General features: G+C 45.2%; 2 protein-coding genes across 5 annotated transcripts; both read left to right on the top strand.

The window, feature by feature from the left end:
• Positions 1 to 22,883: 22,883 nt before the first annotated feature.
• Positions 22,884 to 26,777, top strand: LOC115095448 (calcium uptake protein 1, mitochondrial-like). Its single transcript, XM_029609117.1, has 2 exons — positions 22,884 to 23,055; positions 25,234 to 26,777. Exons 1-2 carry the CDS (start codon positions 22,971 to 22,973, stop codon positions 25,392 to 25,394), a joined length of 246 nt encoding a protein of 81 aa, XP_029464977.1. The 5' UTR covers positions 22,884 to 22,970; the 3' UTR covers positions 25,395 to 26,777.
• A 20,786-nt stretch (positions 26,778 to 47,563) lies between these two features.
• Positions 47,564 to 113,349, top strand: NFKB2 (nuclear factor kappa B subunit 2). 4 transcript variants are annotated; one of them, XM_029609115.1, is made up of 25 exons: positions 47,564 to 47,724; positions 51,469 to 51,731; positions 74,743 to 74,896; positions 75,972 to 76,121; positions 79,421 to 79,490; positions 80,026 to 80,066; positions 80,581 to 80,679; positions 82,068 to 82,219; positions 82,565 to 82,677; positions 83,534 to 83,692; positions 86,884 to 86,988; positions 87,271 to 87,356; positions 87,728 to 87,866; positions 87,972 to 88,088; positions 93,048 to 93,290; positions 94,975 to 95,116; positions 101,208 to 101,322; positions 102,731 to 102,938; positions 103,233 to 103,402; positions 103,702 to 103,804; positions 104,087 to 104,328; positions 106,140 to 106,209; positions 107,214 to 107,386; positions 107,497 to 107,608; positions 112,685 to 113,349. In XM_029609115.1, the coding sequence occupies exons 4-25, from the start codon at positions 76,101 to 76,103 to the stop codon at positions 112,846 to 112,848; spliced, it is 2,844 nt and encodes a 947-aa protein (XP_029464975.1). In that variant the 5' UTR covers positions 47,564 to 47,724; positions 51,469 to 51,731; positions 74,743 to 74,896; positions 75,972 to 76,100; the 3' UTR covers positions 112,849 to 113,349. The 4 variants fall into 4 exon arrangements, with proteins under 4 accessions (XP_029464975.1, XP_029464974.1, XP_029464976.1 ...); XM_029609114.1 differs by lacking the exon at positions 51,469 to 51,731; XM_029609116.1 differs by lacking the exon at positions 74,743 to 74,896.
• Positions 113,350 to 114,492: the final 1,143 nt, after the last annotated feature.

Genomic DNA, 114,492 nt, shown 5'->3' with positions numbered 1-114,492 from the left:
GACAATTAAAATGAACAACTAAGAGATTATATAACACTGGTCTACATCAATTTTGCTGACTACAAGATAACATTGATCTTTGTATTTTAGTGTGCTGAATCCAAAAATCACATCCATTTCCGCAAAACGCTGTCTACTCATAAATCTTATAGCAATAACGTAACATTATTATTTAGATATGCTAATTAATGCGCAGAAAGACATGCTGAATACACAAAAAGAAATGCTTAAGATCGGTGAAAAGATATTAAGAATGAACCACTTGTCAATCCTCAAAGTTTGCTCCCCCCATTGCATATAAAATTGGGACTCATAAAACAGTTCGTTAGGGCTTTGGATCAAGATGGTGAGTGCTTCAAGTACCTGGGTACCAAATTTTCTGCTCTTTCACATGAGAAGTTGAAAGCTGGCATATTTGATGGCCCTCAAATTAGGCTTCTAATCAAAGACAGAGAATTCCTCAATACCATGAAAACCATAGAAAAGGATGCTTGGACTACTTTTTCTGATGTGATTACAGACTTTCTTGGCACCTTCAGGGCCAAAAATTATAACCTTTTAGTTCAAAATTTGTTGATTGCTTTTCAAAGACTGGGAGCAAACATGAGTGTCAAATTGCATTTCCTTGATAGCCACCTGAACTACTTCCCCTCAAATCTTGGAGCTATGAGTGAAGAACAAGGAGAACGCTTCCACCAAGATATCAAGACCATGGTACATAGATATTAAGGCAGATGGAACACAAACATGATGGCAGACTACTGCTGGTGTTTACAGCGTGACAACCCTGATCATAAATTTTCCAGAGCATCCAAAAAGAGAAAATTTCTCCCTAACAATTAAAATTTACACAACTATTGCTCTCTTGGTTAGACGATAGACTCAGTTTTTGCATGAAACAAATATATTACGTGCTATCGCTTCTTCAGAACTTCTTATTACCCTTAAGAGAACATAAGAGCATGCCATACTGGGTCAGACCAAGGGTCCATCAAGCCCAGCATCCTGTTTCCAACAGTGGCTAATCCAGGCCGGGCAAAAATACCCCAAAACTAAGTCTATTCCATGCTACTGTTGCTAGTAATAGCAGTGGCTTTTTTCTAAGTCAACTTAATTAATAGCAGGTAATGGACTTCTCCTCCAAGAACGTATCCAATCCTTTTTTAAACACAGCTACACTAACTGCACTAACCACAAAAACTAAGTCTATTCCATGTTACCATTGCTAATGGCAGTGGCTATTCTCTAAGTGAACTTAATAGCAGGTAATGGACTTCTCCTCCAAGAACTTATCCAATCCTTTTTTAAACACAGCTATACTAACTGCACTAACCACATCCTCTGGCAACAAATTCCAGAGTTTAATTGTGCATTGAGTAAAAAGAGTTTTCCTCCGATTAGTTTTAAATGTGCCACATGCTAACTTCATTGAGTGCCCCCTAGTCTTTCTATTATCTGAAAGAGTAAATAACTGATTCACATTAACCCGTTCTAGACCTCTCATGATTTTAAACACTTCTATCATATCCCCCCTCAGCCGTCTCTTCTCCAAGCTGATATTTGACTTTATATTCTTTAATCAAACATTTCTCATTTGTGAAAAGATTTGACGTATTGCATATTTTTTGACTTCATATTTGGAATCAGCACCTTTCATTTGGGTAATAATTGAATAAGCTAAAGACAGAGTAAAGTCATAAAATCAGGACCATAAAAGTCAAATTAACTTGTGATAAGTTGTAAGATAAATTGCATAATAAAGGATTCCAAAAAGGAAAGAGAATCAGTTTACATACAAGGCTATAATTACATCAAAGTAGATGACAGCTGAAAAAGATCAATTGGCCATGCAGCTGCCCATTTGTACTATAGTACAAAGTTATATCCCAGCTGCCAGCCATAGAAGCTTGACCACTTATAGGCTACAACTCCTTATCTAAATCAGCTTTTGTATTCTTCCTCATTGCTTCTCTAGCATCCTAGGCAGGTGAACTTTAATATCCCATACTTAGAACACCACCCAACCCCCTCCCCCCATGTCTTACTTCCAAACTAACAATCTAAACAGCTACCAACATTAGTGAAGCCATTGCCCAAATATACAACCTCCCAAATCCATGTAGCCTTTCTCGAAAGGGGGAGCCATAAATGTGAGCCCTCCAGCGAGGAATGGAAGAGGGTACTGAATCAGTACTGAAACTGAGCCCTGATGTAGCTTTGCAGTCTATTTGTTCCAGCTACCCCAACTTGGGTGGCGTTTTCCATCTGCCTGTGGCTAGTCTTATGTTTGCTGATGTCATCTGGGGGACCCATAAATTGACTCTTAAAGCGGGGGCAGGACACCCCTTTGGCAACTCCTTTGGGAGCAAATGTGGGCTTGGTACTGGTTGGCTGTTATTTTGGGAATGGGGTTAAAATTAGGCTTTATGTGAGGGTCTGTTAAGGTAAAGATTTTAGGTAGTTGGGGTTTTTTTGTTTTTATAAATTATTTAATTAGAGAGACTGTTGCCCTTTCTGTCTAGATAAAATAGGATGGTTTGGGTCTCCGTGCTAGTTTTATACCATGACTTCTTGTTCTAAAGCATTCTTTCCTCTATAAAAGATGTTCTTCCTGTACCTGATAAATATCTTTGAGGTATTTGAATGTCTCTGTTATAATAATAATATATGCCCCTGTTTTTCTTCTCCTCAGTGGTATACATACTTAAGTTCTAAAGTCCCATTGCATTTGATTTTTGATAGCCTTCCTCTGGACCACCTCCAGCCTGTCTATATCCTTTTAGACATACTGCTTCCAGAATGGGCTGCATAGAGAGAGGAATAACCAGTAAGAAAAAGGAGGTGATGATGCCCTTGTACATATCCTTGGTGAGGCCTCACCTGGAGTATTGTGTTCAATTCTGGAGCCCGTATCTCAAAACTATAGAGACAGGATGGAGGCAGTCCAGAGAAGGGCAATGAAAATGGTCTGGGGTCTGTATTGGAAGACCGATGAGGAGAGCTGAAGGATCTGAATATATATACCCTGGAAGAGAAGAGATGCAGGGGAGATATGATACAGACCTTTAGATACCTAAATGGTTTCAATGATGTATGGACTTCAAATCTTTTCTATTGGAAAGAAAACAATAGAACTAGGGGTCACAAATGAAACTCCAGGGGGACACCTCAGAACTAACATCAGGAAATATTTCTTCATGGAGAGGATGATGGAAGCCTGGAATGCCCTTCTGGAGGAGGTGGTGAAGAAGAAAACAGTCAAAAATTCAAAAGGGCATGGGATAAACACTGTGGATCTCTAAAGGCTAGAAGACAGAACTGAGATAATAGTGCAGGGGCGTAACTTGCTGATTATGGCAGTTACTACCCTTAGCAGAAGGCATGGAAATTACTAACTTTAACCAATATGCTTTGGTGCTTTTTAATGCAACTGCAACATTGTTCCCTGCTTAAACACAGGAGAACTTGATTCAGACAGCAACTGAGGGCCCCAGCTTCTATGGTCTGGGATACTGTTACACAGACATAAGGGAAAAAGCACTGGACTGCTTCCTTGGCCAAGTCCTAAAGAAAACGAAGAAAGGGTGCACGGGGGTAACTTGCTGGTGCCGCAGTTACTACCTTCTTAACAAAATAAATCTTGATACTTTTGATGCTCCAACACTGCTCTCTGCTTCAATGGCAGGGAAAAGAGGAATTGGATTTAGTCAGCATCCATTGAGGGCCCCGACTTTTACGGTCTGTGGAACTGATGAGCATGGGGGTAACCAGCACAGTGCAGCGGTTGCTACCCTTAATAGAAGCATGGGATTACTGCCCTTAACCAATAAGCCTTGATGCTTTTGATACAACTGCAACATTGCTTTCTGCTTCAAAGGAGGTGGGTGGGGGATGAAAGGAAAGAAAAACTTGGATTCAGGGACAACCCACTTGAGCCATGACTTTTTAAAGTCTGGGGTACTGATGCTCAGACATGAAGTAAAAAAACACAGGACTGCTTCTATGGCCAAGTCCATAAGCAAAGCCATCAAGCAAAACTGACTGATACATTGGGGGTAAGCTGCACACCGCAGCAGATACTACCATGGGAAGCTTGCTGGGCAGACTGGATGGATCATCAATCCTTTTCTGCCGTCATTTCTATGTTTGTTTCCATGTTTCAGAATTGGACACACTATTCTAGCTGAGGTCTCACCAATGATTTGAACAGAGACATTATCAAGTCTTATTTTACAATTAGTTATGACTGTCTATGCGCCTTACTCTGGATATGGCCACCACCTTATCACACTGTTTAATTACCTTGAGATCATCAAACATGATCATCCCAAGGTCTCTCCTGTTTACTGGATATCAGTACTTCACATCCTACTGTGTATTTCTCCCTTGGATTTCTGCATCCCAAACTTATGATGCTGTCGCATTGAACCTCACAAAGATATTGTATAGGATATGCCCCAGATACCGATCCCTGAATCAATCCATTAATCACCTTTCCTAGTGTGTAGAGAGATGAACTCAGGACCAGTGGTTTATATTCCCCTGCCAGCAGATGGAGACTGAGCAAGCAGATGTCACAGTATATATTCTCCTGCAGTGACCCCAGCTTGCCAGTATTCTCCATTTCCAGCAGATGGTGGATGTGTCTCTCCCTATGGGGATTACTTTGAGCTTTTTGAAAGAAGAAATTCTAAATTCAGGAAAAGAAAGCCCCACTCTCCTGCGGTGATACTTAAAGGTCCCTCCCTCAGTTCAGAATTCCTGAGGTGATTTCCGTGGTCCCTCAGAGGTGTGCCTTGCTCCGGTAGCTGGGTTTCCCAGCGTGGACTTAGCTGCTAGTTCAGCTGATAGGCATCGGGTGCAGGAGGCCGAGCGCAGCAGTGACAGCAGATGCCCTCTCCCCGCGCAACCAGAGACCATCTCTGTACTCAGCCGGTAAGTGCTGAGCTCAGGTAAGGTTTAAAAAAAAAAAAAAAAGAGAGTTTTACCTGAATCAGAGACAGTTAGAGGGGTTTCAGGACTTCCGTTCTCGGCGCACCATGCCGATGTTGATTCCCGCTCCCGTTAGGGTTGGGGAACTGGGCATCCAGGCTCCTCTTCTGGTCCTGTTGGCGGGGAACGCCGCCCCTAATGCTGGGGTAGTTTGCAGCTAGCTCGGAGATTGTTCGCTGCCCCGGGGGAAGAGAGGGTACTGAGGGAAATACCCGAACTTTTCCCTTCGTTTAGGAGGCATCTTTTAAGTTTTCAAACGAAGAAACCAGAGAGAAGAAATAATTGTGGAGTCTTAATTTGGTGCTGGACATTTTGGTGGGCCCTACGTTTGATCACTGCATAGCCTTTCCTTACGGATGTTGACTTTGAAGACTGTGTTCCTGGTGGCTATATGTTCTGCACATTGGATTTCTCAGCTGCAGGCCTTGTCTTGGCGGGAGCTGTTCCTTTGGGTGACTCCGGGGTTGTTACAGCTGTGTACTGTTCCATCCTTCTTGCCCAAGGTAGTCTCTGACTTTCATTTGAATCAGTCCATTTCCTTGCCAGCCCTGGATAAAGTCAGGGATGCAGAGGAGTTTCGCCTTTTGCGCTCCTTGGATGTTTAGCGTCTTGTCATGCGGTATCTGAGGTCTCTGAGTCTTTTCGAAAGACGGATCACCTGTTTATTCTTCATGATGGGAGTAAGCAGGGTGCTTCAGCTTCATAGGCTACCATAGCTCGTTGGATTAAGGAGGTGATCCCAGCCACGTATGTGGATGCTGGAAAGCCTTTGCCTACTCAGGTTAGGGCTCATTCCACTAGGGCTCAAGCAGTGTCATAGGTGGAGGTTAGTTGTTGTCTCCCATCGATGTCTGCCGAGCTGCGACGTGGTCCTCCTTATGCACTTTTTCCAGGTTTTATCGTCTGAATGTGCAGGCCCGTGAGGATGCAGCCTTTGCACATGCGGTGTTGACTGGACTGTGGGCAGCCACCCACCCTTTTGAGGAGTAATTTTGGTACATTCCACTGGTCCTGAGTCCATCTGGCTACATGCTAGGAAATGGAGAAATTACTTACCTGATAATTTTGTTTTCCTTAGTGTAGACAGATGGACTTAGCATCCCACCCTCGACTGCCGCATGAGGGTGTCAGTAGTCCTCCTGTGGGGCTCTGGGTCCCAAGGGATTACTGGTTATCTGTTTTTAATCAAGTTTTTTGCTAGTCTGTCCACAGTTGCTTTTGAAGAGAATACTGGTAGTCTGGGGTCACTGCAGAGTTATATACTGTGACATCAGCTTGCTCTGTCTCCATCTGCTGGCAGGGGAGCATAAAACACTGGTCCTGAGTCCATCTATCTACACTAAGGAAAATTAAATTATCAGGTAAGTAATTTCTCCATTTCTTTTCCCAGAGTTAACTCCATTTATCACTACTATCTGTTGTTTATCCCTCAACCAGTTTCTAATTCAGTGCACCACCATAGGGCCCAGCCCTAGGCTGTTCAGTTTATTTATGAGCCTCCTGTGCAGGGAAGTATCAAACATTTTGCTGAAATCCAACTAAACCACATCCAGCATTGATCCAATTCTCTAGTTATCCAGTCAAATTGATTACATTTGGTTGATATGACCCTTCTTTGGTAAAACTATGCTACCTTGGATCCTGCAATCTGCAATCATCTGCAGCAGTGGTAATCACTCCCAGCCTTTGAATTCCAAAAACAGGCCGGGTTTTCAGGATATTGCTAATGAATATGCATGAGAAATATTTGCATGCAATGGAGGCATGGTGCATGCACATCTGTCATGCATTTTCATTACGGATATCCTAAAAACCTGACCTTTTTGTGGCTCTTGAAGGCAGGAGTGAATACCATTGAGCTACATGGCTTTCATTTTTCAAATTATTTGATGAACAACCGTGAAGCCCATTGGATGTAATCAAAGAAAACTGGGAAAATATTAGTACCCTGAGAAGCAATATAATCGAATTGTTATTTCTATATGGGAGAAGCTGCAAAAATTCACATAATTGACTAAACAGGATGTGCAAGAAACACTGAACCTGAAAAAAAAGAACATATTAACAACATGCTTGAGAAAAGGATTTTAAACCTAGAGATAAAATGTTGTTATTGTTACATAATACAGAAAGCAATTTAGTTGCAAAATGGCAGGGTCCCTTTGAAATTGTGAGATAGAATCAGTAGAACATGAGACGATGATACAAGGAAAAAACAGAAGCAAGATTTATCATGCCACTTACTAAAAAAATAAATAAATAAATAAAAAGCATCCTAGAGAAGCTAAAGACACCTGTACCATTTTGTCTGAATATCACTCCATTATAGCTGTTCAGGCCTATGTCCATTTAAAAGAGAATTAATCTGTATTACAAGAGGTCCTGAGTTAACTAGGGAACTACATATTGATTTGGACCAGATTCTTTGCAAATATCCATAAGTCTTTGTAAATCTGCCTCAGAAAATATTGACTCAACACATTATAGGATGAATTTTCAAAATGTTCGTGTAAAATTTAGCATATATACACATCAGTAGCCTCTACTCACGTATTAGCAGACAGAAATGATATTAAGTCTGTATATTGTGTAGTACTGACTGGGTGGGAGTTAAGGCTGAAAAAGCAGGAGGATCTCCATGACCTGGAGAAGGACTGGACGAACTGGTGGACTAATTGGTAAAACTGGTAATTTCCTTAATGCGTGCATGCTTTGAAATATACTGACTTATGTGCATACTATATATCACTATATATCCAAGTCCTGCTTTATTTTTACATGTAAAACATATGCACATATATTTTTAAATAGGTAGGAAAAATATGCACATTCAGTACATTTGATATATATTTTTTCAATGCATTTGTGCATAGGTCTGTATATGCTCGTATATTGTGGGGGTAGAGACGTTATAAAATGCGCATATATCATATGTGTGGGTTATAAAATACTAATTAGGTTTGCTCACAGTCATATATGTGTGGACATGCCACCACATACAATTATTTCAAAGTTATCCTCCATGAGTTTATTTGTTATTTATTGAGATTTAGCTCTTACCTTGTCAAGGTACTGTAGATATGAATATATCTACAGTACCTTGTAGATAGGAATATATCTACAAGGTACTGTAGATATATTCCTATCCCCAGAAGATTTACAATCTTAGGGTTATTTTCAAAGGAAAGTGCACTTAACGTGAGTAAATAGGCTTTTGAAAATTACTATGGTAGTATGTTACATTTACATTTCCTTTGAAAATTATCTACTTTGGTTGTACTAAAGGCAACGGAGAGTGAAGTGATTTGCCCAAAGTCACAAGGAGCATCAGCAAGATTTGAATCCCCTGATTTCTTTGGGTGCTCAACGTGTTGCTCTAACTACTAGGCTACTCCTCCACGCCATACCAGAATGGCACCATAAAGCCTAACCAGTACCAGAAAAATGTAAAGGTATAGTTCAGGAGTGGCCACCTCCAGTCCTCAAGAGCCACAAACAGGCCTTTGCAGGAAATCCATAATGAATATGCATGAGATAGATTTGCATGCACTGACTCTGTTGTATGCAAATATATCTCATGCATATTGATTGTGGATATCCAGAAAAACAGGCCTGTTTGTGGCTCTTGAGGACTGGAGGTGGCCACCCCTGGTATAACTAAACAAGAAGTACAACAAATATTACAATTAAAGGTAATTGAGCTTTCTAATAGTACATGATGCTCTTTTTTTTTTTTTTTTTTTTAATTTTTATTTTTCAAATTTTCAAAATCACAGCAAGTTTTAAGCTTACTTACAGAAAAGAAAATGCAATAATCTAAACATCAAACCAATTACTGCAACAATACTTAATAACATCCCATCAATTTAATACATTATTGCATTTCATCATATGAAATATATATGGCTTGGGGACAGAATTTTAAGGAAGTTCAAAACAATAATCTAACATGCAGTAATAGCTTTACGTAGTTAAAGGTACTATTTTTTTTTTCTGTTCCCTATTAGGGCTTAACTATGGAGGGAACTATTACCCTCCTTGCGTTCAGAAAGGATTTTAACTGTTCAGGATATTGGAAAGCATATATATCTTTCCCAGATCTGATAATACACTTACACGGATACTTCAATACATAGGAAAACCCAAAGCTAGGACTTGAGATCTCATTACAAGAAATTCACGTCTCCTAGTTTGGGTTATAGGAGCGTAATCAGGAAATACACGAATATTTGCCCCCCGAACTGGTTCTGAATATTCTTGAAGTACCTTTTCATTATATCATTTAAATCTTTTTCTACAATGAAAGATACCATTAGAGTAACCGTTTCATAATATTCCATTGTTGAATCCTCTAGGAATCTAGTTAGATTCCCTTCATTAGTTTGCAAAACATTTCTATTTTTATTAGATGTTGGTATATAATATAACTTATTCACTTGGGGGATTTCTCCCTCAGGAAATTTCAAATTTTCAACAAGGTACTTTTTCAATGTTATATACGGAAGTTCCCCAACAATTTTTGGAAAGTTGAGAAATCTCAGGTTTAAATGTCTAGAGTAATTTTCCATGTATTCCAACCTTCTAGAAATCGTAGTAACATCTTTTATAATCTTTACATTGCAGTCCTGATTTTCTTTACTTCAACCTCCATCAGAGCCAGCTTAGGTTTAATTTCTTCTATCTGGGTTTCACATGATACTACTTTCTGCTCAACAGTTTCCAGGCAGACGCTAGTACGCTGAGCTCCGCTGTTTTGAATTCTTTTTTTTTGCAAAAATGCCCGCGAAAAGAAAGGGTAAGCTCCGTACCTATCCCTCAGACACGGAGCTTATGGCAGCACAGCGTTGATTACAACCTATGCGTCGGCGAAGGTACTGGAAATTGGGGGAGCGAACTCCGCTGAGGGACCTACCGAGGAAGCGCTGGTCTCTCTTGGAGAAGTGACTCTCAGCCCCCAGTTCCTCGTAAACCCGAGATTGCTTTTTCCCCCACACGCCCGGAGGCCGCTGAGATGCAGGCACATGACGTGCCATTGTTGAGCTCGGCGCAGGGAGGTCAGAGGGCGGCAGAGGAAGAAACGCCGGAGCAAGAACGAGAGGTCCCCGGAATTGGTAGGGGCAGAAGCTGAGGATATGCCCCCGTTTCTACCCCGATCCGGAGTGAGGACGATGGAACATCGAGAGGCGTTGCTTCTGCATTGGAGAGGGAGAGTAGCCCTGGCCGGAATATCACCAGTATTGAGGGCGGGTGAGTTTGTAGCAAGACCCCGTTTTCAAATGCCGTCTAAGCCAGAGAAAATCACCTTAGAAGCAATATGGGATATTATGGCGGCGTTAGTGAATGTGATTGGTAACATGATGCTCTTAATTGTATTGATGCCAAAAAAAGATGGAAGTATGAGATTTTTTATTGCTTTAGGTGTAGAACCATGCAGAAGTTCCAACAGCACAGTCAAAGAGCTGGTATATTCTAGTGCAGGGTTTCCCAAACCTGTTCTGGTGGTTCCCCAGCCAGTCAGGTTTTCAGGATATCCACAATGAATAAGAATGCAATATGTATGCATACATTGGAGGCAGTGCATGCAACTTTATCTCATGTATATTCATAGTGGATATCCTAAAAAAAGACCCGACTGGCTGGGGTTTGGGAACCACTGTTCCAATGGTCCTGTCCTTGAGGAGCCTGATTGGTTCTCAGGGATTTAAAGTAAATTCTAGCAACACTTCACGGTTCCTAGCAATTCGAGGACTCAAGACCAAAACTGTTGTGGATCAAATAACGATCTGTGAGTTCTTAAAAGCCTGTTGCTTCGATGCTAAGTGATATTGAAGTATCCAGGTCTTACATAATGTTTGAAGAACTGTGTAAGCGTGGCATATGTCGGTTGCAAAGAAATGAAGTTTATTGTGTATCTACACCCTGAATTGGATTTATAGAATTGATAAACCTTGTCCTTGTGAGGGACAGAACTGAATCCTAAGTTGTATTTCTATATAGCCTGCAATGTATAAGTCAGGCCTTTCCTGTCTTATAAGGTATGTGTAAATAAACCCTTATTGAGTTGCTACTATGGACTTGTCACTGCAGAAGCCCATCCTGAGAACCTCTTAAGGGACAATTTTTCAATGGCCAGCGTTTGCTGCAAAATACACTTCTGTACCTGCAGCCTAAGTAGCCAGTTTGCAAAGAGAAACAATGTGGATACATGGACTCAACAGGTCCTGCATGCTTTGCACCTCCTGTTTCTGTGGGCAAGCAGAATGGGGGCAGAATACTGCACATGTATTTGAAAATCCTAAAGTATGCAATGTTGATTCCCCAACCTAAACACACCCTCAGGAGCAACTCTTTTTAAGCTGGCTAAATGTACATGTGTTATGAAAAAATGACTTAGTTACCTGGCTAAATCCCTTTTGAAATGTATCTTCTTCCTTTAAATGATAATCCTGGCTCTGGTACTGACTCTGTGACCAGGGCAAGTTATATTACATCCCCATGTAATGGTTTGCCCAATAATAAGCTTTTTCGTTCTCCTCTTGCCTTTTTTGAAAGCTGACATGCAGTGTAGGTGCAGAAATGCACTCAGTCATCCAGGTGGTTACATGCAAAAGTTACAGATATAATGATATAAATTGACTAGTGCCAAATCTTCGTCTTGCAACATTGATAATTTCATCTGTGGTCAAAGCAGATAGCCTTCACTGTGACATGCTGGTTGTGCCTGACCAAGGAGCGAGGTGCAGGGTGGATACTGCAATGCCCAGCCAGAGAGTGAAGTGCAGTGTAGTTGCTGTGGTGTCTGGTCAATGGTATGCTATAAAATAACTTTTTCTATTGCTATAATCTGTTCTGTAATAGTTTTCCTTAAATATGATGTGGTTTTGTTTTCTCTCTGTGAATGAAAATTCCAGGAATATGTAAGAAAATATTGATCTCTAATTTAAGGCGATAGAAAACATAGGCAGCAAAGGAACATTTGGTCCACCTAACCTGCCCATTTATGCCTGCCGACTGTGGTGTCTTGTTCAATTTGTGATGTTTTTCCCTCCCTCTGCAGCCTTTGTGTCTGTTGGTTTAGCTGCCCAGATTCTTGTCTCCGATATGTTAGCCATTTATAGATCATGAGGCAGATGGATGAAAGGAAGTATAAAAAGGGTACTGGCAGTATTACGCCATCATTAGGGACAGTCAGCACGTCTGGCTTAGGTGTCATCTCCTTATACTGAGGATTTGTGAATGTTCCCTGAAGAAAGCAGGTTCACACAGTCACATAAATGGGTCACGTAACTGCACATTGGCACCAAACAGACAAACTTCCAGCGCTGCAGCAGTTCATGCAGTTTCCCGTAAGTTTTTCTTTCTCTGCCAGGCCTGTCGGATGTTTTTATTTCTATAGTTCCATGTCATTTCAGAGGAATCTTTTCTTCACTTTTTAACTTTGATTCTTTTGCCAAATCTTCCTGTACTAGCTTTCCCTAGTTAGTTTTAAGTTGCCACTTGCCTAAGTTTTTTAATGACTTTGAGTGCTTCTGCTATGGTTATCGATGCCAGCAGGCTTCAGGCCTTCATGCAGAGGTTCAGAAAGGCTCACAGACATGCCATACAGTAGAGGTTATCTCATTGGAGATAAGGTCAAGGAAGCAAGGGCCATCATTCTATGCTTCAAACTCTGTTCACCTCACCTTCATCATCTTGAGATTTCACAGTAGGCCGACCAGGTAGCAGTTTTTCTGCAAAAGAAACTTCCCAGGACTTGCTCACGCCAAGTAATATGGCAGTGTTCCCACTTTTTCAAGCCAAGGTGCATCTACATTACAAAACTGTTGTGTTACACATAAAACTCCACCTAGCATGCAGTGCGGACATGGAAGGACTCGTGTCTAAAAGAAGAGCTACAGAAGCACTGAAAGCCTCACCAGGGTCTCTTCCAATTATAAAACAGCTGGCCAATGCAACAGCGTGTAAAAAAAAAAAACAAAAAAAAACGTGCATCCAAACTGAGAGCACTATTTTTGAACGAACACAACCTGTCCTGGGTGCTCGATGTAATAGGCAAATGAGCTGCCGCTCTAAAAGGGATGCACAATGGGTAATTTGTGCATCCTAGCGCTCTGCATCAGGCGCCCAGGAGAAGTGACTGTGCATCTAGAGCAGCCTGGCCAGAGCTCCCTACCCACCCACCGGCAGGGCTGTTCCTGATTGGTCCTTTTCACTGACGTGACAGGGAATGGCAGGAAGTAAAGGAGTGAATAAATTAATAATCAAGTGCCCCACACTTAATATTAATTTATTCACTCCTTCACTTACTGCCAGCAGGGGTTCTGATTGGGCCAGACCTTGGAGATGCTGCCCTATGAGAACCACAGAAAGCAGGATTTTTTTAAGCTCTTGAGTGGGACATAATTCTGCTTTCTGTGGTTCCTTCTATTTAGTATCGCTAGGATACTAATGGGAGGAATCACAGAAAGCATGATTTTTTTTTTTCGTCAGCCCTTGAGCTCCACATGCTTTAATGCCTGCTGTTGAGCAAACATTAAATTTACAGTATTAAATGGGCGCCATGACCCCAAGGCAATTTTTTGCATCGGGGGTAATACCTAATAGCCTCATCAACATGAATTTACATGTGATGAGCGCTATTAGATATGCGCTTGTTTGAACGCGCGTTTTGGACATACTAATCCCCTTACTGCATGAGAGGTTTTGGACGCGTGTCCAAGCGCCTGTAGACCTGGGTGCTCAGCCTGTAAGAGAGAGAGGTAGAAACATACATGAACCTGTAACATGGAACAAGTCCCTCTATATTCAAGTGTAGGAGAAGTCATTGTGGTGTGGTCACCTGACTCACACTGGTTAGGAAACACTGCAATAGAGCTCAAGACCTTGCCAACACAAGCCCCATACTGCCACTCAGATAAATCCGGGTTGAAGTTTTGATTGAGCCTAAGGGAAATAGTCAGAATCCTAGTCTTTGTTCTGGAAGACCTCCCCTTTAGGACAGACATTAAAGCGGGCAATATTCAGCCACTGCGCAGCTTGGCTAATTAGCTGGATAGCCATATCTGGCTAACTAGCAGGATATATTCAGAGGCACAGTTGCACTGCTGAATATACCCAGCTATCTTAAAGTTAACTGGTTATGTATAACCAGGGAGGAGCGGAGCTAGCTGGTTAACTTATGGGGTTAACTCCGCTTCTCCCCAGAACGCCTTTGGCCTGCCCCCGGAAGTGCTCAGTGTACCCAGGTGAGCCATTTAGACGGATAACTATTACATTATCCTCTGAAGTTTTTGTAACCCATTAGCCTGTTGTATCTTTGGACAGTTAGAGTCTATAGAGGCTGGGCGCGCGCCGGCTGCCCAAAATCGGCAGCCTTGCGCGCGCGCCGATCCTGGATTTTAGAAGATACGCGCGGCTACGCGCGTATCTACTAAAATCCAACGTACTTTTGTTTGCGACTGGTGCGCCAACAAAAGTACGCAAACGCGCATTTTTTAAAATCTACCCCTATTTGTAGGACATATCATTTTGTACAGTCCTTGTGATAATCTATAGGTTGGTAAAATCAGTTGCCACCAGCGGTTAGTTGAAAATCTACCCCTAGATTGCCTGCAAACCTCGGGGTGAGCCAAACACACAAGATAATAGGTGTGTTAACTTGCAAGCTGAGGGTGTATGGAGAAAATTTCTTAGTACCTGGATCCCTGAGAGCAAAGAAACCCTTAGTCAGTGCACCTGCTGTCATTAATTCTGATGCATGGCGGTTTAATACTTCTGTTGAATTAAACTAAATCCTGTGGCTTCTGCAGAATCCTCCCCGCTGTGCTGAATTATAGCTTTGCTGACAGCTGAGTGCCTGGCATCCCCCAGACTATAACTCATGTTCAGGGCTGCTTTCCTAAAAGACCTGGCAGAGGAATGTGCCGTGTAATGTTTGTACACATCATTTTATTTGACCGGCATAAAACATCCAGGAATTGTAAGTGCAGCTTATCGGTGAGTTTTGACGCAGGCTGTTTGCTTTTTGTTCAGTGTGTGGGTTTTCATTCTGTGCATTGCTGTAACATGCGTCTTTTCATGTGTACTTGTACAGTAATGATGTTTGTAGATATTCAAATAAATCCATTTAAGTAGGTTAGCTGGATAAGACTTATCTGGCCAACTTACAAGCGATATTCAACTGCATATTTAAGCTGCGGAATATCCCCAATAAGTCTCTAGTTAGCTGGATAAATCTTATCTGGCTAACTGTAGACCTGCTATTGAGCAGATTTAACTTATCTGGGAAACATTACAGTGCTGCCCTCTGACAACCTTAGCCCTCAGTGTTTCATGGCTGGCTTCCTCCAAAGTCTCGGAGTCAAATCGCATGGGTAAATTAGAAGTAATACAAAGAATAATAAATGGTTAGACTGGTATATTTTTTATGCCATATTACATAGCCATCTAAATTTGTAGGACCCTTACAGAGTCAGTATCAAATCAGACTCTCATTTGGTATAGAGTCACTTTGCTTTATTTGAAATCAATTGTATTTTGTTCGTTTTTTATAATGTCTTTTTTTGTTAAGATAAAACAAGTCTCTCAACGTGCTGATGAACTACAGAATATGTAGACCATGGAAACAGTATTCCGGTTATAAAGCATAAATGCAGTTATCAAGTCCCAATCTAAAATATTTCAACCAAGGATACTCATCTCAAATAAATAAATAGAAGTCCCGAATCCCGACACGATCGTGTTTCGGACCGCAAGGTCCTGCTTCAGGGGAAAAGATTGCTTTCAAGCTTCGTATGTTTGGCATACACAAAACATTTGTCCGTTCCATCAGCGCGATAATTCCAACTGGCTATTTCTTCATGCACCGGAAACTTTTAAACTCCTCACCGGAAGATACGGCAACACCCACAGTCCTCAATCAGGTCATATTAATTAGGGCAGACAAACTCAAAGTTCTCCTTTAAAACTCTAAATTGTGAGAATCAATTAAAACAAAGAGCAAAGTCCCTCTCACATCATGGCGAATTTCAATCGCCGATGGGAACTAAATGTTCTAGCAACAACTAGACTCCATTTTCTCCCCCATCAGAGAGTCTAAATCTCATGACAGTTCACAGCTGGGTCCATTTTATGTTTACAGCCAGAGGTCTCCTATCACATCCAGCATGTAATTAACACTCAGCCCTCTATCAGACATGAATCGTATATGAAGTCCTCTTTCACATCCAGGTTGCTTGTCAAGACGCGGGACACTCACTTGTTTCATCATCTGAAATATGGAATTGTTGACCCCAGATTCTCTTATCAAGATTGCTTCTGAGTGACAAAAAACTTTCGACAGGGGATCAAAATGTCCCGTTTATATCATGATCAATGCCATGGAGATAGTGACACCAAAAAACTCGATGTTTTTATATCAAAGAATCAGTCACGTGACAGTTATAACCGGATATGTTCCATGTTGCCAGAAACAGATCACATCTGAAGACCTCTTTCACGTCCAGATTTCTTCTCAAGTGTTTCTATGTCAAAAATCACACCCTTATTTGTTTATGATACCAAAAAACAAGAAACCCCTATTGATTGCTAAACCAGGGATTAAATCAACAAATACCAATTGATTTTCTCGTTTAAGCCTTGGGGATGTACTGAGCTCAAAGTAAAAATCCAGTAGTGTTCGTGCTTATTCAACCGAGATTGTATATCACCTCCTCTGTTCCTGTCTGTAGTTGCTCCAAAACTGTCCAATGTAAATCAGTAAACATATGATTCGCCTGTATACAGTGTTGTACCAACTGTAAATCATAGAAATTTCCAGGTAAACCATTGCCAGAGAAACAAGTGGGGCATTGAAAGTGTATAAGAAGATGGGGAATACTGGATAAGGATTTCATAAATGAAATGACAGGAAAGAGAATAGAGAGTTGCACAGAAGTGGTGAGGGAGAAAGAGAAGTGTGTGCCATAGAAACATAGAAATGATGGCAGAAAAGAACCAAATGGTTCATCCAGTCTGCCCAGTAAGCTTATGGTAGTTTGTGCTGTGCTGTACTGTGTAGGTACCTCATGCTTATCTGTTTCCCAGACCATAAAAGTCAGGGTTCTTGGTGCTGTTTGAATCCAGTTCCCCGTTACCCCTGTGCTTATCAGTTTCCCACACTAGCCCTCATTGATTGCTGTTGAATCCAATTCCTTGTTATGCCTTGCCGTTGAAGCAGAGAGCAATGTTTGAGTTGCATCAAAATAGTCTTATTGGTTAAAGGTAATAAGCACCGCATCAGCAAGTTACCCCCATACTTGTTTCCCTAGACTGTAAAAATCAGGGCCTTCTGTTGCTGAACGAATCCATTTCCCCTTTTCCCCCTGCCGTTGAAGGAGAGAGCAATGATAGAGTTAAATTAACAGTATCAAGGCTTATTGGTTAAGGGTAGTAACCACCACACTATCTAGTTCCTCCATGCACTCTTTTCTTCATTTCCATCCTTTAGTCTTTAGGGTTCCACAGTATTTATCCCTTGCCCTTTTGAATTCTTTCACTGTTTTGGTTTTCACCACCTCCTCCGGAAGGGCATTCCAGGCATCCACTACCCTCTCCGTAAAGAAATATTTTTTGATGTTGTCTGAGGCATCCTCTTTGGAGTTTCATTTTGTGACCCCTAGTTCTACTGATTTCTTTCCAACAGAAAAGGTTTGATGTTTGTGCATCATTAAAACCTTTCAGGGATCTGAAGGTCTATATCATATCACCCCTGCACCTTCTCTCTTCCAGGATATATTCATATCCTTCAGTCTCTCCTCATAGGTTTTCTGATTCTGATCTCACACAATTTTGGTAGCCCTTCTCTGGACCCGCCTCCACCCAGAACTGAATACAATACTTCAGGTGAGGCCTCACCAAGGACCTGTACAAGGGCATCACCATCTCCTTTTTTCTTACTGGTTATTCATGTCTCTATGCAGCCCAGCATTCTTCTGACTTTAGCTATTGCCTTGTCACATTGCATCACCATCTTCTGATCGCCAGAAACTATTTCCCCAAGAATCCGCTCTTGGTCCATGCACATCAGCTCCCCCCCCCCCCCCCCCCCCCCCCCCCCATCTCATACCGCTCTTTTGGATTACCGCATCCCAGATGCATGACTCTGCACTTCTTGGCATTGAATCCCAGCTGCCAAATCTTCAACCACTCTTCAAGCCTTCGTAAATCACTTTTCATTATCTCTACTCCAAGTGTATCCACTCTGTTGCAGATCTCAGTATCATCTGCAAATAGACAAACTTTACCTTCTCTCCTTTCCGCAATATCGCTCACAAAGATATTGAACAGAACCGGTCGCAATACCGATCCCTGTGGCACTCCATTTAACACGGTTCTCTCTTCAGAGTAGGTTCCATTTACCATTTTACGCTGTCTCCTATTAGTCAACCAGTTTGTAATCCACTCCACCACCTTGGCACTCACTCCGAAGCTTCTCAGTTTCTTCACAAGCCTCCTACGTGGAATGGTATCAAAAGCTTTGCTGAAATCCAAATAGATGACATTGAGCGTTCTTCCTCGATCCAATTCTCTAGTCATCCAACCAAAAAAAATCAATCAGATTTGTCTGACAGGAACTTCCTTTGGGTAATCCATGCTGCCTCGGGTTCAGCAACTTACCGGATTGTAGATAGTTCACTATCCTTTCTTTCAGCAGTGCCTCCATTAATTTTTCCACCACCGAAGTGAGACTAACCGGCCTGTAGTTTCTAGCCTCCTCTATGCTACCACTCTTATGAAGCGGGACCACAACTGCTCTTCTCCAATCTCATTGCACCACTCCTGTTTCCAGGGATCTATTGAACAGGTTATGTAGCGGACCCGCCAGGACATCTCTGAGTTCTTGTAGTATCCTGAGATGTACCTCATCCAGCCCCATGGACTTGTCCAAATTCAATTTTCCTAGCTCTTCCCATGTATACTCTTCTTTTAAAGGAATTGTGTTTAGCCCATTCCCTTCTATGGTCTTGTCAACCAGCAACGGTCTTTCTCCAGGGTCGTCTTTAGTGAACACAGAACTGAAGAATTTGTTTTAATATTTCTGCCATTTCCTTGTCTGTCTCGGCACATTGCTCCTCATCACCTTTCAATTTCACTATACCGGGCTTTCCTTCTTTCTCTTATGTATCTGAAAATGTTTTGTTACCTCTCTTTCTCTTGGGCAATCCTTTCTTCCCCTTGATCTTTTGCTTTTCTGATTTCTTTCTTAGTCTCCCTCATTTTCACAAGGTATTGTTCCCTGTGTTCCTCTTTTTGGGATCTTTTATACTTCCTAAACATTGATCTTTTCACCATTATTTTTGCAACCACCTCCTTTGAGAACCAGATTGGTTTCTTTTTCCTTGAACTTTTGTTTACTTTTCTAACATATAGATTTGTTGTCTTTGTAATAGCTCCTTTTAATTTAGCCCACTGTTGTTCTACTTCACCCATTTTCTCCCAGCTTTCTAGTGCTTCCTCCAGGTACATCCCCATTTTGTCAAAGTGCGAATATTTGAAATTCAAAACTCAGGTCTTCATGTGACTTCCATTTGTTTGAGCATAGCACCTCAGAGGGCATCCAGTAGCTCTCTGCTTCTCGTATATTCCACAGAAGGGATACTCCAGTCTACATCCAGCAGATTAAAATCTCCAACGAGCAACACTTTTCCTGTCTTTCCCATCTTTTCAATGTCTTTGATCAGATCTCTGTCCAGCTCCTCTATTGGAATTGGAGGCCTGTAGACCACACCGATGTAAATGGAAGACAGATCTCACAGATTTGAATGGGACTGTGTGGTTAGCAGCAGCAGCTAAGAAGATCTAGCCCTGCCTACGCAGGAGTGAATATATGTAGCCAAACCTGTTACGGAGCACGCTCATCGGGACTGAGCTATGGCCTTCGGGTACTGTGGCGGAGCGCACCCTCAGGCCCAGTCAGGAGCTCGGAAGCGTGATCCATCTGGAGAGGAATGTGAGCCCTTGAACCACGCCCTGATTCAGGGAGGGGGCCCCAAGAGACACCGCGGGATAGGTGAGCTGGTACCAGCACAGATGGAGCAGGAACAAGGCTGGAGCAAAGACAAGGCAAGGATTACCCGGAACAGAAACAAGGCTGAAGTGAAGGCAAGGCGTGGATTATCCAGAACAGGAACATGCTGACCCTCCACCGGACCCGCACGCTACAAGAAGACCAACAATGCAAGCGGCCCTTTAAATATTGGAAAGAGGCGCGAGCTCACGCCTAAGGTGAGCAGGGAAAGAAGAGCAAGCACGTCAGTGGCGTCCCTGCCACGTGGAGGGCCCGAGAGGCGGCAGCATCAGAGTGGCAGGCTGCAGGAGCGGCTTCCTGCCGTGAAGAGGGACGGAGGCAGCAGTAGGCACCGGCCAGGACGGCTCCCTGCCGTCTAAAGACCCCAGGAGAGGCAGTGGCAGCTACAGCCGCGAGAAGAAGCATCGGAGCTTGGGCTGCCTGCACAGAGCAGGAGCCGGCCACGGGGGATGTCGGCAGCGCACTGCCGTGTTTTGAAGAGCAGGTAGGTGGGGGGCTGCCTGCAGTTCACCGTGGGTAGGCCCACAACAAAACCTGCCCAAAATTTGAGCAGAGCTCAAAAAGTCAAGACGAGGAATGGAGTTCTATCTGTGGAGGTCATTCGTACTGCAGGGCCTGAATACAGATAAGAGGAAAAGGTTGGCAAAAATTCCCAAATCTGAATATCTCCATTGATTTATCTACTTGTATACCACCAAATTTTATCCAATTGGAATCATATATCTTTGTGTGTATTTCTTTGGCTTGTGGAATAATCAGGATGAACGAGTGTAAAATCAAGAGTTATTCTGTGTTTGTTTAATAATTGAACAAAGTCCTTTGTACTTGCTATTAGAGACTGAAGTCAACTAGTCTATTTTATGTTGTATTTTTCTTGTATCTTTTTTCACTTAATATATCTGTTTATTGCTTTGAAACTGATTTTAATGTTTCTGAGTCTTATTTTTCTCTCAGACATTTTGCCTTTAAAGAGTGTTTGTTTAAAACTGCAGTCTTTATTTTAACTGATTTATTTTATCTCAATTCAGTTTAAAATATCAGCCCAGAATCATGGCTTGCAAAAATGTATCTTTTATTTTTGTCATTGAGGATTTAAAATAGAGTATGTAGTACTGCTTAACAAGTAAATTCATGTGGATGCATTTCTTGTTAAGGTTGTCTAATCTGAGCAGAAGGCTTCCTATGGATTCAGTCTAAATTGAATGGGTCCTGATTCCTAAAACAATAGCCCCCATCCCCCCCCCCCCCCCATCAGTTTCTTGTCTAGTACAGCAGCTCCCACATTATAGGGACCGATCCCTCTTCATGCTGAGCTGTACTGATTGCTGCTGATGGGGAAGGAGAGTGGCAGGTTTGCAGCCAGCAGAGATGACTTGTACTATGTATGATTGCACACTACCTGTCACGAATGACAACACAGCTGTCACTTCATTTGCAAAGTCATTCCATCCTCTCTGTCTTGGTATAGAGTTGCTGGCAGAATTACCTTCGGTGGTTCTAGGAGGAAGACTCAGCTGGGCAGAAAAACTGATTTGGTTTGGAAAGGTTGTGCTCAAGGGAAAAATAAAATCAGTCACTTCTTCACTATTCTTCATTGTGAAATACCATAGGTACTTTATAATAAGTTGATGTCTCTTAAGAACATAAGAGCATGCCATACTGGGTCAGACCAAAGGTCCATCAAGTCCAATATCCTGTTTCCAACAGTGGCCAATCCAGGTCACAAATACCCGGCAGGATCCCAAGGGGGTCGATAGAGTCCATGCTGCTTATCCCAGAGATAAGCAGTGGAGTTCTCCAAGTCCAACTTAATAATTGTTTATGGACTTTTTCACCAGGAACTTGTCCAAACCTTTTTTAAATGCAACTTTCACCACTAATAGCTTTCTTACAACGAGCTTCTCTTTGCCATCCTGTCAACCAGTCCCTCATGCCATACAAAACATGTTACATCATCTGATAACCTGCAGTCTTATTGATACTGCTGTTCAAAGGTTCTCTTAAAACCCTTTTATGTAAAATGTGTAATGAATGGATATTATTTTACAAAAGAGTTCTCAAGGTTTGCATTTTGGGTGAGGGAAGGATGTCTGCTTTGTGTATTTGGAGTGAGGGAAAGAGGTGCTAGGGTTTATATGAGGTGTTGGGGGAAAAGTTGACAAGGTTTGGGGTGGTGGGAAGAGCTAAGAGAGTTTGTGTGTATGTGTATATGTAGGACAGGGGAAAAGCTGAAGGCCTTGGTCGATGTGGAGAAAGGGTGTTGAAGTTTATGCATGTGTGGAAAGAAGAGGATAGGAATGTAAAATATTAATTGGTTAAACAGTAAAGTCTTACCATTTAGTTTCCATTTAATATTAGCCAAGGTCTCGGGCAAAAACTGTGATTGGCTGCTGAAGAGAAGGGAGGTAGGTGATGGAATTGCTGGGTACCACATGAGGAGGGAGTCCTGGGTATTCCAGGAAGCATGGCGATGGGGCAGTGGGGAGAATGTGCCCTGGAGCCTGTGGGCTTCACAGAGCAGTGGCAGGAAAACTGAATCTGATCTGACAATGTGTTCCTGTGGGCCACACTGAATGGTGGTGTCTTCAGCAGCCACCCAGGGCTCTGACAAATGCTACCCCACTATGCATGGGATTACCTTCTCCCTGGAGCTTCAGGTAGGCAGCGGTGGCATCCTTCAGCCTCATTTTCTGCTGGCATGTCACTCTGTCTTTTACCTATTGTTTAAATAGCTAGCTGTCTAAAGTTTAAACAATATCTTATATTCCTTAAAGGGGCTTGGAGAAAAGGTGTAGGGGATATGTTAAACATAGTTACCTTAAATACGGTTTCTTTTTAGTAAAAACTGTACAGTTCTGAGGGTTTACTCATAGTACCGCCTCTGGTATTTCTCTCTTGTCTTCTAGTGACCATGCAGCAGGTAGCCAGGACTGTGGCCAAGGTTGAACTCTCAGACCACGTCTGCGATGTTGTCTTTGCTCTTTTCGACTGTGATGGTGAGTGTTTCCTGGCAGCACTTCTACAGTCTTAGAGTCTGCTTCACCAAGTTGCCGTCACTGCCGTGGGTATAGCAGCTCATGGCAAGTACACACACACTGTAACATGGTTTTGATCTGGTGAGAGTCATTTAATATGGTTGTACTAATGAGTGTGTTTGGTGCACATATGTACATGAGTCTCAGTACTAGAACAATGTGAGGACGTCGGGTCAGAATGGAGGTGCATTGGCCTCAGTACTGGAAGTGCTGCAGATCAGGACTGAGTTGCATTGGCAGAGCTGTAAGTGGTCCTTGGTACTGGAACAGCAGGGAATGCTGCAGATCAGGTCTGAGATGCATTGGCAGAACTGTGTAGGTGTCTCAGTACTGGAAGCTTGAACACCTTTTCTCTCTTTCTCTATACTATTTTGTCTTCATCTCTGAGTTGGAATCCTATATTGATTATAATCACTGTACTCCAACATGTAAGTCAGGACATGACTGAATTCCCATAATATCGTCTTTAATAAAGTTAACACTTGTGAGCATAATATTAGGACAGAAAATAGTGGTACCCCCATAAAATCATTTAACATGTCATGGAAATAACAGCATCTCCCCTAGGACCACTGCTTTGTATTGCAGGATAGTAACACCTCAGGCCTGCAATGCTGTCCATGTGACAAAGGCTCCTGCAGTCCCTTCCCCACCCAGAGCCACCTAAAATTGTCACAAGAGGGAAAAAATGGAGCTGAAAGTGAATGGCCAAAGGATCTATTGAACGTGCTGCTAGCATCCTGAGACTGTGATCCCTTCCAAGCACGTTCTGCCTTCTCTGCGTGAATGTGTGGGAAGAGAGAATGGTGGCCAACAGCAGTGAAAAGTAGTTAGTATGAGGAAAACTAATTCCTAACAATCCAAATGGCAGCCAGCAACACTGAGCTTTAGAAGGCTCCTCACCATTCTTCGACTGCTTGGAAAAGTGTATTTAGAAAAATGAGAGAGTCGGGGTGGTTGGAGAGTATGTGTGTGACTAAGTCCAGTATCTACATACACATCTACTCAATCTATGCTTAAACTGTGGATTTGCTGTTCTTATATATAGTGACTGAAATATGTGAGACCATATAGAAATGCTAGGAAGTGAAACGCAGAGCTCACGAGCAGGAGAAATCCCCTTAAGAACTCATTCCTGCACAGTTCCTGAGCACCAGAAATACATTTTCAGCCATTGTCTTTATTCTTTTGCACATTCTTCTGTTTTGCAGAGTTTTATGCTCCTGTGCATAATTTCTTGCATACCTTTGAATTTTCATAGAATAGAAGCCACCCAGACAGCAATAAATTAGGCACCTAGATCTCACTAAATAAAAAAAAAAATATCTTACTGAGTTCCTAAATTTAAGCGCCTATTTTTACTAGGTGCCTAAATATCAGGTGCCTTAAAAGTAGGCAGAGACAGGAATGGAACCAGTTCTTGGGAATGAAGTTAGGATCCTAAGCTTAGATGACAAAATAGCTGGCCTAAATGTGTAGGGGCTTTGGCTTTAGGGCTTAAAATTATAGGAATCTATTTTCAGCCCAAATTTTAGATGCCTAAATTCACCCTAAAATAGGCACCTAAATTGAGGCACTCATCAACTTTTGAATATCAGCCTCCGTGTTCATCTCATGCCATCAGATAAATTTCTACCTGTTTTGTAGCCTTGTGTGATAAATCTCTCTTTTCCTGTTATGTGGGTTTGTAAGATAAATCTGTCCCTTGGGGAGATAATTTTCAAAGGGACTAATGTGAGTAACATAGTGCTTTACCTGCAGAACTCACCCTTCAGAAAACTGCGTGTCCAATACATACTCACTGTGTATGCATACTTTTACATGTCCAAGGGAGAGGGTTTCCTGGGGGTGGAGTCTGGGTGGGGTTGGGACTTCCGCACATGCCTTTTGATTTTAAAAAGTCTGTCTGTAAATTCTCTCGGCACAACTGTGCTCACCAAATAGCAGGTGGAATTGTGTTTACGTAGTATTGTCGGGATAATTTTCAAAGTGGACTTAAATGTGGAAGTCCGCTGAGAAAATTAGTGTAACTTATGTGCATATTTGCTGGCTAACTTGCACACGATGTTGCGAAATTACCTCCATAAAGCAACCCATTCTAATAGACCTGGTTGTCTCTTGTTTTTCCTTTCTCCTTAGGAAATGGAGAGCTAAGTAACAAGGAGTTCATTGCTATCATGAAACAGCGACTCATGAGAGGCTTGGAGAAGCCCAAGGACATGGGCTTCACGCGCCTTATGAGGGCTATGTGGAAGTGTGCTCAGGAGACAGCATGGGACTTTGCCATGCCCAAGCAGTAATGGCGTCCCAACCAGAGAGGAGAGCAGCCACAGTTGCTGCCGTGACCAGAAAGCGATGCTATTGCACTGACAATTATGCAGATAGAAAAAGGAAGAAGGTCTCTGGGGACTGGTAGCAGAGAATCAACACTCCCCCAAAATGCAGTCTACCTGTGAGGCAGAATGTGACCTGCCTTTAGGATTGTAGTACTTTTTGAAAAGAAACAAAATTTCCTTGGATCTTTTCTGTTCCCCCCCCCAGTTTAGCTTACACTAGCATCCATCTGGCCAGTAAATCAGAAGAATAGTGAATTCTTTTCACTACTTATTTTGTCTTTGTGGCATGTGCCTGTGAGTGTTGTGGAATCTGCATGTACTATCCAGTCTGTAGACTTTGGGTTATGATAGGTTCAAATATGTTTTTAAATCCTTTTTAAATTTTGTTTTATGATTTTCACGTCTCAAAGTTATTTTTATTCTTTTATTTTGGGGGTTTTTAGTACTCTTCAGCCATATCCTAAATGATACTGCTGAACAGCAGCTAATGACAGAATCCTTGCGCTAGACAGAAATGTGTCCTGCGAGCAGCAACAGCTGCACAGCCATGTGGACTCTCCTCGTGCTCTGGCAGACCATGTGAAGAATTACCAGTGTCTCCTCTTGCTATTAGACTTGATAATTTGGAGAAGAACAGTACTTGATTAAAGTACTGTCATTGATAATATTCCCACCCCCCACTTCCACCGCCAGAACTTGTACATGCATTTCTTCGTATTTTTTGTATAATTTGCCTCTCCTTCCCCCATGACAGGTATAAGGGAAAATTTTCCAAGGTCAGACTTCCACAGTACCCACCACTTCCAGCTCTAGAGCGAGCAGCTGTCCTCCTTCCCCTCCCGTCTCATCCCCTAAATCCCACCAGCTTGTATGGACAAGGAACCCAGAGCAAGGGGCCAATCTTTGTCTGCCCATCTTCTTTTGGTTTAAGGTTTGAAATAAACAGTGATTAAATTCACAGGAAAATGTCAGAAACATATAACTGAAGATGAAGAGCACTAGCTAGAGCACTAGCTAGATGTTCTCTGATTGAAAATGAATCATGTTGTCCATTTCCTGAATGATTTTTAAGCCTCTTAGGAAAGAGGTTTCATTGTTCTATTTCCCTTTAAATATTAGTTTTCAAGGTAATCCTAAAACAAAGGTTGGGGAATGAGCGTTGTAGGTTTCTGTGATAGCACAGCATGGGGGAGCCCTTTTGGTGATGTGGGTCACAGAAAGGACCTGGTTGCTTTCTTTCAGGTGCTGCTGCCGCTTTGGAAATCGTGCAGCTTCCATTTTCCATTGCAGTTAGGTTGGGCTAGGAATAGATCTGCTGTAACCAATAAAATCAGTTTATGATGGTAAGATCCTGTCGTGGTATCTGCTTATTAGAGTTGTCTCTTTCCTGTTTCTGGATGCCATGTGTTGCTGGTGCTGATGAAGGCTGCTGCAGATTCCGAACACTATAAAATGTTACAGGAATAGTAATTTTACAGGAACAGACTGAGCGGATTCTGCTTCAGCTCTTTGTATGGAGCACCTACTGCCTGTCAGCTGCCTTTGTGCCGCAAGAATTGCTTCTTAGCATCTTTTTATCTGATATGAACTGAGGATGTTTTCTTCTTGACATGTTGGCTGAGACTGAGAATCTGTATATCCTGGGGGCTTAACATCCTTCCACATGACATGAACACAATTAGACCCTGGCCAAACTGATAGGAATAAACTGCATGTGAAAAAATGGGAGAATGGTGCATAGGAATTGGTTAAAACTAATTAGTGGGGACCATATGACTCGATAAGCTGAGAGCCTGTGTTTCTGGCGGACTTCTGCAACCCTTAACTTAAAATAGTAAGTGTTGGTGAAGACCTATAAACTCAGATTTGCAAGATGGTGGTAAAAAATCTATTCCAGCTATGAGGGCAGTCCCTGAAACCCAAAGGAACAAAAAAACAACGATCTCCATGGAGGATTTGTAATTGGGAGAAGTGCTCACTGTAATGATGAACCAGATTAGAGTGCTGGAAAAGCTGGTCAGACTTGTCCTTGCAAAGCAGGATTATGGGGAGAAGGAAAAGCCTTGCAAATTGTAGGACTGAAAGAAAAGATAGAGGGCCTAGACATCAGAGGCTTTTTCTCAAAACCAATCTCCATATTGCTCAATATTAACTGCAAAAGTGCTGGGTTAAAATCAACAGAGAGTATCAGCATTGGCTCTGGGCCCAGCAGAAGGAGGAAGGCCACATGCTATCAGAATGCAACTCTACAGCTTCAGAGTCAAAATGAGCAAAATGGATGCCTCTTGTTATTTGGGAGATATAAGATACTGTGAGCAGAAAATGTATTTCTTTCAAGACTTACAAGATTTACAGCGCAAGAGAGCTTGTTACACAAAATGAAAACTTAAAAAAGAAGGCTCTCAGATGCTTTGCTCTATCCTGCTCAGCTCCAAATTATAAATGACGGTAAGTCATTTTTTTTAACCAGCTGAATTGACAAAGAGCTTCCTGCTGAAATTGACCGATTGCTTGCTCAGTAGATCCACAGAAGATTAAGTAACCTTTGAATGTGTGCTTTTTGTGGTTATGTTCAAATATTGACTTGGGCCATAGGTGCCTGCAGGAGTTCACACAGTGAAGATGAAATTACTCTGCAGGCAAGCAGTACTGCATGTTTTATTAAATGCATCAACTTCTATGGCTTTATTAGTGTGTTTTCTCTGTTTTACTTTTTTAAGTGCTTGCATAATGCAAACAGGACTAGAGAGAGTTCTTCCTTCCACACAAAACAGAACTTCACATGATCAGACTGGACTCAAAGGCAAGTAGGTGGTGATTTAAGGAATTAACAAATCTAATTGACTTACAGAGCCTGGGATGGATTTGGTCCTCTGCCACACCTAGACACTGATTCAGCCTGGTGCCATACCACTACCACTGTCCCCCCTACCCCCCCCCAGGCAAAACTCAGAGAATTGTCCAGCAGTGTTGCCCCCAAAAGCAAGTTTGCTTCCCAAAAATGAGATTCTTGATAGACAGCAAGATGAATTGCCATGACATGTGGGTGACATCATCCGATGGCACCAAATGAACCCATCTGTTTGAGCTCATTAGAGCTTTTACTCCACTGGGCATGCATGGGAGTTCTCACACGTTCGCTGCCATGTGAGCTCCTTTGTCAAATGTAGAGCTTAACTTTAGCTAGGTAGTCAACTCTTCAGGGAAGAGAGTGGGTTTTAAGCATGAATAATTCATCCTACTGTCTATGGAGGCCCATTTACGTTAAGAAAACTGGCTCACTCTGTCAACAAGCAGGGCTGAATTAGCCATGACATATGGGGAGTCAGGTTGCATGGCAGAGCGCTTACTGAATAAATGACCCAGACACTACCTCTTCCCCTGACCTTCTGCCCATGGAGAGTGGACTATTGGATGAACAGGCTATGCAAAATTGCTTGCCCAAGTTACTGTCACTTCTGAAGAGATTGTCCAGACATTAATGGTGCGTGAAGGTATGAACTGACAACAAGTTGCAGCTTTGCCAATGTCTTTGATAAAGACAGTTCTTAGGTGAACCACTGAGGTAGCTATGGCTCTCACTTGATGAGCCTTGACAGAGTCTGTGTTCTGAAGGTCAGCCAGAGCATAGAAATGCACAATATAATCTGCTAGCCAGTTAGACAATGTGTGTTTGGCAACAGCCACACCTAGTTTGTTGGAGTTGTAGGAGATGAGAAGCTGTGGAGGCTAACGATATGATTGAGTTTTCTTCAGATAATAGGCGAAGACTCCTTTTTCAGTCCAGTAAATAAAAGGCCTTCTCTCCTTTTGTGCATGAAATCTTGGAAAGAACATGGGCAGAACAATGGCTTGATTCAAATGGAATGCAAAAATCACTTTAGGCAGAAATTTAGGATGAATGCGGAGCATTATTCTGTTGTGAAAAACTGTAGTTGCGGAGAGTAAGAAATCAATTCATGTAGCTCGCTGAGTATTCTAGCCGAAGTGATGACAACTAGGAATATCCCTTTCCATGTGAGAAACTTCAAGGAATCTGATTTCAGGGGCTTTTAAGGAGGTTTCATCAGTAGTGCTAAGACAACATTGAGATAACATGGCACAGGTAGTTTTGCAACCGGAGACTTCGAAGGTCATAAGCCCTTTATGAATTTTGATTCCAGAAGATGAATGGAGATTGGGTTTCCATCCACCTGAGAGTAGTAAACAGCAATCCCACTAAGATGCACCTTGCCTGACAATGCTCTGAGACCTGATGAGGAGAGGGAGAATAAGTACTGATCCAGATCTTTTGGAATACAGGCAAATGGTTTCAGGGAGAAACGTTTCCATTTAAAGCCATAAGCTCTTCTGATAGATGGCTTCCTGGCCAAAATCACAACCTCCTTAGATAGTAACAATGAGGAGACTATTGAGCACTCGGCATCCATGCTGTCAAGTTAAGGAAGAGGTTCAGATAACACAGATGATCCTCCTCTTGAGCTGGTAGAGCCAGATTAGATTCCAGGGAGATCGTTGGCAAGAGAACCATATACATCTGAGCCAATATGGAGCAATGAGGATAAGATGATCCCAGTCTTTGAGTACATTATGCACCTTTCTCGCCATTAGTGGAAGCAGGGGAAAGGCATACAGCAGATCAGCATCCTATCTGAGCAGAAAAGCATCCAGAGCAAATCTGAACTTGCTTTGAAGAATGGAGCAGGATTTGTCGATTTTCCTGTTGCTTTCTGACAAACACGCCTATTGGCAACTCCAAGGTCAAATAACCTGTCTATCACACCCTGGTCCAGGATTACTTGTGAGGCAAAAAAATCCTACTGAGGTGATCCACCAGCATTGTTGAACCTGTGACTCTTGTTTCTTCACATAGAATATTGCCACTCTGATATCATTTTGGAACAGAATTCTCTTTCCCTGAAGGAAATGTAAGAAAACTCTTGTCGTATGCCGAATGGCACCCGCTTGCATCAATGGCACTGTGGACACAACAGCACATCGGCACCATGGATGTTCCTGCGCATTGACGGTGTCAGCCCCAGAGTTCCTCATTTTCAGTGCCATGAGCCTAGAAAAGGCCCGGCATTTTTACACCCTGCTGAACCCCAAAAGTATGACGGATCCAGAATCCACCACTGTAGGAATGGGGAGCCCTATTTGACACTGTTATGGAAAGGGTCAAGGAAGCCTCACTCGAGGAACAAGGGTCATTAGTCGCTGAACATGGCCTTCTTGGATCCTAAAGGAATCAAAAATATTAATTATACATATCCTTTTCTTTTGTGTTACTTTTTTTGTTTTGTTTTTAGTAGCGCAGAATGCTTTTTGAGGGGCTGCCTAGGCGCAGAGATTGAGAAGATAGCTAGAGAAAACGCCAAAAGGCAAGAAAGAGAAAAGAATATACATCCATGCAGAAGCTTTGATAAAAAAAAGAACGAGGAGCTCACAAGACAGCGCTCATGCACAGGAACTCTCTCACATGCTCAGCTCTAATAAACTCAGAGAGATGGGTCCATTTCGTACTATCTGATAACGTCCCCCACCTGTCATGGCTGATTCAGCCTTATTTGTTGACAGAGAATCTCAGCTCCCGGCTGCAGCAGTAATTCTCACAGTGACGTAAATGCAGAGATTAAGACTGCCCCTTCTCTCTTCCCCCCCCCCCCCCCCTCCACAGAAGCTCACACCTGGCAGGGCCCATGCACTCAGTTGCATTGTGAGGATCATCGCTGGAGCCAGGAGCTGAGGTCTGAGGAAAAACCTTTGCTGCTCCCCAAATGTTGACGTCCTAAGCACAAGCTTACCTAGTAGGCCTGTGCGTAAATCTGGGCGTGTACACATCACATGCTTGAAAGCACATCCCGAACAAAGATGTTTTCAAGCTAGAATGACTATAACTGCAGCAGCATTTCAAAGCAGACTGACCGTGTGCTCACTGCAGAATGGTTCAGGGGTTATGAAAGTCACCAGGATTAGAGCTATGCTCCATTAAATTGGCTGTCTGTGTTGAGGACTGGAGCTGGCCACTCTGATATAGAGGCATCAATTTAGACATAAGGAGGGAGGTATATCCAACAGGCAGAGACCACACATTTTACTCATCCAGACACAGTCATATAGTAGAATTGGCTGTTATCTATGCTCACCTAAAACTGCAGCAAAAACAAATCAGTGTGACATCTCCATATGTCATATCTCACATCACCTTGCAATACCCATGGAGGTAGATTAATAGTCTTAAAAGAACATAGAGATTAAACTAAATTATAATTGGGAGGGATACATTTTATGAATTGCTGAGAAACGCTATTAAAGATTTTGATGTACATAATCCCAACTATCAGTACACTTCCACGTTAAATTGGGAAGAATTTAAGGCAGTCCTGAGAAGTAACATTATTTCATATGCCAGTCACTTAGAGAAAGAGAGGAGAAGGCAGGAGGCACTAACTGAGAAAATCAAGAGACTTAAGGAAAAACACAAGGGCAACTTTCCCAAATACAGATCAAGATCTTAATCTCACAAGGGATGAATGTAAAGCTTTCCAGACAGCATAAATTGAAAAACCCCTTAAATATCCATGCCAAAATACTAGGAGCAGGGGAATAAAGTGGTGATAGAGTGGTGAGACAAAAAGCATCTAATACAATTATTGGGGAGACAATAATCCTAGATGAGGATTATTGGTAAGGTGTTTGGGCAAGTACCCATAATATTTTGATTTGCTGCAGGAAAAAGGTCTGATATATCACCTATTGCACAAATAGTCATTCTGTCCTATTTTCTAAATTTAGTAATGCCAGCTCCTTATGCTGGAGGGTGTGTGGACTAATAAGTGCATATCTACATATGTGGTGGCAATGTATTTTGAAGAAGGGTGGAATGTAAAATACAGGCCATAACCAAAATACAGGTATTGTCATTTCCATCACTATGCTTGCTCGGTTTTTGAGGAGAGATTGGTGTTCCTCCACAGTGGACAAAATGAATTGGTCATCTTATAAATGCTACTAGATCAGCAATAGCCTATCACTGGATATGTTGCCAGAGATGGAATACTTGCAGAACATCATGACAGAGATTACTTGCACTCTGAAGATTATATATGCTTTGAAAGGTGACACAAGAATATATGATAAGATCTGGGAAGTCTTTCAGACTTAGCATTCATGAGAGACTCATAAGTAGCACCTTAAATAGTATTACTCACAATATGCTTTGCGATATGCTGACTGGTAGCAGACCTACACAATGTAGACTTCATAATGTAAACATAAGGCCTTCTGTCTATGAAATGATGTAATGTTTATTGTCTGTTCAAAATAAAGCATGTAAAATAAATAATTAGTGATTTTCCCAGTTATTGTCTCATGAAACTATGATTGTATAATAAAGTTAAATGAAGTGACTATTCTCCACTGACAAGTACATAAGAATGTAAGATATGCCATACTGGGTAGGACCAAGGGTCCATCAAGCCGAGTATCGTGTTTCCAACAGTGGCCAGTCCAAGTCACAAGTACCTGGCAAGTATCCAAACATTAGATACTATTGCTTATTAATTACCATCATAGCAGTTTATGAATTTATCCTCTAGGAACTTATCCAAATCTTTTTTAAACCCAGTTACACTAACTGCTGTAACCACATCCTCTGGCAATGAATTCCAGAGCTTAACTATGTGCTGAGTGAAAAAGAATTTTCTTTGATTTGTTTTCAATGAGCTACTTGCTAACTTCATGGAGTGCCCCCTGGTCCTTCTATTATCTGAGAGAGTAAATAACCGATTTATATTAACTTGTTAAAGTCCTTTCATGATTTTGTAGACTTCTATCATATCCCCCCTCAATCGTCTCTTCTCCAAACTGAACAGACCTAACTTCTTTAGCCTTTTCTCATAGAGTACCCATTCCATGCCCCTTATCATTTTGGTCGCTCTTCTCTGCACTTTCTCCAGTGCAGCTGTATCCTTTTTGAGATGCGGTGACCAGAACTGCACACAGTATTCAAGGTGCGGTCTCACCATGGAACGATACAGAGGCATGACATCCTCTGTTTTATTTTCCATTCCCTTCTTAATAGTTCCTAACATTCTGTTTTCGTTTTTGATTGCCACAGCACACTGGGCCGACGATTTTGATGTATCATCCATTATGATGCCTAGATCTTGTTCCTGGGTGGTAACTCCCAAGATAGAACCTAACATGTAACTACAGCAAGAGTTATTTTTCCCTATATGCGTCACTTTGCACTTGTCCACGTTAAATTTCATCTACCATTTGGAAGCCCAGTCTTCCAGTCTCGCAAGTTCCTCTGCAATTCATCACAATCTGCTTGAGATTTAACCACTCTGCATAATTTTGTGGTAGTGCTGTGTATGAGCTTTTTACAGCTACAGGTCGTTAGACACTAGGCCTTAGCAAACAGGAGCTAGTCATCAATTTAGGTTTTTGCCCTAGGCACCCCAGCAACAGGCCAGTAGACCAGATATATCCTTAATAATGGGATGCAAGTTTCACATAGTTTGCCCTATTTGGGCTCAGTTTCGTTAAAGGGAACCCCATCGAAGTTAGACTGGGTCTGAGTGACAAGCAGTAGATTAGCCTCTCTAAAAAGATGATCTACATTACCTCCAGGCAAAGAAACTAGGACTGCGTTAAGGTCCCCAAGGCATAAAGTGTAGCCAAATGTGGCTTTCTCAAAGGAACCTATCCATGAGCCAGCACCCATGGATAATGCTGGGAGTTTGACTACTAAATTATGCATGTCAGTAAAAGATCAGGGAACATACGTAGGGACTGGCTGTGCCATGTATCCATGAGGATATCCATGAGGATGCTTAAATGTCAGAGTAGCAGGATTTTCTTCTTTCTCTTCATATTTTTCCCATACTCTAAGTCCTTCCCACATTATCCATATCCCAACGGGGATCTGCCAAATAGAATTTAATCATATGAAAATAGGAAAAGGAATCTTCCTGGGGTAAAGGGATAATTTGAGGAGCTGATGCCAGAGTTTGGGCAGCCAGGTTATCAACCCAGGGATTATCATAATACCAGTTGTAACCCTCACGCTGGGCCACTATTTCCTTGGGGGTTAGGGTATTCTCCGATTTTAGTATGGTCACAGAAAATTGCTTTCAGGCATGGGGGTGATGATCCTTACTCTTCTCCTTTACTGGAGAGCTACCCCCCTTCACAGTGTCCTCTATAACTCCAGGCTTGGGCAGAGGTTGACTCAGTCTCATCCTGAAAGGAAATCAGCTCAGAAGGGTCTTCCTCCTCTGTAGGACTGCAGACCTGTTTTTCAAGGGAATCTGATTTATCATGGGTCTGCAACATATATATAGCACCCATGGTCCTGAACTGGGGAGGTTTGCACAAAGCCATCCACAATTCTCAGGACCCTCACCCAATAAATGGTTTCCTGGTTGTGGATCCTGAGTCAGAAGATAAACTTTCTGAATTTGAGAGGGGACTTTATTTTCTGGAAAGGTCTGTGATGTATCAGGCAATGGGGTTTCAGGCAGTGTGGTATACCTATAAGCCACAGACAAATTGGGTACAATGAGGTGGCTGTGGGGGGCTGAAGGACTATTCCCAGTAGAGCCCTGCGAATCATAAGATGAGGGGACTAAGCGTCCCAAGCCCTTGCTACAACAGCTTGGCTCCATTCTGCACAAAGGGGGGGGGGGGGGGGCAAGTAACCTAACCCCACTCTACCATATCCCATAACCCTAGAATTTGTAAATGTTTGTCATGAGATTTATCCTGTGGAGAAAGCTCCAAATCCAGCAAGAACAAAGTCAGCAAGGGCACCCTCTTCTGGCCAACTAATATAAGGGCTGGACTTGGTGGCTTTCAAACTTTTCTTTTTTTTTGTCAAAATCATTTTTTATTAACAGGTACAGTTAAAGATACTTTCAAGAACTGAACTATAAGATAAAGGAGCACATTACAATATTAATCAGATATTAGCAGTTATATACATTATTAAAACAATGTAAACTTGAACAACTTCCCTTGTACCTTCTTTTTGGAATCTATAAGACCAAAAGAAACAAAGAAAATTCCAATCATAGCCCACTACCCAGTCACAACCCAGACAGCCACACATATTCTACACACTACACACAACCACCTCCCCACCCCGGGGACGACTCCTTCAATGACTAGTATTGCTCACCATTTAAAACTTAAAAGACATCAACTGCCCTGTAATAGGTCATATAAGAAACCAGTTAGTTTAGAATTCCAGTCAATTCCAAGAGGAATGATATCCAGCAACATTTAAAGTAGACTGAAGATCAGACGGTAGTAGGTCTACTTCAATGGACGATATCTGTGGATTCCCCAGCAAGTTTTGAATGTTGGGCGGCAACTGCTTCCAGCAATGTTTGCATGCCAATGGACATGATCTCACAACTGCAACCAGAGTGTGTTTAACAATTGTTGATATTTTTCAAACTAGTTTTATTGGTTTTATTATTTATACTAATTTGTATTTGTGGTTATCTTTATGGGTTGGGGGTGGCATCCTACATGCATCAATAAAATCTCTGAGCTATTATAATAATGATTGGTTCTATAGTTCATTGGAGAGTATAGGGGGAAGAGGGTAATAGAGGTTACTGCATCCAATCTATTTCTTTTCTTGGGGGGGGGGGCACACCTGATGATTCTAAGATAAATGGTATTAAGGATGGTCGGGAGCTGGAGATGGATATGAGATTACTCATGAAGGATGTCTCTCAGGCCCCAACTCCTCCACCTGCCAGTATCTCACCCTTCCACCTCTAGGCTCAACCCCTTCCTCTCTATTGCCAGTCCCAGAGTTTGACCCCGTTCTCAGTACTGCCCCTCACACAGCTCCCTCTGTCCCTTCCTCTCTCACACACACATGTGCCCTCTCTCTAATACACATACACACACCCTCATACAGGCTCCTCACTCTCTCGCACACACACATCCCTCTCTCTTGCAAACACACCCACACAAGCTCCCTTTCTCTCTCACACATACATCCTCACACAGGCCACCTATGTCTTTCTGTCATGCACCCCTTCACACAGGCTCTGTCTCACACATACACAGTCCCTTCACACAGGCTAGCACCCTCACATACACAGGATCTCTTTTTCATACACATCAGCTCCCAATCTCTCTCTCTCACACACACACATACACACTCTCTCTCACACTCTCTCCTTCACAATCTCCTCATATAGGCTCCCTCTCTCTGGCACCCACACTCAAGCACCACCCCCTGCTCTCTCTCTCACTCCCCTGGTCTCTCACCTCCCCTGCTCTCTCTCTCACCCCTCCCCTCTCTCACACACTCCCTCCCTTCCCTCCCCTTTCTCACACCCCCTCCCCCTCTCTCACACTCTCCTCCCCTTCCCCCTTCCCCCTTCCTTCTCTCACACCCCCTCCCCTCTTCACACATACACCTCTCTACACACATTCAGTCTCACCATGTCCTTTATCTTTGCCGCAAGTGGAGCGCATCCAGAGGCATGCAGGGGCCTTCATCTTCACCGCAAATGGCATGTGCTCCATTTGAGGCACACTGGAGCCTTCATCTTCACCGCGAATGGCGCATGCTCCATTCACGGCATGCCAGAGTCTCCTCTGCCATTTTCTGCACAGAATTTGGCAATTCTGCGCATGGGGGGAACTCTGTGCAAATTCTGCTTTCCACAGTAGTGCAGAATTCCCCCAGGACTAAACCTTGATGTTGTTTATAAGCCAGACCCTGAGATGTATATCAGTGATGCACTTAGCAGAATGACAGCAGAACAGGATTAGAAGTCCAGTGCAGGAGCTAAACATCTCGAGATTTTCTGGGTACTACATGAATTAATGGACATTGCACAAATCAATCATACACATTATCTGAATGTCACTGACCAGAGGCTGTATCATACAGCATACTGCAGGAGATGAGACCTTGCAGGCACTGAAGTCCTAAATGACTGACCAGAGAAAGTGGGGAAAATACTGGTGATTCAGGGATGAAATCAGAGTATGAACTGGCATTCTGTACAAAGAACCAAGGGCTATTATACCCAAATCACCCAAATTAGAGATGCTTACACATTCCAGCCATATGAGTGGAAAAGCATGTTACTGGTAGGCACGTGATACCCTATACTAGCCTACCATACAAGGTGAGATCAAAGACTTTGTCAGCAATTGCTCTAGCTGCAATATACGCACAACCAGCAGAAGGAAACCGTCACATGACATATCAATGCAGCTTTGGCAGATTCTCAGCATGGATTTATTCAGCTATGCTGGGAGAGTTCCTTTGAAAGTTGATCACTATTCAGAACTCTGGGGAATTGAACTTCTCCAAGACATGTCTGTGGAAGCCAGATCAAATATTGCAAAATATAGTTTGCACATTATGATCAACCAGATTGAGGGATTAAAGATATTGGTCCTCAATGTGCATGCAGTGCATGCAATTTAGATGATTTGTTATGGATTGAGCATTGAGCATGTAACTGCATCACTACAGCACCCACAAATGAAGGTGAATCAGCTGTGAAGATTGTGAAAAACCTGTGTAAGAAGGCAAAAAGGGATGGCAAAGACCCATGGCAGACACACACACCAACAGAAAGCATGGTTTGTAGTCCAGCGTAGCACCTGATGCCAAGAAGACTGAAGACGACATTGCCAGTAAACTACTTGAGCTCTGGGCAGTACACGGTGTATTGAAAAGGCTGCACACAAGAGACAAGTCTTTACGCCAAGCTATGACATACCTGCTAGGGATTTGTCTGAACTGAGTATTGGTTAGCCTATCCACTTGAGACCATTACTAGGAAATTGAACAAGCTTTTGGAGATTAGGAACCTGCATGCAAAAAGCCTCACCCCACTCATATCTGAAGGAACTCTCTATTGCCATAATCATGCGGATCTGCAAGTGGCTGAGCAGTCTGCTTCACAAAGCTGCTGTAGACAACACAAACATGGCTCAGCTGAAGAGCCAAGCAAGTGCAAGTATATATACCCAAGCATGGAAAGTAGAAGATCTGCGGGGAACACTATTGATGGGGACTCTGAGCAAACAAGCACACTTGTTAGAAGTTTAGAGCCAAGCACGATGACCAGGAGAGATCAGCAACTGCATGCACAATAAAGCCCTGTCTACACTCGCAGTGGTTTACACTCAAAGCTTCCTAAGAGACTTAATCTGTAGGTCATTTTTCAATAAATAGTTGTGTATGTACAGAACAAAAAAAGAGAGATGCTACAGATGTTAACTTATACATTGATGCCATCTTGTGGCTGATTGTTATATTTTACTTTTTTCTACTTTCCGGCTTTGTTATTACTTTATCCTTGCATGTTGCTTGCTGAGTAATGCAATACAATATGGCACCCATTCATTAGCAGTCTTCAGTTGTCTTTATTTCTACATGTGAAACAACCGAGCCACAACTGAATTGTTGGTCCTTGCCCTCAATTCTAGGGTCAGCCTTCCACATTGCTGGGTTTGGGTTTCTGATCAGCGTAATTGTTTCTCCTTCCTGAAGCCAGTGCAGCCACCTTGATCTGGACCCCTCCTCCTTTGTTTCTGCTGATTTCTCTGTTTCTCAAGGTCATGGAGTGTGTGTGACCTGGTGGTTGGAACTTGGTCCTTTCCTCTCCAAAAGCTCAATCCAGTGCTTTATCTTCTGTCTGTCACTTCCCTGTCCTCTAACCTTTCCTCTGCTGGATTGTTCTTGGCTTTCTTCTTGGTCCAGGTATGTGGTTTTTCAAAGTCATCTGCTAAAAGGCAAACCTTTCCCTCTGGTCCCTCTGTATTATTGCTCTCAATAATATTTAGCAGAACTGGCCACAGGACGGATCAGTAAGGCTCATTACTGTTAACCCCGCCTCACAGCTACTTTATTGTTACAATTTGTTTGACATGATCTCCCTCTGGAAAAACTATATTGCCTTGGTTCCTGCACCCTGTTGGATTCAAGATATTCCTAAATGATAGAATAGGAAAATTGATGGAGACACTGCACTATCATTGATTGGCTTGAGGTTAGCAACCTCCTTCCTATTATCACTTTTGAGGGACATTTGCCTTCTCTTGTCCTTCAGAACCACTCCCAGCTCCAAAGGTTAATTGAACAGAACCATCAATGGAGACAGGAGAACCTCTTTAAGCACTCTTAATATCCTCAGTCCCATTGTCTTGTCCACTTTCAGTTTTACTAGTCCATATTAACCCTTTCTTCTGTAACTTGTGTGACATTTATTGCACTACTTTAGGTACTTCTGCCAGCTGACCATAGTCCTTTTCCAATCCCTTCTTTGCCACTCTCCATACATTCATTTTCTTCTTTTATGCTACTGTGTGTGAAATGAAGATACTTCAAAGTACTGCCTTCCTAGCATCCCGTATTGTCCATACAGAATAGTCTCTGGTGGTATTTGCCTCAAAATGTTGCTTATTGGATATATCTACTTTACTTTTAAGAGCTAGTATTTAGGCACCATCTAGTGGGGATTCTCTGAGTGACAGTATATTCCAACATTCATTCCACAAGGGAATGATCTGAAGTATTGACTGCATGGATCTTTGATTCCAGTACTTGATGACCCTGAGATGAGAAAAAATTGTACTGGGAAATGTTTTATGGCAACTAGGGAGGAATGTATAGTACCTTGCCTTGAGATGCATGAGTTTCCAGACATCTAATACGGTAGATGTTGCCAATGAAAAAGGAAGGTTAGAGAAGAGTTAATTGGTAAATCAGGAAAAGAAATTAGAAAAGGTAATAGAAATAAGTGGAGCAGGAAGCAGTCACGGTGACTCCCTCTAGGGCAGTCGCTAGCTGGGTGCCAGTTTCTCCAGGGGCAGACATAGTGCTTGTTAGTTTGGTCACCTTGAACATTATGCCAAGACAGTTGCAGCACTGGAGCTGGATGGGTTAAGCTAGCTGTAGGGTATAGCAGTGCCGGCATTCCCAAGCCCCCAATCGCTTGAGCAACTTTGAGGGTGATTTTAACCCTGTCATGAGGGGTCAAGAAAGTCGATATCTCAACTGTGGGCGAGGCATCTCCCAAAGTGGCTCCCACACCGGGGTCATCTCCATCCAGCGATCCGGCACTACTTCGTGCTCCACGATGGTTACTGGAGCCTTCGTCCAAGCCACGAGTAGAGTGGTGGCTGCAGCTCCTGCCAGAGTGGGTGGAGCTGGCCATCGTTGAGTGAAGTTTGTGTGCTGTGTCACTGCATTTGATGATTGCTGTACTCGAACCAGTTGCAATGGTGGTAATGAGCTCCGCACAGGCTGTGCCTCGTGCTAAGATGCTGTCGGCATGATGACGTTGTGCTGACGTTCCAGAGTGATCCTGCTCAATGACATCATATGTTCGCCAATGTACCACCTCTTTTGGCATGCTCTTGCTTAGATACTTGCTGTTTCAGTGGAACAGCACTTTTAGCAAGAACAGTGGTCATTTTTCAGATTTTTGCGATTCTTTCCCAAAACATGTGACCAGTTGAAATAGTTGCTTTCTCCCAGGACAAGCAGGATGGTAGTCCTCACAGATGGGTGACATCAGATGGAGCCATGTCACGGAACACTTTTGTCAAAGTTTCTAGAACTTTGACTGGCACACTGAGCATGTCCAGCGAGCCATTAACCCCGTGGCCACACGGGGTCCCCCTTCAGTCTCTTTTTTTCCACGCAGCGATTGCTCGTGGTTACTGGAGCTCTGTGAGAGTTTTTTCTTCACATGGAATACTTTGAAGTTTTCTTCCAATTTTTCCTCATCTTGGGATCCCCTCATCAAGTGCTAACTTCTCCAACGTCCGGTAAGTCCGTTTGTATTTTTTGCGGTTGGTTCCTGGCTGTTACCTCCAGGTGGCTGACAGTCACCGACCGCAAGCCGCCCCCTTTTTCTCATGCTGACTGGTTTTCGGAAGTGCCCGGAGTGTCCGCGGACTGTGTCCATAATGGACCCACATGATGTCTGCATCCTGTGTCTCAAGCATTCCCAATGTCCAAGCTGTGCGCAGATGACCCCCAAAGGCCAGCGCGCCCGCCTGGAGAAGATGGAGCACTTGTTTGGTTCCAAGCAATCTGCTCCATCGACTCCGGTGCTGGGTGCATAGAGTCGTGGGGATCACTCTGACTCGGGACCTTCCTCATTGAAGCCCCGCCAAAAAGACAGAGGAGCGGGAGACGCCCCTCACAGGCATCGACATATTCGAAGACTTCCGGATCTTCGTCCTCAATGCCGGAGAAGGACCGGGCCGAGCACTGTGGGAAGCACCGACTGTCATCATCATCTGGTGCCAGCACCGACACCGGAGCGACATCGGCCTTGGCCAAACCCTCTCTGAAGAGGCCCTGGGGAGAGGAGGCCCCCATCCTCCTCTGGACCCGGCAGCCCACAGTGTTCCCCACCGGTATCAGTGCCGGTCACCGAGCCTCCATGGACCCCCATGGACGCTCCGGTGACACCTAGCCTGCCTCCTACTCCAGGGTCAGTTTTGTCCACACCCTCATTTAGAGAGGAGCTGGACCGTGTGGTCCAGCAGGCAATGCTCAATGCCCTTCGGGGCCTTCATCTGCCACCGACGCCAGCCCCCATACCGACATTGGAACCGGCACTCTCCATGTTGGCACCTCTCCTCGAAAGGCTGGACGTGTTGCTCGGTGCTTTGCTGATGCAGCCCATACCGGTGGCCCCCTCTGTGCCCAGCCGACCACTGGCGCCTCCTCCAGTCTTGATCCCGATTCCGTGCTCCTCGGAGGAGGAAGATGCGGCTCCTTGCCCATCCCCGCGGTCGGAACCGCTGATGCAGGAGCCCGTCCCCAGGCCATCAGGCCTTCTGGTGTCCTGGCATCCTTTGCAGGTCCCAGTGTCATCGATGCCGGCACCACCACTGTCGGTGCCACCACACCGTCCATCGGTGCCCACGCCCCGTACTTTGGGCTTTGGCCTCTCTCCTCATCCCAGGTGATTCGCCAGAGAGGAAGAGGCCCCCTATGACCCATGGGGGGACACCTCTGAACACTCTTTGGAGGCCTCTGAGGAACTTCTTTCAGAGCCTTCCCCCCTGGAAGAGAGACGGCGCTCACCTCCAGAGGATATCTCCTTTGCTAGTTTCGTCAGGGAGATGGCAGAAATCATTTCCTTCCAGCTGTCAACAGAGGAAGATGCACGCCACTAAATATTGGAGGTCCTACAGTTTGTGGATGCTCCTAAGGAGGTGATGGCGGTCCCGGTACATGAGGTTCTTCTGGACCTCCTTCACCGTCTGTGGGAAGATCCAGGTATGATGCCTCCAGTCAATAAGAAGACAAACGCCACCTTCCTAGTGCAACAGGCCCTGGGTTTTCAGAAGAGCCAGTTGCCACACTAGTCAGTGGTAATGGAATCAGCCTAGAAAAAGGCCAAGAGAACCTGCCGCAGCAGTTTCAGGAGAGCTTCCTATCCCTGCTCCCCAAGTCCGAGTTGCTACAAACTTGGTGAGGGTGGCTGATCAAAAACAAGTCCTGTGTTCCCCTGGACTGGCCTGCTGTCCTCCCTAAAGACTCTGTCTGAAGTTAAAAACTGAAACCCACAGATTCGGCAAGCTGAGGGCCAGGTTTCTTCATTGTTAAAATGTTTACTGCCAATAAACAAAAACCATCACAATTGCATCAGAGAGACCCACCTCCATCTCGAGACCCTGTTAGCTTTGGAGTGCACTGCTGATCGGCCCAGGTGCTGTGTTTTCTGCAGCTGGAGCCGGCGTTATGTCCCTGCCGTATGCGGGGACCCCGGGGAGCACAAGCAAATAACACATGTTCCTTCTTCCTGCGCTGATAAATTATTTTATTTTTTTTATTTTAGATTTTTATATTCCGCTTTTCGGCACTTGCTGATATGCCTTGCACCATGGCCTGTCTGTGCAATGTTGGATGCACAGCTTAGAAACTATTTCACGAGGCACATGCTGCTGGAGATCTGTGAGGTAAGAGAGAGCTTGCCGAGTCAACAGATTTATGTGTGTGTCAATGAGAAGATATTGAATTTGGGTGTGTGTCAGTGAGAGCATGCATGTGTGTCAGAGTATATGTGAATGAGAGCATGTGTGTGCATGCCAAAGAATATGAGTGTTAGGGATCTGCTGCTGGAGTTAGCAGTCTGTTGTGGAACTGCTGCTGGATGCTCCTGTAAAGGGAGGAGTTAGCAATCTGTTGTGGGATCGGCTGCTAGAGTTAGCAATTTGATAGGATCCTGCTGCTGGACACTCCCACAAGGGGAGGAGACAGCAATCTGTTGTAATACTGCTAGCGGTTAGCAATCTGTTGCAGGGTCTGCGATGCGGATGGGAGGAGCGAGCAGATGCAAATAGCAGTCTGATGGAATTCCCTCCCCTAAGGGAGGAATAGTAATCTGTAGTAAACTGCCTCCTATGGGTCTGCTAAGGAATGGCAATGTTAAAGTAGACTGCAGAGTTGGCAATCTGTACCAGTGGAGTACTGGAGATGGTGCTCAGCTGGACAGAAAGTAAATAGGTGAATCCTTGGGCAGATGACAGCGCCCCCAGGAGGAAGTCCCGAGAGGGACCATCGGCTAGGCTGGAGTATGGAGACGGACACAGATAGTTCTTTTATTAAGTAGTATAACCACCAGAGGTGGCAGTAGTGAGCTGGTATGCCTGGTAGGGCTGAATCCCTCAGATACTGGAACTGCGATTCCCAGGTTGTTGAGCTGCAAAGAGACTGTAGATAGTGAATAGACAGGATATGCAGATATACATAGCCAGTACTAGATGATAACTCACATAAGGTCTTGAGATAGCTCAGTAGTTGGAAAGGGTTAGGCCCTCGAGGAGCGAGTACCTGGTTCCAGGGGAGCTCTGAGAGAGCGGTGGTCACTCACACTAATCTGTATCTGGAATAGCTTCTAGTCAATAGAGAATCTTCAGAGTGTTCAGGAACATAAGCCCTCGAGGAGCGAGTACCAGTTCCTTTCTGTAATCTGAAATAGAGAAAGAGAATGAGGCCCCCGAGGAGCGGGTACCCCTGGTAGGTCCGGAGAGGCAATGCTGCAAGAGTGAAGCGGGTCCAGAGGAATCCCGCAAACAGTCCTTTGGGTGCAAAATAGTCTTGGACAGCCGAAGCTAGTCCAATCGGAGACCTTGCTAACTCAATCTGTTAGCAAAAGTAAAGACCTTTTATGTTGGAAGTGGATGATGTCAATACAGGGGGATGCCCCTGAGGTTAGCGCCCTTGCTGGTACATACTTCGGAGCGCGCACGCACCCTACGTCATCAGGAACATGGTGGATCCGCAGCGTCGAGCCGGCCCAGGGACGCCGGGGAGAAGCGGCATGGAGATGCCGCGGCATCAAGCCGTCCATCAGGCACGGAGGGCATACCCACACAGGTAGAGAGGGTGCAGCGAGGGCGAAAGCAGGCACGAATGCAACAGTGAGTGCAAGCATGTGTGTCAGTGACAGCATATGTGTGTTGACAGTATATGTGAGTGTGTGTGCATGTGTCAGTGAGAATGTATATTTATTTATTTAGCCATTTTATATTCCGTCGTTCCAAATGAAGATCACAGCAGTTTACATCATGACATATATAACATGAATTGACAAATACAATCACTTAATGTATTCATATAACATACAGTTTAAAGATAGACACATACAATGAATGACTAAAGTTCTCAGGGGCACAAACGTTGACTAGTGTTATCCTGGGTGAGAAGATATGCAGGGATACGCTAGCATTTTTAACTCAATGTACCAGTGGGATATGAGGGTGGTGGAAAAGAAAAAGGTTTCAGGTTTATTTATTTAGGAGGGGTTTGGAAGTAATCTTATAATGAGGACTGAAAAATTCGGTGGTATTGAGTTCATTAGTTAGGTTCTTAATGAACTTACCTATGTTGGGGTAATTGTTGAGATCAGAAAAGTTTAAGCTGGGTTATAGGCATTTTGAAATAACCATGTTTTTAGGTCCCATTTGAATTTCTTTTTTTCTAGAGTCAGTTGTAGGGTCTCAGGCAGAGAGTTCCATAGGCCTGGGCCTGCAATGGAGAACATACTGTCTCTTATTTTTGATAGATGCGTATTCTGTAATGATGGAACAGCTAGTAATCCTTTGTTTTGGGATCTTAATGATCTCTGTGGCTTGTATGGTTGTAATGCTACCCCAACCAGGCAGGTGTTGTTAGAGTGGAGGGCGGTAGGTATTAGTGTTAGGGCCTTGTAATGGATTCGGGATTGCACAGTTAGGCAATGAAGTGCTATCAGTGATTGCGAGATGTGATCGAATTTCCTGGATCCTGTTAAGAGTCTAGCTGCAACATTTTGTAATAGTTGTAGTTTTTCTAGAAGACAGATACTCCGAGTAGAAGTAAGTTGCAGTAGTCTAGGTTTGAAAAAATGAGGGTTTGCAGGACTGTGTGGAAGTCTGTGTGAGTCAGCAACGGTTTTATTCTATGTAGTATGCACAGTTTAGCATAAGCTGATATGATTAATTTATTTACGTGCTTTTCCATTGATAGGTTCTCATCAATCTGTATTCCTAAGTCCCGCACTTGGTCTAAGGGTATAATATTGAAGATGCCCAGGTCTAGAGTCTGCAAAGTCGCTATAGGTGGGTTTCTTCTTAACAGAATGATTTCAGTTGGTTTTTTTTGTGATTAGAGTTAGTTTGAACTTGAATAGTTCATATTGTATAGCCTTCGTGTGTGTGAGAGAACATGTGACAGCATATGTGAGAGAGGGAGCATGTGAAAGGGTATGTCCGTTAGTGTGAGAGAGAATGAATGTGTGTGTATATGAGAGGAGAAAGTTTATGCACCTCCTTTATTCCCTCCCTTCTGCCCCCTAATAATCTACAACAGTTGCAGTGTGACTGGAAATGTAAAATGTTCAGGTATGGAAAAAGAGAAATTTTTTAAATCTGTAATTCTAATTATTGAGTGTTAGTTGATGACTCTGCTGTTTAGAAATATTTTATTGGTGTTTGGGAAATTTATAAACACATTTTATATGAATTTTTAATGTTCTATTCATCACCTGTTTTAAAATATGTATTCTGTTTACTGTTATGATTGATGTTTTATATTTAATTTTTTTGTTTGATCTTTTATGAGGCATGGTGATGTTTCTGTTTTTCCATCGTTACGCTGCATGCAGAGCCTGGCTTGTTGCAGTTTCCAATTCAGTTTTTGTCTGCTGTTTCTATTTATACTCTATGATTTCTTTATTCTGTATTTGGTGAGGGTCTGTCTGCATTCTACATGTGTGGCCAAAGTGAGATATTCTGCCAGTATGTAGTTTCAATATAGGTTCAACAGCAGGCTGGTTTGTTCTGTTTCCTAATAGGTGGTGTATTTGTGTTTTAGGGCCTGGTGTAATATTTGCAGTGTTGCTTTTTTCATTATTAGGGTTGTTACTTTTTGAGTGCCAGCTTTTAGTACTGTTTGGATATGGGAAACTTAATATGCTGTAATTGTAATTCACTATACTGATTGCTTTTTGAGGGCCAAGTCCATACCCAACATGTTACAGTGTAGGCTAACACCATATGGGTTAAAGTGGCAGGATCTGAAATATATATACAAAAAATATATGCAAATGAGGAGGAAGCTCCCCCTCCCCACCCCTAGTCCTCAACTGTCCAGTCCTTTTCTGTGGAAAAGTTGGCAACCCTAAGTTGCAGCAAAGTATAAAGGCTTATTGGTTAAGGGTAGTTACCACTGCACCAGCAAGTTACCCCCATGCACTCTTTTCTTCATTTCCATCCTCTAGCCTTTAGGGATCTACAGTGTTAGTTTATCCAATTCTTCTTTGAATTGATTGTTTTTGTTTAATCTGTAGTTTGTTTTGTGAACCAAAGAAAAATGTTATTAATGCCGAAATAACAATAAACATCTGCTATGCATAGTCTCAATAACAATAAAACTCCTCCCAGTGGGCGTAAAGTAGGCAGGCCTGCGTTGCAAGCCTCTCTTTGAATCGATGTTATTTCTCACTGGTTTTCTGCTTAGTTAAAAACAGGGCTCTGGATCTGGAGTGAGGCTTGGAACACAATCCCCTGCCCCTTTTGATTTCCTTTCGCACCAATCGGAAAGCGCTCTGAGTTGCCAAATCAGGGGAAGTAGCGTGACGTCACGGGAATTCCCCTTTCTAAAAGCTAAGCAGGGACTTTCCAGCGATTTTCCAATAGAGGTGATCGGAGAGCGGCCAGTGATAGCGGAGGCTTGGCGTCCTACGCGGATCGAACCGGGACTACAGGGGCCGCATGCGGGCGGATTCAGGTTGGTCTGTATGGGCTTTGCAGGTTATTGTCTGTCTCTTTTGGAAAGGACGGGCGCCGGCTGCTGTGTGGCACGACCGCGCCAATGTCCACAGGGACTGTTTATTACCCTTCCCGTGTATGGGGAATAATGCGTACACCTGTTTAGGTGCAGGGTCATTGCTGCTGCTGACAACATGGCAGAAATCAATTGTTCCACCTTGAGTGGTCTCGTGGATTGCATTACTGTAGTACTAGGATCTCAGCTGAGCGACTCGGGCCATGAATGGTGCATTTGCTGTGGACAGTTGGATAGCTGCGTTAGTTTTGTAAGGGTCAGAGACCCTCCTATTTCTGTAAGAGTTCGGTGCCCAAGCAATTGATTTTTAGTAAAGGGGCTACAAACGGAAGAGCTGCAGAAAGCAGTAATTACAATGGTATTTGGGTTCCAAAATGGGTACGTCTAGTGATTTTTCTAAGTTTTATCCCGTTTCCCCAGTGCACTAGTGGGAGACGGAGGCCGCCGCTGACTTTTTATTTAGAGGCAGTTACCGCTGAGAGTTCGGTAAGGACCAAACACGCACTATGTATCAAGAAACATACACTGCATTACTTTACTTCTAAACACTAATAGTTTCTTCCTCGATCTGGTAGAAGAGGATTTTAGTGCTGGACGTGTTTAATGTGATGCTATGCATAATCAGCTTTTTGTATAGGCTGTTCAGATTAAACCACTTGATTTGGAAGCTTTATCTTTCGGCAGGCTGTTTGGGCCTTAACTTCCATGCCCGTTTCCACAGCAAGGACCAATTGCATGCAGTCGGTGCTGGGCTGGCTTTGTTCTTTGCAGAATGCCGAGTTGATCTGACTGAGATGTGTAAAGCGGAAGCTCCCGGATTCACAAGAGTTAAAGGGCTGATTTGCCCCCCAGAGTTGGGTTAGGGAACATCATGGAGTACTAGAGTTTAGCTTTGGTTTCTAGTTTTTTATCTATCGATAATTATATAACTCTAGCTGCCTCCCCCTTATGAGTTTGGTTTTTTTGCAGAAATGTTTTTGAAGCAGCTCAGTATTTTGGGGTGGGTTTTTTTTTTTTGGGGTGGGGGTGCTACAAGTAGCTTCCTTATATCTATTGTACTCTGAGCACTAGCTGGTGTTTGTCAGAGACAGGCATTTTTGAGAGTCCCTTTTGTTCATTGTTTTGTATGTGCTATTGAGATTTGTTGTTTTAATTGGTCTCTGCAGGGCTTCCCAAATGGGGTCACAAAACCTTCAGCTGGTGCTACCTCACATGGAGGCACTCTTCAGATACCAGCTCCAGCCCTGTTAGTAGTGGAAGTCAGAGTCTGGGCCTGTGTGCCAGTGTGCACTCCTAAGCCCTGTAGTGGCACTGCCCTTGTCTGAATTTCTTTAGTGATAGGGATCAATGCCTGTGAGCTTGCACTATATCCCACAGGCCTCATACTGACTTGGGCTTCGGACCAGCCATAAGGCTAGGGGAAGGCTGAATGTGCTTGAGCCAGTGGAGACTGCCACTCCTCTCTCTCCTTACCCACCATAACCTACCTAAGAGGTAAACATTGCCTCTTTCATCACCCTATCCCAGCAGTTGTAACTCACCTTTGACCAGGGCCCAAAGAAAAATGTTGCCTCTGGACATGGGAGTGACTGAAATAGAGGATATTTTAAGGAAGAGATGTGAAGGAAGAGGTTGCATAAGATGGAGAGAGATTGGCTGTGGTGAATGGGAGGAGAATGATGGCCTCAGCTGGGAGTTATAAGAAGGGTTTCGGGGAGAGAGCATCAGCTGAGGATGGAAGATGTGAGAAAGGGGTTCAGCTTGGGAAGTGAGAAGTGGAGGTTTGAAGAGAGGAGTACATTAGAGAGGGGAGGTGGAGGTTGAGAGAGAAGATGGACTGGAAAGAGTGGATGCGGGAGGGATCAGCTGGAGTGTGGGGAGGCTGAGGAGTGATTGCTGGGGGGGGGGGACCGGGACCGGGACCTGCAGAACTAATTTATTTTGGTCGTCCTCTAGGGTCATGCAATTTTCAAGTGCTACAATGGGATTTTTGACCTGCTGTATTGCTAGCTGCTTGCATCTGGTTTTCCTGGCTGAAGAGCTCCCTTTTTTTTTTTTTTTTGTCATATGCAGAACAATTTTCAAATTCCAAATACAACTAACCTGAGTTTCTTGCTTCTTTCGAGCCCCTCCTTCACAGTCAATCTGTGGATATCAGTGGGAAGCTTAATGAATCCTCAAAGGGAAACTGTTTTTGTAGGTTTGAACAACCTCCATAGGTGCTCCTGGCTGCATCTTTCATTACATTTTCTGAAGATAAGCAGCTTCACAGAATCACGCAGCCAGGTTATGTAGCTGAGCTCAGCACTAAATGACTAAATTCTTCCAGAGCTTTCTGGAGAAGGCCTGAAAGTCTTTTAACTATTTTTACACAGTAGTTCCTGTGCTGCTACTACCCCAGGGCTTCCCTCAGTTTATTTCTGTCAGAGAGAATTGCACAAGGGTGTTTTCTTCACGGTCGCTGCTTTTCTTCAACCTTTTTCTGCAGGTTTTTGACCTGAAACCTCCATTTAAAGTTGTTCGGTACTGCTTTACTGTCCTGAGCTGGTTTGTGGTGTTTATTTTTCCCCAATATGGCCTTGCAAGCTGTATGCCTGGCTGAATATTTTCATCTCTTTGGCTGTCTTTCAATTTTTATTTTTTTCTTTTTAACCTCACTGATTTTTCTCACAATGTCAGAAAAGCAGATCAGTGACTTCACGTGTTCTCCACAAGTTCAAACAGAAAATGTTCCTCACCAACCATTGTGAAGCTTGCTAGGAGAGTTTTGAACAAGCTATGATGACTCAGGCTGTGATGATGTCTGTGCAAGGATGTCACCCAGAGTGGTGTCGGGCCTTCGAGGTCAGGCTTTTTTCCTAACTTGCCAAAGAACACAAGTCCAGCTCTTTGCTGGCATTGTAGACTTACCCGAAGCTATGGCCGTGCTGAAGGGGCTCGCCATCCTTTTCAGCTCGGCCACAGCATGGGCTCAGGAGCCAAGAGAAACTGCACTCTTGATCCAAGCTAAGACAAGGACACTGATGAGCCAGAGCTGAGCAGCAGCTTCCAAGCATCTCTGTGTCCTCCTCAACAAGGAGGTGCAAGCCTGGAGGTTCACTCCCGGGAAAAGATGCTGCTGAGCTACTCTCCAGAGGTCCAACTCCGCACCCTTAGAGAGCGGTGAGGATGCCCATTTCCCTTCAAGGCTGACCCTGTCTTCTGCACTCTTTGAAGCTGTGTTGGACAGGAGAATTGCGCAAGTGTTTACTTGACATGTCAGGTATACTGTAGTCCCAATGTTGAGTCCATAGGACACCTCTTGGGTGCATTAAGCAGTCTGCCTCACAGCACCTTCTTTTCATGCCCAGTGTGTTAATACTCATACAGGCTTGGGGCCCCAAGCCTGTCTTGGTTCCTTCCATGCACAAATGGAGTTGAATGGGTTTGGAGTAAGAAGTTTCTCCTACCCTGCTACTCAGTCCTGATGCCTAATTGCCTTTTAGGCATAAGAGGTCGTCACCTCCTGGGTCTGTGTTCCCAGATTCAGCCAGTATTTTCTGGGTCTGCGTCCTGGGGCCCTGTATACCTGTCAGGAGTGGGGTTTCCCTCCCACTGACCTCCCATCAGGATCCCCTCTGCCTCAGATTAGGATTGTCTCGCTTTTTGTCCAGAAAATGGCTAAAGTTGTTCCTTTTTGAGTTGCAGGTTGAGAGTAAACCTAGGATAAAGCTGCTCACCTGTGCTCTCTGAAGATGTTCACCATCCCACCGATGCTGTTCTCCACCCCGAAACAAAACTTATAGGGAGATGAGAGGAGCTGTAGGGTGGTGGCAGCAAGGGAATTACTGCACACGAGCAGCAAAAGACATTTTAGGCCCTTTCCAGAAAGCTCTGGAAGAATGTTTGACTCCAAGCACAGTCCCATCACCCACTTGGTGACCTGCTGCATTCAGAGGGCACGTGTACAGGTAAGCAGCTGTGCTTTCCAGTACAACTTTGGTCTGGGAGCTCCAGGGCTCTTCACAGCAGTGTCCCTCTCTCTCTCTCTCTCTCTCCATTGCTGTACAAGAAATGTTGGGGGCAAGTTTCGCTAAGCTGTCTAAAGGCAAGGTAACGCGTGTGGCTACGTTCGTATCCAGAATCCTATCGACGAATTTTCAAAGATTACTAATTGGCTGATATCTCTTTTGAATGCTTATTTACACGTATATGACTGGGAAAGTACATTACCCCCGTCTATTTGTCTGTAGAGGAATGGGGGCAGAATTCATGTTTGTAGATCTGAAAAGTTCAGTTCTCTGTGAGCAGCTTGCTGCCCTGTCCGAACCCTGCCTTGTGACACCTCTAGTAATCTGGGTGAAGGTACACGCGGTGTGAATGTAGGGGCTGCGATCTGGGGTACAGTTTTCAGCTATCTCCGTTACCAAGCTAGATCCGTTTGACAATTATCTTGGTTATCGTTATTTAACAGAGAACGTATTTGCTCTCCTACTGGACTACTCTGAGCAAAGTACAAGATTATATAAATTGTTGCTTTGGACATATTTGCTATGTGCTGCATTTTGCTTTGTATGTGACTGTTTTGTATGCGTTTAGTATGGGCTCTCCCATTGAAATTGCATGACCCAACTGAATTAAGATCTTATAAGTTGTTGCTTTATAGTAGGACTGGCATCTCCCAGCACTGGTGACTCCATGAACTGCTTGAGCTTCTTGGCTTTACCCAAAACGCTAGGACCTGGTTGCTTCTAGCAGTCTGACATGCCTTGCAGTGCTGTATATATATTAAGCAATTCTTAGTGCTCTGATGCAGTGCTTCCCTGGATAATATCTCGAAACTTTGGAGCACAGTATCTGAGAATTTGGTGGTACATAACTGAGGAAGGAGCCTTGGTAGTCCTAAAAAAAAAAAAAATCTGCCTATTTAAATATTTGATATCCATAACCCTTTCCAAACTGGATTAGACCAAAGGTCTTTTTAGCTCAAACGTGTCCTGACAGTGGGAAGTAGGGAATGTATATGGGGTTCCACCTGCTGTCACACCCTTCCAGTTTCTAGCAGTCCATGGTCTGGGGGGCTGATTGGCGGCTGTGGAGGCAGGGAGCTGCCAGAACGCTGTGTTACTGTCCGCTCGCCAGGCCTTAGCCATGCATCTTTTTCAGTGGGCCAGAGAGAGAGGAGCTGCTTCTGCTGTGGTGGGCTCGGCTGGGAAGTCGCTTGCTTTACTACGGCACAACTGGACACAGGAGCAGCCACTGCCGTGTTGCACAGCCCAGGAAGCTCTGCCGCTCTCAGACCTCCGTCAGGGAGGAGCAGCTCCCCTTGCCGACATCACAGCTGTTGCCCACAGGGGGAAAAGAAGTGGTGAGGTCGGGGAGGGAAATGGTCAGAGAGAATGAGGACAAGGAGGGGACAGAGGGAGGATAAAGGGGAAAAGTGCAAAAAAAAAAAGAAAAAAGAACAAACGAAGAATAATTAGTGAAAACTATAAAAAGGCAAAATAAAGTTGGACAAGGTAGGATGGAGTTTTTCTCAGTGCTTAGGCTGGCACCTTTTGTTTTAAAACATTTTCTCTGTCTGCCTGGGTATGTTCTGGGTGACTTTCTGGGGTGGTGTGTCCCCTGTGTCTCTGTGCCTGTCTGGGTGTTGGGATTCTCTCTCTCTGTCTAAGTTTGGGGTATCTTTCCTTCCATTTCTGTCTTAGTATGGGGTAACTATGTCTGGGCGTTTTGGTTTCTGTGTCTGTCTGGGTACACTGTCTGCTTCTCTGTGTAAGTGTGAGCTTACTCCTTTCAGCACCTTGAAAAGAAACAAAATGGGGGCTTCGAGCCACCGGCTGGCAGTGTGGCTGCCTGGTGCATCTCCTTCGCGTGTGTGTATGTGTGGATATATATACAGTTATGTGGATGGGAGGGGGGGAGCCACAGCTGGTCTAGGGACGTGTGGATCCCGGGATGCCATCTGATTATGTTAAAAAGCCTGTCATTGAGCTAGTATCCACAAGCCTGTGTTACCATGTTCTTTTTAAATCCAGTTACACTATTTGCCTCCACATGTTAACCATGCATCGGGCGAGGAAGGGATTCCTGCTACCTGAATGGATTGAGTGCTCTCTTATTCTCGTGTCGTAAGACATGGTGAATAATTCTTCCTGGTTTACTCTTCCCATACGTTCTCTGGTTTTCTCTACATCTATCATATTTTCTGTGTCCTCTTTTCCAAGCTAGAGTCTTAAGTATTTTGTGTTTCTCTTCATATGTCGCTCTAAACATCCCCTGAAATTTTATTTTTTATTTATTTTTTTAAGATTAAAATAGGATTTGGGAAATCTGTTCAGAAAGTGCCTTTTGATGGATGTCTGGCAGGCCAGTTTCTGTCTTCAGAGCCACGCCAACATACAGATTGGGTCCCTTTTTGGATTATCTGGGTTCCCTTCAGAACCAATAAAGCGGCATATTGCCTTCGGCCTCTGTTGTTTTTGGTTGAGACAGAAGCGCACGGTCTGAGTCATGAGCTGAGGACAATCCCTTCTTGGCCTTTTAGCTGGGCTTGAGAACCTGCACAATCTTGCACCTGGCTCCCCATTGGGGACACAATGATATCACGACTAAACCTCCTGCTAGCAATACCCCCCCTCCAGTATCTTATGGCTTTCAGAATAGATTAGAGGGAGTATCTGAGGCTGAGAGGCTTAGCAGCTGAGTGAATCACCTATTTCAGTTTTGATTATGTCGAAATGTCAGAAAATTCCATGCTTTCTTATTGAGTAGAGCACGCATGCTCTCGTTTCCAGCCCTGTCAGCCCAGGGCTGCTGTCCTTGGTTTGAGCTCTCCCCTCTTCCTCCTAGACTCTTCAGAAGGTGGGTCCTGCCTACTCAGCCGAGCGCACTGTATAACCCGCAGCTGGATGCAGGTTGTAGAGGCTCATCTGTAGCCCCTTATGCAATAAGGGGGTTAGCGTCCTTACAACGCGCGTCCAACGCGGAGTGAAACTAATAGCACTCATCACATGCAAATGCACGTGAATGAGGCTATTAGCTATTCGCTCCCAATGCAAAAAAAAAAAAAATATGGGTCCAGGATGCACATTTTTGCGATCAGAAATGAACGCCTGCCTGCCTGACTGGAGCAGGTATTAATAGCTGAGTGCTCCTTAAACCAGTACAGAAAAGCAGAAAAAACTGCTTTTCTGTACTTCCTAATTAAAATAAAACAAAAAAACCCAAAAAACCGGCAGTCAGGTGCAGGAAATGGACGCTCAACTGACAAGGTCCATTTCCTCAACACCCTGGCTATGCGGCGTTTAGGAAAACAGACGCCGATTAAACTCTGCGTCGGTTTCTCTAACCGGCGGACGGCCGATGCCGATCGGGTTCTCGTTAGCAAGGAGGCGCTAGGGGTGCGCAATCGACCCATGTGCCTCCTTGCTAACTCGACCCCCTAATTTAAATATTGCATGGCGCCCCCAGGATGGGGCGTCTTGGGGCGCGTTAAGAAAGCAGGTGTTGACTGCTCAGTGCCCGCTTTCTGCGCATGATTATTGCATCAGCCCCAAAGTGAGCAAAGGGTGGACCTCTCTTTCTATTATTTTGAGGTATTTAGATCTCCAATCAGGAAATGAATGTAACTACTCCCTGTGAACGTAAAGAATGAAGGTGTAGTTTTGAAGAGAGCAAATCCAAAACAGGAGGAGAGGGCTAGTAAAATGTGAGATCCTATAAATCTGGCTCTCTAATACTGGTGGGGAAGGCAGTAAAGACATACAAATTAAGGTAATTGGATTGGTCTGTCCTGCTGAGCGGCAGTGCTGTTTGTGGCTTCATTTGCACCACAGTTGTAATCAGATATTAGCCACTGCAGTGTGGCTCTGAAGTCTACCCACCCTCATTAAAGAGGTTACAGAGATATGATGGGAAGGATGAGAACTGGGATAAAATCGGATTTTTGTTTTGTTTTTTGGTTTTTTTTTTTGTCCTGAAAGTTTCCTCTTGCTCCTTGGACTTCCAGTACAAACGAATCCGGTCTTCGTTGGGCTTATGGCATCCCAAGCTTGGTTATTCTCTTCTCTGCCCCACCCTGCCTTATTTTATATCCCGATTCAGGTAGGGCACTCTATACTAAGGATTTTTCCCATCTCAACACGATGGGAGGAAACCTTTTAGTACATAGTTCATCACTGCAGCTACAGTCCTCAGCTAGGGGTCCCGCACCATGGTTGCATTTGGAAACCTTCAATCATGAACCCTAGATCTGGCTACTCTGTGGTGTTGGGTGATGGCTGGGATCTCCACCCACCGTCACGATGAAGGCGGTCTCTACAGCGTCCCCAGTCTGGCTGACCCAGTTGTTGGAAGATGTGAACTGGGAAATCAAAGCCAAGTCCTCGGCAATGCCCCCTCCAAACTTATTTCTCTTGATTTCCAGTTCCCGTTTTACCGACCTCAAGGTTTTTTATTAATAGAGTTAACGAACAAGGTGGTGTTCCTTTTAAAGATACAACAGGCCGACTTGCATGGAGACTTTCTAAAATGAACAGACCTCTTTTGGGATTCTGGTTTTCAACGAGGCTTTACTCAGGACCTGAGTATCATGAGAGAGGATTACATTACAGAATGGATTACATTACAGAATGGAGGGATTATTATCAAAAACTCTGAATAATTAAGGACAGAGAACAAATTTGGAATAGAATTCTTTTTTTGGGTGTGCTTCAGCACTGCTAACACAGTTTTGCTTTCACTTTGTGTGTCTATCTGTCCATAGAGATCATAGCTCTTCACATGCTTGGACGTGCCTGATATTTTGCAATTGTATCAGTGTTCAGCAACTCTGCCAAATCTGGGTCAAATGTGTGCATGGGAAGGGCTGCCAATAGCTTATTGGAAGAGCAGTGCCAAAAACACTCTAAAATGTGCTTCCATTTGTATTACTCCCATTTGTTGAAATATCTCCTAGCTGGACACTGCTCGAATGCAGATTAAAAAAAAAAAAAGTGATACAGGGCTAAGTCCAGTACTAAAAACATTGCACAGATACTAAAAGAAACCATACAAGACCTTTTGTATCCCCGGATACCCAGCTTAGAAGTGAAAAATAAATTTGGACAGATAAGAATATAAGAAGTTGCCTTACTGGGTCCATCAAGCCCAGCATCCTGTTTCCAGCAGTGGCCAATCCAGGTTACAAGTACCTCCAAGTACCCAGACATTAACTAGATCCCATACTACTAATACCAGTAAGAGCACTTTATGGACTTCTCCTCTAGGAACTTATCCAGACCTTTTTTTAAACCAGCTAATTTTGATTGTTTTATTCTGATTTGCGCTGAACAGATTCCAGGAAGTAGCGGAATATAAGAACTTTTAAATAAATAAATACACTGCCTTAACCACATCCTCCAGTAGTGAATTCCAGAGCTTAATTGTTTGAATGAAAGCTTTTGTCTGATTTGTTGTAAATGTGCTACTTGTTAACTTCATGGCATGCCCCTTAATCCTTCTATTATCTGAAAGAGAAAATAACTGATTCACATTTACCCAATTTTATAAACCTCTATCATATCCCCCCTCAGTCGTTTCTTCTCCAAGTTGAACAGCCCTAACCTCTTCAGCCTTTCCTCATAGGGGAACTGTTCTATCCCCTTTATCATTTTGGTCGCTCTTCTCTGTACCTTCTCCTGTGCAACTATATCTTTTTTGAGATGTGACGACCAGAACTGTACACAGTATTCAAGGTGCGGTCTCGCCATGGAGCGATATACAGGCATTAAAAGATTTTTTGTTTTATTCACTATTCCCTTCCTTGTTTGCTTTTTTAACTGCCAAAGCTCACTGAGCCGATTGATTTCAACGTGCTATCCACTATGATGCCTAGATCTTTTTCCTGGGTGGTAGCTCCTAATATGGAACCTATCATCGTGTAACTACAGCATGGGTTATTTTTTCCTATATCCATCGTAGGATGTTATAATGCCCTTGTATTGCTCCATGGTGAAGTTAGGGCTGTTCAGTTTGGAGAAGAGATGACTGAGGGGGGATATGATAGTCTACAAAATCATGAAAGGACTTCAACAAGTTAATGTAAATCGGTTAGTCTCTCAGATCATGGAGTACCCCCTGGTCCTTCTATTAAGTTAGCAAGTAGCTCACTTAAAACAAATCAAAGAAAACTTTCACTCACTGCATAGTTAAATTTTAGAATTCGTTGCCAGGGGATTTGGTTTACTGGGTTTAAAAAAAGGTTTGGGTAAGTTCCTAGAGGTTAAATCCATAAACTGCTATTACAAGCGATAATAGCTTGTGATCTATCTAATGTTTGGGTACTTGCCAAGTTCATATGACTTGGATTGGCCACTGTTGGAAACAGATACTGGGCTTGATGGACCCTTGATCTGACCCAGTATGGCATATCTTATGTTCTTACGTAAATTTAATCTGCCACTTGGATGTCCGATCTTCCAGTCTCGCAAGGTCCTCCTGCAATTTATCACACTCCGCTTGTGATTTAACTACTCTGAATAATTTTGTATCATCCGTAAATTTAATCTCCTCACTTATTGTATGCCTTTCCAGATCATTTATAAAAATATTGAAAAACACTGGTCCAAGAACAGACCCCTGAGGCACTCCACTGTTTACCCATTTCCACCGAAAAAAATTGATCATTTAATCCTACTCTGTTTCCTGTCTTTTCACCAGTTTGTAATCCACAAAAGACTAATGTGCATGACTGAGAGAGGGACTTTGGGGTGATAGTCTTGGCAATCTGAAGGTGGTGAAGCAAAGTGACAAGGTGCTAGCTAAAGCTAGAAGAATGCTGAGCTACATAGAGGAATAACAAGTAAGAAAAGAGGTGATAATGCCCTTGTGCAGAGGCCTCACCTGGAGTATTGCATTCAGTACTGGAGCTAGTACCTTTATAAATAAATAAATAGAGACAGGATGGAGGCAGTCCAAAGAAAGGTGACCAAAATGGTGTGGGGTTTGTATCTGAAGACCTATGAGGAGAGGCTGAAGGATCTATGATACAAACCTTCAGATACCTGAAAGGTTTTAATGATGCCAAACTTCAAACTTTTTCCATTGGAAAGAGCAGAATTAGGGGTCACAAAATGAAACTCCAAGAGGGATGACTCAGAACCGACATCAGGAAATATTTCTTCACAGAAAGGGTGGTGGATGCCTGGAATACCCTTCCAGAGGAGATGGTGAACACAAAAAAGGTCAAAGAAATCAAAGGGCCATGGGATAAACATTGTGGCTGTTACGAATGGGCTCCGGTCAGGAGTCGTGAACACCACCCAGAAGGGTGGCTCCAGGTGGAGAGAGACAGGAATGGCTAGAAACAGTGTCTGGGTCCAGGCTGGGTCAGGGCAGGCGGCAAGTAGCAGTGTCTGGGTCCAGGCTGGGTCAGGGCAGGCGGCAAGTAGCAGTGTCTGGGTCCAGGCTGGGTCAGGGCAGGCGGCAAGTAGCAGTGTCTGGGTCCAGGCTGGGTCAGGGCAGGCGGCAAGTAGCAGTGTCTGGGTCCAGGCTGGGTCAGGGCAGGCGGCAAGTAGCAGTGTCTGGGTCCAGGCTGGGTCAGGGCAGGCGGCAAGTAGCAGTGTCAGGGCAGGCGGCAAGTAGCAGTGTCTGGGTCCAGGCTGGGTCAGGGCAGGCGGCAATTAGCAGTGTCTGGGTCCAGGCTGGGTCAGGGCAGGCGGCAGATAGCAGTGTCTGGGTTCAGGCTGGGTCAGGGCAAGGCAGGTCAGAAGGCCCGTAGGCCACACACACACAGAAGGCCCGTAGGCCACACACAGTAAGCAGGACAAGGCAGGTCAGAAGGCCCGTAGGCCACACACACACAGAAGGCCCGTAGGCCACACACCGTAAGCAGGACAAGGCAGGTCAGAAGGCCCATAGGCCACACACACACAGAAGGCCCGTAGGCCACACACAGTACAAGGTAGCAGGCCCAAAGGTACACCCAGAGCAAGGCAAGGTAGAAGGCCCGAAGACTGCGCAAGGCAAGGAATGAATAAGGCCCGAAGGCAAGGAATGAATAAGGCCCGAAGGCCGCGCAAGGCAAGGAATAAGGCCCGAAGGCCACGCAAGGCAAGGCAAGGCATAAGGCCCGAAGGCCACGCAAGGCAAGGTCCTGGGACCAAACGCACAGCAAGCAGGGAAGGAAGGCTAGAGCAGGGAGCCCAGGCGAGCTCGATGCCGAAGCACCGAGGGAACTGTCAGGCAGGGTTATAAGGGACAGCCCAGAACATAGAGTGGACAGGGGAGATGGACTGGGCCTGTGAGGAGAGCCAGCACTAGAGGGACCCCTGGTGGTGAGGCGGTTGCACTGCAGCCATAGCCGTAACAGTGGCTCTCTAAAGGCTGGAGGACGGAAATGAAGAAAGGTGCATGGTGATAACCTGCTTGGCGGTTTGTTTTGGCTTTTGTTTTTTATAAATATATTAATTGCCTCACACTAAAAGCCAAGACGATATATAAATAATTTTACATACACAATAATAACAACCCATAAATAATAAATTCAACATCTGCAATAAATCTGTAAGAGAAAACAAATTATTTTAAAAGGCCTGTGACAAAAAGGTCTTAATTGATCAAATCATCTATATCAAATACTTTTAAGAAAGTAGTCAAAATCTTCTAAAAGGCCTGTTGCGCTTACTACCCTTAACAGTATGCATGGGGATAACTACCCTTAACCAAAAAGTCTTGATGCTTTTCATGCATCTGCACCATCGCTCTCCGCTTTGATGGCAGCAGGAGGGGAATTGGATTCAGAAGACGACCAACTTTTACAATATGGAGTCCTGATATGCAGACATAAGGGAAAAAGCACAGGACTGCTTCTAAGGCCAAGACCAAAAGAAAAGCATGTTAAGCAGCACTGTCTTGAATTTTCATGCGGGCTCCTCACCCAGGAAAAAGATGGCTATGTTAATATATAAGACTTGGGGGGAAACTTGCACGGAGCAGTAGCTACTACTCTCAACAGAAATATGGGGGTAACCTGCATGGAGCGGCAGTTAACACCATAAGAAATTTGCTGTGCAGGCTGGATGGACCATTTGGCTCTTTCTGCTATCAGTACTATATCTATATCTATATCTATATATATATATATATATATATATATGAATGGCTGTGAGAAGAAAGAATCTTGGTGGCGGAAAGAGGTGAGGTGAGAGAAGATAATGAGCTGTAGAGACAGCCAGTAGATAGAAAGTGATATACATGTGGAGGAAAAATAACATGATAAAAAATTAGGAAGACCAGAAATATGCTGTAAAAGAAGAGAGTAATGAGGAGGCAGACATGAAACAGTGCCAAGAGCCAGCAGAGAGAGATGCAAAGGTTGGGAAATTGTTTATTTGAACCTTTGAACATTTCTGTGCTAGCTGGGCAGGGTCAAGGGTAGGGGGGCAGTTGGTATCTTCCAGTACTGCAGCCACCAGGGTAAATAAAGTTATTTTATTGGAAGCATGGGGAGGGGGAGGAGGTTGTGATAGCACGCAATACCTTAGGCTCGAAATCTCTCTTAAAAATTGTTCTGCATTGGCAGCTCCAATATTGAGAGACTGTGGTCAGGGCTTTAATTGGGGGGGGGGGGGGGGGGGATGGAGGTGAATATCATTCAACTTGTTCACAAGAATTTAAAAAAAAAAAAAAAAATTTCCCCTCTTCTATCCTCAGGATATAGCATTTATCTTTCGGATTTCCAAATCGAGGGTGGGAAGCATCGTATGCACTTGTGACCCTGGAGCTGGGGTGATAATGGCTGCTGAGCCACCAGGGCTCAGGACGTGTGGGTGGTTAATGTTTTATGTGGACTCTGCAAGAATGGGACTGGCTCTGGCCTGGAGTCCGAGCCTGGTGGGGAGGCAGGAGAAGTTCATAGGGAAAAAACCACCATTTTCTGTCTGAGCTCAGGGAGTACAGTTTTCCAAGCCTGTGGAGGAGGGAGAATCTCAAATCGAGAGGTGAGCTTGGCAATGAAGGGGAGCTTAACAAGCTGAGGAGGGATGAGTAGTGGGGATCAGTGAAGAAATGGGTAAACCAAGCCTGCAAAGGAGGGAAGTGGAGGGTGGGAAGAGAACAGAGAAGGACAGGTCGGTGGGAAATGGGGAGCAGAGCAGGATAAGGAGAGGTAGGGAGTGGAACAGCAAGAAGGAAATTAAACCCACTGCACCAACTATAAAATGCAAAGTATGCCCATGCAGGAGGGGCAGAATTAGGAGTGCAGAGGAAGTAAAGTGGGGAGGACGAAGGAGATTAGAATGAGAGATGGTGGTGGAGGGAGGAGACTGGCCACATACTGTAAGTCCTCTCCATGCTCACATTACCTGCCCCTCTCTGGACATTAAATCCCGGGCTGGTCAGTCACACTGGCAACCTACTGTGTTCTGTTTTCTCTTTGTTGCTGGTGGAGGAGACTGTAATTTGCGTTCAGCACCCCCAGTCATTTTCAAACCTTGACTCCTGTGCCTTTGGATTTCCAAAGGGCTGTAAATACAAAGGGGCTAGGGGCCAGGTAGACTGCCTGTGCAAGGGCTACTTCCAGCTGTCTCTTCCAATGGCCAAGTGAAGCACTGGCTACAAAAAAAAAAGAATTTGTTGCCTGCAGATTTAAGTTTACTTTCTTGCACAAAATATTTTAAAGAGAATGTTAAAAACTTACCTTTTTCGGTTGGCATTACCTGAATGAGTTGCTGTTGTCGTCTGATCTCAATTCTGTGTTTTAATGTGTTTTGTTTTACGAGTTTATTGAATGTTGTGATTGCTTACTGTTAACAGGAACACCACACGATCTCTTAATGTGTTGTGGATGGACCTTTGTAAATCGCTTAGAGTGCGTCACCAGGCGACTAATAAATAAGTAGTAAAAGAAGCCCTTGTGGTCAGAACATATCCCTCCCTCTTTAAAGATGAATTGTATTTTGAACTGGGGCAATGAGACATCCGCTCTGTGCTTAAACCCTGGCAGTAAGCTGTTTTGGGCAGGCACATGCGTGATCTCGAGTTGCATGGTGTACAGAGATGAAGCTGCATGAATAACAAATAGGGTTTTGAAGGTTTCTCAAGAAGTCGGGGTTTCGGTGATGATGGAATGGAAATAACCTTTCAGGAAGAAGGGAGGGAGAAGAACTGCCTCGCTTTTGAACACGGATCCTGTTTGCATCCTCCTAAGGATGCACTGGGCTCCCTTGAGCCTGTGCCTTTCTCTTGCCATGGCCCCTGCTTTCTCCCTGTCTGTCTCTCACCTTGGCAGTTGCTTGTGCCCCTGTTTCACATTTCATAGGCAGAGTGGTGATGGATTAAATGGAAACGGACCCTGTAATTATTGATGGCGTTTTCGTCTTTTCTCTTATTTGAGCCTGCAGTTTCCTGCTGCTCCTTTGCGCCTTGTTTTCAATCCCACCCCCACGTAATTCTGGTGAACCAAAACAGCAATAGTCCCCGGCGGGGCCCGCTGCCTCTTCTGGACTCCTAAGTTTGGTCACAAGGCCTGCAGTCCTTTTTTTTTTTTTTTTTTGTCTGATAATCTCCATCCTCCCTGACCCTCCAGGTTCGGGTCCCGCATTGCCCCAGAGCCACCTGGCCGGCTCGAATCAGTCAGCACCCATGAAAGGAAATTGGTTTCCGTCACCTGTGGGTTCAAAAAGTTCAGATTTGATTTAATCTTCTTTCAACCTTGGGGACGGATCGGGCAGATTTGGACGGCTAGCGCCCCCTCTGTTGGAGCGCCGGGAGGGAAGATGGCAGCCTGCTGACCCGAGGAAAGGCGGAGCAAGGTCTTGGCTTGAGGTTTCTTAGACGTGCGGATTTCCCCCTTGACGACGCCGTCTGGCGTTATGGCAGTCGGGGGCTGGAAGTGCGCCCTCTGCACTGAATGTGCTGCCAGCATGGCTGCGGTGATGCGGAAACGCCGCTGTCTTAGCCGTGCGGCGTTTCCCCCCAGTATTATATCACAGCAGTAAGTGATTAGTTTTGGTGTTCCAGCCCCTTTGCAATATTATGACTGCAGTGTGGCTTACTTTGCTCGGCTACTGCTAACCGTGACCGGTTTGTTTGTTTTTTTTCAGGCACAGTAGCAGCAATTAAACGTTTCCCACAAGTTAGTTTGTGCTAACTTCCAGCAGAGCTCTGCCCGTAAAGCTGCTGCCTCCCTGCTCAGCCTGTGGCCACTTTTGACGGAACGCAGCTTCGCGTTTTTCACCATTTTCGGACTCCTGTTGGAAAGCCGACGGTGGGGGCACACCTGCCACGTAGCAGTCCAAGTCCCCTACCGGGCTTGCTTGATACATTTGGAGCAATCGCAAAGTCTCAGGTATAGATAAGCTCAAAGCGTTAAATACCCAGATCGTCAAGGAAAGTATCTTGAAGGCCAATGCAGTAATCTGTGCCTTAAAAAAAAACACAAAAAAAAAACCTATGCGCTGGTTTTCGGCGGACATTATTAACGCCCAGATTATTATTTAATTCCCGAAGCAGTAAACTATTGAAATGCAAATACATAGAGAGTTAAAAAAAACAAAAACCTGTTGGGTAAAATGTGTGCTTGGTACAGGCCAAACACAAATTTTAACTTGGGAATGGGGGAAGAGGCATCCCTGGATAGGCCATAAATGACCGTAGCTGCCCTCACTTACCTGAATAAGTCTATTCATCATTTGCGGACTTTTTATTTTTTTAACCTTTTTAAAAAACCTTTATTGACATTTTATAACTTTGAAACATTCCCCCCCCCCCCTTTTTTTTTTTAGGGGTTTTAAGTTCCAGCGCAGTAGTTCTGGAAACTTAAGTTTCCAGAGCTAAAAAAAGGTGGGAGGGCCAGATGCAGACTCTCTTTGCATCGGGGAATATTGCTTAATGCCCCAAGTAGCATGGGATTTCCATGCGAGGGGGCTAAACAGTACTGCCATTTAGAAATTTGCGCAAAAATACTTGCTGCATCAGCAGTAAGCTCTAGGCATAGAAAATGCACGTAGAAGTGCAGTCAGAAAGCTGTGTTTTGCTGTATGCACCTTTCTGCATTGGTCTGTTAGAGGCTGACACAATGGGGTAGATTTTAAGAAAGTGCGCCTTCGCGTACTTTTGTTGGCGCACAAGGCGCAAACAAAAGTACGCTTGATTTTAGTAGATACGCGCGTATCAGCTAAAATCCAGGATCGGCGTGCGCAAGGCTGCCGATGTCGTGTAGCCAACGCGCGCCAAGCCGCGCAGCCTGCCGCTGTTCCCTCCAAGGCCGCTCCGATTTCGGAGCGGCCTTGGAGGGAACTCGCTTTCGCCCTCCCCTCACCTTCCCCTCTCTTCCTCTATCTAACCCACCCCCCCGGCCCTATCTAGACCCCCTCCTACCTTTGTCGGGGGATTTACGCCTCCCGGAGGGAGAAGTAAATCCCCCGCGCACCAGCGGGCCGCTAGCGCGCAGAGACGCGACCTGGGGGTGGTTCCGGAGGGTGCGGCCACGCCCCTGGGCCGAAACGACGCCCCCGGGCCCGCCCCCAAAACGTCGCGTCCCGCCCCCTCGAAAAACCCCAGGACTTACGCGAGTCCCGGGGCTCTGCGCGCGCCGGGGCACCTATGGAACATAGGCGCACCGGCGCGCAAGGCCCTGCTCGCGTAAATCCGGGCGGATTTACATGAGCAGGGCTTTAAAAATCCGCCCCAATAAGCACATTTTACTCGCCGTTTTGCACAAACTCTACTGCCAATGCAGCAAGGTTTTCTGCGCACAAAAAAAATTTGCGCTCAATGGGGCCGATGCAATAAATGTGCGCAGAAAGCCGGCGCTGAACAGTCAGCGCCCGCTTTCTTAACTCGCCCCCAGGTGCCCTCTTGGGGGCGCCATGCAATATTTAAATTAGGGGGGTCGTGTTAGCAAGGAGGTGCTAGGGTCGCTTGCGCGTGCCTCCTTGCTAACGAGAACCCGATCTGCGTCAGCCGTCCGCCGGTTAGGGAAACCAACGCCGAGTTTAATGGCATCGGATATGCTAAACGCTGCATAGCCAGGGAGTTCAGGAAACTGACGCTTGTCAGTTGAGCGTCCGTTTCCTGCACCAGACTGCTGGTGCTTTTTTTTTTTTAACTTTATTTAGTTTTGTTTTTGCTCCTACTTAATATCGCAACGATATTTAAGTTATTTTCTGCTTTTCTGTACTAGTTTTAAGAGTGGTCAGCTATTAACGCCTGCTGCAGGCAGGCGTTAATTTCTAATCACTAAATGTCTGTCCTAGACGCACTTTTTTTTTTTTTTTTTTGCATGGGGAGTGAATGCCTAATAGCTTCATTCACACTCTATTGCATCGGCCCCAATGTGTGATTGTGCCCTCGCATAGAAATTCCATGCTAATGAAGTCATTAGCTATTCCAGCCCCCCCCCCCATGATAAGTCTTGGATAACTGCGCAGAGCAGCAGTTTATTATCCTTCAGAAAAACATGGGGGTAAACTGCATGGAGCGGCAGTTATTACCATAAGAAGCTTGCAGGGCAGGCTGGATGGACCATTTGGTCCTTTTCTGCTACTGTTACTGTGTAAAGCAGAAAGGTGTGCTAGCTTAGCTCCTGTTTTCTTAGTGCTGGAAACTTAACTCCTAGTCTGAGGTGGCATACGTTTTCCAGGGTTAATGTTAGTTTATAGGCAGAAGCTGGATTTGCTTTGCTGGGACCTGTAGTAGGTATTTTAAGTGCAGAAAACATGCTTTAAGGTGAATTTTAAGAGAGCTGCGCGTGCACAAATAGCACATATGTGCAGAAGTGCTATTTTATAAACCTCGTGTGCACGTGCAGGTATTAGTGCATGAATAAATGTGCTCGTATGTTTAAAAAAAAAAAAAAAAAAAAGAGGGGCATTCCTGGGCAGGGCTAACATTTACGCGCATAAATCACTATTTTATAACCAGTGAAAGCGGCGCTGTGACCGGTGTATATTTACACCTGCTACCTATCAGGTACAAGTCAGAAAAAACCTCTTTTTATAGCCAAATACTGAAAGGGTGAAGTAGGAGGAGTTTAGGCTGAAGAACCAGGGGGATCTGGATGACCTAGAGAGAGACTGGGCAAACTGGTGGACTAACTGGTAAAACGTAATTTCCCTCACCCAAGCATATTACAGAATTTTGCAAATTTACGTGGTATAAAAGCAGCAAGCACTAAGGAAAATACGCAAATTATATTTCCTCGTGTAAATGATTAAAATTAGGAGCCCAAACACACACGCATAGCAGATGTCCAGCACTTTTCCGGATAAATCTTAAAAAGTGCTATACAACCGGCAAAGTCTTACTTATCCACCTATGTAGCTCTTACTTATCTGGCTATCTTAGCTGGATAAGACTACATTTCTATGGGTATATTTAAAATACATGCCGGGTATTTTTTGATATGCAAACATTGTTGGGTAGACTTGCATATATTTTATATATGTGCACGCATGACATAAAATATATATGACTGCGTGTGCGTATTTGGCTGTGCTCGCACATGTTTTCATCAATTTTGCCCTCCAAGGAATTCACTGATCTATCTAGTTTTTCTACCTTAGTCTGCAAAATCACATTGTTATTTAAAGCATCTTGTACAGTGGTTGCCATTGAAATTATCATAGTCCCAATTTCCTGTAAAGTAAACTTCTTTGTATGATAAGTGGTAAATCAGTCAATGTTCTTACTTGATATTCTCCGCTTCCTTTCTCCATTGGAGCTTTCCCGGGTTCATCATGTTGCAATAAAGTCACACCATTTTTGTTCCCTGGAGCCCTGTCTTCCAGGGCTCTCCGAGAAGCAAGATATCCCCTCTGCTCCTCTCTGGGAACCGAGTGATGTAAAATCCATTCTTAATTTGGGGTCTTCAAGCAGAAGATCTCCCTCTCTCCTCCCGGATGGGGGCTCTGGTGTTGCTGGTGCAGCAGGGCTTAAAGATGTTTCATATGTCTGGAGGATCATCCCCTGCTCCTGGTTTAATCCTCCTGCGACATCACTTCCTGGTGTTGTTGATGGGGTCCTTGCAAAGCAGTCCTCAAGTCGTGGCTGATTCACAATAACATTTGGAATAGAGGAAAATTCTCTCAATCTAGCCTTCCTCTTTGTGTCTGGCATCACAAAGAGGATAGAACAGCCAGTCAACAGTTTAGAAACAATTCTACTGGCTCCCCATCGCATCCCCATCGCATCCCCATCGCATCCCGAATTCTCTTCAAAATTCTAACCATAGTGCACAAGTCCATCCACTCGCACAATTCCAATTGGTTGGATGAACCCTTTCGTCCTATACGCACTGAACGACCCACTCGCACTGTCAACAAAGGCACCCTCTCCATTCCCCCTTTGAAAAAAGCCCACCTCTCCTCTACTAGGGACCGTGCACTATCCATTGCAGGCCCTAAACAATGGAACACCCTCCCTACCACTCTCAGGCTAGAGCCATGTTACGCCAAGTTCAGAAAAAAACTTAAAACATGGCTCTTCCGACAAGCCTACCCTGATTAAGTACACCGACTTCTGCAAGTATCTTGCCTACGCCTTGTATATTCCTGTAAATAGTCCGTTGCAGTTTTTATTTATTGCTTTAATTCCTCCACCTCCTGCTCTTTGTATACTCCTCCTTGTTCGCCCTCCCTGTTCATTGTAATTTCTACCTTTAAAGTTACATTGTAAACCGGTATGATGTATGCATACTAATACCGGTATATAAAAGTTTTTAAATAAATAAATAAATAAAATATATCTCTAAAAAAAAGACTCCTTTGCACTCTCGACAGCAATATTTTCTTTTATTCTCCTCCAAAAGTCTCATGGCAGCTGTCTATTAAATAGGAATCTCTATCCACTCTAATCCGGGTAAAGCTGCGTGCGCCGCTATAGACGCCGGTTTCATGGGCGCCTCCTTCGGCTCCTCCCTCTGACGTCAGTGCTGGCGGCAAAGTTCAAAAGTGAAGAGAGGAAAATTTAAAGAGCTCACCGTGGGGCGAATCTCTCCAACAGGAAATGACAGCTGCGCTCGCACATGTTTTAAAGTTATCCTCCCTGTACACAAAAGCATGTTTTCCATACATTTATAAATATGGTTTAAGCACACAAAAATGCTTTCTGTGCTGAAAATAATTTTTGTGTATTATCATAGTTTATGCACAGAAAACACGATTTATGCACATAAGCCATGTTCCCTGAACGTACCCGGATCAGTCCAGATTCCTGGGTTTTGCCTCCCCACCAGCAGATGGAGACAGATGTTCTGACTGACCCTGTCCCATACCCTGAGGCTCCACCTACAGTCTGTCAGTATTTCTCTGTCTCCAGCAGATGGTGGAGGTGCAAAATCCTACAGTCTGTAGTTAGAAAAAAAAAAAAGAAGAGACAAAGTGTTCAGATTAGCATAGGGATAGCCTAGTTGGGGTTTTTCTTTGGTCTTAGTCCCTTTTGTCTTTAAAAAAAAAAAAAAATAAATTTTTTTTTATATCCAGTGAGGAGAAGTTTCACTTCAGCCTCCCAGGGGGTTGGCAGGTCTCACGGGGGCCATCCCCCCCTGGAATTTGAGGCGGTGGCTGCTAGGGGTTGAGGGACCCCATTGCCCTAATTATCACCAGCCTCGGGGGTGATACCGGGGAGCCCAGCTCACTCATCCCAGGAGGACAGGATCCGAGCCTTCTGTGTCAGGTTTGACAAAAAAAAAAAAAAAAAGGTAGCGGGGCTTGTCTGCCGGGCAGACTCTCCGCTCACTCCGCCAATCTTTCATCGCAGGCTGTTTTTCCCCCGCGTTGCCGGTTTCCCGACGCGAGTTACCTTTTTCTTTTAAGCTGACTGGTAGCCCGGAGTTTGCCTCTCATGCCGTGAATGCGGCGATGCGCGTCACAGGACAGACTCTGCTCGGCCTGTCTCCCCCGGGGGGGGGGGGGGAGGGCTCTTCGGGAGACACCGGGGGCATCTTTTCAAAGTCGCACAAGGAGCCCGGGAGACTGTGACTTGTTTCTCAAGATCCGTGCCTGCTGAGAGTGGGAACGGACGCTATTTTGTCAGCATTTCGCGCGGCGGCGCAAACCACAGAGGGTGATGGGAATTCCCCTCCTCCATTATCCCCGCAGAAGACAGCCTCCGGGGGAGGGTGGACCGTTTTGGGGGGGGGGGGGGGGGCTGCCACTGCCGTCAGAGAAGGACCCCAAGGGGACTTCAGACTCCTCCTCTTCCTCTTTTTTTTTCATCTGACTTCGTTATGCTGCTGCATGAGGCGTTTAAGTCTCGAAGATCAGCAAAACGGCAGGCGGGGAGTTCCACAATTCACCTTTTGGACAAATCATACGTCCGGGCCCCTAAAAGGCCCAAACCTCTGGAAGGGGAAGGGGGCCAGAAGGCTAAGCGCCCCCTTCGGACTGCTTTGTCCCACCTGGTGGAGGACTCCTCCTCTGGGGGTTCTGACCTGGAGGGGCAGGAGTTTAGGAGTAAACCCCCTCCGGGGGTGGATCCTGATGATGACCAGGTCCCCTTTACTGGTCGAGGACCTCATGGGGTGGACGGGGATGACCCGAAGGAGGTCAGTCTCTTCAGGAGGGACGAGTTAGGTCCACTTATTCCCGCAGTCCCGGAGGAGTTAGATATTGATTTCCCTTCAGAGGACTCACGGATAGGGTCCATTGATCCGGTCATGGTAGGTCTTCGAGGCCCGTCCAGGTCCTTTCCCTTTCATCTTTCTGTCCCCGACTTGCTATTTCGGGAGTGGGATACTCCGGATCTGGGTCTGAAGGTCAGTAAAGCGATGGATAAGCTGTACCCTCTGCCTGAAGAAGCTTTGGACCTTCTCCGTGTCCCTAAGGTGGATGCGGCAGTGACAGCCGTTACTAAAAAGACCACATTTCCGGTGACTGTCCTCAAGGATCTATAGGATTGTAAGCTCGAAGTTCAGCTCAAGAAGATTTTTGAGGTGTCCGCCCTGGGAGTTCGGGCAGCCATGAGCAGCAGTTTTTCCTTGCGGGCTGGTCTTCGCTGGGTACAGCAATTATATATGTGCCCGCATGATATAAAATATGTAAGACTGCGTGTGCGTATTTGGCTGTACTCGCGCATGTTTTAAAGTTATCCTCCCTGTACACAAAAGCATGTTTTCCAAAAATTAAATATGGTTTGAGCACACAAAAATACTTTCTGTGCTGAAAATAATTTGTTATTATCATAATTTATGCACAGAAAACACGAATTATGCACATAAGCCATGTTTTCTGCTTATAAAATGAGTTGCATGCATACATCAGGTTTTGCTTGTGCTAAGCCTTTTTTTGTGCACATTTTTGGGTTTGTGTGCATTTTTTTTTTTTTTACTCCAAATGTATTAGTAAACCATTAGCTTCTTTTCATTGTGAATTAAAAAAAAACAAAAACCCAAAAAAACCTAGCTTGTATATTAGTGCAAACTGCGCTGAATTTCAGGGCACAGTTTTAACTCTCAGCTCTTTACATTGGCTGCTCATAATGTGCTACAGTAAGTCTCCTTTGCCGAGCTCCCCTTTCTCTGCTCTGTGCCTGGCAGGGTTCATAAAAATCTCCCTTTAGTGAGAGGCAGCAGGAAGTGCTTTGCATATAAAGAATGTAGAAAGACCTTGAGCCTGGAGCTGCTTCCTGGACGCCTTGCCTGTTAACCCTGCTTTTTCTTTTCAGATGGATTAGTAAGAAGTACTTTTTTTATAGGGCAGGGACAGTCCCTGGGGTATAGCCAGAAGTCTGCAGTATTTTTTCCTTTCCAGCCCTGCTGAAACTCCCCCCCAAGTGCGTTTCATTTCCATACCCTGTGCTGTGAAGCAGGAGGGAGCCCGGCTGGATCTCCTCCTGTAGTGATATTCCTGATGGAGGATTGCAGTCAGATGACTGTGGGCAGGGCCGGTGTTTCCATTGGACAAACTAGGCAGTTGCCTAGAGCACCAAGATTTTGGGAGCAGCAAAATTCTGCCAGCCTGAGGCCCAGAAGGTGCTGTGTCAGAGCCAATACCACCAAAGGGGGAGCACTGTGCTGGAGCCCCTGCGACCACTAGGAGGGAACTCTGTGCTGGCGCTGCCGCTAATAGTTAAGTTGGTGGGGGTGGAGGGGAGGATCAAAAGTTTGCCTAGGGCGCCAAATATTCTTGACTGGCCCTGTGCTGGGGTGTACAGTTTGGGGGGTTTTGGTTTCCAGTGTAAGATTAGAATATTTTGACACCTTGTGCTTTTGTCTTTTTTTCTTTTCCTAAGGTGGGATCAAACTGACCACTCCAGCGATACTTCTTCCTTCATTAGCAAGGCTCTTCCTCCCACCCTGAGAAATATATTTGTCTTCAGCCAGACAGCTTTCCTCTTCCTCCTTCGGCCTTCCAGTTATATAGGCCTTTTGTTCGTAGCTCGCCAGGATGTCTCCTCAGTTTTCATCTCTCTCTCCCCCTTAGCCCACCCACTTCTGGCGGAGGGACACGGGGGCTACAGCAGTCTCTGAAACGTAATAATGACTAGGACTCATTTTCCTTGTGAATGCGGCCTCTGTTGCCCACCCCCCCCCCCCCAGGAGACTAAAATCCACCCAGCTTCATGGATAGGAGACCAAGTTGCTGCTGTAATAAGAGAGGGAAAAAGTAAAAGTAGAAGCAAGTTGTAAAGTCACGGGCTTGAAGGATGGGCAGACTCCCAGGGGGCGCATTAGCTTTGTCACAGGAAGAGCCCGGTAGTTGCTTGGGAGTGCGGAGAATCCCGTAGCCTTTCCTCTCGCTCTCCCGTGTCGTGCTCTGGTGGAGCAGGAAAGAGCACGTGCCAGGCTGCTATGCCTCCCTGCTTCACAGCGGCTGTGACGCACAGTAGTATTAAGAAGCCCTCGTCTTATGAGCAAATTATTCTGTTTGCTTGGGTGTGAACACCGTTGTTTTGGGGGGGGGGGGGGGGAGAATTTCCCTATTTAAAGGACATTGAGACGTTTATGGTGCATCTTTGTTCCTCGAAATAACCCTTGCCTGCCATATGTGGTCTGCTGTGTTTTAAAGCGCAGTTATTGGGCCAGCCTGGTGGCTCGTGGCGAGCCCTGTGCAGTACCTCGCAGAAACCCTGGCTTCAGTTTCCAGGCCCTGGCTTGTGCTGCACAAGGACTCTTGGCCATCGTTCAGTAGCGACACCTGCTGGCCAAACTTTGAGTCTGCGTTAGCTGGGTTTATGGCCCCTGAGCAATTCATACAATGGGCTGCACTAACAGGCCGATACAGTAAAATCGGCGGGAGAGCCGGCGCTCCGAGGCGAGCGCCCTCTCTCCCAATGCACGCCCAGGCCACTCTTCTGGGCGCGCGATCCAGTATTTAAATGAGGGCCCTTGGTAAAAAGAGGCGCTAGGGACACTAGCGCATCCCTAGCGCCTCCTTTTTGACAGGAGCAGCGGCTGTCAGCGGGTTTGACAGCTGACGCTCAATTTTGCCTGCATTGGTTCTCAAACCTGCTGACGGTCACGGGTTTGGAAAACGGATGCCGGCATAATTGAGCGTCCTTCTTCCGACCTGCGGGCCGATTTTTTTTTTATTTTTTAATTTTTTTTTTAATTTTGGGGCCTCCGACTTAATATCGCTATGATATTAAGTCGGAGGGTGTACAGAAAAGCAGTTTTTTCTGCTTTTCTGTGCACTTCCCCGTGCTGGCCGAAATTAACGCCAGCCTTTGGGCAGGCGTTAATTTCTGAAAGTAAAATGTGCGGCTTGGCTGCACATTTTACTTTCTGTATCGCGCGGGAATAACTAATAGGCCCATCAACTTGCATTTGCATGTTGCGGGCGCTATTGGTTTCGGGGGGGGTTACCCCTTACTGTATAAGGGGTAAGAATAGTGTGTCGAAAACGCGCGGCCATTCGCGGGCTCAGTGCGCTCTGCCAGAATGCACTGTACCGTATCGGCCTGTTTGTTGGAAGGTGGGGGTCACATAAAAATAAAGGAAGAAGCCCTGGGTAGCTGAGAATGAAGGCCTGTGCTGCCAAGGCCAGATAAGGTTGAGCTAGAAGCCAAAAGGAGCAGGAGGAAGTATCTGAGCCAAAAAAAAGTGCAATTAATGGGCCAAGGGGACCCCCCTGCCTTTATAACAGAGGAAATGAAAAAAAAGGGGGGTGTTGGGTTGGAGTGGTGCTTTCCCTGTAAAACTCTTGCTAGCAGTAATTTTGTTATGGGTTTGACAGTTGCTTGGTTTTGATTTGTGAATATCACTAACATAAGGATTAGAGAGAAACTGCATGGAGCGGCATTTACTACCCTTAACAGAAACATGGGGATAACCAGCACAGAGCGGCAGTTACTGCCCAAAGAAACTTGCTGGGCAGATTGGATGGACCATTTGGACCTTTTCTGCCGTTGTTACTATGTTACCGTGTTTCCTTGCAGTAACGCTGAGCTATGCCTATTACCTCTGCAGGAAAACTCCAATATTTTCCACATCACCCCCCCCCCCTTTTTTTTTTTAATTTATCTTTCCTTTCCAAATTTAAATTCACCCAAAGAGGGTCAGAACGTATTAGACTGACAGCATGCAATCTGAGGTCGGTGGCAGTAGTCTGAAGAAGGTGCCCGGTAAGGGCCATGGTTGACACCTGTTCCTTCCCCGGCCTCTGTGCTGCTCCTTGTGACCAGCAGGTGTCGCCACAGTATTGGCAGCAGCCCTTTTCTCTCTGGGATCGAGTGTCTTGCTTCCCTGCTGCCCACAGCGCTGGCACCTTCCCTGCTGATCCTATTTTTAACATTAGCTACTACATAAAGTAGCCTGTGGTGGCTTCTCCTCTGCACCTCAGTCTTCCCATAGCCTGTGGACTCTCCGATTGTCTAGAAATACATAGAACCATGACTTTTTCTTTTTTTTGGCTCGTTATGGCTTGGGGGTCTGTCTTATCCTGTGTCCCTAATGAGGCTGGTGTTAAGGTCCTCACACATTCTAATAGAGCCACATAACTGATATTGAGTAACTTTAGCTTTCTGTTTTTTTTTCTTTTTCGTTTCAAAAACCTTTTTCAGGTCAGGTTGCCAGGCCCATCCACCGCCGATTTTGCCTTTTCTGCAAGTCTGAAGTTCTGCATGGTTTAGTTCAATGGAATTCTGCTGGCGCGAAAACAGATGTGCGCATGCTCATTTTTGCATCTAAGGGACCCTGCAGCTGGAGTTCCTGAAGGTTAGGCGCTTTGGGGGAGCTAGGAAGGGCCACTGTACCTGATAGAAAGGAGTCAGAGAAAGATAAAGTCAGGAGATGGGACTGGAAGGGGGTTAAACTGGGGGTGTGCCCTAAGGAAATGTCTCTACAGATGGGATGGAGGATGCATAGAACAGCTGCCCAGCTGGGTGTGGTGGGGAGCACAAGCCATATTGGAATTCAGAAAAGCCTGGGATAAGAGAGGGGAAAAAAAAACAGGGAGGTGAGGGTTTCAAGTGGAGTCTGGGAAGACAAGCAGACCTGGTTGGGCCTCACAATCTTAACCTGCGGTCGGGTTCTCTTTTCCGCTGGAGTCTCGGAGCAGCAGGTGTTGGTTTGAGGCTGTCTTGAAGCCAGGACGGCTGGGATGCAGGCATTTCCCTATGTAGAAGCTGAGAACAGGATTTGCCTGAGAGAGTGGGCCTTTGCGCTGTGGGCTTCTGCTTCCTCTTTGAATGAAATGGGAAAACATGGATTTCTTCCTGACTGACATGGTAAACAAAGTCAGAGCTGAAAAAGGCCTGCCCATGCAGAGAGCAGTGTATAGTGGTTCATGAAAAGCTTTCAGCTTTAATGCATTCTCCTCCTTCCACCTCTCCTTTTCTTTCTCTGTCTCTAGTCTCACCTTTTGGCTTTCTTCCCTGGCTTGGTTTAGCTGTCACTTCCTGAGCTTGGAGATCTCCGCTTGCTCTGGGCACGCTCCTCTTCCTGCTGACTACACCTAGGGTTTTCCCTCCGGCAGGCTGGGGCCAGGCCGCCAGTGCTCACGTGTCTGTGCTATCATTTCCAGTAGTGCTGGTAATTTAGGGACTTTCCTCAGACTCTCTGCTCATCTTGTCTGTCTTATGGCGGTTTTCAGCTGCCTGCTCTGGCTTCCAGCCTCACTTGTGCTCGTCTCCAGCTGGGTTAGGACTGAGGGAGCCTGGAGGAGAGCTCAGCCAGCACCCCCACCCACCCCCCAGTTCCCTGCCCCAGGTTGTTAGTGTGCAGCTGATTTCAAATGCAAGGTTAGGAAAGCTCTGGCTGTTGGTTACATTTGAGACCCTTTCGTTACCAGGCACCTCTCTCCCTCTCGATACCAAGGCAGCCGGAAGGCATAGAGTGCTTTTCTCATCACTACCACCAAGCCTGTGAGGTAAACTGAACTGGAAGCCCAGGACACCCCTTGAAAGTCTCCACAGCTGAAATGGATGAGTCCTTTGACACAGTAAGTGGTTTGTTCTGCTCAGCTCCTCCTTTCTCCCTCTTTCCTGTTTGATGCATTATCTTGATGAGGAGGATTCTGTGTTCTGTGCCAAGCACACAGTTGCAATGCAGGTGTCTCCTTGTCTGGAATCAAATTTATTTATTTTTTTATTTTACAGATTTTTATAGCCCGGGGCACGTAGGCAACATCACCTCGGTTTACATTCAAACATTAATTCAGCATATCGCTTTACAATGTAACATAGTAACTGAAATAATATAATTCCATGTAGAACTTTGTATAACAAAATAAAAGTAAAAAAATGAGTGTCTGAGGAAATAAACTACGATGAATAAAATAGGATTCGGTTCATTAATAGTAGGCTTTTTTGAATAACCATGTTTTTAAGTTTTGTTTAAATTTTTTGTGGCAAAGTTCCTGGCGTAATTTGGAGGGCATGGTGTGGTCATGGTCAAATCTTCTGTTGTACTGATTGCAGATCCAAGGATATATGTTTAGGGTTTTTTTTCTAATGGACATGAGCTTTTTGTGTCATGATCTGTCTGAAAGCTTATGCACAACAGTGTCTCTAAAAATGCAAAATTATTTGTGCTGAACCAGTCAAATATATTACACCGCCTGGTGATAGTCAAGGCAGGCGTAAAGTTACAACTTGGATAAAATTCCGCCCACCTTCTCGAGAAGTGAGCTGTAGTGTGTGTTCTCTCCCTCACATCCAGGGCTTTAATCTTTATATGTTATGGTGCATTTTTATTGGCCCAGCATAGGAATAAGCTTGTGCTATGTGAGCCTCCAAGACTACGTAGGTCTCTTCGTTGTGACTGCTTGTTTGAAGGGTGGAGGAGGCAAGTGGGAATTGGGATTGGCCTTAGGAGAAGCTTGGCGGCGGCTGCTGGTGGTCAGGTAACATCTCATCAGGATTGTATATATTACCTGAGTTCTGGACATGAAAGTAGGATCAGTATCCCCCCTTGCGGGATGTAGTAGGAGCAGGGCTGGATTTAAGAACATAAGATGTGCCACGTTGGGTCAGACCAAGTTCCGTCGAACTTAGCGTCCTGTCTGACGGTGACCAGTCTAGGTCCCAAGTACTTGGCAGATGCCATAAAGTAGATCCTAATTCCTGTTACTGCCAGGGATAGCAGTAGCTTTCTTTTAGTCTGTTTAGCTAATAATGTTATGGATCTTTCTTTTAGGAACTTGTTCAAACCTCTCTTTTAAACCTCGCAATGTTAATTGCCTTGATCATGTCCTCTGGCAACAGATTCCACAGCTTGACTAGAGCGCTGAGTGAAAAAGGACTTTTTACGATTTGTGTTGAATCTGCTGGTTGTTAGTTTCATAGAGCATCCCCTTGTTTTAGTGTTGTTTGAAAAGGTTAAAAACCGTCCTTTATTTATCCATTCCACCTCACTCATGTTATTAACTTGCGTCCCCTCTCAGCTGTTTCTCTTCCAAGATGTTGAGCCCTAACCTGTGTAGCCTCTCATCTTTAGAGAGCTGTTCCATCCCCTTTATTATTTTTGTCAGTCTCTTCTATACCTTTTCTAGTTCTGTTATCTTTTTTTTTTTAGTTGGGGTGACCAGAACTGCACACAGTACTAGAGGTGCGGTTGTACACCAAGGATCTGTTCAGAGGCAATATACAGTATTTTTCTCCATTTTATTCTCCGTTCTGTTTTGGATCATGCCTAACACTCTCTTTGCTTTTTTGACTGCTACTACAATATATCGTGCACAAGGACTCTGAGGCCCTTTTCCTGATTGATTCCTAATAAGGAACCCCCGCATCGTGATTATTTTTTCCCCACTGTGCACGATTTTGTTCTTTTTTGCGCATTACATTTCATCCGCCATTTAGATAATCTGTCTCCGGCATACTTTGATACGGGTGGCTTGGGTGCGCTGTTGAATATAGTACTCTATCGGGAAGTTAGCCAGATAACTTGGCTCTGCCCCTGGAAGGCCTCTGAGTTATCCAGCTAAAGTTTATCTGGCCAATAACTTAGCTGGGTAAGCTGGAGACGTTCCGCATGCCGGGGAGTTTTACATTCCTCTGAATATTGATGTGTTAATATCCTTGTGCCTTGCTTCACAAGCCACTGCTGTTTTAACAGCTTTGAATAATTTTGAGTCCTCTGCAGATCTGGTCACCTCACTTTCTGCTCCCTGTTCCAGAACATTTATGAATGTCAAACAGCACAGGTTCCTGAACAGAGCCCTGTGTTAATCCACTATTGACCTATTTGGAAAACTAACCATTTAGTCCTAATCTCTGTTTCCACAATAGGACACTGCCTCCTCTCCCATGACTTTTTAATTTCCCGAAGAGTCTCTCATGGGGAAAATCCAGATACACTATATCAACTAGCTCAACTTTATCTCCGTGTTTTATTTACACCTTCAAACATTCTAAAAGATTGGAAAGGGTAGACATTGCTTTTTCTAAAACCATGTTCACACTTCCCCCACTAAGCCATATCTGTGTGGCCAGCAATTTTGTTTTTAAAAATAGCTTCCATCATTTCACCCAGCACCAACGTCTGGATCACCGGTCTATAGTTTCCTGGTTCATCTCAGAGCCCTTCTTAAAAATTGGACTTATATTGGTCACTTTCCAGTCTTCAGGTACTGTGGCTGTTTTAAATGATAGGTTACAGATTACTAGTAACAGGTCTGCAGTTTCATGTTTTGAGTTCTTTCAGAACCCTGGGAGGAATACCAACTAGATCCAGTGATTTGTTACTCTTTAATTTGTCAGTTTTTGTCTATTACATCTTCCAGTTTCAAAGTGGTTTGCTTTAGTTGTTCAGAATCATCACGGTTAAAGAATGTTTCTGGTGTGAATATGTCCCCAGCATCCTTTGCAGTAAAGACCAAGGCATAGAATTAATTTAGTTTTTCTGCGTCCCTTTTACCCCTCTGTCACCTAAGGGTCCAAACTAACACACAGGCTTCTTGCTTTGAATGCACTTGAAAAAGGGAGCCCTTGCATTTAGTGGCTGCATGAGGTTCCAACGAGGTATCCTGGGTAATGGTAGAAATGCGGCCTACTTCATGAGCAAAGGGGCAGGTGTCCGAATGCATTAGAAAACTGGTAATGTAAAAGAGGATTCTGCTCTTGCTTAGCTAGGCCAGCTGCTTCAGCTCACTGGCAGGGTCTTTGGGTTGAAGCCATAAAGCTATAAGTTCTGTTTCTAAGTAGCTTGGTTGGGATGATGATGCTGTGCCACGGAGGGGTGCCGTGGTGAATGTGCTACTCACAAGGACGCTTCTTCTGCCCTTTGTCTCTTCTTTAGCCCCTGGATGGCCTTGGCTATGATGACTTGCACTTTACGATTGATGGAAAGGAGCCAATGATGGAGACCAGTAAGTGATGCTGCAGATGTTATGAGAGGTGTGTGTGTGTGTGTGTGATTCTGTGTACCAGCATGAGGTACATGGGGTACATATGTGATGCCATAAAAAGTGTGTTGCCCTCCATTTTGGTGGTAGGGGTTTCGGGCTGCTGAGAGAGGTGAAATGGTGTGCAGAGGTCCTGTGCAACCCGAGAGCGCTGGCAGCCAGGCCTGTGTGGGCAGGAGTTGGGACTGGTAATCCCAGTTTTGAGGCTTAAGTTTCTACATACAAGTGCAGTCTTGACACCTGCTAAAATTCCCCCTTCATAGGAAAATCCAAGAAGATATTGAAAAAGTCCACAGCGGCCATGTTCTTAGTCATCATGTGACATTGAGAGCACACATTAGAGACAAACCAATAATAGTGAAAGAAGACAGTAAAAATCAGACGCGCGCATGAATAATTACTGTAATTTCCTTATGTTGCTGGATTCTTGCCATTCAGTCACAAGGGTCCTTTTTTTTTTTTTTTTTCTTCTTCTTCTTCTTCTTCTCGTTTTTTCCAGCTGAAGGACCATATCTTCTGATCATTGAACAGCCCAAACAGGTGTGTGTACCGGAATCACAGTGGGAAATTCAGTTTGGTCAGACTGGAGTACCCAGTCCCTCTTCACAGAGAATGCTGCTCCAGTATCTATCTCTATGGTGACTCCACCAGGTAGAAACTAAGGCGGTGCTGTTCCCTCTTAGTAACCACTGCAGGTGCCATAAATTCCTTCACAGCCTGCATCTCCTAGACTATTCCTTACAGCATCCCCTGGGGGGGAGAGGCTAGGACTGCAGGATCAACAGCTGCCTCATAGCCAATGACTCCTACACCTTCCCACCAGTGACACCACAAAAATTACTCTCCCGCAGCCAGCTATGTGTACAGTATTCTTTGTGGTGAACAGAAGGGCAGTTTAGTGCATCTTTTCTGGCGTTTCATTGCCTGGATCTGTTTTGGTGTCCAGGGGATTGGGATGGACTGACTCTATCCCGTGGCTCAGAGGCCACCTCTGAGGTGATTCTCGTGGAAATGTGGCTTGCATTTTTAACCTGAGCTCCCATTCTTCCTTTAGCGTGGTTTCCGCTTTCGCTATGGGTGCGAAGGGCCTTCACATGGCGGGCTACCAGGCGCATCCAGTGAAAAGGGGAGAAAGACGTTTCCCACTGTTAAGGTGAGCAGAGACGGGTTAAGATCCCTGGTGTGTGACTGTGGAGGAGAATCAAGGACCCTCCAAGTTGGTGGAATATCCAGAGGAGCTGATGTGCTTACTCTGGGAGGTGAGCATAGCCTGGAGAGCAGCACTGGGTGGGACTTGGTAGAGGAGGCAGTGTGGAAGAGGTTAGGCGGTATAGTTCCTGAGGACATGGGTTAGGAATTGCAGTGAGTGAATACACGTACCTTTCCCCTTTTTTAAATATCTGTTCCTGTTCTCTCAACTGAGTTTTGAGTAAAAGAAAGGAGGAGACCCAAACCTGTAACCGCAGAGAGTACTTCAAGTAATGGCTTAGTCAAGCAGGTATAGCTGTATGTGTGCATCTTCGTACTGGAACAGTGCGCAGGATGCTGCAGGGCCGGAGTGAGGAGCTTGATTGAGCTGTGGCTCATATCGGAGTAATGGGGAAGTATTGAGGGTTGAGTGGAAGTAATGTGTTTGAAGAAACGTCGGTGACACAAGGGAGGACGCTAGCATGTGGAGCTCTGCTGAATGGTGTGGGCAGCTGCCAGGGTATGTGTGTGTGTGAGCAGATGGGGCAGATCTGCTTTCCTTGCCCCCATAGCAAATGTTAACATAGTCTCCACCTTCATTCCCCCCCTACACATGCCGACGAATGCCGGTACCAATGGGACCTGCCCCTGCAGCATATGGAGAGCGAAGAGAGGAGGCCTACATGGCAATTGTGTGTCTGCATGTGGCAAAAATGCCCACACAAGACAATTTTAAATATTTCCAAGTCACATAATCCAATAAATACCACTGAAAATCTTTTCCTACTTCTGTTGTCTGAACTTTTTTTTCCTGATTTTGTTCTCGCTTTCTCCTCTGATTTCTTCTTGGGTCTCCACCCTTGATTTCTTTTCCTGTTTTTTGTTTCCCCCCCTCCCATTTTATCTTTTAATCCATGTTTGTCTCCCTTTCTATCTGACTTTCTGCTATTGATTTTTCTTCCCGTCTCTTCACTCCTTGTCCCCATTTTTATCTATCTCCCTCAATCTCTATCTTTTACCTCTATGGCGCCCTCCACCTCTATTATTTCCTTTCCCTGCATCTCCTCCTTTCCCTGTACGTACCCGGAGGAGGGTAAAAAAAAGGAACACAGCGACAGGGCCCCAGAATCTGAGTGGACACTTTGGCTCCCCAGTGCATTCAGCCTGGAGTGACAAAGACAGGCGCCTAGGGCTCCCTAATAATTACCATGGCTTCTGTCCTCCCTTCCCTGCCACCCAGTGTTTGCCAGTGGGCGGAGAAGTCAGAGAGGCACAGTGTTAACGTGAGAAAGTAAGAGTTGCAGTGTAAGTTCTTTGCTGACTGCGGTTTCCTACCTGTTGTGTGTGCCTCAGATATTTAATTACGTTGGCTTGGCCAAGATTGAAGTGGACCTTGTGACGCACACCCACCCTCCGAGAGTGCACGCCCACAGTTTGGTGGGGAAGCAGTGCAATGAGGCAGGCAGCTGTGTGGTGACTGTGGGACCCAAGGATATGACAGCACGGTATGTATTGTGGAGGCCTTGGCGCTCAGCCCTGTGCCAGCTCACAACCAGCTGAGCCTCCCTTGATGTGGGAGGCTGCATCTCCCCCCCTCTGGTTTTGTGCAGTGCCATAAATCAGCACTGTGCATACATGGGGTTTAGGACCTGTTTTTGGCTCGGTTGAAGGGCCTTTCGACTAGGCCTCTACTAACCTTCCCAGTTCCTTGGCTGTCTCATGCCCCTCCCGGCACTGTCCTAGAATACACGCATGTGATATTGCTTTGCGCTAGCATGCCAGCACTTTTAACAGGGCCATTCAATAAGTAATTTGCGTGTTTTAACTTTTTGATTTTGCTTCTCTCTCAGGTTCAATAACTTGGGCATCCTACATGTCACCAAGAAGAACCTGGCTGATATCATGAAGAAGAAGATGAAACAGCAGCTGCAGAAGGATCGTATTCAGAGCCAGAGGGTCTTGGGTATGTCTGGGGGCACCGACCTATTGCACCAGGTCACAGATCAGATGCAAATGACTTTAGACGTGCCCTTGGGGCTCAGACCTGCCACACACACAAGGCCCGACTCTCTTGTTTCTGGAGCTACCTGTCTTCCTCCTCCAGGAGGAGGACTGCCTTTGGTCAGAAATGGAGCTAGTTCCCCATGCTCTGTGTCCTACAAGTTGCCAGAGTCCTGCAGGTTTACTAGCTCCAAACCCTTTTGGGAAAGGTGTTGGGGGTTTGCTGTATTTGAGTCTGCCTCATTCTCCTGCACCTTGAGCTGATGTGGAAAAACATCACTCACGGCCCCAGCCAGCAGGGTGGCATCAGGCTGTGCTCTAACTTTTAGTGATGTGCCAGCTGCATCTGGCAGGGACAAACGGGCAGTCCTGAGGGACTCAACGAGTTCTCTTCTGCTGGCATCTTCCTTGTTTCTCTGGAGGCTTTTTGGATTCCTGGATTTGCCGGGTTTATTCTGCTTGTGACAGGCCCAAAATCCATTGCCACAGTACTTCACAGCAAGTTCTGTGAAAATCTGCCCCCAGGTCATCTGAATTGTTCTCATAATCTTAAAAGGGTAATTTTAAAAGTAATTACAAAATGGTGCTAAAACGTACAGAGCCTGCCAAAGAGGAGCAGATAGTCCCATCTTGATGATAATGTTTTGTGCGCATTGAAATCGATGGAGAAAGCAAGATGTCTGGGGAGAGCTTGGACTTTCTCTAACAGTCATGTAAGACTCCTGTCAGAAGAGAGATCCTGGGTGACATCCCGGCGGGACCTAGAACGTTTCTGTGCATCTGCTTTCTCCAACCCTCTGTCTTGCCCTCCCTGACAGAGACCGAGCTGCGGAAGATAGAGCAGGAGGTGAAGGAGCTGAAGAAGGTGATGGATTTGAGCATTGTGTGCCTTCGCTTTACTGCCTACCTCCCTGATGGCAGCGGAGCCTTCTCTCTGCCCCTGAGGCCCGTCATCTCCGACCCTATCCACGACAGCAGTAAGTGGTGCGCGAAGCCTTTCCTGTCTCCCTCGGCTTAGATTTATCTTCTTCTCTCTATTTCCTGCCTCCTGGGGTCCCCAGGGAGATTCCCCACAATCTCGGAGGTTGCTGGCATGAAGCACAAATTTTGTCCAAAGCTGCTTTTCTTCCCTTGCTTAATGCAAGGGAAAGGAGAGGGGATTCAGCATATGATTGGCAGTAATAAGGAAGGAAGGAATGGTGCTTTTGGAGACATGAGATAGAATAAAATAGCGTTAAGTTAGTTGTAGCAGATACTTAGGTTTCAGGTAGTTTCTGTCCCATCAGTGGAGTTTGTTTAAGTAATGTGGTCAGGGACTGGGAAAAAAGAGCTGTGACAATTCAATTTATGTCTGAGTTTTCTCTGTGGTGGGATAGGCCCTGGAAATATGGGGCTAGGGCAGAATAACAAAAGACAAGCCTTTGGTTAAATGATTTGCCCTGCTAGAGTACAGGAAGAGAGAAATGACGAGATGGAGGTAGCAGCTGCTTCAGGGCAAAAGGCAGCTAGCCCGAGCCTCCCCGTCTGTATCTCCCCTTACTCGTTGGGTCTCCTAGCGTGATGGAGCCATGGGCTTCTGATCATGGGCAGCCTGCACTGCTCTTCCACCACTCTGCACAGACCCGGCAGCAGTAGGAGCAGTAGTGTGACGTCATGGGGACATGACCAAGACAGTGCATGCTTGGTATCCCCACAGATATCCCCATCCTTCTCCTCCATGCGGTGCACACGAGGGGCGAGGCTTCTACAGCACGTGCTGCGCTACTGCTTCTGGGACCTTGGGAGAGACTGGCATTGGTGTGGGAGATCGGCAAGGACTAGATCAGGGCCTGGGAGAGAGCTGGGGGGGGGTGAGAACCTGTGCAAGGGGCGTGGCCACTGCAGGGTTTGATGCACAGGCCCTGTGCTGGCTTTCTCTGCTCTTGCCACTGCTGACTGAATATATCCGTCACCACCGGGCCTGTAAAAGCTGTAAAAGTATCATTGAGAGGATTAGAAGCAGGCCTGCAATCCTCTGTGCCCTTTTAAGGGGGCATGTCGGAAAGGGCACACTCTCCGTTTAAAAGAGCAGGAGCAGATAGGCCAGCTCTGCGCTTTGAACATAAGAAGTGCCGTGCTGGGTGAGGCCAAGGTGCATCGAGCCCAGCATATTCTGTCTTTCAGTGGCCAGTCTGGATCACAAGTTCCCGTCACATCTCCAGTTTTTGTTTTTTTTTTTTTAATCTCGCTCGAAGGGCTAAGCACAGACTTTCCCAAGTCAACCTGGCTATTAACTGTTTACGGACTTTTCCTTCAGCAACTTGTCCAATTCTCTTTTGACCCCCGCTAAGTTGCCTTGACCACCTCCTCTGGCAGCAGATTCCATAGCTTGCTGAATGAAAAAATGCTTCCTATGGTTTGTTTTAAATCTGGCGGTTGCTAATTTCCTGACACGTCCCCTAATCCTAGTGTTGTGCGACAGAATAAATAGCCGCTCATGATTTTATAAATCTCAATCATATCCCATCTGTCATCTCTTTTCCAAGCTAAAGAGCCGAAATCCTTTTAGCCTTTCTCCACAGGGGAAGCCTTTTTAGCACCTTTTCCTTCTCTGTACCTTTTCTGTGTCTATGATTTTTTTTTTCTTTGAGAAGATCTTTCACTTCTGCTTTCACAGTTTCTCAGTAGTGCTCCCCCCTTCTCCCAGAAAAGGGACCTTAGGAGGTCTCTCTCCCCAAACTCTGTGCCTGGAGTCCTGAAATTGGGATGAGATGCCCTAATAAGAGGGCGAGGGGTGAAAAGAGGGAGATCGAATATTTTGGAAGTGAAGCGGGGTGGGGGGGGGGGTGAGAGAGAGGTGGGAAAGGGGCGATGAAGGATTAAGGGACGGAGGAAGAGATGAGTGAGAACAGATACGGGAAAGGGGAATGGATGGAGGTCAGATAAGACATGGAGAGGAGGTGGACGTGAAAGCGTGATGGAGATGAAAGAATAGATATGGAGGTTGCAAAAGGAAGGGAAGGAGAGGGAGGAGGAATGAAAGACCGGGAAAGAGAGAGGAAAAAAGCATCAGGATAAGATACAAGCAAGCAAAACGGTGGGATCAGAAAAACACAAGTAGAAAAAATTGTCAATTCAACGACCATGTTCTGTGTAATTGAAAACATTTTAAATGAACTTGTAAGCAGAAATTGAGGTGCTGCTGCTCTGTTTGCACCAGGTCCTTCTTGGGGGAGACTTACATGCTGACTGTAACGTGCTCTCTGCCTCTGGCACCTCCACCCAGGCTCCCAGAGGTGAATAGTCCAAACGTGGGCTGTCAGAGAGGGGAGAGGGAGAAGAGCTGCAGCCATGCAGAGTACCTTTGGCATAGGTTATAGGAAAATCATGCTGAGTGGCTGAAGGAATGGCAGGTCACTCATCCATCTGTCGTGTGCTGGAGGAATCCTCCCATGTGGAGCTCTAGCAGCCTCTAGTGGCTTCTCCAGTTAACTGCAGCTGTATGTTAGAGACCGAGGAATCATGTGCTGAAAATCCATAATGTTTAACTGTTCAGTCAAGTGACATGTTCTCCTGATTAGAGAATACCGTTTTATAGATCTCAGCAGATTGTGAGCTAGCTTTTACTTCAGAGAGGGCTGCTGCTGGGCGTCTTAAGATGGACTGTCCAGCAATAAGTTGTGAGACAAGTGGATAGCACTGACTGTGCAGCTGCTGACAGAGGACTGACACGTGGGAAAACTTCCTATCCAGCCAGGTGGCCAGTTAGTCAGTCAGGGAGCATATGCAAATGCATAATGCCCCTGGGGTTCACCTCTGTGGCAGGCTCTGCAGCGCTGGGTGGCATTGCAGGAGTGTACAGCCCCCATGCCTTCCAACAGGGCAGGAGGATAGTGCAGAGGAGAAAGTAGTTATGGTGCATCAGGCTGTGAATAATATGCAAAATAAGTTTTCATCCTCATTTTAGGGTGTATGAGCTGTATTTTAGTGCTCTGGAAGGGTTTGGAGCAGGCTGAGGTCCCATTAGCTGGGTTTGGGGTGCTTCTCTGGTTTTGAGTTGTATCCCCTCATGAGGAGTCCGGCCCAGGTCTCCATTAGACATGAGAGGCATCTCCCCCCCTGCTGACCACTGCAGCAAGCTATGTTCTAAGTGTCTTTGTCTTTACTTTTTTTTCGATGCCATTATTAGAATCACCAGGAGCTTCAAACCTGAAGATCTCTCGCATGGATAAGACAGCAGGGTCTGTGCGGGGAGGGGACGAGGTGTACCTGCTCTGTGATAAGGTGCAAAAAGGTAAGGCATGCCAGGACTCCCAAGTTCAAATCCCAGCCAGGATGACTCCTTCTTCTCTTAGTGATTCTGCTGTTGGTGTAGTGACATCCCATCAGCTCCACTGCTGTTTATAGTGACAATCTTCTCCCTCTCTGTGTTGATACCCAGCACCTCTTTTTCTGGCTTGGTGGCAGGTGCAGTGATTCTCTTCCTCCCTCCCTTTTGGTGCTGTTACCTCCTTTCATATCCCTGTGGCTCTGCTGTTGGTGCAGTGACGCTCTCTCTCTTTCTCTGCTTGTGTAGATGACATTGAGGTGAGGTTTTACGAAGATGATGATAATGCCTGGCAGGCGTTTGGTGACTTTTCACCAACAGACGTCCACAAACAGGTAAAAACCTTGACTGGAGGCGTCTCGTGAGGCCAGGGTAATTAGCAGTGGGTGGGGACCACAGTAGTTGATAACCTGCAGGATAAGTGGGTCAGGTTATAGCAGTGCTGGCATTTAATGAACTGGGTGTAGGTATTGGGGTGGAGGGGAGGGGCACTGGCTTCTGACACTGCTTTGTCATCCAGTTATTTTATTTAATTTTTTTTTTAAGTTGAGGCTTGGCTTGGTATACTGAGTATGCTCCTCCCTTCCCTTCCCTCAAGTGATCTCCTATTGCATTATAGTGGGGTTGGTTGCCTCTGTGGTGTTGGGGCCCGGGCTTGGAGAGGAGGCCGGTGACGGGTAACATGCCTTACTTTCGTCTCTTGTAGTATGCCATTGTCTTCCGGACACCACCATATCACAAGATTAAGATTGACAGGCCTGTCACGGTTTTCCTGCAGCTGAAGCGCAAGCGGGGTGGGGATGTCAGCGATGCAAAGCAGTTTACCTACTATCCACTGGAGCAAGGTAAAGCATGAGCCCCGAGGCCCCTGCCCCCAGTGTCTGTGCAGGAGGTGCCGTCCCTAACACTGGTCCTTCCTCTTGTCTCCCCCCCCCCCCCCCCCACTGCAGATAAAGAGGAAGTGGAGAGGAAGAAGAAGAAGCTGCTGCCGACGTTCCATCACTTTGGTGGCGGCTCGCCCATGGGGGGCACAGGTGGTGGGACTGCGGGCCTCGGATCAAGTGGAGGTGAGCACCGAGAGGAATTAAGCAGGCAAGCACGGATGCTCCTTGCAGCCTTTGGAACTCTTAATACATGAAAAATGTGTCTCCAGCAGCTCAGCTGCCATGGAGACTTTTATCCTTCTTTTTTTTTTTTTTAAATTAACATCCCACGTCCTTTTGTCTAGTCCAATCGCTGCTGTGAAAATGCATTGGCTAGGAGCCATAGACCACACCTTCCATCCTGGAATAAATCCGTCTGTTGGCCAGTAGTGGCAGTGCAGTCCCAGGAATCTTACTGACTTTGGAGAAAATTGTAGTTTTACTAGGTTTCCAGACCCCAGAGGCTCTTTCAGGTGTGACTGTCAACTTGTGAGAAGGCAGTGTTTACATCCAAGGGAGACCATGAGGTGGGGATTCCGTCCAATGAGGTCATCAGCAGGTGTCTGATAGACCTTGGGTTAGTAGAAGTGTAATCATAGGGGATGTCAGAATTGTTTATGGTCATCTTCCAACTCAATTTATCCAGTTAGGACCATGCACCAGGGCTTCCTCCAGATCCTTGTAATCATGGGCCCGACATCTGGCCACCAGGTGTTGCCACTGCTTGACTGGGATTCATGGGATGTGAGCACTGTCTCTGCAGCATTCCTAACTGGCCCAGAGAATGGAACACCTGACCTGAGAATCAAACCCATGCCCTCTGCATGGCGGTGCACAGCATTGTCATTGGGCCAGTACCCTGTTTCTATTTCTTTTAAATAGAGAAATACGTAGCCTGGCTTCTTTAGGTTGGGTTCCAAGTCCTCCAAGGTTACTTACATTTTTTTTCCATCGATAAGCAGGCTGAATTAGCTAGTACTTGGTGTGTGATGCCATCTGGTGGCACCGAACCGACTTGTTTCTCCAAACTAGTAAAGTTTTGAGCTCTACTGAGCATGTGTAGGAGTTTCTTCACGGGCTTTGCCTCATGAGTCTCCCCAGTCTTTTTTTTTTTTTTTTTAATCCAAGCACAGAAGTGAACTCTGTGACTCCTATATTTTTTTTTTCTGAAAAAATCCTTATAACCTTATCAATTTGATATTTTCGGTTTTCTTCTTAAGGTGTCTTGTTGCCTCTGAAACCCCACAACAGCTACAAAAAAAAAAATGAGGAAGCTGGGCTGCCTCTTCCACCATGCCCTGTCAGAAGAAAGCAAGTATGGTGAGCATATTTCCACAGGAGGCCTTGCTGATCTTTTCAACAATACTGTCTACCACCCCTTCCAACCTAGTGTCAAGAGCAACATCCGGCTAGGCCTAGACATAAAGAATGCTGTCAACAGAAACCTGCACAACAGGCCCAACCCAAACTGGGGTCTAGCTTTTCATCCATCTGAACAGTCTGTTTTTCAACTCTCCCAGTAGGATGAAAAATCCAACATTTCATGGAGAAATGGTATCAGATCACCAAATTGGTTGTGTTTCTTCTGGCCTTCATCTCTGCCATGTTGTTCAGTGCTATGTCCGGATTCATCTCATTTACCGCGGCTTTGACTGGAAGACAAATCTCTTCTCCAGCAATGAGTGATTAGAGCCAGTCTCAGCATCCCAACATGCTCTTGGTTTCTATTTCCCATACTTCCTTATACCCAAGAAAATAGGGGTCTGCAGTTCATTCTAAACGTGAGACACCTAAACAAACATACTCCAAAAGAAATTCAAAATGAACTCCCTTAGCACGATCCTACCTCATAAACAGAAGGACGAATGGATATGGATTTAAAGGATGCGTATGCTCACACACCCATCTACTCTTTGCACTGGCATTACCTCTGCTTCCAGGTGGATACTTCCCACAGAGTACTCCCATTTGGCCTTTTGTCAATCCCAAGAGTTGTAAAAAATGCCTCGCAGTAGTGGCAGCTTATTTCCATTGTCAAAAAATGCAAGTTTTCCTGTGCTTGGACAATTGGTTTATCACAGTGAACTCAAGAGATGAAGTGCTCCACTCTGTGAACTCAACCGCCATTTAGATTTTCTAAGCAATTTAAAGAAATTATGCATGAACCCATGCAGAGACTCAAATTCATCAGGGCTTGGATAGATTCTTTGCAGAAAAAAACTCTCCTATCTCCCAACAGAACGAGCAGCATGATATTACTCATCTGCAGCCTCCTCTTTTCCACGCTTTTCCGCTAGATGGCTTCTGGTAGTCCTCAATCATATGGCAGTAGCCATCCATGTGGTTCTGTTGAACTATCGTCACATCTTTTAACCTCCAATGGGTTCAACTAACTCATCCATTGTCTTCAGTGACACTCACAGCAACCATGAGAAAGAAGTTATGTTGGTAACTACACCTGTGAATTCTTAAGGCAGGAGCCCCTCTTCGCTCGCTTGGTTCCTTATCAAGTGGTTCTAGTGACTGATGCCTCCACCAAAGGATGGAGTGCACATACTGGAACTCTTCATACATAAGTCATCTGGACTTTTCAAGAGAGCTGCTATCAAATCAGTTTTCTAGAGTTAAGAGCAATCAGATAAGCTCTATCAACCTTTGCACATCTTCAGGGAAAGAGCATCTTGATTCAGATAACCAGGTTGTGATGTTTCATATCAACAAGCAAGGAGGAACAGGATCATGATTTCTCTGCCAAGAAGCCCTAAATATCTGGAATTGGATGGAAAGAAATCCAGCTGTTTTACAAGCCACCTATTTTCTGGGCATATCCAACACACTGGAAGACCTATTCAGAGTATTTCAACCACACGAGTAGTCTCTATAGCAGTCAGTGGCCGACATTCTTCAGCTTATGGGACCTACTGTTGGAGGACCTCTGCATCACAGTGAACACAAAACTAAACCAACTTTGCTCAGTTCTGCCAAGCAATTGCAGACTAGATCAGGGTGTGTCCCTTCTCTACTGGAGTCAAAGCCTCATATGCTTTTCCACTATTGCCGCTTATCACTAGAACTGTGAAGAAGATTCTTCAGGACCATGCTCGTTGCATCTTCATAGCCCTGGAGTGGCCCAGACAGATTTTGTATGCATATTTTCTACAACATTTTAGTGGTTTTCTCATTCATTTGGGAATGGACCCTGTGTTGTTAACTCAGAAAGATGGGACATTGTACCATTCCAGCCTTTCGGCCCTCGCTCTCACAGCTTAGATGTTGAGCACTCTATGATCGCTCCTCTTACATATAGAGATTGTGGACATATTAGTCTTATCCGGAAAACCTTCCACTAGAAGAAATGCCTTAAAATCAAATACTATAGGTACTCCAAATGGTGTCAAAATGCTTTGGATCCATTTTCTTGTGACCTTAAGCACCTGCTAAAATACTTGCTCCATCTTTCTGACTCAGACCTCACTATCTCTTCAATGCAAGTGCACCTCAGTGCTATAGAGGCTTACCATACTCAAGTAGATAGCAAACCTACTCATCCATTGATATCTCATTTTATGATTTATTATTTATTTATTTAACATTTTTATAAACCGACATTTGTTGGGAACATCCTATCGGTTTACATGGAACATTAACATAGCGAAACATGGCTTTACAGGGAACCAATAAAGTATAATATTTGTAACAGTAGGCTTGGATAACTATGTTAATATTTGAAGGTTTATGGTATGTCAGGCCTCTGCTAGAAAAAGCCACTGTTTCTGTGAGACCTGAATGTAGACTTTTCGCAACTAATGAAACCTCCCTTTGAACCATTGGAGTCTACTTTCCATGTCAAGTACATTAGAGAAGCAGTGTCCCTCTGCTGGGGAAATGGTCCAATGACAGTGGCTATTTCCTGGGGTTTGCTCTATTTTTAGAAGCAGTCTTGAGGAATAAAATATAATTGAATCACTGTAGCAAAACATCATTGTACAGTCTCACCTTTCAGGTATCTCTATCTGTATCACGAACTACATGACACATGGATAGATGACATTTATTGTCTGGCCATACTTCTAGTACTTATTCACAACCAAACTACCTTGCAAGATTCTATGGCTTGACACTTTTTCATCTCATATCAGCATAGTTATAGAGGAATCTGAAAGCCCATCTCACAAATGGATTCTGTTAAGAGATCCCATAAGGTAGTGTCTGTAATGAAGAGTCTCTGCAAGTTTGAAATCCTGTCCCAACTTCCCGACATGACTCCCACCAGGTAGCTGTCAATGGGTTTTTGTTTTACAAAATTAATTGTATTTATTTGAATTTAATTTTGATATTTGGTATTTGTTACTACTTGTTAGTTATTTATTTGGTAGTTTCATGTTTATCAGATTTGTATGTCAAACTATTACCCACCTAGAATTTTAGATGGGCAGGTCAGAAACTTTTTAAATAAATATATAATGAATAATATGAATTACATCTTGTTTTTTGTGATGTTCTTATTTGTTCATATGCATTAATTATATGTCAAATATTTTTATATTTCTTGGTAGTGTATTGTTAAAAGAAACTGAAGCTAGGATTTACGTAAAAACAAAATTTAATAACCACTGGATATCAGTTTGAGCCCAGCTGAATACATTTAAAAGTAAATAGTTTAATTCTCAGTAATAAATAAAACATTCTGAACAAAATAAATATAAGGCAGTGGCCCAAATCTTTGATGATAAATCCTTGTACCCTCCAGAATATCACTTTACACCTAACATGATTACATGCAATGGAGGCAGGGCATGCAAAATGTAAGTCATGCATATTCATTGTGGATATCCTGACTGGCTATGGGTCCCCCAGGGCAAGTCTGGGAACCATTGATCTAGATATAAAAGCTTACTTTCTGCAGCCCTGTAATCACTTCAGAAGAAGGGACTTGTGTTACTGGAGTTTTGAAACCACACAACATTTCTACTTGTTAGTTGCTTTGTAAGGTTTTCTCTGTTCTAACCCATGTCATTTTCAAGACCCTCTTTATTTCTACCTGTCACTTTAAGAATGAGCCACATGGCATTTTTTTTAGTGGTTTTGCTTTTTGGCTTACAGGTGGAAATGCAAATTTTCAGTTCTCGAATGCAAATGGTCTGTACGCACTGAACATGCATCCCATGGGGCCCTACCAGGGAGGACAACAGATGACTGGAACCTCTCAGCCCCAGGAGCACGGCGAGACAACGGAGCAGTCCCAGCATTCAGAAGGGAAGGAAGGGGTTAAAACAGGAGGCACCCAGCCAGGGAGCCGCACGGAGAAGCTGCAGGACGCGCAGTACCGGGAAGTGCTGCGGCAAGGTGTGGTCCAAACTAGATAACAGCGGTGAGGGGGGGTCGAAAAGAGGGGAGCAGCAAGAACAGAGCTCAGAATTTGGACTGGGGAAGCCAAGCAGGCAACACTTTGCTGAATGTGGTGCCTCAGGGCTAGGATTTCAGAACCCAGCAATGTCTTCCATTGTTGTTGGGCTGGAGGTAAATGGTGTATGTCAGGAACCTCAGAGAAAGTAAGGGAGGGATGCTGGGAGAGGATGGGGGAAGGAGAAGGCCCTGCAAAATAGAGTTTAGTTTTTGGGAGTGCAGTTCTGGGAGGAAGAAGAGATGTTGGTAATAGATGAGGACGTGGGAGGTCGGAAAGGGATGCAGAGAACTGCACACTGTTCAGGGCTATGCACCAAACTGGGGTTTAGTACGCACTCTCAGGAATTGTACAAATGATTTTTTTTCTATTTTCGCAAATATTCTGGGTAGAAAAATTGCATAGGAAATTTTGGAACAAAACATTTTACAAAATGGCCTGCGAAGTCATCTAGGTGCGTGGGTTTGTACCACAAAGAGTCAATGAGCTTCTTTGCATTCATTTGCATCACAGCAGCTTATTTTATCTATGAATCTGAATAAAAATTTGCTCATAGTTTACTACTTACGAAATTTTACTGATTGTGAACATGGACAATTTTACTAACTGGGCTTCGTTAAAAGCTGCCATAATGTGTGTTACTTGTGGCTTTTGAACACAAAGCCCTATTTGCAGTTTTCCATGTTACATAAGAACATAAGAAATTGCCATGCTGGGTCAGACCCAAGGGTCCATCAAGCCCAGCATCCTGTTTCCAACAGAGGCCAAACCAGGCCACAAGAACCTGGCAATTACCCAAACACTAAGAAGATCCCATTCTACTGATGCAATTAATAGCAGTGGCTATTCCCTAAGTAAACTTGATTAATAGCCATTAGTAGATTTCTCCTCTAAGAACTTATCCAAACCTTTTTTGAACCCAACTACACTACCTGCACTAACCACATCCTCTGGCAACAAATTCCAGAGCTTTATTGTGCATTGAGTGAAAAAGAATTTTCTCCGATTAGTCTTAAATATGCTACTTGCTAACTTCATGGAATGCCCCCTAGTCCTTCTATTATTCGAAAGTGTAAATAACCGATTCACATCTACTCGTTAAAGACCTCTCATGATCTTAAAGACCTCTATCATATCCTCCCCTCAGCCGTCTCTTCTCCAAGCTTAACAGCCCTAACCTCTTCAGCCTTTCCTCATAGGGGAGCTGTTCCATCCCCTTTATCATTTTGGTTGCCCTTCTCTGTACCTTCTCCATCGCAACTATATCTTTTTTGAGATGCGGCGACCAGAATTGTACACAGTATTCATGGTGCGGTCTCACCATGGAGCGATATAGAGGCATTATGACATTTTCTGTTTTATTCACCATTCCCTTCCTAATAATTCCTGTGCCTGTTCTAGTGCCTCTCCCTCTAAGTCAGCAAACAGTACAGAGGGAGCAGATAGTTGATGAAGGGATAAGGTATGTAGGGGAGAGAATTGGGTGGTGAAGGAGCTAAGAAAAGAATATTGGCAGTGGATAGCTATAGGGGTAAGATGAGGAGAAGGGAATGAGTGAATGGATTGGGGGTGAGGGCAGGGTGAAACTGTGTCTGTTGGGTGACCGTGCTGCTTTCTGTTTCCCAGCATCGCTCTGTAATATGCGGACCCAGATGATGATGCAACGCACAGCGCGGGCCCTGCTGGATTATTCCATCACCTCGGACCCTCGCATGCTGTTAGCCACCCAAAGGCATCTGGTGGTGACTCAGGATGAGAATGGAGACACGTAAGTTCACCAGAGCACAGGGTGTCTTGGAGAATCTTGAATGAATAATATCTGGATCTCTTGGTATGTGAGAGCTGAAGGGTCACTGAATCTCTTAGAAGACCCAAGACAAAGGGTATCTGAGTTTCCCTGTACGTACCGGATCAGTCCAGACTCCTGGGTTTATTCATCTGTGCCAGCAGGCAGAGACAGAGAAAGTAAAACTGACACTGCTTTATATACTCTGATGCCACCTGCAGTTCCTCAGTATTTCTCTGTCTCCAGCAGTGGGTGACTGATGCTTAAACCTGCAGTTTTGGTCCAGTATTTTTTTTGGATTTTTGGATTCTAGTTTGAGCCTTCCTCCCAGGGGTCAGGGTTGCTCGTGAGGGGCCCCTACCCTGTTTGGTTGGGGCTGGGGGTCGGTGACCCTTTTGTATGCCCGCTCCCCAAGTAACCGTGAGGTGCACATCCGGTGGTCCGGATCCCTCCCTTTCACGTGTTGGCTCCCTAATTGGTTTGCCTCACTTCCCTCTCCTGTTTTAATTTTCTTGCTGAATTGAGCTGGACAGCTCTCAAGTACTGGGAGGAGGAATTTTTCAGTGAGGCTGCTTTAGAGTAGTAAAGTTTAAAAAAAAAAAAAAAATCAACAAAAAAAACCCAGGAACAGGTAGGGACGACAGCTTGGGGCGGCTTTCTTCTCTCCCCTGCCCCCCCCCCCCCCCCGGCGCGGTTTCAGCGGGTTTTCATCAGTGTTTTAGCTTTTTTTTCTAATTTTTTCACTTTCTTTTTCATTGGGCCGCTGGCGACGCGATGGTGAGGGGGTTGGCTTGTCACGCGTGCGGATCGACTCCAGCGTGTCTGAATCGTCGCGGTTTGTGCATGTCCTGCATTTCAAGGAGGAGGGTCCCTTGGAGCTCCCTGTGCCTGCCAAGTGTTGGAGAGGTGTTTCTTCTCCTTCCCCTGCAGCTCCAAGCACTTCTGACCGTGTGAGGCGTACCGATGTGATAACCGTGGGAACGGCAGCCATCTTGGATCCCCTGGCGGTCAGGCCCATGTTTTCAGAGCCTGGAGAGGATCTTCCTCCAGTTCTTTCCCCGGTGCTCCCAGGTGCTGTTGAGGGACAGGGGGCCCTTTTTGACAACTGCTGACAGTGGGTGGGCTCCGGCTCCTTTTTCGCCTGAATTTGTGCTTCTTATGCACAAGGCATTTTTGGCACAGTATGAGGGGTTTGTGCCTGGTGGAGGGGGCCAACATCCCCCCCTTTTGCTCCCGAAGCCTGGTTTGTCTCAGAACAGGTCGCTGCCCGACTCTGGCGCAGGTCAGGGCACACACGGGGGGTCACAGGTAAGCACTGCGCCTGCTAGAGTGTTGCATGTGCCCACAGCAGCTCCACAGGAAGATCCTACCGGCCCAGGGATGTCGCTTGCCAGTGCTCGGTCAGCGGACTCTGACGAGGTGGACGCCAACCTCAGTGATGATCTGGATCCTGGGCCTGCAGCAGAGGGGGATGACCCCAAGATCCTGTGGTTGTTCCGCAGAGAAGAACTGGCGCCGCTCATTCCTCAGATTCTGGAGGAGCTGGGTCTCCAGTCTCCGCCTGATGACTCTCGCAAGAACGGTGCAGATCCAGTTTTGCAGGGCACGCGGCGTCCCTCTTCCAGGTTCCCGTACCATGAATCCACTAAGACGATGGAGCAGGAGTGGAATAATCCAGATGCGGGTCTGAAAGTCGGTAGGGCTATGGTCAAGCTTTATGCCTTGCCGGAACAGACCTTGGAGTTGTTTGCCCTCCCTAAGGTGGACGCCGCAGTCTCCGCCATAACAAAGAAGACCATTCCAGTTGTGGGAGCGGCAGCTCTGAAGGATGTTTAGGATCGCAAGCTGGAGATTCATCTCAAAAGGATTTTTGAGGTTTCGGCTTTGAGTCTCCGCGCAGCGGAGACTCATTTGTTCCAGCCTCGTGCAGAGGGTCCGCTTACGCTGGGTGCAGCGTGCCCAGGAGGAGCAGACGCCTGCGGGTTCGCAAGCAGCTCAGGCAGACCGGTTGGAAGCGGCGATTGCGTTTGTAGCAGATGCATTGTTCGGACGTCCTTCCGTATTATGGGGGCTGCAGTGTCAGCAAAGCGCCTGCTCTGGCTTCGTAACTGGTCCGCAGATGTTTCATCTGAGGCACAGCTGGCGTCGTTACCATTTAAGGGTCGTCTCCTGTTGAGAGGAATTGGATCAGATTGTGAAGCAATTAGGAGACACTAAGGTGCCTTGCTTGCCGGAAGACAGACCTCGGGGTAGGCGGAGTTTTCTCACTTGGCCGCGTTTTTGGGATAATCGCAGGTTTCGACAACTGCTCTCTGTGGTGGAGGCACAAAGGTCTTTTTCGCCTAGAGGTCAGTCCTGGGGGCAGTCCTTTCTAGGTGGCCGTAGACCCTTCAGGACCTCCGGCCCCAAATCAGCTCAATGAAAGGAGGCCAGCCCACTCCACCGTTCCTTTTATAGGAGGTCGGCTGTCGTGGTTTTACGGGGAGTGGGCCAAGGTCACACAGGATCAGTGGGTACTCGGTGTGATAAAGGACGGTTACACTTTAGAATTTGCGCGGCCCGTCCGTGACCTGTTTCTAATCTCCCCCTGCGGCTCGCTGAAGAAGCGCAAGGTGGTGCAGGAGACTTTGCACAGGTTGCAGCTCTTGGGGGGGCCGTGGTTCCGGTGCCTCTGGAGGAACTTCGAACGGGCGGTATTCGATTTACTTTGTGGTCCCGAAGAAGGGGGGAGCCTTTCGCCCCATTCTCGATTTGAAACGAGTGAACACGGCGTTGAAGGTTCCCCGTTTTCGGATGGAAATGTTACGCTCTGTAATAACAGCGGTACACACTCAGGAGTTCCTGGCTTCATTAGATCTGATGGAAGCGTATCTTCACATTCTCATTGCCCGGCACCATCAACGCTACATGAGGTTTTTGGTCTTGGGGAGGCACTTCCAGATTCAGGCACTCCCGTTCGGATTGGCTGCGGCACTTCGTATCTTTACCAAGGTTATAGTGGTCATGGCAGCGGCGTTACAACAGCAGGGTGTCCTCGTCCATCCTTATCTGGATGATTGGCTCATTTGGGCAAAGTCGGAGGCCAGTTGTCATACAGCAGTGCAAGCAGTACTTTGGACCTTGCGGTCGTTAGGCTGGGTGGTGAATCTGGCCAAGAGCCACCTAGTTCCGTCCCAGACCCTGGAGTATCTTGGAGCGTTTTTCGACACCAGCAAAGGCAGAGCCTTTCTGACGAACGAGAGAGTACGCAAGCTACAATCTCAAATTCAGTGATTGGTGCAGTTACAAGTCCCCAGAGCTTGGGATGTTACAGGTCCTCGTTTCCATGGCTTCCATCATGGAGCTGGTGCTGTGGGCCTTTGCTCATATGCGTCCCCTTCAGAGAGCGCTTCTGGCCCAGTGGAGTCCAGTGTCAGCGAAGTATCACCAGCCCGTTCCTCTCTCTCCGGCGACTAAGGATAGTCTGTCATGGTGGCTACACACACCCGACTTTCTGCGGGGGGTATGCTTGGATATTCCGGATTAGGTGATTCTGACCACGGATGCAAGTCTCTCTAGTTGGGGAGCAGTTTGTCAGAGTCAAGTGGCTCAGGGCACCTGGTCGAACGTAGAGGCGTCTTGGTCTATCAATCACTTGGAAGCCAGGGCAGTGTGTTTGGCTTTGCTTGCCTTTCAGCCTTTGCTTCAGGGACGTTCGGTATGAGTTCTCTCGGAAAATGCGACAACAGTAGCCTACATAAATAGGCAAGGAGGCACCAAGAGCCATGCGGTGTTTCTGAAATTCAGAATTGATCCTGTGGGCAGAACAGCATTTAGTTCAAATATCTGTGTCTCACATTGCCGGAGTAGAAAACGTACAAGCCGATTATCTCAGTCGCACGCTACTAGATCCGGGAGAATGGGAGTTGTCTGACGCGGCGATGCAACTCATTTGCGAGAAATGGGGCCGTCCTCGGGTTGATCTGATGGCGACACGTCACAATGCAAAGGCTTTTCGGTTTTTCAGCAGACACAGGGAATTCAGCGCCGAGGGCGTAGATGCTCTGGTCCTTCCCTGGCCACTGGGAGTTCTGCTATATGTGTTCCCTCCTTGGCCCCTAGTGGGCAAGATCCTGCAGCGGTGGTGTGAGTGGCCACGCCGTCCTTGGTTCGCAGATCTGATATCAGGATCCCGTATTTTCCGATCAGGCAGATCGCTTTTGTCTAGCGGCATGGCTTTTGAGAGGAGGTGTTTAAGGTCGAGAAGATACCAGGGACCGGTGATTACTACCCTCCTTCAATGTAGGCGGAAGTCCATCTCAGTGTCGTACGTCCGAGTCTGGAAGGGGATTCAGGTCTTGCGCGCTTCCATGTCAAACATGTTATCTTTCCTACAGGATGGTTTGGTCAAGGGCCTTGCTTTCAACTTACTTAGAGTTCATGTGGCGGCTTTGACGTCTTTAAAGGGAAACCTGGATGGCTACCACTTATCCTCTCATCCTGATGTGGTCCGTTTTATTCAAGGTGTCAAGAATTTGCATCCACCAGTGAGAAGGGTTTGTCCTCCTTGGAACCTCAACCTGTTACTTTGAGGTTTGTGTGAGGCTCCTTTTGAACCTATCTGCAGGGCTACTTGTAAGGATGTGACTTTGAAGATTGTTTTCTTGGTGGCCATTTGCTCTGCAAGGAGAATTTCAGAGTTGCAGGCTTTGTCATGTCGCGATCCCTTTCTTAAGATTTCAGATGGGGGTGTATCTTTACAGACAGTTCCATCCTTTCTCCCGAAGGTGGTTTTTTCTCTTGTTAATAGTCTGTTGAGCTGCCGGCCTTTTCGGATTTGGCAGCCTTGTGAGCTTAGGCTATTGGACATCCGAGCGTTACTATGCTATCTTACGGTCACGAACGAATTTAGGCGATCTGACCATCTTTGTTTTGTGGAGTGGTCCGAAGAAGGGGCTTTAAGCTTCCAAAACCACCATTGCCAGATGGCTTAAGGAAGCTATTGGATCCGCTTTCATTCTCAAAGATAAGCCAGTACCGGAAGGTTCGAGGGCTCATTCCACCCGATCTTAGTCGGTCTCTTGGACAGAGGCTCACTTGGTATCGCCACAAGAAATTTGTAGAGCGGCGACTTGGAAGTTGCTGCATACTTTTGGAAGACATTATCGACTGGATGTGGCAGATCGGGAGCCTCTGTCTTTTGGCGAAAGCGTGTTACGCGCGGGACTCTCCAGGTCCCACCCTGTTTAAGAAGCTTTGGTACATCCCAGGAGTCTGGACTGATCCAGTACGTACAGGGAAAGGAAATCTTGGTTCTTACCTGATAATTTTCGTTCCTGTAGTACCAAGGATCAGTACAGATTCTCGCCCAGGTATTAAGGAGGGTGGAGAGTCGTCTGCTTAACTGTTGTACATTACAGATATCAGAAGTTTTTTTTGTTTTTTTTATCAAGTTTATATTCAAATGGTTTTTTTATGATGGTTTATTTGCATTTAGCTTTGGTACAGATTAATACTGAGGAACTGCAGGTGGCATCAGGGTATATAAAGCAGTGTCAGTTTTACTTTCTCTGTCTCCGCCTGCTGGCACGGATGAATAAACCCAAGAGTCTGGACCGATCCTTGGTACTACAGGAACGAAAATGATCAGGTAAGAACCAAATTTTCCTCTCTTGACACTTACTGGAAGATAGTTGGAGATTGAGATGTTACAGGGGGAATATGAATGGCAAGGTGATGCCACCAAAATCTCATTGAACACATTCGATTAGCGTAACTCCAGATCAATCACAGTGACAGTGTTGGGCTTTTGTCTAGTAATAGTTTCCCCATGGGCACATGGTGGATGGCACCTCTCACTTTAACTGTGGCCACAGCCAGCATGCTCTAGTGGTAATGTGATGTGCCCAAAGCTAGCAACGCAGGCTTGTCTTGCATGTTATCTGTTGTGTTGTACCAGTGCTTTGTCATGCTGTCTGTACAGTGTCTTGCGCTATGTACCTCCTGATTAGAGGTATCATCGCACTGAACAACAAATGCTGTCCTGTGGGTATCTTCAGGAATGCACTGTCATGTGTGCCCCTTCTCCCTACAGGCCTTTACACCTGGCGATCATTCATGAGCAGACAGCAGTGATCCAGCAGCTGATCCAAGTCATCGTCAGCATCCCAAACCAACAGATCATCAACATGAGCAATCACCTGAGCCAGGTAATACCTGAGGTGGGGGAATGTACGGTGCAGGCGAGGGCTGTCCTCTGCTGGCTGCAAGGTACGGAGAGCTGCCTCCACACTGAACCGTGGTGCAGGTGCCGCTCTCCCTGCTTCTTACAGCTCATAGCAAAGGGAAAGCCTGCTCCGTGTTGCTCTAGCGGGAGAGTGGTGGGGGCAGGGGAGCGATTTCAGCACCCTGTGCTGGCAAGGAAAACTTCATTAGAAATTAGTGTACAGCTCGCAACCCCAGGGGATCATATGTGAGTAAGGTAAAGAGAGAATAAACGTAAAATTTTATTTAAAATTTGAACCAAAATCAGCATGCCAGAGCAACGAATGGAGGGGAGAAGAACGGGAAAAAAATAAGGCTACTTGGGCTACTGCAGCTTTCATGTAAAGAAGGGATTGAAGCAAAGCATGCTGGGTGCAGGTCTTGCATGACATCTGAGAGCTCTTAGCTGGGCAAAAGGAGATGGAAAATAGATACCTTTCACCAGAAGAGAGCTCTGGCACCCCTGACACTCGCTCATCCTTTCATGTCCTGATACTCCTTTGTATCCCCAGATACACACATGCACCCCTAATACCGTAATACCCGGTACCCCTTTGCACTCCCTTCAGCCATGCTTGTGATGTGTTACAGGCTTCTTACAGATTTCCATCTTCACTTTAGAAAGGAAGTCTGTCCTTTCCTTTCCTTGGGGCCTGCTTACAAAACTGCATTAATGATTACCTTTGTTTTTGCATTGCATTTTAAATGAGCTGCTTAATATCCAAAATGATGCTACTACGCTCATTAAAACATCACATGGATTGGGTGCTGCTAATGTGAAACTTTGAGTACAGCTGTAGAGATGTAGCTAATGATGTTGCTTTAAGTGCACATCAGTGTGTAGAATGCAAGACCTTTTATGGGCTAATACTGAAGATCTAAGCATTAGGTGCCTAGATCTTCCTGAATGAAAACCTCTCCTGCCGAGAGCCTAAATTTAGGTGCCCAAAATGTGGGTGGCGTCAAGGGGTAAGTCAGCTAAGAGCCGAGGGCTGATTTGCCTGACTACATGTAGATGAATAAGGCTCAGCTGAAAATTCAAGACACCTAAAACTCGCTCGGCTTTCTTTGAAAAAGGAATAAACCAAATCCGATTTTCAAAATGTTAAGGTGTTTAAACATTGGTAAAACCTAGACATTTTTTTGAAATTTGAGGGTCTCATTTCTTCATGCTTTGTCTTCTGTGTATTGCTCTCGCTGTTTTCCTGAGTCCATGGTCTCTTCCTTCGTTGTATGTCTACCCTGCTCTTGCTTCTTTGCCCTGCTCTGGTCATTTGTTCTCTTGTTGCCTTCTCGTTTTCTGTCTCCCACTGCCTCAGACTGACGATGTTGTCTTGTGTACATCCCAAACAGACTCCATTGCACCTGGGTGTGATAACTCGACAGCCAAAGGTGGTGGCGTTCCTGCTGCAAGCAGGGGCTGATCCCACCCTCCTGGACCGCTACGGGAACTCTGTGCTGCACTTGGCCCTGCACAACAAGGACGAGGCGATGTTGCAGACCCTGCTGGAGCACCTCAGTGCCTCGTCCATGCACTTGCTGGACATGCCAGATTATAACGGTGAGAGCTGGTCCCTCCTGCAAATCAATTGGGGAAAACCTGGTCTACCAAACCGAGCAGAGGCCGCACTGCCTCTTCTGCGTCTGCATCCTTGCCTCTTCACCCTGCCCTCCAGTGATCAGTTGGAAAGCAGAAGACAGATTAGAAAGGCAGGCCTTCCGTTTAGGGAGCAGGGAGGACTTTTCTTCTGATAGTTTGAGCGGCTAGAGTGAGCGCGGCAGTAAGTGAGGAAGAGTAATAACGCTGCCTTCTGTAAGGTTGCCCGTTAATGGTGTGTGCTGGTCTCCCTCGTAGGTCTGTTCCCTGTTCACTGGGCTGTGAAGATAAAAAGTGAGAGCTGTTTGGAGCTGCTGGTGAGGAAGGGTGCGGATGTGGACGCTGTGGAGCGGAAGAGTGGACGCACAGCCCTGCACCTTGCCGTTGACATGGAGAGCCTTGGCATGGCCACGCTGCTTGTGAAGACGGTGAGAGGGTCCGGGTGCAGAGCCATGGCGTCGGGGCAGCCTTCCTTCCACAACAAAGTGACCGATTCCTATTTAGTTGTAACAGCACATGAGCAGCAGAACCAGCACGGTGCAGAACTTCCACGTACCATGGGCTCTGGGTTAAAACGGCACAAACTATTAACTTGGGTGGGAGTTCTTTTCTAGAGGGAGAGGATTTTTATTGCAGGGCCGGCTTTTCTCTTTGGAAGTGGCAGGGGGATGTTTTATTGGGCTACTTTCTCAGGTCGATATTGAAGGCACGGGTTCCTGTCTTTCAGCTGGGGGCTGACGTGAATGCTCGTACGTTTGGTGGGAACACCCCTCTGCACCTGGCTGCCAGCCTGGGCTCCCCCATACTCACCAGGATGCTCATCGGAGCAGGTAATGCTTTCTCCTCCTGGCTTGCACCCTCCGTTTCCCTTGCATCATTTTTGTCCCCTTCCCCTTTTCTTCTTTTGATCTTTGTTCTATCGGTAGTTGACTTTTCATCTTTCTTTATTTTAGTCCTGCGTTTAATCTTTCTGTGCTCTGCTACTGACTTACCCCCGCCCTCCTCCTGTGTACTTCACTGTCCGCCTCTTGCTCTCTTTCTTTCTCCATATAAAACAATCTGAAAGCGTTGCTAGCTGTGTGCCTTGCCCTTTTTTTGTACTCCGCCTGCAGGAGCAAACATTCTGTCCGAGAACGATGAGCCCAGGTCGTGCTCGCCATCTGACACGAGCAGTGGATCAGACTCCGACTCGGACGCGCGGCTGGGCACAGAGTCGGACGAGTCAGGAGCGGAGGACAGCTGTGAAGGCGTGGACTCTGACCCAGATGCCACGAGGGAGGAGGGGAGGCACGAGAGCCCCATGAGAGTGTACCACCCGGGGCATACTCCCCTCGACTTAACCCGCAGTCAGAAGGTAGACTGGGCAAGGAGGGGGGGTCTCATCGTTCAGACCATGGTCTGTGCTTGGCCACTGCCTCGCTGGTTCTGACTGGGGCTTGTCCCACTCCCTGCATGTTGCATGAAGGTTTTGTGTGGGGCTCAGAGGGGTAAGGGAAGAGGCCCAAGCCATTGCTGGACCCCCTGGCGTGCTGCTAAAGGCGCTGAGAGTGCAGGAGCAGCAGGTGAAGGGATCCAGCAGTGCTCGTCCCGAAACCTTCAGACACAAGGTGTTCTGTTAACCCCTTTTATTGCCAAGGTTCTTCAGACCCTCATGGCCAAAGGAATTTTAGGTTTTATCATTTTTATTTTATTTTTTTTTTCAAATAAGTATTTTGAACTATAACCTTGTTCTTTGCATATCTGTGGTAAATCATTTTTTTCAACACAGCCTGGGCTTCTAATTGGTGCAAAACTCATGTGGTTACCCATAATCCTTCAATAATGGGGGGGGTGTGCACAAAATTAGTGATTTTTCAGTATTAATACTCCAGTGCCAGGGGGATTCTGAGTAACAATATTGCAGGACAAAAAAATAGCTATTTTTTTCCCTTTGTCTATTTCCAAGAAACACAGCTTGTAGTTGGGTGCCTGGATGTGTAGATGCTGTTTTAAACAGGGGGAGGGCAACAGTGGGCTGCTGGATAATTTGCCACCTCTCTATCCCTTGCCAGTACAGTATCTGTACAACAAAAGTATTCTGATACTACCTCACAGGTGGAAGTTTTAAGGAATGGATTCGGGAGCTCCCTCCCAAGGTGTATTTATCCAGGAGCCCTCTTGAACTGGTACAAATGGATTATGACCTATTAGCACTATACAGTGGTAGTGCTTCCTTTCAAAGGGGACTCTAGGTAAAAATGCAGGGGAATAAATGGTCAATCCTCCTTGAAATTCTCATGTCTTGTTGCAAAAAATAGAGCTAAGGGTGGGATACCTTACTCTGCAGATGCTTTTTATGGAAGTGAGAGAGGCAGGGCCTGAGACACACTCCCACCCCACCCCCCATTCCCCAGGCTGTCACAAGTTCTGTCATCAGAAATGAGAGACTGATACTTGGAGTTTGGTAGGATCCTCATAGCATTGTGACCAGTAACGCCTTCTGCTGGTGCACGTCAGGCCATACACTGGAATTTGGACGTTTGCTCTAGTTGACGGACACTTTATGGTCTAACAAGAAAATGGAGCCACAGGTCCCTCTGTCCTTCTGGTTTTGTCTAGGATGCAGCTTCCTCTCTTATAGTGATGTTACCAGGAAACCCCTCTGCACTGGGCTGTGGAAGAATGCTACATTGCATTTACATTGCTACAAGCGTTGGAGTGGGGCAGGGATTGTAACTCTAGAAAGTAGTGCCCATTCCTTAGACAGAATGCTGAATAACTTGAAAGCATATTAACTTGGAGCCTGGAGTCTGATTATTTTTCCTCTGGTGTGAGCATGTGAAAAATGGGGAGGGTTGACTGCAGGGAAAGCTTATACGTTTACATTTGGCACCTTTCTCTTCCTTCTCCACTTTTCACATGGCAAACAGGTTCATAGTGTTTGTTTAATTTTTTTGCTGCAACTTTTTTTTTTCTTTTTAAAATCTACCATTTTGAGAAATTACTCAAATGCAAATATCCTGCTTTCTTTCTTCAAGGCTGTTCTCACATGTCGTTGTCGTCCTCCTCCTCCTCCTCTCCATGTCCTTCCACCCCTGACCCTGTGCCTGCTCTGTGCTTATCCTCGTGTCTGAGCGTGTGTGGGCAGGGCCGCTCTTCACTTTTGGCTGCATTTCCCCTTCCTAGGTGCGAGAGATTCTCCAGAAATCGCTGCAGCAGAACTCAGGTGTAGAGAGAGCTGTCGAAGTCCAGCCAGGTAATCCACCGAGGCCTTTTCTTCCTTCCTTGGTTGGGCCTGCTTTCCCGTCCTGTCTCTCGCTTACTCCTCTGGTGGCCTGTTGCTGATTAGAGGAGGAGCAGGAACTAATCAGATACCAGCTTCATGTTTCCATGCGAGTCTTTCACACACATGGAGCCTTTGGATGTCACAAACCCTCTGTTTGTATAGTGCAGATTGCTGGACACAGGTAGAGAGGAAGGTTAAAAGAATTTCAGTTGACCAAAACATTCAGCAGAAATGGGCCATTTACTATAAAAATTGGTTTGACATCAAAAGGCTTGCGAATGAAAGCCTCTTATGGAAACATGAAGATGGTATCCGATTAGTTGATGGTTCTCATGTTACATCCTACTCTGGAAATCAGTAACAGGCTACCAGATGGCCACATCTGCTGAATTTTTCGTTAACGAACCCCCTTATTGATATAACACCTGGTCTCAGCTGGGACTCTGAGAGGGTGATTTTTTTTTTTCAAAAGCCATTTACCCTGGTAAGCACCAACTTGACTCCACCCCCAGCCTTCGTCACCTCACTGTGGCTGAAAGTCTGCGTGCTCTATAGCACTCATGCTTTTAACCTCATTTGGGAGGCATGCTTATGTCGGGGGGGGGGGATAATACGCATAGATTTGTATTATCTATGAATGTTTTTTTATTTTTTGTGGGGGGGGGGCAATGTACCTTTGCTAAACTTCTAAGTGAACGTCTGTGCATGCTTTAGCTTCTGAGAGCTGCTGATAAAGCACCCTCCGCACCGACGTGAGCGATTTTTGAAAGCTGCCCCCTATTGGAGCCTGGGTGATGCTACCCTTTGAAACGCTGTCCTCCAGCTCTGTTTTGTTTTGTCACGTTTCCTTAATGATCCCTCTCGAGTGTGGAGGATGCCGGTCTCTTCTCTCCCGTGGGTTACTTGGGGCTGTGTGTGTGCCCTGATTTGTGCTTTGGCGATGCAATGCTGCATGTCGTTGCTCCGATTTGCAGACAAAATCTTCTTCTTGGAAAAGGACATTGAGCGAGACCTGCAGAGCATCCTCAACAGAGGCAAGGCTGGGTGCAACTGGGCTGAACTGGCAAACAGACTGGGGCTGCGAAGCTTGGTGACTACCTATAGGAACACTCCTTCCCCGGCGGGGAGCCTGCTGCGTAACTATGAAGTTAGTTCCCATTTCATTCCTTTGCGGTTGCCGCGGACAGAGCTGTTCAGGTTTTCTTTCATGCGCTTGCCTGTTTGTTAACCACTGGATCCTTGCTACCTTTCTCCTAGCTCTCTGGTGGAAGTCTTGATGGCCTGATCGGAGCTCTGGATGCCATGGGGTTAAACGAGGGCGTGAGGCTGCTGCAGAAATCAGAGATTTATGAAAAGCTGCATAGTTCAGGTAACTTTCGGAGACCATGTGTGAGAATAGAAAGTTTTGGGCAAAAAGATGAAGCCAGATTTTTTTTTTTTTTGAATAGAGTGATGAGCAACACTGGGTCCTCATTTTTCACAGGAAGGGGGAAGGTGACAGAGGGAAGTGATAAACCCAAACCATGCATGCATAGTTTTTGTACTCTGCCTCAGTTTATCTTGTTCATGAATGTTCTCCCTTTAAAGTTCTATGTCAGCATGTTATAATGTATTCCGCCCCTGAGGCGACAGTTCAGTTCCATGTAAACCGGTGTGATATGTATTGTATACAGGAACATCGGTATAGAAAAAAATTAAAAATAAATAAATAAATGCATGCAGTGCAACCAGAGGTGGTGACAGTTCTCTTGAGAGAAAGGGAGGATGGAAATCTTGCATCTCTCTTCTGTCCAGCCTTTCTCTCTGATTTGAGGAAGATTTGGTTGCAGGTGAAGCTGGTTCTTCTTGAGCCCCAAGGCTCATTGCCTCAGCTGTTTGATTGGTTTTAGACCTAGGGCATCTCGTGGTCCTAGAAATAGAACCAGTGATGGCAGATATAAAGCACAAGGCCAGTCCAGTTTCTGGCCTTTTCCTGTTTGTATTGCAGTACCACGGTGCTGTGTTGCTTTCACTTATCCAGTCCGGGGCTCAGTAAGAGGTTGATGGTCAAAGGCTTGTATGGGTAACTTCTGGAGTTAGCTGGACAAAAGCTAAGATTTGAATATTTAGCCCTGCTGAGTGGATATGTGTGTGGTGTTTTTTTTGGGTTTTTTTTTGTGCAAACAGCTCATTGCACCTACAATCACAATCTCACTCAAGATCTGTAATGTGTTGGAGAATGCAACAAGCTTACACGATTCAAAAGTAGTGGGTGACCATTCAGGCACGAATATTTTTGAATTCCTGAAAAACAAATGTGCTGGAGCACAATCATCGGTCACTGTAAGATCCCACTGATGTCATGAGCCAACGGCAATAAATTATTATTAATTTTTCTTTTGCAAGTAAAAAACTATCAGTAGATCAACTTATCTTAAACCTGCTGAATTCGAAGGCAAAGACGATGCACACAGGCCAGCTCTGTGCAGTCCTTAACTTTGACCCGACATTGCAATGTTTCGGATAAACATCCTTCTTCAGAAGTAAAAGTTACATTTATGTCTGTACACTTGCCCGGTGCCGTCTGAAATTAACGCCTGCCTTTGGGCAGGGTTAATTTCTGAGAATAAAATGTGCGGCTTGACCGGGTGACTGATTAATAGGCTCATCAACATGCAGGGAGGTTGGCCACTCGCTATTACCCCTTGCAGTATAAGCGGAAATAATAGTGCGTCAAAAACGCGAGGCCAAACGGGGGCTAAACAGTGCGCTCAGTCGAGTGCACCGTCCTGTATCGGCCCGTTAGCCAGATAAATGCAAATATTTGGATTTATCTGGTTAAGTTAACCAGATAAGTTAGACCTGCCATAGTTTAATTTAGCTGGATATGACTTATCTGGCTAACGGGCCGATACAGAAAAAAGTGTGGGAGAACCGGCGAGTGCCCGCTCTCCCGCCACGCACACAGGCCACTCTCCTGTGTGCGCGATTCAGTGTCCCTAGTGCCTCCTTTTTGACACAAGCAGCAGCTGTCAGCAGGTTTGACAGCTGATGCTCAATTTTACCGGCGTCTGTTCTCGAACCTGCTGACAGCCACGGGTTCGTAAAATGGACGCCGGCAAAATTGAGCCAGCAGATTTTTAATTTTTAAATTTTTTTTTATTTTTGGGGCCTCCGACTTAACATCGCTATGATATTAAGTTGGAGGGTGTACAGAAAAGCAGTTTTTTCTGCTTTTCTGTACACTTTCCCGGTGCTGGCCGAAATTAAAATGTGTGGCTTGGCTGCACATTTTACTTTCTGTATCGCGCGGGAATAACTAATAGGCCCATCAACATGCATTTGCATATTGCGGGCGCTATTAGTTTCCGGGGGGGGGGGGGGGGGGGGGGGTTGGCAGCGCGTTTTTCACGCACTATTACCCCTTACTGAATAAGGGGTAAAATTAGTGTGTCTAAAATGCACGGCCAAACACGGTCGAACAGTGCGCTCCACTGGAGCGCATTTTACTGTATTGGCCCGTAAGTTAGTGCCAGATGTGTGGATATTCAGCAACATGGCTATGCTGCTGAATATCCCATGTAAGTTAGCTGGATAGGTCTTATCTGGCTAACGTATGTAGACTTTTTATTTTGAATATCTGCCGCCTCCTGCTTTCATAGAAGAAATAGGCTGTGAATGGCATACAGCCCCGACAACGTGGAGAGACTCTGTACAGAGACCCAGCTCCAGGTTTCCAGGAGAATTCCCAGGTTCTCCTGGCCCCGTCCATTGCTGATATAATCCTGCTGGTGTGGCACTGGTGGCAAGGGAGTATAAGAAGCATGGCTTCTCAGCAATAAAGCATCCAAGTCTTCCCTCTTCATTTGGAGCCAAAATGTTGAATGAATGCATTTTACGAATAATGGGATTAATGGGTGGAAATAATCTTCAGAAAATGTTTTCCATTGGGATGTCTTGAGTGTAGATATGGTTTATATATACGCACATGAACAGATGCTGGAATTTAAAGTAGTAGCTTCTAGGTGGTGATCTGTCAAGTTATATTTTGTGCTGTGAAATAACATGATTTCGAGAGGGACTGGGGCAAGAAAATAGTGGGATGGAAAGGTATTTCCCTAATTTCTGATGTGTAAGTGTGTGGTACTATTCCATGGTTTGGTGATATTGCAGTAGTAGCACAAGAATGGTACAGATAAAGGTTTGCTAGAGGAAGAATTGCAACGTGTCCTTGAAAATTTCCATCTTATGTAAGAAAATCTACTTTGTGTCAAGGTGCCTTAATGTGACTGCTAGAAAAAATAACAATTCTACGTTTTCATGGGGCAGAGATGGATAGATTATGAGCTAAGGTTTGTGTGCACAAGCTTGGTTTTGGAAAGTAGACAAAACTAATTGGACCTTGGAGCTGGATCGTTTCATCCCCCAATTACTTTTTACCCATATCTCGTCACTCTTACCGTTGTCGTATAAGACACTGAACAAAGCATGCTGAAGTTTACCATTCTTTAAAATCTGCCTTGTGTCTGGGATCCAGAAAATATAAGTTGTGGTTGGGTGCCTGAGTGGTCGGGCCTTAGATCACTGGAAACAATATCACGGAGGGCGGTGGCATCTTACAAGACCACCAGATTTGATTTAGACATGAGCCTCATCAATTACATTTCGCAAAGTGGACTCTTGTTCTCCAGAGCTCAAGCCTCAACAAATCTGTTGGTCTGTAAGGTGCCTCTATGACTCTGCTGTTAGACTAATATGACCATTCCTCTGGGAGGTGACTGGGAGTCGCTGCCTCTTTCTTCTGTTGAAAAAAAAGACAACAACTCAGGTCACAAGTTTTTAATTTCTAAACAGACTGCATAGCACAATTTCTTCACACATGGTCACCCATGACTCGCTTGCACTGCAGTAAATGTACCATAACGTAGTGCACGAGGAGAGGGGATGGTTATAACTATAAAAACATGTAAAATGAGGTGGTGGCACTACTCCTTATTGCCCAGATATTCTTTTTACGAGGAAATGTCTAGATGGATCAGGCCAGAGTCTGCCTAGAAATAGCTTGGGGTTCACTTGTTCATTTCCCAGCAAAACCCAATAACAGAATAAAGTGACATCTTAGCAACGGTTATTTATTTATTTTTTTTAAATTGACAAACTGTAAACAGGGAAGTATGTGTCAACTTTAAAACCATAAAGGTTTGTTCTCCCTTGGCGCCTACCGCATCACCTGTCTCTGTCTCTATCTTCATCTACCTCCCTTGAGCTGTTTTGTGTTTGGCTTTTTTTTTTTTTTTTTTTTTCTGTTCTTCAAAAAAATCCTCCTCTCCTCCTGGTTGTTCTTCTTCTTTACCTTTCTTTATTTTTTTTGTTCTTTTCTTCCTTCCACTAGTTTCTTTTACTGCACTCTCCCTGTCTAATGTACACCCTAGCAGTAATAGACAGCAAACGTTTTCCTGTTGAAAAGAAGCTTTTTAGAACAGGAGGTCATGATATGAAGCTCCGGATGGATAGCTTCAGGAGTATCATGGGCAAATATGTCTTCGCAGAAAAGGTGGTGAATCCATAGCCTCCCAGTGGAGGTGACAGAATTCAAAAAGCCTGGGATACGCACAGAATCTTTAGGGAGTGAGCGTGCTGAGAGTAAGGCCTGAGGTGGGGATGGAGTAGGCTGTGTGGTAGTGCATTAGGAAGGACAGACTACATGGGCTTGCAGCCCTTCTCTGCCATCAGTTTTTTTATGCTCCTATGATACATATCTCCATCCCAATCCTATCCCCTCCCTCTGTGGAGCAACAGGAAAGTGGAGGTGCCTGGTCTGGCCATCCTGCTTAGAGTCACTGGCGAGTGACTTTGTTTAACTTGTGTACTTAGGTACATTTTATTTTTCCAGATCTGCTTTTTCAGAACCCCCACAGCAGACTTGGTTGTCCGGACATCTTCAGTGAATATTCAGGATAAATTTTGTCTGAGAATCCAGATATATTTGCTTATTTGAATGACATTGAAGATCAGACTTGTTGGGAGTTCTGGAGAATTGGATTTGAAAACAAGTGATGTTGAACTTTAAAAAAAAAAACAAACAAAAAAATGTCTAAAAGAAATGCAAAGCATAAATAAGTTGGAGCAAATAGTACAACTATTAACCTAACAAGTTTCAGAGATTTTTAAATTTCTATTTTAGTAATCTTGACAGCATCCCTGGAGAAATATGGTGTCCCATGCATCATAATATCAGTAAACTCTCAATGCATGTGTACTTGGAGAAGAGGGTTGGCGCATGGGATGTTCCTTTTATTATCATATTCCATGTATAATTGTTGCAAATGTAATTGGTGTTGACATAACCATTCTATTTCCCCCACCTTACCCTTGGGATATTATGTTCCCATGAGGTGGTCTTCATCCTAGTGCTGTACCAAGATGGGGGTTTAAAAACTCTAATCTTATCTCCTTCTGCTCTCAGATGTGAAGGAAGACAGTGCATATGGGAGTCAGTCCATGGAGGATGACGTGTCCAAGGCATCGGAACCTTGCTCACCACAGGTGCCAACTCCGCAAACGAAACTAAAAGCGTCTCCACAGATGCCCAGCCCGGCAGAGCTGTCCAGCAAGATTGCTCATTGCTGAACTCACCAGACTCCATTCACCATTGGTGAAGAGCTGATTCCTCTAATAGACACAGTGATGACACACAAGGTTTGCTGTTCAGAATTCAACTCGTGGCCAAACTGATTTTTTCCTACACCAGAGGACCATAGAGCTCTGTTAGTACCTTCCATACAAATGCTGACAACAGTGAACCCTTCATATTTGTCCCTTGGGCTGTAGCGGGAGTTGCTGTTGACCAGCCCCATGAAGATAAATCTCACTGCAACAGGAGGATATAATTCTACATGCAGGCCAAGAGGGATTTTTTTTCAAAAACTCTTGTTTCCCTCAGGCCCTTCCTTGAGGGTCTGCACAGACAGTTTTACATTCTGTACTTTAAATGAGTTTAGTAATATTTTTTTTGTTTGCTCTTTCTTCTTTGTACTGCACCATCTTGCAATTGCATTTTCTAAAATGTCTGCTTTTGTTATTTAATGATTCATTTTGTCTCTTAGTTCTGAATAAATGTGTTTGGACATATGTTGTCATGCGTATACATTTTTCGACAGAACTTAAGGCCAAACTTTGATAGATCCATTGCAGCTGGGGGTTCTAGAACCAAATTATTTTGGGACGTTGCAAAAATTTTCCAAGCATCCAAATGTGGAAAGCCAAATACCAGTGGCTCAGTTTGTAAAGGAATGCCCTCATTGGCTTCCACCGTTTTTCACTTTTGCTTGCTAGCATCTCTGAAGCTATTAGCCTAAGGTTTGCAAAGGCCCTGGTTAGTCACAAATGTCAGTATTACGGGTTTGTAGAAGTAAAACTAAAATGGTACAGTGATTTATGTATTTATTTTGTAATTGTATTCCTGAAAAAAAAAGTTCTTTGAAGGCTGTGATAACTTTTTCTTACCAATGTAACAACTGACCAAAAAAATACTGTACAAAGTACATGAAAAAAAGGGAACTGTTTGTACATAATCATCCTTGTACATTTTTTCCTAATGAGCACTATCCATCTAAGGCCTTGAAGACGATGGCTCTCAAGCAAGTTGAGTTTTCAAGCTATCCCCAATGAATATGTTTGAGACATTTATGTACAGTGGAGAGCCGTGCATGTAAACCTTTTCATGCCTCTTCAGTATGGATATCCAGACCATCCGGGCAGATGGGTTTGGAAACTGCCAGTTTAAAGTCAAAATAGTGCCTTTTATTCCCTCTGTGTATTAACAGAAAATGTGCAAGCATGGTGATCACCTTAGCTGCTATAAAATGGATCGAGGTAAATCCATGGACTGGCTGGAGTATACAAGATGACATCATGGTGAGGTTTGGCAAGACAATCTGAATAATAGAAACAGGTTGGCCCCCCATCCCCAAGCAGAGACTGACCAATGGCCTGTTATAATTGCCGAGGCAGCCTCTCTCTGGGGAAGGGGGAAAATCAATTTTTATTAACATTTAGTCTTGCCAAAGCTTACCATGATGTAAAAGTCCATTGGTGACATACTCTTGTTTTTTGAGCGTTAGACAAAAATGCACCAGTGTTGGTTGAACATGCCTCTTTTTTTTTTTTTTTTGATTCAGGTAGACCTTCCTATTGCTCTTGTAGGGTAGAGTACAAAAGAAGTCAAACCTTCCTATGGTTCTTTATTAGGTGTGGGAGAAACTAGACTGCCTT

Source organism: Rhinatrema bivittatum, chromosome 7 (assembly GCF_901001135.1).
Source record: "Rhinatrema bivittatum chromosome 7, aRhiBiv1.1, whole genome shotgun sequence".
In the NCBI taxonomy this organism is placed as follows: Eukaryota; Metazoa; Chordata; class Amphibia; order Gymnophiona; family Rhinatrematidae; genus Rhinatrema; species Rhinatrema bivittatum.
The sequence above is the reverse complement of the archived record's forward strand: the minus strand, read 5'-3'. Positions and strand labels throughout refer to the sequence as shown.

Coding starts and splice junctions, on each gene's coding strand:
- LOC115095448 (XM_029609117.1), top strand. CDS start 22,971: ATGCAGCAGGTAGCCAGGACTGTGGCCAAGGTTGAACTCTCAGACCAC. Junction 23,056..25,233: donor TGCTCTTTTCGACTGTGATG/GTGAGTGTTTCC, acceptor CTTTCTCCTTAG/GAAATGGAGAGCTAAGTAAC.
- NFKB2 (XM_029609113.1), top strand. CDS start 76,101: ATGGATGAGTCCTTTGACACA. Junction 82,220..82,564: donor CCCAAGGATATGACAGCACG/GTATGTATTGTG, acceptor CTTCTCTCTCAG/GTTCAATAACTTGGGCATCC. Junction 107,609..112,684: donor TGAAAAGCTGCATAGTTCAG/GTAACTTTCGGA, acceptor TTCTGCTCTCAG/ATGTGAAGGAAGACAGTGCA.